The following is a 144,179-nucleotide window of genomic DNA, read 5'->3' as shown; positions in this document are numbered from 1 at the left end:
TCAAAAAATATTCTTAAAAATCCACGCCTCTTTGTTGTGATGGTACCTCAAAAAATATTCTCAAAAATCCACGCCTCTTTGTTGTGATGGTACCTCAAAAAATATTCTCAAAAATCCACGCCTCTTTGTTGTGATGGTACCTCAAAAAATATTCTTAAAAATCCACGCTTCTTTGTTGTGATGGTACCTCAAAAAATATTCTCAAAAATCCACGCCTCTTTGTTGTGATGGTACCTCAAAAAATATTCTTAAAAATCCACGCTTGTTTGTTGTGATGGCACTTAAAAAAATATTCTTAAAAATCCACGCTTCTTTGTTGTGATGGTACCTCAAAAAATATTCTCAAAAATCCACGCTTCTTTGTTGTGATGGTACCTCAAAAAATATTCTTAAAAATCCACGCTTCTTTGTTGTGATGGTACCTCAAAAATATGCTTAAAAATCCAAGCTTCTTTGTTGTGATGGTACCTCAAAAATATTCTTAAAAATCCAAGCTTCTTTGTTGTGATGGTACCTCAAAAATATGCTTAAAAATCCAAGCTTCTTTGTTGTGATGGTACCTCAAAAATATTCTTAAAAATCCACGCTTCTTTGTTGTGATGGTACCTCAAAAAAAATTCTTGAAAATCCACGCTTCTTTGTTGTGATGGTACCTCAAAAAAATATTCTTAAAAATCCAAGCTTCTTTGTTGTGATGGTACCTCAAAAAATATTCTTAAAAATCCACGCTTCTTTGTTGTGATGGTACCTCAAAAAATATTCTTAAAAATCCACGCCTCTTTGTTGTGATGGTACCTCAAAAAATATTCTCAAAAATCCACGCCTCTTTGTTGTGATGGTACCTCAAAAAATATTCTCAAAAATCCACGCCTCTTTGTTGTGATGGTACCTCAAAAATATTCTTAAAAATCCACGCTTCTTTGTTGTGATGGTACCTCAAAAAATATTCTCAAAAATCCACGCCTCTTTGTTGTGATGGTACCTCAAAAAATATTCTTAAAAATCCACGCTTGTTTGTTGTGATGGCACTTAAAAAAATATTCTTAAAAATCCACGCTTCTTTGTTGTGATGGTACCTCAAAAAATATTCTCAAAAATCCACGCTTCTTTGTTGTGATGGTACCTCAAAAAATATTCTTAAAAATCCACGCTTCTTTGTTGTGATGGTACCTCAAAAATATGCTTAAAAATCCAAGCTTCTTTGTTGTGATGGTACCTCAAAAATATTCTTAAAAATCCAAGCTTCTTTGTTGTGATGGTACCTCAAAAAAAATTCTTGAAAATCCACGCTTCTTTGTTGTGATGGTACCTCAAAAAAATATTCTTAAAAATCCAAGCTTCTTTGTTGTGATGGTACCTCAAAAAATATTTTTAAAAATCCACGTTTCTTTGCTGTGATGGTACCTCAAAAAATAATCTTAAAAATCCACGCCTCTTTGTTGTGATGGTACCTCAAAAAATATTCTCAAAAATCCACGCTTCTTTGTTGTGATGGTACCTCAAAAATATTCTTAAAAATCCACGCTTCTTTGTTGTGATGGTACCTCAAAAATATTCTTAAAAATCCACGCTTCTTTGTTGTGATGGTACCTCAAAAAATATTCTCAAATATCCACGCCTCTTTGTTGTGATGGTACCCCAAAAAATATTCTCAAAAATCCACGCTTCTTTGTTGTGATGGTACCTCAAAAATATTCTTAAAAATCCACGCTTCTTTGTTGTGATGGTACCTCAAAAATATTCTTAAAAATCCACGCTTCTTTGTTGTGATGGTACCTCAAAAATATTCTTAAAAATCCACGCTTCTTTGTTGTGATGGTACCTCAAAAAATATTCTCAAAAATCCACGCCTCTTTGTTGTGATGGTACCTCAAAAAATATTCTTAAAAATCCACGCTTCTTTGTTGTGATGGTACCTCAAAAAATATTCTCAAAAATCCACGCTTCTTTGTTGTGATGGTACCTCAAAAATATTCTTAAAAATCCAAGCTTCTTTGTTGTGATGGTACCTCAAAAAATATTCTTAAAAATCCACGCTTGTTTGTTGTGATGGTACCTCAAAAAATATTCTTAAAAATCCACGCTTGTTTGTTGTGATGGTACCTCAAAAAATATTCTTAAAAATCCACGCTTCTTTGTTGTGATGGTACCTCAAAAAATATTCTTAAAAATCCACGCTTCTTTGTTGTGATGGTACCTCAAAAAATATTCTTAAAAATCCACGCTTCTTTGTTGTGATGGTACCTCAAAAAATATTCTCAAAAATCCAAGCTTCTTTGTTGTGATGGTACCTCAAAAATATTCTTAAAAATCCAAGCTTCTTTGTTGTGATGGTACCTCAAAAAATATTCTTAAAAATCCACGCTTCTTTGTTGTGATGGTACCTCAAAAAATATTCTTAAAAATCCACGCTTCTTTGTTGTGATGGTACCTCAAAAATATTCTTAAAAATCCAAGCTTCTTTGTTGTGATGGTGCCTCAAAAATATTCTTAAAAATCCACGCTTCTTTGTTGTGATGGTACCTCAAAAAATATTCTCAAAAATCCAAGCTTCTTTGTTGTGATGGTACCTCAAAAATATTCTTAAAAATCCAAGCTTCTTTGTTGTGATGGTGCCTCAAAAATATTCTTAAAAATCCAAGCTTCTTTGTTGTGATGGTACCTCAAAAATATTCTTAAAAATCCACGCTTCTTTGTTGTGATGGTACCTCAAAAAAAATTCTTGAAAATCCACGCTTCTTTGTTGTGATGGTACCTCAAAAAAATATTCTTAAAAATCCAAGCTTCTTTGTTGTGATGGTACCTCAAAAAATATTCTTAAAAATCCACGTTTCTTTGCTGTGATGGTACCTCAAAAAATAATCTTAAAAATCCACGCTTGTTTGTTGTGATGGTACCTCAAAAAATATTCTTAAAAATCCACGCTTCTTTGTTGTGATGGTACCTCAAAAAAAATTCTTGAAAATCCACGCTTCTTTGTTGTGATGGTACCTCAAAAAAATATTCTTAAAAATCCACGCTTCTTTGTTGTGATGGTACCTCAAAAAAAATTCTTGAAAATCCACGCCTCTTTGTTGTGATGGTACCTCAAAAAATATTCTCAAAAATCCACGCTTCTTTGTTGTGATGGCACCTCAAAAATATTCTTAAAAATCCACGCTTCTTTGTTGTGATGGTACCTCAAAAATATTCTTAAAAATCCACGCTTCTTTGTTGTGATGGTACCTCAAAAAATATTCTCAAATATCCACGCCTCTTTGTTGTGATGGTACCTCAAAAAATATTCTCAAAAATCCACGCTTCTTTGTGGTGATGGTACCTCAAAAATATTCTTAAAAATCCACGCTTCTTTGTTGTGATGGTACCTCAAAAATATTCTTAAAAATCCACGCTTCTTTGTTGTGATGGTACCTCAAAAGTATTCTTAAAAATCCACGCTTCTTTGTTGTGATGGTACCTCAAAAAATATTCTCAAAAATCCACGCCTCTTTGTTGTGATGGTACCTCAAAAAATATTCTCAAAAATCCACGCTTCTTTGTTGTGATGGTACCTCAAAAATATTCTTAAAAATCCACGCTTCTTTGTTGTGATGGTACCTCAAAAATATTCTTAAAAATCCACGCTTCTTTGTTGTGATGGTACCTCAAAAAATATTCTTAAAAATCCACGCTTCTTTGTTGTGATGGTACCTCAAAAAATATTCTTAAAAATCCACGCTTGTTTGTTGTGATGGTACCTCAAAAAATATTCTTAAAAATCCACGCTTGTTTGTTGTGATGGTACCTCAAAAAATATTCTTAAAAATCCACGCTTCTTTGTTGTGATGGTACCTCAAAAAATATTCTTAAAAATCCACGCTTCTTTGTTGTGATGGTACCTCAAAAAATATTCTCAAAAATCCACGCTTCTTTGTTGTGATGGTACCTCAAAAAATATTCTTAAAAATCCACGCTTGTTTGTTGTGATGGTACCTCAAAAAATATTCTTAAAAATCCACGCTTCTTTGTTGTGATGGTACCTCAAAAAATATTCTTAAAAATCCACGCTTCTTTGTTGTGATGGTACCTCAAAAAATATTCTTAAAAATCCACGCTTCTTTGTTGTGATGGTACCTCAAAAAATATTCTCAAAAATCCAAGCTTCTTTGTTGTGATGGTACCTCAAAAATATTCTTAAAAATCCAAGCTTCTTTGTTGTGATGGTACCTCAAAAATATTCTTAAAAATCCAAGCTTCTTTGTTGTGATGGTACCTCAAAAAATATTCTTAAAAATCCACGCTTCTTTGTTGTGATGGTACCTCAAAAAATATTCTTAAAAATCCACGCTTCTTTGTTGCGATGGTACCTCAAAAAATATTCTTAAAAATCCACGCTTCTTTGTTGTGATGGTAGCTCAAAAAATATTCTTAAAAATCCACGCTTCTTTGTTGTGATGGTACCTCAAAAAATATTCTCAAAAATCCACGCTTCTTTGTTGTGATGGTACCTCAAAAAATATTCTTAAAAATCCACGCTTCTTTGTTGTGATGGTACCTCAAAAAATATTCTCAAAAATCCAAGCTTCTTTGTTGTGATGGTACCTCAAAAATATTCTTAAAAATCCAAGCTTCTTTGTTGTGATGGTCCCTAAAAAATATTCTTAAAAATCCAAGCTTCTTTGTTGTGATGGTACCTCAAAAAATATTCTTAAAAATCCACGTTTCTTTGCTGTGATGGTACCTCAAAAAATAATCTTAAAAATCCACGCCTCTTTGTTGTGATGGTACCTCAAAAAATATTCTCAAAAATCCACGCTTCTTTGTTGTGATGGCACCTCAAAAATATTCTTAAAAATCCACGCTTCTTTGTTGTGATGGTACCTCAAAAATATTCTTAAAAATCCACGCTTCTTTGTTGTGATGGTACCTCAAAAAATATTCTCAAATATCCACGCCTCTTTGTTGTGATGGTACCTCAAAAAATATTCTCAAAAATCCACGCTTCTTTGTGGTGATGGTACCTCAAAAATATTCTTAAAAATCCACGCTTCTTTGTTGTGATGGTACCTCAAAAATATTCTTAAAAATCCACGCTTCTTTGTTGTGATGGTACCTCAAAAATATTCTTAAAAATCCACGCTTCTTTGTTGTGATGGTACCTCAAAAATATTCTTAAAAATCCACGCTTCTTTGTTGTGATGGTACCTCAAAAAATATTCTCAAAAATCCACGCCTCTTTGTTGTGATGGTACCTCAAAAAATATTCTCAAAAATCCACGCTTCTTTGTTGTGATGGTACCTCAAAAATATTCTTAAAAATCCACGCTTCTTTGTTGTGATGGTACCTCAAAAATATTCTTAAAAATCCACGCTTCTTTGTTGTGATGGTACCTCAAAAAATATTCTTAAAAATCCACGCTTCTTTGTTGTGATGGTACCTCAAAAAATATTCTTAAAAATCCACGCTTGTTTGTTGTGATGGTACCTCAAAAAATATTCTTAAAAATCCACGCTTGTTTGTTGTGATGGTACCTCAAAAAATATTCTCAAAAATCCACGCTTGTTTGTTGTGATGGTACCTCAAAAAATATTCTTAAAAATCCACGCTTCTTTGTTGTGATGGTACCTCAAAAAATATTCTTAAAAATCCACGCTTCTTTGTTGTGATGGTACCTCAAAAAATATTCTCAAAAATCCACGCTTCTTTGTTGTGATGGTACCTCAAAAAATATTCTTAAAAATCCAAGCTTCTTTGTTGTGATGGTACCTCAAAAAATATTCTTAAAAATCCACGCTTGTTTGTTGTGATGGTACCTCAAAAAATATTCTTAAAAATCCACGCTTGTTTGTTGTGATGGTACCTCAAAAAATATTCTTAAAAATCCACGCTTCTTTGTTGTGATGGTACCTCAAAAAATATTCTTAAAAATCCACGCTTCTTTGTTGTGATGGTACCTCAAAAAATATTCTTAAAAATCCACGCTTCTTTGTTGTGATGGTACCTCAAAAAATATTCTCAAAAATCCAAGCTTCTTTGTTGTGATGGTACCTCAAAAATATTCTTAAAAATCCAAGCTTCTTTGTTGTGATGGTACCTCAAAAATATTCTTAAAAATCCAAGCTTCTTTGTTGTGATGGTACCTCAAAAAATATTCTTAAAAATCCACGCTTCTTTGTTGTGATGGTACCTCAAAAAATATTCTTAAAAATCCACGCTTCTTTGTTGTGATGGTACCTCAAAAAATATTCTTAAAAATCCACGCTTCTTTGTTGTGATGGTAGCTCAAAAAATATTCTTAAAAATCCACGCTTCTTTGTTGTGATGGTACCTCAAAAAATATTCTCAAAAATCCACGCTTCTTTGTTGTGATGGTACCTCAAAAAATATTCTTAAAAATCCACGCTTCTTTGTTGTGATGGTACCTCAAAAAATATTCTTAAAAATCCACGCTTCTTTTTTGTGATGGTACCTCAAAAAATATTCTTAAAAATCCACGCTTCTTTGTTGTGATGGTACCTCAAAAATATTCTTAAAAATCCAAGCTTCTTTGCTGTGATGGTACTTCAAAAATATGCTTAAAAATCCAAGCTTCTTTGTTGTAATGGTACCTCAAAAATATTCTTAAAAATCCACGCTTCTTTGTTGTGATGGTACCTCAAAAAAAATTCTTGAAAATCCACGCTTCTTTGCTCTGATGGTACCTCAAAAAAATATTCTTAAAAATCCAAGCTTCTTTGTTGTGATGGTAACTCAAAAAATATTCTTAAAAATCCACGTTTCTTTGCTGTGATGGTACCTCAAAAAATATTCTTAAAAATCCACGTTTCTTTGCAGTGATGGTACCTCAAAAAATATTCTTAAAAATCCACGCTTCTTTGTTGTGTTGGTACCTCAAAAAATATTCTTAAAAATCCACGCTTCTTTGTTGTGATGGTAGCTCAAAAAATATTCTTAAAAATCCTCGCTTCTTTGTTGTGATGGTAGCTCAAAAAATATTCTTAAAAATCCACGCTTCTTTGTTGTGATGGTAGCTCAAAAAATATTCTTAAAAATCCACGCTTCTTTGTTGTGATGGTAGCTCAAAAAATATTCTTAAAAATCCACGCTTCTTTGTTGTGATGGTAGCTCAAAAAATATTCTTAAAAAACCACGCTTCTTTGTTGTGATGGTAGCTCAAAAAATATTCTTAAAAATCCACGCTTCTTTGTTGTGATGGTAGCTCAAAAAATATTCTTAAAAATCCACGCTTCTTAGTTGTGATGGTAGCTCAAAAAATATTCTTAAAAATCCACGCTTCTTTGTTGTGATGGTAGCTCAAAAAATATTCTTAAAAATCCACGCTTCTTTGTTGTGATGGTAGCTCAAAAAATATTCTTAAAAATCCACGCTTCTTTGTTGTGATGGTAGCTCAAAAAATATTCTAAAAATCCACGCTTCTTTGTTGTGATGGTACCTCAAAAAATATTCTTAAAAATCCACGCTTCTTTGTTGTGATGGTAGCTCAAAAAATATTCTTAAAAATCCACGCTTCTTTGTTGTGATGGTAGCTCAAAAAATATTCTTAAAAATCCACGCTTCTTTGTTGTGATGGTAGCTCAAAAAATATTCTTAAAATCCACGCTTCTTTGTTGTGATGGTAGATCAAAAAATATTCTTAAAAATCCACGCTTCCTTGTTGTGATGGTAGCTCAAAAAATATTCTTAAAAATCCACGCTTCTTTGTTGTGATGGTAGCTCAAAAAATATTCTTAAAAATCTACGCTTCCTTGTTGTGATGGTAGCTCAAAAAATATTCTTAAAAATCCACGCTTGTTTGTTGTGATGGTAGCTCAAAAAATATTCTTAAAAATCCACGCTTGTTTGTTGTGATGGTACCTCAAAAAATATTCTCAAAAATCCACGCTTCTTTGTTGTGATGGTAGCTCAAAAAATATTCTTAAAAATCCACGCTTCTTTGTTGTGATGGTAGCTCAAAAAATATTCTTAAAAATCCACGCTTCTTTGTTGTGATGGTAGCTCAAAAAATATTCTTAAAAATCCACGCTTCTTTGTTGTGATGGTAGCTCAAAAAATATTCTTAAAAATCCACGCTTCTTTGTTGTGATGGTAGCTCAAAAAATATTCTTAAAAATCCACGCTTCTTTGTTGTGATGGTAGCTCAAAAAATATTCTTAAAAATCCACGCTTCTTTGTTGTGATGGTAGCTCAAAAAATATTCTTAAAAATCCACGCTTCTTTGTTGTGATGGTAGCTCAAAAAATATTCTTAAAAATCCACGCTTCTTTGTTGTGATGGTAGCTCAAAAAATATTCTTAAAAATCCACGCTTCTTTGTTGTGATGGTAGCTCAAAAAATATTCTTAAAAATCCACGCTTCTTTGTTGTGATGGTAGCTCAAAAAATATTCTTAAAAATCCACGCTTCTTTGTTGTGATGGTAGCTCAAAAAATATTCTTAAAAATCCACGCTTCTTTGTTGTGATGGTAGCTCAAAAAATATTCTTAAAAATCCACGCTTCTTTGTTGTGATGGTAGCTCAAAAAATATTCTTAAAAATCCACGCTTCTTTGTTGTGATGGTACCTCAAAAAATATTCTTAAAAATCCACGCTTCTTTGTTGTGATGGTACCTCAAAAAATAATCTTAAAAATCCACGCTTCTTTGTTGTGATGGTACCTCAAAAAATATTCTTAAAAATCCACGCCTCTTTGTTGTGATGGTACCTCAAAAAATATTCTTAAAAATCCACGACTCTTTGTTGTGATGGTACCTCAAAAAATATTCTGAAAAATCCACGCCTCTTTGTTGTGATGGTACCTCAAAAAATATTCTCAAAAATCCACGCTTCTTTGTTGTGATGGTACCTCAAAAATATTCTCAAAAATCCACGCTTGTTCGTTGTGATGGTACCTCAAAAAATATTCTGAAAAATCCACGCCTCTTTGTTGTGATGGTACCTCAAAAAATATTCTTAAAAATCCACGCTTCTTTGTTGTGATGGTACCTCAAAAAATATTCTTAAAAATCCACGCTTGTTCGTTGTGATGGCACCTCAAAAAATATTCTTAAAAATCCACGCTTCTTTGTTGTGATGGTACCTCAAAAAATATTCTTAAAAATCCACGCCTCTTTGTTGTGATGGTACCTCAAAAAATATTCTTAAAAATCCACGCTTCTTTGTTGTGATGGTACCTCAAAAAATATTCTTAAAAATCCACGCTTCTTTGTTGTGATGGTACCTCAAAAAATATTCTTAAAAATCCACGCTTGTTCGTTGTGATGGCACCTCAAAAAATATTCTTAAAAATCCACGCTTCTTTGTTGTGATGGTACCTCAAAAAATATTCTTAAAAATCCACGCCTCTTTGTTGTGGTGGTACCTCAAAAAATATTCTTAAAAATCCACGCTTCTTTGTTGTGATGGTACCTCAAAAAATATTCTTAAAAATCCACGCCTCTTTGTTGTGGTGGTACCTCAAAAAATATTCTTAAAAATCCACGCTTCTTTGTTGTGATGGTACCTCAAAAAATATTCTTAAAAATCCACGCTTGTTCGTTGTGATGGCACCTCAAAAAATATTCTTAAAAATCCACGCTTCTTTGTTGTGATGGCACCTCAAAAAATATTCTTAAAAATCCACGCCTCTTTGTTGTGATGGTACCTCAAAAAATATTCTTAAAAATCCACGCTTCTTTGTTGTGATGGTACCTCAAAAAATATTCTTAAAAATCCACGCTTCTTTGTTGTGATGGCACTTAAAAAAATATTCTTAAAATCCACGCTTCTTTGTTGTGATGGTACCTCAAAAAATATTCTTAAAAATCCTCGCCTCTTTGTTGTGATGGTACCTCAAAAAATATTCTTAAAAATCCACGCTTCTTTGTTGTGATGGTACCTCAAAAAATATTCTTAAAAATCCACGCTTGTTTGTTGTGATGGCACTTAAAAAAATATTCTTAAAAATCCACGCTTCTTTGTTGTGATGGTACCTCAAAAAATATTCTCAAAAATCCACGCTTCTTTGTTGTGATGGTACCTCAAAAAATATTCTTAAAAATCCACGCTTCTTTGTTGTGATGGTACCTCAAAAATATGCTTAAAAATCCAAGCTTCTTTGTTGTGATGGTACCTCAAAAATATGCTTAAAAATCCAAGCTTCTTTGTTGTGATGATACCTCAAAAATATTCTTAAAAATCCACGCTTCATTGTTGTGATGGTACCTCAAAAAAAATTCTTGAAAATCCACGCTTCTTTGTTGTGATGGTACCTCAAAAAAATATTCTTAAAAATCCAAGCTTCTTTGTTGTGATGGTACCTCAAAAAATATTCTTAAAAATCCACGCTTCTTTGTTGTGATGGTACCTCAAAAAATATTCTTAAAAATCCACGCTTCTTTGTTGTGATGGTACCTCAAAAAATATTCTTAAAAATCCACGCTTCTTTGTTGTGATGGTACCTCAAAAAATATTCTTAAAAATCCACGCTTCTTTGTTGTGATGGTACCTCAAAAAATATTCTTAAAAAACCACGCTTCTTTGTTGTGATGGTACCTCAAAAAATATTCTTAAAAATCCACGCTTGTTCGTTGTGATGGCACCTCAAAAAATATTCTTAAAAATCCACGCTTCTTTGTTGTGGTGGTACCTCAAAAAATATTCTTAAAAATCCACGCTTCTTTGTTGTGATGGTACCTCAAAAAATATTCTTAAAAATCCACGCTTCTTTGTTGTGATGGTACCTCAAAAAATATTCTTAAAAATCCACGCTTGTTCGTTGTGATGGCACCTCAAAAAATATTCTTAAAAATCCACGCTTCTTTGTTGTGATGGTACCTCAAAAAATATTCTTAAAAATCCACGCTTCTTTGTTGTGATGGTACCTCAAAAAATATTCTTAAAAATCCACGCTTGTTCGTTGTGATGGTACCTCAAAAAATATTCTTAAAAATCCACGCCTCTTTGTTGTGGTGGTACCTCAAAAAATATTCTTAAAAATCCACGCTTCTTTGTTGTGATGGTACCTCAAAAAATATTCTTAAAAATCCACGCTTGTTCGTTGTGATGGCACCTCAAAAAATATTCTTAAAAATCCACGCTTCTTTGTTGTGATGGCACCTCAAAAAATATTCTTAAAAATCCACGCCTCTTTGTTGTGATGGTACCTCAAAAAATATTCTTAAAAATCCACGCTTCTTTGTTGTGATGGTACCTCAAAAAATATTCTTAAAAATCCACGCTTCTTTGTTGTGATGGCACTTAAAAAAATATTCTTAAAATCCACGCTTCTTTGTTGTGATGGTACCTCAAAAAATATTCTTAAAAATCCTCGCCTCTTTGTTGTGATGGTACCTCAAAAAATATTCTTAAAAATCCACGCTTCTTGTTGTGATGGTACCTCAAAAAATATTCTTAAAAATCCACGCTTCTTTGTTGTGATGGTACCTCAAAAAATATTCTCAAAAATCCACGCTTCTTTGTTGTGATGGTACCTCAAAAAATATTCTTAAAAATCCACGCTTCTTTGTTGTGATGGTACCTCAAAAATATGCTTAAAAATCCAAGCTTCTTTGTTGTGATGGTACCTCAAAAATATTCTTAAAAATCCAAGCTTCTTTGTTGTGATGGTACCTCAAAAATATGCTTAAAAATCCAAGCTTCTTTGTTGTGATGGTACCTCAAAAATATTCTTAAAAATCCACGCTTCATTGTTGTGATGGTACCTCAAAAAAAATTCTTGAAAATCCACGCTTCTTTGTTGTGATGGTACCTCAAAAAAATATTCTTAAAAATCCAAGCTTCTTTGTTGTGATGGTACCTCAAAAAATATTCTTAAAAATACACGTTTCTTTGCTGTGATGGTACCTCAAAAAATAATCTTAAAAATCCACGTTTCTTTGCTGTGATGGTACCTCAAAAAATATTCTTAAAAATCCACGATTCTTTGCTGTGATGGTACCTCAAAAAATATTCTTAAAAATCCACGCTTCTTTGTTGTGATGGTACCTCAAAAAATATTCTTAAAAATCCAAGCTTCTTTGTTGTGATGGTACCTCAAAAATATTCTTAAAAATCCACGCCTCTTTGTTGTGATGGTACCTCAAAAAATATTCTCAAAAATCCACGCCTCTTTGTTGTGATGGTACCTCAAAAAATATTCTCAAAAATCCACGCCTCTTTGTTGTGATGGTACCTCAAAAAATATTCTCAAAAATCCACGCTTCTTTGTTGTGATGGTACCTCAAAAATATTCTTAAAAATCCACGCTTCTTTGTTGTGATGGTACCTCAAAAATATTCTTAAAAATCCACGCTTCTTTGTTGTGATGGTACCTCAAAAAATATTCTTAAAAATCCACGCTTCTTTGTTGTGATGGTACCTCAAAAAATATTCTTAAAAATCCACGCTTCTTTGTTGTGATGGAACTTAAAAAAATATTCTTAAAAATCCACGCTTCTTTGTTGTGATGGTACCTCAAAAAATATTCTTAAAAATCCACGCTTGTTTGTTGTGATGGTACCTCAAAAAATATTCTTAAAAATCCACGCTTGTTTGTTGTGATGGTACCTCAAAAAATATTCTTAAAAATCCACGCTTCTTTGTTGTGATGGTACCTCAAAAAATATTCTCAAAAATCCACGCTTCTTTGTTGTGATGGTACCTCAAAAAATATTCTCAAAAATCCACGCTTCTTTGTTGTGATGGTACCTCAAAAATATTCTTAAAAATCCAAGCTTCTTTGTTGTGATGGTACCTCAAAAAATATTCTTAAAAATCCACGCTTGTTTGTTGTGATGGTACCTCAAAAAATATTCTTAAAAATCCACGCTTCTTTGTTGCGATGGTACCTCAAAAAATATTCTTAAAAATCCACGCTTCTTTGTTGTGATGGTACCTCAAAAATATTCTTAAAAATCCAAGCTTCTTTTTTGTGATGGTACCTCAAAAAATATTCTTAAAAATCCACGCTTCTTTGTTGTGATGGTACCTCAAAAATATTCTTAAAAATCCAAGCTTCTTTGTTGTGATGGTACCTCAAAAATATTCTTAAAAATCCACGCTTCTTTGTTGTGATGGTACCTCAAAAAAAATTCTTGAAAATCCACGCTTCTTTGTTGTGATGGTACCACAAAAAAATATTCTTAAAAATCCACGCTTCTTTGTTGTGATGGTACCTCAAAAAAAATTCTTGAAAATCCACGCTTCTTTGTTGTGATGGTACCTCAAAAAAATATTCTTAAAAATCCAAGCTTCTTTGATGTGATGGTACCTCAAAAAATATTCTTAAAAATCCACGCTTCTTTGTTGTGATGGTACCTCAAAAAATATTCTTAAAAATCCACGCTTCTTTGTTGTGATGGTACCTCAAAAAATATTCTTAAAAATCCACGCTTGTTTGTTGTGATGGTACCTCAAAAAATATTCTTAAAAATCCACGCTTCTTTGTTGTGATGGTACCTCAAAAAATATTCTTAAAAATCCACGCTTCTTTGTTGTGATGGTACCTCAAAAAATATTCTTAAAAATCCACGCTTCTTTGTTGTGATGGTACCTCAAAAAATATTCTTAAAAATCCACGCTTCTTTGTTGTGATGGTACCTCAAAAAATATTCTCAAAAATCCACGCTTCTTTGTTGTGATGGTACCTCAAAAAATATTCTTAAAAATCCACGCTTCTTTGTTGTGATGGTACCTCAAAAAATATTCTTAAAAATCGACGCCTCTTTGTTGTGATGGTACCTCAAAAAATATTCTCAAAAATCCACGCCTCTTTGTTGTGATGGTACCTCAAAAAATATTCTCAAAAACCCACGCTTCTTTGTTGTGATGGTACCTCAAAAATATTCTTAAAAATCCACGCTTCTTTGTTGTGATGGTACCTCAAAAAATATTCTCAAAAATCCACGCTTCTTTGTTGTGATGGTACCTCAAAAATATTCTTAAAAATCCACGCTTCTTTGTTGTGATGGTACCTCAAAAAATATTCTTAAAAATCCTCGCTTCTTTGTTGTGATGGTACCTCAAAAAATATTCTTAAAAATCCACGCTTCTTTGTTGTGATGGTACCTCAAAAAATATTCTTAAAAATCCACGCTTGTTTGTTGTGATGGTACCTCAAAAAATATTCTTAAAAATCCACGCTTGTTTGTTGTGATGGCACTTAAAAAAATATTCTTAAAAATTCACGCTTCTTTGTTGTGATGGTACCTCAAAAAATATTCTCAAAAATCCACGCATCTTTGTTGTGATGGTACCTCAAAAATATGCTTAAAAATCCACGCTTCTTTGTTGTGATGGTACCTCAAAAATATTCTTAAAAATCCAAGCTTCTTTGTTGTGATGGTACCTCAAAAATATGCTTAAAAATCCACGCTTCTTTGTTGTGATGGTACCTCAAAAAAAATTCTTGAAAATCCACGCTTCTTTGTTGTGATGGTACCTCAAAAAAATATTCTTAAAAATCCAAGCTTCTTTGTTGTGATGGTACCTCAAAAAATAATCTTAAAAATCCACGTTTCTTTGCTGTGATGGTACCTCAAAAAATAATCTTAAAAATCCACGCCTCTTTGTTGTGATGGTACCTCAAAAAATATTCTCAAAAATCCACGCTTCTTTGTTGTGATGGTACCTCAAAAATATTCTTAAAAATCCACGCTTCTTTGTTGTGATGGTACCTCAAAAATATTCTTAAAAATCCACGCTTCTTTGTTGTGATGGTACCTCAAAAAATATTCTCAAAAATCCACGCCTCTTTGTTGTGATGGTACCTAAAAAAATATTCTTAAAAATCCACGCTTCTTTGTTGTGATGGTACCTCAAAAAATATTCTTAAAAATCCACGCTTCTTTGTTGTGATGGTACCTCAAAAAAATTCTTAAAAATCCACGCTTCTTTGTTGTGATGGTACCTCAAAAGATATTTTTAAAAATCCACGCTTCTTTCTTGTGATGGTACCTCAAAAAATATTTTTAAAAGTCCACGCTTCTTTCTTGTGATGGTACCTCAAAAAATATTCTTAAAAATCCACGCTTCTTTGTTGTGATGGTACCTCAAAAAATATTCTTAAAAATCCACGCTTCTTTGTTGTGATGGTACCTCAAAAAATATTCTTAACCCTTTTGGCCCCGAACTTTTTTCCTCGCATTAGTAGTTATTTAAAAAACATAGAATTAAAGTATAAGTCAAAAATAAGACATAACGTAAATTGGTGGGCGTTACCCCACCTATTTCGGAAGATACAGTACATTTTATCTAAAAATTATTTGCTCATTATTTTGTGCAGTTATGTAAATATAAATGTTATAATCGTGTAGAAGTATACCTCTGACCTTACTTTTAAAGAATCAAAACTAAAGTTTAACATAAAGCTCATACATTTTGATTTAGAAACGATTTAAATAATTTGGACTGTACACATCGATTTTTGACATGCCGTGATTTTCCAGACTTCACATTGAATAATGCATCGTAGTTCTGTTGATCGGGATACAACTGGCACTTTTTTATAATTTTTGCATTCTTAGGACTACAATTAGCCAAAGCAATGTGTTCCTTGAGGAAAAAATTCCGTTAGTTTTAAATAAAACGACGTCAAAATCGAAGTTGCTTATAAGCAACGTTGGGGCCGAAAGGGTTAAAAATCCACGCTTCTCTGTTGTGATGGTACCTCAAAAAATATTGTTGTGATGGTACCTCAAAAAATATTCTTAAAAATCCACGCTTCTTTGCTGTGATGGTACCTCAAAAAATATTCTTAAAAATCCACGCTACTTTGCTGTGATGGTACCTCAAAAAACATTCTTAAAAATCAACGCTTCTTTGTTGTGATGGTAGCTCAAAAAATATTCTTAAAAATCCACGCTTCTTTGTTGTGATGGTAGCTCAAAAAATATTCTTAAAAATCCACGCTTCTTTGTTGTGATGGTAGCTCAAAAAATATTCTTAAACATCCACGCTTCTTTGTTGTGATGGTAGCTCAAAAAATATTCTTAAAATCCACGCCTCTTTGTTGTGATGGTACCTCAAAAAATATTCTTAAAAATCCACGCCTCTTTGTTGTGATGGTACCTCAAAAATATTCTTAAAAATCCACGCTTCTTTGTTGTGGTGGTACCTCAAAAAATATTCTTAAAAATCCACGCTTCTTTGTTGTGATGGTAGCTCAAAAATATTCTTAAAAATCCACGCCTCTTTGTTGTGATGGTACCTCAAAAATATTCTTAAAAATCCACGCTTCTTTGTTGTGGTGGTACCTCAAAAAATATTCTTAAAAATCCACGCTTCTTTGTTGTGATGGTAGCTCAAAAAATATTCTTAAAAATCCACGCTTCTTTGTTGTGATGGTAGCTCAAAAAATATTCTTAAAAATCCACGCTTCTTTGTTGTGATGGTCGCTCAAAAAATATTCTTAAAAATCCACGCTTCCTTGTTGTGATGGTAGCTCAAAAAATATTCTTAAAAATCCACGCTTCTTTGTTGTGATGGTAGCTCAAAAAATATTCTTAAAATCCACGCTTCTTTGATGTGATGGTAGCTCAAAAAATATTCTTAAAAATCCACGCATCTTTGTTGTGATGGAAAAATATTCTTAAAAACCCACACTTCTTTGTTGTGATGGTTCCTCAAAAAATATTCTTAAAAATCCACGCTTCTTTGTTGTGATGGTAGCTCGAAAAATATTCTTAAAAATCCACGCATCTTTGTTGTGATGGTAGCTCAAAAAACATTCTTAAAAATCCACGCATCTTTGTTGTGATGGTAGCTCAAAAAATATTCTTAAAAATCCACGCATCTTTGTTGTGATGATAGCTCAAAAAATATTCTTAAAAATCCACGCATCTTTGTTGTGATGGTAGCTCAAAAAATATTCTTAAAAATCCACGCATCTTTGTTGTGATGGTAGCTCAAAAAATATTCTTAAAAATCCACACTTCTTTGTTGTGATGGTAGCTCAACAAATATTCTTTAAAATCCACGCTTCTTTGTGGTGGTGGTAGCTCAAAAAATATTCTTAAAAATCCACGCTTCTTTGGACTGATGATTTAATTACTTATTTACCTTCATTAGTATGACTGGTTTTGGATATTATTAAACCTTAAGAACATTAAATTATGTTTTTTAATATTTTATATTCCAAGCCATAACAATAAAACATAATTCGTAACCTACGGTCTAGATTAGAGTATAACCTAATAAAATTCTCTAACAAAGTACAAAAAGCATAAATAACTCAGAAACCAAATTCGGACAAAAGCAAACAAAAAATACGACAAAAGGCATTGTAGAATAGGAAATGTGAGCAAACAAAAAAGCAAGCAAATGGACCCCGACTGTTTGTCCCAGTGAACAAATAAGATATAGACTAAGCAAACGTTATTTTAGCATTCTCTTAAGCGACCACAAATGAAGTCGATTTTAAAAATTGGTAGCTAAAATAAAACACACAGTCATTGTCAAATAAAGGGTTATAATGAAGGATATGTGAAATATTCAAAAAATGTATGGGGAAATGTTGGAAAAACTCCTGCATTGTGCAAAAAACTAAAGAACTTAAAATGTATTTTATAGCTCAACAGCTGTTTATCTATCAAACTAGATTACAAATTTGATCAGAAGTGACATTACCTTCATTAAATGAACAAGTTCTTTGGAGAAAGAAATATTTTTACCCCTGTTCTTTAGTTGTTTTTAATAACAATTCATAATAGACATGTTTTAGTTTCCAATAACTACTACCCAACATCAATTTATTTCCGTTTAGATAAAAAACTGTTATTGGTTCTTAAACAAAAAACCCTTTTTTAGCCAACACAATACCCAAACAAAGGAATGTATGTCACTAATACATAAATAAGCCACAGATACTCCCACTTAAAGAAAACAAGTGCACATGTACAGAATGTGCAAACAAAGGTACACAATGTAGGTCACATCGAGGCAAAAAAAGGTTAAAAATCTCTTACAAATCCACCAGAAAAAAGGGGAAACACAACATGATGTGGCAACAAATGGAACACCCATACAACATACGAACGAACACACAATACAAAACAAACAAATACAAACTCAAATACACGCAACACTCGTCTATTTAATTTAAACAAAATAAAAACGAACATCAACTAAATCCCAAATGGGAAATAAACGACAATAAAGCCTCAATAACGATGTTATTATGACATTGTTGAAGGATTTCTTTAAATCTCTCTTTCGTTTCTGCCTTGATTTCCTTACCATTTAAAATTTTTGGGTCTTCCGTTGTCTACCGTTCTTTTTGTTGGGGTCATGTACTTCAAATTTATGTCGAGTGGATAAGCCTTCTAACAATATGCTTTATTAGAAACAAAAGACTTGACATTGTTTTATTGTGAATCCCTTTTTTGACTTTTTTCGAAGTTGAAACACACACATTCCAGAAGGGTTGGTGTGGCAACACATTTGCACATTTTTTGCGGATTTATTTCCAGGTAAACAGAAAATTAAAAAAAAAATGGTATGTCTAAAATATGTGAACATATGCTGGGGGAAAATATTTAAACCAGTTCCATTGGAAAATAGAACAATATTTTGAGGAATTTTATTGATTTGGCTAGGTGTTGTATGTCAGTCTGATTTCTTATGTAACATCGATACGGCTATGACTGCACCAATAGGCTGTTACGATCCCAGCAGACGGTTTACGTTCTCCAACTACAATGACGAGTTGGGTGGACCTTGAGGAAGAAAATCGAAGAGTCATTTTTTAAGATTTATAGCCTTTCCCAATTGCACCTAGTTATATTACGTTCCATGCTACAAAATTGGGCCGTGTATAGAAATCATACCATTATGCAAACGGAGGAATACACTATGTAAAGTGTTTCGAATTCCTTCCATATTGCCAAAGGGTCGGCCCGACAGAAGTTTTTCATGAAATATTTTGAAGTAATATGGAACAAATAAGTTTCTTTCTGTACCGCGGTACCGCTTTTTGGGGGCTATACAGAAATGTTGATACAGCCTGTGTGAAAAAAATAAAGTCGGGTGCAGAAATATAGCGTGAATACAACAGACGGGGAGACTGACATTGCTAGATCAGAATTTTACCCTGATCCAGAATATTTAAACTATATTTCGTCGCAAATGATTATTTCAACAAGTGAAAAAGTATCAGTCGGTTTCGCCGACAGAGATATACCCTCAGTATGTGCGAGTTCAAACCTTTATCTATGGACGATATAGAATCGAATACCGGCTACGCATCCAAAATCCTTTTCGCCAATAATTATGCATTAGGGTGTTTCAGATATGTTGGCCCCTTTTTAGTTTATGAACCAAAGCTCGCAAGTGATGTGGAGGAGGTATCTGACGGAATGGATCGACATACTCCATTTTGGAAAATGGATCTAATTTTAGGAGTCATTTCAGTTGGTCACCGTATAACTTAGAGGTTTTGGACCAGTATGTCAGGAAGCATGGACTTGCCACGAAAAACATAATATCGATGCAAACAGGACCACATGAAGTAGCATCGGTATAATTTTCCAAAGGATTTTGGAACAGATCGTGAACTGCACTTAAATAAAAATGTTGAACTTTTGTGGCGAAGGTACCTTAAAGAGTCCATATTCGAAGTAAACTACAATTGGACAAAATATTACGAAGGTGAAATTTTGGACCGGATCGGCTGAGCCGTTCGAGAATTACCGTGCGATCAAGCCACTACTCATTGCACCATAGAAGAAGAAAGATTATTGCAATGTGCAAAGCACATAATTTTAGCGAAAAGTTTTGAACTTTTTGTGGGGGAGGTACCCGAAGGAGTGGACCGATATGACCCATCTTCGAACTTTAACTAAGTTTGGTCAAATGTTGGACATATTCAGTTGATCCGATCGCAAGTACTGTGCGCTACTTATGCGTAATAGGCGGTTTTAACAACTTCTGGACAATTTTCTTAGGAAGTATGGAGTTGCCCATGAAAAAACTTATACCATCGAAATGGGGGCAGCGAATACAAGTTGTTGCAAAAGGAATCAAAGCGACTCAAGAGCAGGCCTTAAAACGCTTTTTTTCGAAATTTTAGGTGGGAGGAGTGGACTGGTAGTGACCATATTCGAACCTCATCTATGTAGAAGTTTCCCGAAGAGCAAACATGTTCGTTATTCCGAACATGTTCGAACTTTTTTGGGGGATGTACCCGAAGGAGTGGACCGATATGTCTCATTTTCAAATTTAAACTATGTTCGGATTAAATATTAAGAAAGCCGAATTTTGAACCGAATCGGTTGATCCGTTCGAGAGTTATCGTGCGCTCCAGCCAGCCATACAGAGAAACGGACGGACATGGCTTAATCAACTCCAAATTGTCTGAAATGGTGTCTAAAACATTTATTTCTGCGAGACACGAGTTGCCCATATGAAAGTGTATATACATACCCTCGTTAGCATAAATGCTGAGGATATGACTTACAAAAACCCAATTTTAATATACCCTCCACACTGTGGTGGGGAGTATACATACACTTCGTCACGTTCATTGATGTAGTGTTTTTATACCCTCCACCGCAATAATTGAGATAGAATACTAAAATTTTGCATCCGTATGTGTTTTTTCCATAGACATGTCCAGTTCGAAGAGTTCGTAGACGGTCCACGTTTTGGTAAATCCCCCATATAACATTTAAGGTATTTTGGGGATTTTAGCTAAATTTTTTGACCGAACTAGCTGCAATTTGTAAAGATAGGTCCACGTTTTGGTATAACCCCCATATAACGGTATCTCCTGATTTAATGGATTTTGAGGATTTTTGTTACATTTTTCGCCCTAGTTGGTTCCAATTTGCCACTTGGAGAAAATATCAAAAAACTTCTGCAGCAAAATGATGGAGATAGGTCCACGTTTTGGTATAGGCCCCATATAATAGTACCTTCTAAATTAAGGTATTTTGAGGATTTAAGCTAAATTTTTTGGACCGAACAAGCTGTAATTTCGCATTTGAGGTTCTCAGTGGTCCGAAAATTTATCTACCAATAATTGTGAATATTGGTCCATATTTTGGAATAGCCCAAACGGTACCCCCGATTTTCGGTATTTTGAGGATTTAAGCTACAACTTTTGACCAAACTAGCTGAAATTTTATATTTGAAATTCCGAAACTTCTCCACCAAAAAATACCTACATAGGTAAATTTTTTGGTATAGACCCTTTAGAACGGTATCGCACATTTTTCGGTATTTTGAGGATTTTAGCTACAATTTTTAACCGAACTAACTGCAATTTGGTATTTGAAGTTCGCGAAGCTCCTCCACAAAGGTCCATGTTTTGGTATATCCCCCATTTAAGGTAGCAACTATTGAAGAAAATTTTGACCAAATTTAGGCATTTGGGGTATGCGATGTTGAACAATTTTTGCACCTAACAGAAAACTAATTATTCCATTTTAGTTCAGAATATTTTATGGTGGAGGATATAAAAGGTTCCGTCCGGCCGAATTTAACGTTTTTTACTTGTTTGACTTCGAGTGTTCCATAAACCATTTGAGAGTTTCCACAAAAACCCAATTTATTGTTTGTGTCCCGTCTTAATATCCGGAAAGCTATAGAAAATAGAAAAAAAATGTACTACTAACCTATTCCATGTAGGGACATTTGGGCCGATAACAATTCTGCTCTGGATGATCCGGCTATATATGATAGATGAAACTGTTAGGCCACCGATGTGTTACTACATCGACATTGTAAACCAATCTTGACCGCAGATAGGTTATTAATCTTGAAGGTAGGATTTCAAAAGCAATCTGAACTGTCATATTCAAATTTCTTAGAAACCTATTATGGCTTTGAAAAAAAAACCTAACTGCTCTTTCCTTCGTACTAATCTGATCTAGCATTAACTGTAAAGCAACAATACAGCAGTATCCCGGAATTTCTCCTATCATTGTCATGTTCAATCTTCAACAACAAAATAGAGCCTAATACTTCCTACTAGATCAGTTTGGCTATTCCCTTGTCCACTTCTTCGCCAAATCTGCCAGAAAAATCCAAAAATATTTATTATGTACAGTGTAGGGGCTGTTCGAGAATAGGTTTGACAATTTTTTTCCGAAAGTGGCCCAGATGCAGTCATGTAAAATTTTTCGTGGATATGCCCATATAACCTGCATGTTTTGGTCGGCTAGCGTGGTAGCTATATACTATATAGCCTCAATTCTTATCTATTGGCAATAACTAGCCTGAGGAATTCAGAACTCACATACCTAGTTCGGTTGTACCAACGAGTTTTAGAAGGAACGGGCATGCTAAAGCTTTAAATCTTAGTTGCAATTGTGCATAACAGGAACAGAGGAGATGCTCAACCGTTTCTTTCTCTAAGCATGGTTACCAATAGCTCAATGAGGTTTAGCTCCGCAAGTCTTGCCAGGTTGCGTCGATGTTGGCTAATCCGGAAGACTTTAATATTAGACAATTTTCAATATTGTTCCATCAGTGCTCTGCTTATGAAAGATAGTACCTGATATCCTCTTTAGCTAACCCCATTGGTATTGCGACTGACGCTTCTGAAGTATGTTTGAATTGGATCAAGATCACTCGCCGAGATTTTGAAAGGAAAAGCAACCATTGTCTGTACTCTAAGGACTTCTCAATAGCTCAAATAACTTCGATTTATGACTGATTTATGAGCACCATAACTTACCAATTGCGTATCGGATTTGGACGAAACATTGCAAATCGTGACATTTCTTCAAAACGTACATAAAGATCCTAAAGGTCAAGATAGTTAAAATAGTCAATAGTCAAAAGCTTAAAAAATTCGACGGTGACCAACTAGTAATGAATCCGATACTTGCGGAAAATAGTTTAGTTCCGCAGAAAGATTACTCGACAATATATTTGTTTCCTGAATACTTTGGAGATGATGGATATAATTTGATCTGCTGAATCTTCGTTCCTGCGATATGTTCTGCAACGATATGAGCAAAACCGATCAGGGATTGCCAACACAGCAACAACTGAACGAATAAAATCGGTTGGTAGACACGATAACTATCGAAGGGAGTAACTCTCAATCTCGGTATCTTTATGGTCGACTAATTAGCTCAGTTACCTCCACAAAAGTTAAATACTTTGGTTTAAAATTCGCGGCATGAACATTTCTTACTTATCGATTACCAAACCCCTCTACTTTCAACAAAAAGTGTAGACAATCATTTTTCACTTTTTCGGGTACATCCCCCACAAAAATTAAACATTTTTCGCTAAAATTGTATGCACGAAGGTTGTAACCGATTTAGTTCAAACTTTCGATATCGCAATATTTTTCGAAAAAGGGATATTTAAGGTGTCCCCTCACAAAAGTTCAACTTTTCATACCCTCAGCATTTATGTTCGAACTTTCTCGCCTAGGCAACTCGCACTGTCGCCAGGTGTCATTTGACATTTTTTGGAAAGTTTGACAGTTTTTAGCCTAAGCGTACTGAGTTTGATATATGACCATGTGCTAAGTTGTTTACAGTGACTTGAAAAAAATTACTTTGCAAACAAAAAATGGAATTTACTTGTCAGCATTTTCGTCCGATAAATTTTCATAACTTTCGATGTGGATAATCAGGGCAAGAGTGCATCGATCAAACGAAATCTTTGTGTGTCGATAAAGGGCCATCCTATATCACTATGTAAAACAGGTTTAATTAATTCAATTGTGGCCGACACTCGCAAAAAAACGAAGGTCATGCGGGTCGTTATGCATCATGACAATGCGAGCTCTTACACATCGATTCAAACCAACGCCTGTTTGACCAGACAAAATGTGGAATTGATAGATCATACGCCGTACAGCCCTGACTGGTGATCCAATGGCTTCATTTGATTCCAGCACATCAAGAAAAAAGGCGTGGTCAATGTTTTTCTTCGCTGGAATATGCTGTAAAAGAGTTCAAAAACCATGTTTTGGAGGTGTCTCAATCAAGCCACTGTAAACAAACCCAAAACATGGTCGTATGTCAAACTGTCCTGAGTATGCTTAGGCTAAAAACTGTCAAATTTTCCAAAAAAAAATGTCAAATGACACCTGGTGATATTGCGTGTTGCCTAGGCCAGTAGGTTTTCGAGTGACCCTCGTACACACTTTCATACGGGCAAAATGTGCCTCATCGAAATAATGGTCTTAGACCTGGCTGGAGCGCACGATAACTTTCGAACGGATTAACCGATTCTGTCCAAAATTTGGCTTTCACAATATTTTGTCCAAACTTAGTTTAAGTTCGAAGTTGGGTTATATATAGTTTAGAACCTACTCTCGAAAAGAACCTAACCTGCAAAAAATCCCTATGACACCGTCTGTAGATGGAGCTCAAGATAGCTCTCGAATTGGCGCAAAACTCTCGAACAGATCAACCGATTTTGTCCAGACTTAGTTTAAGTTCGAAGATGGGCTATATCGGTCCACTCCTTCCGGTACCTCCCCCACAAAAGCTCGATAACTCGATAACTCTTAAAGGAATAATGCCATGTTCAGACTAGCGGTAATTCGCTCTCTATTCGTTGTTCGACCCCAAATTACGATACAATTACTTTATTTCCCATACAAAATTTTGAGAACGAACAACGATTTTTGTACATTGTTCAATTTAAATTACTCTCAGAACGACGATAAAATATGTCCCATCTCTAACAAATGAGAGAATTTATCGAAATAAATTAATTATGACAGGAAAAATAAAAAATTAAAAATGAATTAAAAATCCAAAATTTTTTAGAAAAACTGCAAAATATGAATGAAAAGTAAACAGTTTAACGACTAGTATACATTTAAAACATAGCAAATTTTGTCTTCTCTTCCATTGCAGTTGCATTTCTTGTCCGTCGTTTCAAATTCGCGTACAAATTTAGAAACAAAAATCAAATGTCTGCCGGAATGTTTGTATACCAAAAAGATATGTTGGCAGGTCTCTCTCTCGTTAATTATTGAAATAGAAAAATTTGAAAATATACTGAAAACACCAAAATTGTGAGAAAAAATGGAAAACATGAATGAAAATAATAGAATTTAATATTAAATAGATATCTGAAAGAAGGATAAATATTTTTTCAGTTCATATAAAATAATTTTACCCGTATTTTGGTTGAAACTTTCTTTAAAATCAGTAAACAAAAACCATGAAAATATGAATCAAGTTGCTATGAATTGTGTACCATGTCGTATGAACGGGTTAATTCGTGTACGTTATTATGAGAACGAACGACGTGATTCAAATGCTGGTATGAACATGACATTAACCGATTTAGTCCATACTTTGCACAGTGTGAAATTTCTATCAGACTTAGATGAGGTTCCAATATGGACTCAATCGGTTCACTCCTTCTTGCATCAACTTGTATTCACTGCCCCCCATTCGACGCTATAAATTTCACCAGGGGCAAGTCCATACTTGCTGAGAAAATAGCCTGAAAGGTACAAAAAAAACCCCTATGTAGTGGTTGGAGCGCAAGATAACTCTCGAACGGATCTGCCGATTCGGTCAAAAATTTGGATTTCGTAATATTTTGTGCAAACTTAGTTTAAGTTCGAAGATAAGCCATATCGGTCCACTCCTTCAGGTACCTCCCCCACAAAAGTTCAAAAATGTTCGGAAAAAATGTGTGCACGATAACTCTTAAAGGGAGTGACCGATTCGGTCCATACTTTATACATACTAATATACATATCTACCAGATATAGATCAGGTTCGAATATGGACTATATTTGTCCACTCCTTCGGGTACTTCCCACACAACATTTTTGGTAAATTTACTTTAAACCCTGCTCTCGAATCACTTTAGTCTTTATTGAAGCAACTTGCATTCGCTGCCTCAATTAAGACAGTAAAAGTTTTTTCAGGGGCAAGTCCATACTTCTTGAGAAAACAGCCCGAAAGTAGTAAAAAACTCCTATGGAACCATATGTAGTGGCTGGAGAGCTCGAACCGAATACTGCGTTCGTCCATACTTTGGATAATATTTCTTCGAATATTAGATGAAATTCGAAAGTGGTTATAGGTCCACTCCTTCCGGTACCTCCCCCACAAAAGTTGGAAAATATTCGCTAAAATGGTACGCGCGATTTCTCATAGACATAGCAACCGATTTGGTCCACACTTTGGATCTCTAAATGTTGTCGAAACTTAGTTTATGTTAAAATTTGGACCTTATCTGTCCAATCCTTGTGGTAACACCCACAGAAATGTTCAACACATTTGTGTGGTTAAGGGTCTGCTCGAGGATCCTTGGGACGTTTTTACCGAATGTTTTGCTAGTGGCCCTGTTTACATCTATCTATCGATTGGGCTTTAGGAAAGGATGGATAGGATCCATACTTTTGTCGGTTCATACCCCGAAAATTTTGAAAACCCCCCTAAATACATACGTTTTTTGTTGGGAAAAAATATTTCAATCAACATAGGCTGGACCATGCCCATGGTCCAAAAGCTCTAAATTATATGTGAAATGACTGGCGGGTGTAATATTTATCGCAAGAAATGACTCCCAAAATGAGATCCACTTTTAAAATAGACAATGCAGTCCATTCGTTCAGGTACCTCTTCCGCAACGCTTTTGAGCTTTAATCGAAAGGCCCACAAAATTCCCCCTAGATACATAAATATTGAGGAAAAGGATTTTGTATTTGTAACCGGTATTCGATTTGTCCATAGATGAAATAGTTAGGAGTTATTTTTGATCTCTTTCTTTATATGTATATTAGACGCAAATTTGCGGCGTGAAAACAACTTCTCCTGGGCTCATAAACATGTCAAAATTTCTATATCCTTCTTAAATTCCCGTCTCTCTCTTAATTGATAAACAAATTTATATTGCAATGAAATCTTTTGGCATTGTTACGGTTAAAACCATTACAAAAAAGTTATTCTAAAATCTAAATTTACCTTATTTTGTCTGAGCATAATAGATATTATTACTTCACAACTCTCTTGCACCTACTAAGGTAGGTAAATAAAACCTTAACTAATTTTATGATCAATAAAATTAATCAAAAGCAAATCCTAATATGCTGTTGTTGTTATAAGATTAAAACAACATCAAAGCCAACATAAAGATAAAAAGAAAAACCTTGCATATTTTTAAGCCCTACAATATCGTTACCCTCCCATTTACATGACTACCATCACCACCATCATCTTCACCAGCACCATAACCTCCATAAAAATCACAAACAACTAAGTACCAGAAAAACAAAGCGGAAACCTCTCATTTGTACATAAAATTTACTTTAAGGTCTGACCTCATTTTCTGATTTAGTATGAGGTTGTTACTTAGCCCCAAAACAGAACAGAGAGGTGGAGGTGACTTGTTTGTTTTCATTTTTCGTTTTTGCATGTCTTTTTGGCTCTCAAATTATTCGAGGAACTGAAGTTAAATTCTTGGTAACGTTAGACTGCGAAAGAAATCAAAGAAAACATGCCATTACCACATATATTTGTCAAGGCCTCAACCAGAGATGGCCGTGCGATAGAACAGTGATGGTGGCGCTTGACTTACACTGTGTAACACGAAAATTATTAACCACATTCTGACACCGCAGCGTGGTAGAAGACCAAAAAAGGGAGGACACGTGTTTCGCCGTTTTTTCTTATCTCATCAACTTTCGCGGTTATAGGCTTCCAAAGGTTTGAGGCTTTGATGTAAAAATGTTCATTTAGTCAGGACTATATCTTCCAAACCGTTTGGAAATTTGAATTTATCTCAGAGGCAAAGTTGTAGCTCTTGTGTTAAAGAACAAAATTTGTGAACACATATAATCCATCAAACTTCATCTGCAAGGTCAAAATCGCCAAAGTCAAATTTGTTTTAAAATTTTGTCTCGTGCTTTGGTCTACAGCTATCAAACCGATCACATTTGAAGCAAACAAGCAACTACAAAACTTCAGATCTCAGTAAACATCTTTCTAGAACATACGAACTATGAACTACGAAAACAGATACTAAACCGTGCAATATTCAAGAAATCAACCAACTACAATAATATAGCAAAGGCATCAATAAACAACTTTCTGGAACATGCAAAATTTCTATGAACGATTCTTAATGGTAAAAATAGCAAAACACTTTTGAAAATATTCAATTTTTACACTTTTTTCTCCGATTCTGGTCCACAGATACCGAACCGCTCAAAATTTAAGGATACCGTCAACCACAAAAATGTACCAAAGATTTCAATAAACAACTTTCTAGAACATATGAAGATTCTAGGAATGATTCTCATTCCCCCTGCTCAGGTTTGGAAAAAACAAACTGTTAAAACTCAAGGAAATTTGAAAGGTTTGTTATTTACGGACCTGAACAGGAAATAATGATCTAAAATAATCACATTTTGAGCTTGAAGAATCGTTCCTCGAATTTCAATAAACAAGTTTCTAGAACATATGAAGGTTCTAGAAACTTGTTTATTGAAATCTAAGGTACATTTTTGTAGTTGACTGGGTATCTTTGGATCAGTGTTGGAGAAAAAAGTATAAAAATTGAATATTTTCAACAGATTTTTGCTAATTTTACCATTAGGAACATTTCGCATGTTCCGGAAAGTTGTTTATTGATGTCTTTGCTACATTATTGTAGTTGGTTGTTTTCTTGAATATTGAACGGTTTAGTGTCTGTGGACCAGAATCAGAGAAAACAGGATACAAATCACATTTGCTTTGCTATTTTGACCTTTAAGAACCGTCCAAAGAGAGTTCGTGTATTCTAGAAAGATGTTTACTGAGATCTGAGGTACATTTTTAAAGTTGGTTGCTTGCTTCAGATTTGATAGGCCTGATAGCTGTAGACCAAATCCCAAGAAAAAATTTAAAAAAAATTGACCTTGAAGATGAAGTTTGATGGATTATATGTGTTCACAATTATTGTTCTTTAAGACAAGAGCTACAACTTTGCCTTTGAAATAAATTCAAATTTCCTAACGGTTTGGAAGATATAGTCCTGTCTAAATTATCCCTTTTTACATCAAAGCCTCAAAAAAATTGGGGGCCTATAACCGCGAAAGTTGATGAGATAGGGAAAAACTTTCAAGTTGTGCGCGCACACCACAGCTATCTGCGACAAACTGAAAAGTAGGAACAAGGTCCTCAAGTGCCTAGCCGGAAGCACTTGCAGTGCAGATAAAGAAACCTTGTTGACCACACATAACGCCAGTTTGGTCCCCGGGATTATATGATACGAATTGGAAAAAGATTCAAACCTGCCAGAATGCCGCCCTAAGAACAGCAACAGGGTGCCTCCTCAAGTCTTCAGTGGACCATCTACATGAGGAGGCCAAGATTCTTCTAGTAAAGCAACACAATGAGATGCTTTCGTTGCAGTACTTGCTTGGGTGTGAGAGCCATCCCAATCGCCATCTGCTGGCTAGGCCCGACACATTCAGGCATATCAGGAAAGATATTCATTCTCTAGAGAGGGAGGTTCAACAATATAGGAGAGAACCCCTAAATCAACAGGCATAAAATTAAATAAAATAGTATTCACACGGATGCAGTCCTCGAAATACATCCCCCATCTATCGCAGCTGAGGAGCGTCAGCTGCCACGACAAACTAGAGTAGCTTTGGCTCAACTACGCTCGGGATATTGCAGTCGCCTAAATTCTTATTGGGCGGAAATCGACCTTGGCGTGCAAGACATCTGCCCAGTATGCGGCATGGGCACGCAAGCACAAAACACCTTTTCAAATGCCTCGCTAAACCTACTCATCTAACGCCAGTGGATCTTTGGTTACATCCCATCGAAGCAGCCACTTTCCTGGAACTGAAGATAGACCCAGAGCCAGATTGAACAGAAGAACGAACATACAAACATAATAATAAACACGCAGTGTCGCCAGGCCTCATTTAAATTTTATTTGGAAAGTTTGACAATTTTTACCCAAAGCATACTCAGTTTGACATACGAACACGTGTTGGGTTGGTTACAGTGGCTTGATTAAGACACCTCCAAACATGGTTTTTGAACGCTTTTACAGCATCTTCTAGCGACAACAATCATTGTACATGTCTTTTTTCTTGATGTGCTGGAATCAAATGAAGCCATTTGATCCCCAGTCAGGACCATACGGCGTATGACCCATCAGTTCCACGTTTTTTACGGTCAAACAAATAATATCGGATCGTCATCCAAAATTGTGGACATCTTCTTCGACCTAAACCCCTTACCTCGTGCAAAATTTCGTGACTATTGAGCTATAATTGCGACCTCTAGTGTGCTTATGATTACACTTCAAGCAAAAAGTGGATATATTAGGCTGTAGCTCTGTTATCTGACCGCGTAAATCAATATAATTGGCATCAATTATTTACGTGGGCGGAATGTGTCTTCCAGGAATAAAGATTTAACTGGTATATACAAAATTTTCACAATTTTCACACAAAATTTATGGTCCATTTAACCCTCTAAACATCATCCGATCACCATCTCAAATTGCAAGCATCTTCTTTGTCATATACTGTTACCTAGTTCAAATTTCGAGGCCATCGGGCTATTATTGCCGCTACAAAATCGGATAAAAATTATGTTTTTGGTCCATTTCACCCGGTAAATATTTCACGATCATCACCAATTAAAATAGCGATATATTCTGATGTGAAACCCACCTCCATACCAAATTTCGTCACGATCGGTCCATAATTGCGGCCTGGAGTTTGATTACAATTTATAATGGACAGACGGACACACGGACGGACAGACGGACACACATCTCAAAATCGCTTTATCTCGCCGAGATATGAAGATTGGTATACCACATTGGGGGGTCTCAGACGAATATTTCACGGTGTTACATGCATTTTTTCCAAAACAAACTTATAATACCCTTTCCACATAGTGGTGTAGGGTATAATTATATCTCTCTAAACAGGACCACAACGAATAGCATCGGTATACATTTCCAAAGGATCTTCGAACAGGCCCTAAACTGCACTTAAACAAACATGTTGAACTTTTGCAGGGGAGGTACCTTAAGGAGAAGACCAATATGGGCCATTTAAAGTGTTTCAAGAAAGCGTTCAAGAAAGTGTTTCGTGCATACCATTTGATTGACATTTTTTAAATTTTGGCGGGAATTACCGGAAGTTGTGGACCGGTATTGCCCATCTTTGAACTGAAACTAAGTTTGGACAAAATATGACGAAGGCCATATTTCGGACCAACTCGGTTGACCAGTTCGAGTGCTACAGTGCGCTCCATCCACTACACATGGTGCCATAGGACCATTTTTATAACTTCCGGTCTATTTTCTCAGGAAGTATTTACTTGCCCCTGAAAATACTTGTACCATCATAAAGGGGGTTAGTGAATGTAAGTTGCTTCAACAAAAATCAAAGTGATTCAAGAGCAGGTCTTAAAGTGAACTTATCCGAAATTTTGTATGGGAGGTACCCGAATTAGTCCGTCGTATTCAAACCTGATCTACAGTTGGTAGATTTATTAGGATGTGTAAAGTATGGACCAAATCGGTAGCTCCCTTCAAAAGTTATGGTGCGCACAATTTTTCCCGAACATTTTTGAACTATTGTGGGGGAGGTACCTCAAGGAGTGGACCAATATGGCTTATCTTCGAACTTAAGCTAGGTTTGAACAAAATATTACGAAGGCCAAATGTTGGACTAAATCGGCAGAGTGATCTTACGCTCCAACAACTACACACGGTGTCATAGGGGTTGTTTGTATCTTTCAGGCTTTTTTTGTCAGTATGGGTTTGCCCCTGATGAAACTTTTACCGTCGTATGGGGGGAAGTGAATACAAGTAGTTGCAACAAAAATCAAAGCGATTGAAAAGCAGGTTCTAAACTGAACTTATTTAAAATTTTGTATGGGAGGTACCCGAAGCAGTGGACGGATTGAGTCCAATATGAACCTCATCTAAGTGTGGAAGATATTTCACGATGTGCAAAGTATGGATCAAATCGGTTGTTCCCTTCATGAGTTATAGTGTGCACAAATCTTGCGAACATTTCCGAAATTTGTGGGGAAGGTACCAGAAGGAGTGGACCGATATAGCCCATCTTCGAAATTAAACTAATTTTGGACAAAATATTACGAAAGCCAAATTTTGGAACGATTCGGTTGATCCGTTGAAGAGTTGTCGTGCGCTCCAGCCAGCCAGACAGACGGACGGACATGGCTAAATCTACTCCAAATTGTCTGAAAAGGATTTCGTCCAAACATACTTGGGGTCTAAAACCATTATTTCGATGAGGCACATTTTGCCCGTATGAAAGTGTAGTCGTTAGCATAAATGCTGAGGGTATAAAACTTTAAAAGTTTTTTTGGTGCGGAAGCTTTTTTATCGAATCATTTTATAATTAAGATTTTATGTAATCTTAAGTGAAACATATCAAAATATCATATAGGGATACGAGGTTGTAAAAATCATAACCGTAGGGTGCATGCTATTACCACTCGGTCACGACGTTCCATATTATTGAGTTAATATGAATCGGGGTGCAATCATTGATATGAACGAAATCGCCATAATAACTTGCGGAAGGTTCATGGGAAATATATGCACTCATGGAGTACAGACGCTTTGTGGATTGTTACTGTTACTGGCAAGAGTGGCCATACCAGAAGTCCTCTGCATCTTGAGGGTTTTTTATTTTTATTTTTCGTTTTATTTATTTCCTTCATAAAATACTCTAGGGATACCTTCATTCAAATGGGCACAAGTGAAAGTGGCTAAATAAAAATTTGAATAAGAGCAAATACAGCAGAAAAAAGTAAAACACACACACACACAATTACATACATAGAAAAAGAAGAGCAAACAAATAAAGTACTTTTGTACAGTTGTGAAAATGTTTTTGTACTACTTTGTTGCTGCTCTTGTTGTTGTTTTGCCGACCAACACTAATCTTTAAAGTCAACACAAATATCTGTTACGGCAGGGCTGCCTTAGTTAGCCATGTCTGTGCTCCTGCTGTTGCCGCTATTGTTGTGTTAACCTGAATTCTTAGTTTGAGTGAAACTAATTTCTTCGTTTACTCTGTACTTTGTTTTAAGTTTTTTTTGTCCTTTTGTTTTGGATTTTCTTTTCCTTTTACATTGTATTAAGCATGTTTGTAACGCTTTAAAACTTGTTTGAACAAGTTTTAGGTGAGGCCTTTTTAGATTTAAGACCTTGTCATAGTTATCCTTTGTATTTCTTGCGATTTGTTGGATTTTTTTGTAATTTCCGCATTTAAATTGGTCAGGTGAGGAAGCAACTACGTAAAGGCTTTTGAAGAAAATCGTCTTTAACAAGCACATTTAAGACAACGACTTAAGACATGTTTTCAATAATTTTGCGAGGAAAAACAGAAAAGAAGCATATTTCTGATAAAAAAAATAGAAAAGAAATTCACTTATTCTAGGGCCACGTTAACACTTAACTCATATCCTTCACTATGAAAGAAGATTATCAGAACTGTAATCATGATTTAAGCAATATTTTACCTTAAATCCTGGACTTTTAAAACCACACGACAAGGGTTTTGCGTTTTCCCGGTTCTTATCATTCCCGGGAAACGGGAATCATAAAATCGCCATTCCCGGGAATCCGGGATTTCCCGGAAAATTTCAAAATACGAGAGTGGATCAATATTACCCTGATTTTTTTATCTTCCCATAGTAACTTATATGAAATACAATATTTTCAGAGAGTTACGGGCTCAAAAATGAATTACACGTTTTCGCTCTATCGATTAAAAACGAAAAAATGTGGAAAAATTCACCATGTTGCCCGGATTTTGCCCACACTGACCATTTCCATTATTCAAAGCTAAGGAAATCGCTCGATGGGAAGTGATTTGGCACAAACAATGAAGTTATTGATCAGAAATTAAAATTTTATGGACCTCGAAAGAAAAGAAGCAAATACATTACTTCTGACGTTTCTTGGGGCTTTTTGAATTATTGAGCCAATTTCTTAGGAAGTATGGATTTGCCCCGAAAAAAATTGTACCGTTTTAACAAACATTTAAAAGAGAGTGTTGGAGATTTCTCCCTTCGACGGTTATCTTACGTACTACCCAACGTAGTTGGTACCGGCAGGCATTTTTGAGATTTTGGGCCTTTACCTCATTCAATTCAAAACTATTCGAGATGAGCTGTTAAACTTCACATTTCCTAAATTTAGTGTTGGAGGTACCCAAACTAATATATGTATAGATGAAATAATATGATTTGCAAAGTTTAGACCAATCAGAAACTTCATGCAGGAGTTATCTTCCAAATTTTCCATTTTGGTTGTTGCAGTCAAGTTTTGGCGGTGCTTTTAAGACATTATCTCAGAAAGTATCGACTTGCTCCCGGCAAAATTTGTACCGTATTAAAGTGGCCGTAATAATAAACTGCTGAAAAAATTCAAATCGATCTGAGAGGAGCTCTTAAACTTCACTTTTGCCGGATTTTGTGTGGAACCCGTTCATGCTTGGAACTAATATTAGCATATGCAAAATTATGACCGATTCGGTTACTCCCTTCCAGAGTTGTCGTGCACACTATTTTAGTGATAATTGTTGAACTTTGTGGGGAAGGTACCGGAGGTGGTGGACCACCGATATGGTCCATCTTCGAACTTAAATCAAGTTTGAAAAGAATCTCGAATGCCAAATTTTTTAATTGATTGGTGGCTTCGTTCAAGATTTATCGTGCGCAACAGCCAGCTAGCCGGACCCTCTTTAGCCCAATGGGACTTTAAAATAGAAAATATTCTTTCGCACTGAAATAGACCAAAATAAAAATCCCTTGTCCATGTTTTTGATGCAGCTCTTATAATTTGTTCCATGAAACACTTTTGCAGATTAAAATTATTTCCAAATCATTTGTAATTTATTGATTCTGTAAAATCTAATCGAATTCTGATTCTATGGTATAAAAGTGACGGGCATAGTTTATTCATTCAATATTGGTTATGATAAATGTAAAAATATATTTTTCCCGATTTCTCGGGAAATATGATTTTGTTTCCAGGGAAAATCCCGTAACCAAAAAACCGAGAATTTTCGGGAATTCCCGGTGCGGGATTTCCCTACCCAAACCCTACACACGACATAATCAAAATGATATAAACTTTGTTTCTCACCAATTTTATCGCCATCTCATTTCATATACATATATAATTTGATATCATATATAACTTTATTCCACATATCAATTAAAAGTGGTTCGTCCGTGAACTTTTTCAATATTAAAATGAAATAAAAGCTATTTAAGTTATTAAAGGTCATACATTCGTGCAACAGGGAATAATTTTTTGATATTTTTTTTCATAGTATTAAAAAAACGTTTTCAAAGCGGTTTGTGCGTGACCTTCTAAGTGGGTTAACTTAGCGCCAAAATGTCTCTATCTTCATCAATTTATAAAATATTTTCCATCGTACGCCCTAAAAAACTGCATATTTACTTTATCCATAATTGTAAAAAAACACCAATTTCCCATACAAATTTACGGTAGTGGATTTTGCCACTGTCCGTTTAAACGGACAGCTAACCTTGCAGTGTAATACAGATTAATTCTTGCTTTCTATTCACAATTTATGTTTTTAGAATAATACTTTCACATCTTTTCTAACTAATCTCTGCGTTGTATAAGTGTAACTTATCTACTTAAGTGTTTTTGCCATTGTAAGAAAATCAAAAAATCACATTACGAAAAGGATTATTTTTGTGACCGAACCGCGAAAAATTGCAGTTGAAAAGGCGCAGCATATCATGTGGACCGGTGCTGCATGCTGGACAGACGTTCTGCGCTGTGCCATCAATCCAGGCCCAGTAAGAATTGGGCCGGCTACACCAAACAGATCTCGCTTGTCTAGACTCCTGTTGTTCTTTCGCTGTCACGGATGGTGGATGATCTCCGAGGACAGTATTTACAGCGTGGGCTGTTATAACCAGAGTGACTGGATCAGTAGGAATATCTCTCAAAACTGTCTGATAAGCTTGTTGATCTATAAGTTCTCTTTTTTTGGATCTCCCTCTTTGGATCATGGAGATCTTTTCTGGCATTGCCTGTGTGGGTGGTACCTATCCATTAGGTGTTGGTTTGGATGGTTTTGCCTATAGCATCCAATATTGCATCGACAACAACCTGTTGTCAAGATCTTAGACTCCTCATGTAAATGGTTCACTGAAGACGTGAAGAGACACCCTGTTTCTGTTCTCAGGGTGCTATTGTGGAAGGTTTGCAACGTTATTCATTGCGTATCACTTACGTTGGCACACCACACTGAAGCCGCATGGATTACCACAGACCGACCGATAGCGTTGTATGCGATCAACAAGGTTTCTTTATCTGCTCCCCAAATGCTGCCGGCTAGCGACTTGAGGACCTTTTTCATGCTTATCATCTTACCGCAGATAACTGTGGCGTGCGCAGACGACTTATACATGCAATCGAATGTGATCTCCAGGACTGTGGGGTAGTTTTTGGACGGAATTATTGTTCCATGGAACTACGCATTCTGTGGGAGCTTCATTTCGGCCGTCCATTTGGTGAACATTGTGGCTGTTGACTTAGTGGCGGATACTTCTATATTCCTCGTGTGCAAGAACTCAACAGGATCAATGAGATAATAGTTTATCCTGACAAAAATAATATCAACTGTGGGACCTTAGGTCATGAGCGCCATTCTGAAAGGTAAAGGTTAAAAAATTCCAGAGATATCATCTCTCTACTGGGTTTGGATTTTTTGTTTCTGATTTCTATGTATGACACACATATAGTTGGTGACCCAACGTTTCAAAGAATGCCGGAGGGTAGTATTCTCGACATCCTCGAACAGCTTAGCATGGTTGACTGTACCAAATCAAAAGCTTTAGGCAGACCCAATGAAATGGGGTGCAGGCTGTTGTGGTAATATGCTGCTTTCGGAACCCGTATTGATGACCCGAAACTGGGTAACAAGCTCTAATACTGGGGAGGAGTAACGCATCAAGTATCTTTGCTACTGGTGACAGAAGCGAGATCGCCCTGTACGATTCATCGTTGCTGGCATCCTTGCAAGGTGTCAGTAAAGGGACCACCTTGTCAATTTTTCAGGCTTCGGGAACTATGAGGGTGGCTAACTAACCACGCTGCTAAATATGACGGACGTCCGATTATACTTTATTCCAGGTTCGATAACGCCTTAACCGTTGTCCACAATTTACTACTACCGGTTCCAATGTTGAAACACATCAGATGCTCTAGCCACTTATTCCGCTTGTGTTCATCGACTAAACTATTGACTTCCACTGTCAAGTCTCTGACTCTGTGGTCGCTAGGGTTCGTACGGCGCCTCTGCAAGGAAATTAGGTCTTATTTCATGTTTTCAACCAGGAGTGACCATGTCTCGGAAATTCCTCTCTATTACCCAAGCATCAGAGGGATTGGACGGTTCTCGGAGGCGTTAGGTGGTGAAATCTCTGAATCCTTGCCAATTTGCTTTCCTATGGTTATGTTAAGTAGGGGGTGCAAAGGTTATGATATGGATATGAAAATGGTTCAATGACAGGTCATATGTCAGGCGAACTATGGCAATCCATTTTAATCCTGGTGGGTGTGCCCTCGTTCAGGGTGCAATATGTGGTGCTATCTTTTTGCTCTGGTCACTCCATAGGGTTAAATGACACAACTCGTGAATCGCCGGTTATCACATTCCATCAGAGGACTGATGTCAGGCGAATAACGCGGGACACAGCTATTAATCGTTGGGATATGCGCATTTAGCTCAAACGAGAGAGGTTGCATGCATCACAACTCCGATGTGTCCTGAATCGACGCGACCATAATACTTCCCCTACTTACAAAATTCACGATCTCTTTGATCATTCCAAGAAGACCATCGCAATTAAACTGCAGGAATGTCCCGTTACGAGGAACTGGAACAGCAATACACGGTGTTAAATATTGAGGCGGGTACTGATGTTGGGGAGATTGCGGCTAAGTTTCATTATCCGATGACGACGACGAAGACACACTAGGGGTTCAAGTTGGCGCAAAACGAAGCAACGTAATCACTACACCCCCTCTGGGAGGTCAGGCCTGAACACTTCCTGAAATATAGCCATTCACGGCACACGTTGCATCTCACCGACACCGACCTATGGTGGATGAAACGGTGAGAAACACGGCAAAAGTATCCGTAGCAGGCATTCTGGGACATACTGCCCTCAGGATTTATTGGTATTTAGTCTTTGTTGGGGGGAGAAAACTTTCAACCAGGAATTTGTCGGTATAGGTCCACGTTTTCATAGAGCCCCAATAGAACGGTGCCTCCGTTTTTCGGTATTTTGAAGGTTTTGGCTTCAATATATCACTGAAATGGCCGGAATTTGGTATTTAGTCTTCGTTGGGGGTATACAAATTTCCACCTGAAATTTGTCAGTATTGGTAGACGTCTTCATATAGTCCCCTAAGGACGGTACCTCCTGATTTTCGTTATTTTGAAGGTTGTGGCCTCCATATCCCCCCGAAATGGCTTGAAGTTGCTATTTAGTATTCGTGGAGGGTAGAAAACTTTCCAACAGAAATTTTCCGAGAGGTGCCTTCCGATTTTCGGTATTTTGAAAGTTGTGGCTTCAATATCCAAACGATAGGGTTGCATTTTGGTACCGAGTCTTCGTTGCGGTATGCAACATTCCGCTAGTACCCATAGAACGGTCCGTCCCGATTTTGGGTATTTTACCTAACCGAAATGGATGAAATTTGGTATTTAGCCTTCGATTATAGAGAGAATTATCACAATAGGTCCACATTTTCACATAGACCCTATAGAAGGGTACCTCCCGATTTTGGGTAACTTTAAGGTTGTGGCTTCAATATCCAACCGAAATGGTGGAATTTTGTTATTTAGCCTTTGTTAATGTATAATGATTGATATTTGTTATTTAGTTTTCATTGTATTGTGTGTGTATTACACTTTCCAGCAGAAATTTGTCGCTGTATGACCATATGACCACCTTCATATATCCGCCATATAACGGTCCCTCCCGATTTTCGATATTTGGAAAGTTGTGAACACAATATCCAACCGAAATGGCTTAAATTTACATTTAGTATATAAACTTTGGGTGACATAGGGGATGAATGATACTAGGGAACGGACTTGACCGGCTTTAACATGGCAAAGCCCAGGACTTATCTTGGTCCTTCTTCCATCTAAAGTGGACACTAACCTCCCCGTGGTGTCACCTGGTGAGCTGCCTTTAACGCCCGTTAAAGGTAGTGAGCTAACATGTGCCGCGCATTCACCCATAACAACGATAAAAACTTTGTTTGGGCGTTGGGCTAGTAACTCACCCCGTCAAAACAGCTTACTATGAAAAAACAAAGATAAAGAAGAAAAACACGCCCCTCTAAAGTTTAAGGCCCCCGCAAACGTATTAGGACCTGGAATATCAGGACCCTCTACGCACTGGCGGATGTACTCAATAAGTACAAATCTGATATTATCGCCTTACAGGAAGAGCGAGGGAATCGGGCAGACGTAAAGATCACAAACAGTTACGCAATGAAACGAAGCCTTAGCTAGGTGTTGGATTTATTGTAAACCGGAGGCTTAAACATCTCGTATCCAGTTTCACTCCGGTAGATGAGAGAATTGCCACAATCCGTATAAAAGCAAAGTTTTTTAATATCAGTCTCATCTGTGCCCTTGCTCCGACCGAAGAGAAAGACGAACAGACCAAGGATATAATCTACGAGAGCCTAGAGAGAGCATATGACCGCTGCATTGTCCATGACATTAAGATTGTTCTAGGAGATTTTAATGCTAAAATTGGGAAGAAAAATATATTTGGTCTTACGGTCAGCAAGTTCAGCCTTCATGAGGTAACATCCGACAACGGAATGGGACTGATTGATTTAGCAGCGACAAAGAACATGATAGTGAGCAGCACCAGGTTCCAACACCTCGACATACACAAGGCTGCGTGGATATCCCCAGATGGGAAAACAAAAATTCAGATTGATCATGTTGTGATAGACGGAAAACATTCGTCCAGTGTGTTAGATGTCCGATCGATTCGAGGTGCGAACATCGATTCGGACCATTTCCTTGTAGCAGCCAAGGTGCGCTCTCGCCTTAATGTTTCGTTAAAAGTGCGATCTAACACAGGACGGAAGCTGGATGTCGAGAAGCTGCAAGCACAACATAAAGCACAAGCCTACTCCGTTCAAGTGACACGCATGCTGGAAAACAGCACTCTTTGTCCCGATAATGTAGAAGCGAAGCGGCAATAAATAGCCCACTCCCTTCAGACTGCCGCAAAATCTATACTTGGGTACCAAAAACCTCCACCTAAAAATTTATGCTACGATCAGGAGTGTCGTAAGGCTACAGAAAAGAAGAACGCGGCATACAGAGCAACACTGCATTCAGTAGCAACACTAAGCGCGAAAGAAACTTATCGGGAGAAGCGTATTTTCAGGGGAAAAAAGAAGGAGCAAGAATAACGTGATAAACTCGAGATGTCAGAATGAAGTCCGAAAACTTTACCAGAGTGTAAAACACCAGACTGAAGGATATGGTGCAGGCACATTCTCCGGCAAAGATGACGAAGGGAATCTGGTAACTGAAACAGATAGCGTACTGAGGATTTGGAAGGATCACTTTATGAAGCTTTTGGTATCGGATATGGGTGGCGATGAAGATACCCCAGAACCAATCGTAAATGCCAACATTGAATGTCTACCACCTAGCCAAAGTGAGGTTATGACAGCTATTAATCGGTTGAAAAACAATAAGGCAGCAGGAGCTGATGGACTTCCCGCCGAACTGTTCAAGACCGATGGCGAAATGCTAATAAGGAGTATGCATCAGCTAATTTGAGGAATTTGGCAGGAAGAAAGCATACCCAACGATTGGGACCTCAGTCTACTATGTCCCGTATACAAGAAAGGAGACAAGACGGTTTGTGCAAATTACAGAGGCATAAGGCCGCGTTCGACAGCCCAATTAGAGAAAGGTGTTTCAAGCCATGTCCGAGTTTGGCATCCCTGCAAAACTTATTCGACTATGCAGGATGACATTGGTTGACACAAGATCAGCAGTTAAAATAGGAAAGAACCTCTACGAGCCTTTCAACAAAAAACGAGGTTTCAGACAAGGTGACAGTCTATTGTGTAACCTATTTAAAATCTTACTGGAAAATGTCATACGAGATGCGAATCTATAAATGGCCAGAGATAAAAACAGCAGAACTTGGTGTGTTTGAGAAAAAAATTCTTCGAAAGATTTATGGACCAATATGCGTTGACGGTGAATACCGGCGTCGTATGAACCACGAGCTATACCAGCCGACTTCGATATAGTAAAACGTATGGAACTACAACGATTGCGTTGGTTTGGCCATGTCAGCAGGATGGATAAAGAAGATATCATAAAACATTGCATCCAAAATTGGAGAAGTAAAGCAAAAGATCGGTGCGTTTGAAAATCTATTCTTAGTTCGACTTATGGAACAAGACGTTCTATGTAGTATAAAAGCCATCTAAGTAAGTAAGAATAAACTTTGCACCTGACATTTTTCGATCTTCAGATAACACCAATAGATCGGTACCACCCGATTTTCGATGTTTTGAGGGTTGTGGATGTCCTCAATATACCACTAAAATTGGTGCATTTGGGAATTTAGTCTTCGATGTGTATATCAAACATTCCAGAAGAGAATTATCAGTTCCACGTTTTTATATAGCCCGCATAGGAGGGTACCTCCCGATTTTCGGTATTTCGAAGGTTATGGCCTCCAACCGAAATGACTGAAATTTGTCATTTAGTCTTAGTTGGGGTACCAAACATTCCCCAGAAATGTTTTGTTGAATAGAGCAACGACTTCTTATTGCCTCTATAGAACAATACCTCACGATTTTCGGTATTTTAGAGGTTGTGTCCTCATTATCCCACCGAAATGGCTAGTTCGGTACCACTGTGTGCCGTCTTCACTTATTTATTCCTATTATCGATTATCGTATTGCTCGGTATATTTTAACTTCAGCCTTGCATTAACAGGGCTGTCAAAGGTAGCCTTTTAGTGCCAAAATTTGCCATACGGTCAAAATTTGGCAAATGGTAGATTTGCCAGGTGTAAAGTCAGATATACATATATGGACAAATTATTTCATTTCAAGGTAACACCTGGAAGTTCAGTAACCACTGGAGATACAAGCGGAACGATGATAAATCCTAAAAATCATTATGTGTTAAAGCTTATCCGTTATTGTAGTCATTGTAGTCAAAAATATGTTCCACTCCCAGAATACTCCTTCTATAGTCTCACAGTTTTTCTGTTTATATTTCTTATAAATTGCTCTATTTACGTAAAATAGTTTCGTGGTCTGGGTAATAACATTTCTTAAGAAAATTGTCTTAAGTTATTTTCCTCATCATCCATTAAGTGCTACCAGATGTTTCGCTGCCATTATTTTTCTCGATTTGTTTTCTCTCGACATTAGTTTACGTCAGTATGTACATATGTATGTTTCTGTGTACAATGCCAGCACGAAAAAGCGTCCTAAATTCTTCTAAGACGTTTTAAAGACACCTTTGTCAAAAGTGGTGACATTCAATTTGTAGGTCCTTGTGAAATGCGATTCAACAATTTTTCCCTTGGCCGTTAAAACGGTGTTTGTCTACCTCTACTCGGTCTGACTGGCAAGCGGATTAAAAAACGAACACTGCTTCTTTCTTGTCTATGACATTTATTACGCAACTATGAGAAAGTAGGTGGAAGACAGAAGAACTTAGAGATTTGTGCCAGTTCCCTGGGACTTGATTAGCTGGCTGCTTTAGTTTACTGGCTTAGCTTGCACTGTCTTGATTTGGATATTTTGTTGGTCTCAAACTGATTGTTGGTGGTGAGTAATGTATTTTTGTGTGTGTGTGTTCGGGCACTTTGAATGTTATTTTGAAAAACGCTGAGCCTGTCATCATCCTCCATTTGTTTTCGCAAAATCTTATCGCCTCTGTTTTGTTATTCGCAATGACTTTGATGTTACCTCCGACAATGCTGCGTTTCCGTTGTTGTTGCCGTTTTTGTCTCTCTGTCTTTTTTAATGTTTTTTTCTGTGCAGTGTTTTTTAAGATGATTAGCTGTGAATTCGCTGACAGCCTTATTTTCCGCCTTAAAGGCTTTTCATTGTTTTCATTTCACATTTTGTAACTAACTTCTGCAGGGCAGACAGCATTTCAATGCTTTGGGGTTCAGCGGCAATTCTCTGTTTGTGGGGACATTGGTTTGGTTATTTTTCTCGTTTAATTTTGATTTCTCGTCTTTTTTGTTTTTATTTCGTTGTCGTTTTTACATAAAACTATTAAGAAAGGAAAAAACAAAAGCGGAGATGAGAGAAGAATGAAAAAACAAAAGGAAAATATCTGATATTTACTGCTGTGGTGTTAACGTTGTTTACACAGTGGGTGTGCGTTGATTATTTATCATTTATTATGGCTTTAACAGATTGTTCAAACTATCAATAGCCTTTAATGAGTCTCGATCTTTTTAGCTACCTCAAGAGACACATAGATTCAAGATCCGAAGAGCCAATATAAAGACTGAAGACTCCACGGTACAACTTTGGGACAAGTGACATATTTATAAATACACTTATAGAATCATGGTGGTGAAGAAAGGAAGGTCAAAGCCCTTTTAAGGGTCTTCTGAACAAGAAGCCCATCTCAAGAGGAACTCTATCGTTAGAAGCCCCTTTCAAATGGTTTTCTATAAAGAGAACTCCCTTTCAAACGTTTTCTATAGAGGTCCTTTATGGATGGAAGCCTTTTTCAAGTGGTTTTTTATAGAAAAAAGTCCATTTAAAAAGTTTTCTATAGAAATAAGTCCTTCTCAAGAGGTCCTCTATGGATAGAAGCAATTTTCAGGAGTCTTCTATAGAAGGAAGCGCATTTCAAGGGGTTTTCTTTAGAAAGAAGACCTTTCAAGAGGTCATGTCCTTCATGTCCACCATAATATGGAATGCAGAATTATATTATTTGAAAATAGGGTATATCGGTCGAGGTTTTGATACAGCCCAAATAGAACGTTACCTCCATATTTCCTGTATTTTGAAGGTTTTAGTCTCATTATCACACCGAAATGGCTGAAAGAAGCCCCTCTCAAGAGGTTATCTATAGATAGAAGCCACTTTCAAGGGATCTTGGATAGAAAGAAGCCCTTTTCACGGCGTCTTCTATAAAAAGAAGACCATCTCAAGAGGTCCTCTATGTATAGAAGTCTTCTATAAAAAGAAGGTCTCTCAAGAGGTCCTCTATAGATAGAATAAAATGTCAGGGGTCTTCAATAGAAAGAAGCCCCTCTCAAGAGTACCTCCATGTATGGATAGAAGCCACTTTCAAGGTGTCTTTTATAGAAAGAAACTTTTTTCAAGGGGTCTTCTATACAAAGAAGCCCCTCTCAATAAGTCCTATATAGATAGAAGTCACTTTCAAGAAGTCTTCTTTAGAAAGAAGCCCTTTTTCAAAGAGTTTTCTATAGCAAAAACAACCCTTCTCAAGAGGTCCTCTATGGATAGAAGCAACATTCAGGGGTTCTTCGATAGAATGAAGCCCTTTTCAAGGGGTATTTTCAAGGAGTCTTTTGTAGGAAGAAAGTCTGTCAAGGGGTACTCTATGGATATAAGCCACTTTCAAGGGTATTCTATAGAAAGAAACTATTTTCAGAGAAGCCCCTCTTAAGAAGTCCTCTATCGATATAAGCGCAGATAGAGCGGTACCCTCATATTTTCGGTACTTTGAAGGTTTAAGGCTCATTATCACACCGAAATGGCTGAAAGAAGCTCTTTGAAGAGGTTTTATATGGATAGAAGCCAAAGGGTTTATTCGATATAAAGAAGGCCTTTTCGCGGGGTCTTCTATAGAAAGAAGCACTTCTCAAGAGGTCCTCAATGTATGGAAGTCACTTTCAAGGAGTCTTCTATAGAAAGAAAGGGTCTCAAGAGGATCTCTATGGATATACTTTCAAGGGATCTTCTATAGAAAGAAACTCTTTGTCAGAGAAGCCCCTCTTAAGAGGTCCTTCTCTAGATAAAAGCCACTTTCAAGGATCTTCTATAGAAAGAAACTTGTTTCCAGGTGTCTTCTATTCAAATAAGACCCTCTCAATAAGTCCTTCATAGAAGGAAGTCACTTGAAGGTCTTCTATAGAAATATGTCCTTTTCAGGGGTTCTTCTATAGAAAGAATCCCTCCCAAGAGGTAACCTATGTTCCAATGAGTCTTCTATAGAAGGAAGTCGTCTTTCAAAGAGTTTTTTATAGAAAAAATAACTCTTCTCAAGAGATCCTCAATGGATAGCAACCTTCATGGGATTTTCGATAGAAAGAAGCCCTTTTCAAGGGGTCTTCTATAGAAAGAAGTCCTCTCAAAAGGTCCTCTATGGATATAATCCACTTTCATGGAATCTTCTGCACAAAGAAACTCTTTTCAGAGAAGCCCCCCTCAAGAAGTTCTCTATCGATATAGGCCAATTTCAAGGGGTGTTCTAGAGATGTGCCTTTCACAATGAAAATTCGCTTCATGTCCACCATAATATGGAGTGTAAAATATTATTATAAGAAAATGGGGTATATCGGACCGCGTTTTTATATATCGCTCATAGAACGTTTCCTCCCGATTTTCGATATTTTAGGGGTTTTAGCTCACACAGAAATGGCTGACATTTAGCATTTAGTCTTCGTTAGGGGTATACAACTTTGCAACTGAAATTTGTCGATATAGTTCCACGTCTTCATACTGTCCCCATAGAACCTTACCTTGTACTTTCCGATCTTTGGTGTTTTGAAGGTTTCAACATCAATATCAATGGGGGTAAAAATTTTTCAGAAGAGAATTATGAGTATATTTCCCCGTCTTTATGCAGCCCCCATAGAACGTTACCTCCCGATTTACGGTATTTTGAGGGTTTTAGCCTCATTTTCACAACGACATGGCTGAAGTTTGGTATTTAGTATTCGTGAGGGCTTTACATCTTTTCACATGAAATTTGTCGGTGTAAGCCCGCGTCTTCAAATAGCCCCAATTGAACGGTACCTCCCGAAGAACGTTACCTCCCGATTTTCGGTATTTTGAGGGTTTTAGCCTCATTTTCACAACGACATGGCTGAAATTTGGTATTTAGCCTTGGTTGGGGGTTTACATCTTTCCACTTAAAATTTGTCGGTGTAAGCCCACGTCTTCAAATAGCCCCAATTGAACGGTACTTCCCGATTTTCGATATTTTGAAAATTGTGGCCTCACTATCCCACCAAATTAGCTGAAATTTTGGTATTTTACCACGAGAAATTTGTTAAAATAGGTCTACGTTTTTATATGTAGCCCCCATTGAACGGTACCTCCCATTTTTTTACCAAAATTCATGAAATTTTAGAATGTTGTGTAGCGTTACGTAAAGCTACTTTATGGTGTAGTTAGTTGATTTTGTATACATTTTTGACAAAAATATATAAATTCAATAAATGAAATGAAAATGGATGAATAGTACCAAATGAAAATGATCCATATCCCCACACAAAAAGTTCGGCCCTGTTTTCGGTATTTTGAAATTTTTAACCATGTGTGTTCTCAGTCTGATTCATATATCCCAACACGTTTTAACCAAATTCGGTCTAATTCCCACAGATAATTGTCATTGTTTTCGCTGTCGCAAGATTTGGAGTATTTCTTAGTCTATTTTTTTAAGAACATCGACTACAATATAGTTTTTGGGATTCTTTCGGTTTGCAGAATCTCAATGTAATCCCTTTATAACTCCATTCTCGAATATGTCACAAAGGGGTTCAATGTGTTGGAGATTATAAAGGTTCGGTTCTTTATTATCATCTTATAAACCGTTTAATGCTATACAGTAATCTAACATGGTATTTAATTACTAAACAACTTTTATAATAAGAGAGCTGCATAATAACTATCTGGTCTAACAATAAAAACACGAATATTTATCATCCAAAATAGTTTTATTGTTTTTTTGGTTTTTGAACGCTTATACATCAACTTCTGGCTACGACAATCGTTGACCTACGCCTTTTTATCTTGATATGCTGGAATCAAATGAAATCATTGGATCCCAAGTCAGGGCCGTATGGCGGAGGACCCATCAATTCGACGTTTGTTCCGGTGAAACAGGCGCTTGTTTGAATCGATGTGTGAGAGCTCGCATTGTCATTGTGCAGAATGATTCGTCTTCTCTTGTTCGTTTTTCGAATTTCTCAGGAGACTTCAGGCAAACAAATTGACGTGTAGCACCGTCCTGCATTTCTCAAGCCGTATAGTCGCCACACGGTCAGTTTTGCCGAAGAAACAGGCGACTACTTGCTTCGAAGTACTTCTTACATAAACAACTTTCGTTGGATTTGGCTCTCTTTCGAAGATCTAAACATAGATTCAAGATTCGTGGTCTGTGGTCTGTGGCCATCTTATAAACGTCGTTTGAAGCACCGCGATCGTTTTTATTCACAACTTCTTTGCATCAATCCACAAGAACGATTTTTTGAGCGATCATCAAATTTTGCTGGATCTAACGAGAAAAATCAATTTTTGCGAACAGGTCTTCATGCAATATCAAATGTTAGTTGGTGGAAGAAATGCCCAAGGATGTCTCTATCACACGGTATATAACAGACTTAATATTTTTCTGGCACAACTGCCGATTTTGTGCGATCCTCACGTACTTCGGTTTTGGCCAGTGTCGCCCACGATTGAACTCCCCGCAAAATAATCGGTCAAAAATGTTCACAAGTAAATTCCATTTATTTGCAAAGTGAATTTTACAAGTCACTATAAACAACACAACACATAGTCGTATGACAGACTATCCTGAGTACGTTTGGGCTAAACACTCTCAAACTTTCCAAAAAAATTCAAATGGCGCCTGGAAACACGCGGCCAGAAAGTTTTCGTGCATCCCACGTATTCATTTGAATAAAATCTGCATGGTTTCGTTAATTCCTGAGTGCAACCTAAACGGCTTCTTTGAATTAGATACCTCCAAAAGGATAGATAATTCAAATTAAGAAAATAGGAATGCGCCTATGCACGGAGTAAGGAGATATGACTCATAGACTCCGAATCCTACTCGCAGTACTATTTGAGACTACGAAACTCATGTTTGGTCGAAAACGTATCTCAGAAGACAATATCAGAAACCGACTTTCAGAAACTTTTCGCTAAGTGCTGACAAAATACTATAACAAGTCAAAAACACTCCATGATTTCTGTTCAGGAACTACTTTTGGTATAATGTTACGGAAGAAGGGTTCATTATTTCTTAATTGTACGAGTTGTTGGACTCGGTGACGAATACCGGCCACATAACCAAAATATTTTTCCTAAAAATTGTGCATATAACGAGTTTTCAGATTTTTGTGAACTTCTTTGGACATACGAACTTGCAAACAAAAATATTGAAACCTTAGGTTGGATTTTTGCGCAGAAGTTCCCTGAAGGAAGAGTTCAAAATAACTGCAGTTTAAGGGCTTTTCGAAGATCCTTTGGGCATTTTGAAGTTACTCCTTGTAGTCTTTTTTACGGCGATATTCCATTTTTCATAGCCAAGACCATGCTTCCTGACAAAATGTCAAAAACCACACGGTGACCAACTAAATGGGTGGAAGGCGTTTTAACTATCGAAAGAAAATGCTCTAAAAACAAGATCCGCTTCTAAAATGGATATAGAATATCGCCGTAAACAATACCACAAGGAGTACCTTCAAAATGCCCAAAGATCCTCGAACAGCCCTTAAACTGCAGTTATGGTGAACTCTTGTGAGGAAGGAATGAGCCGATATAATCTAAATTCGAAACTTAATTTTGAAGTAGAAGGTGTGAACCGCCTTAAACTAAGGTTGGACAAATATTACAAAATCCAAAATTTGGACCAAGTCGATTGTACCATGTTTTGGCATAGCCCCATACAATGGTACCTTCCGATTTTCGGAATTTTCAGGAGGTTCCCTGTAGTCACGAAGCTTCTTCAACATAGGTCCATCTTTCGCCATAGCCGACAGCTCCTGATATTCGGTATTTTGAGAATTTTATCTACATTTTTACCGAAATAGTAGTAATTTGATATTTGATGTTGGCAGTGGTCCCAAAACGTATACCCCTAAAATTGTCAACCTGGGTCCATGTTTTGGTATAGGCCCCATATAACGGTACCTCCCAATTTTCGGAATGTTTAGGGCACTAGCTATATTTTTGTGCTGAACTGCATACCCGTAATTTGATATTTGAAGTTCTCTGCAGTCGCTAAACATCTCCACCAAAAATTTTCAACATAGGCCAATGTTTTGGTACAGCACTCATATAACGGTAGTGGTCACAAAACTTTTCCATGATAAATTGTCAGCATGGGTCCATGGTTTGGTATAGCCGGCACTTAACGATAGCCGGCATATAACGATTAGGAGTGTTGGACAATATAGGTGCATTTGTCGGTAATTTGGCATTTGAGATTTCCAAAATTGTCCACATAGGTCCACACTTTGATGTAGCTCCCATGTAAAAATACCGCCCTATTGAATACATTTTTTGATACATTTCCTTACCTAAATAAGGAATTTGGGGAATCCGTGTTCGAAAAATTTCTCAGCATAAAATTACTGGAAGGAAGAAAAACGAATTATTCCATTTTCGATCAGAATATTTTATGGTGGAGGGTAACAAATGCTTGGCCCGACCGAACTTAACTTTTTTACTTATTTATTTGTGGGAAAACCTTCCTTTCTTCCAAGTTAACCTCTTTCACGGGACTCTTCTGTGCATGAAATCATTCTACAAATAGCATCCCTTTTCATGGGTCTTCCATTGATAGTTGTTCCTGTTAGATCAAAAGAGTTTTTCGTTTTTGTGAAGAAATTACCCGAAAAAAAATGAGCCGATATATTTCATTTTGGGACTTGATCTGAGTTTGGGAGTCATCTCCTTGTGTATTTACCATGTTCACTAGTTATTTTACTTTGTCACCATCGGATTTTTGGAGTTTACGAAAAAACTAAATTATATCTTTGTAATCAGGACCACCAGGAATGCATTCGGTAAAAAATTTGGAATGATCATCGAACAATTCTTAAATAGCTTTTAAGCGAACACTTTGAACCTTTGTTGGGGAAGTTAAATGGCGGAGTTGTCCGATATAGTTCACAAGTGTGTTAAACTAACTGGTCCCTGGGAAGGCCCTCTCGATGCTAGAGCACGGATCAGAGACTCTTATTCAGCACACTTGTATGCGCAAGCCATCATATATTTACCTCCAAAGAACAACTTGTGGAGAAGAATACATTAAAAAAGTCTAACGAACCCGAAAATGTAACTCCTCGAAAGTCGTTTAAAAATTAATTTCCGATTTGCTTTTGGAACTTTCCCCAAATGTGTTTACAACTTCATCACTGTGTGTCCTTAGACAAAAACCAAACAAAAAAGAATAATATGGAACTCTTGCAGAAGAAATTGTTAACATGGCCAATAGTGGTTGGGAGATGATGAGATGATGGTTGTTCGCTTGAATAAGGATAATGCCTTTTGTTGCTCCTACGTTCACTATTAAAGCCATTGTTTAGCTCAAAGGCACACTTTTACTATTAACATAAAATGATTTGCATAAATGTTTTATGCCAGCAACAAAAACCAGTGATGAGAATAACAACCCTAGCTAGATAAGATGCTAAAGGGGCAAGGGACACATTTTTTCCCAATATTCCTCTTTCTTTTCCCAAGTTTCCAGCTATTTTCCATAAAAAAAACAACAAAAAAACGAAATATAGAAAATTACTAATAAGTTTGATACATTGGATACTTGAGAAGGATTACCACTTTTTTATTCCAAGCCCCTTCAAGTATTCTGCAATTAATAAGCATAAAGAGAGTTTACTGGTATTATACTGGTCAAAGGATAATTATTCTTTGGTATTTTTTCTTGCTAAACAAGTGTTATCATTTCTTTTTTGTGCTATACCTTGAAGCAAAATAGCTTTCTTTTGTTATGCTTTCCTTTTTGGGATTTTTTCTTATTTCTTCAAAGAATATTTTTGAACTTTTAAGAGGGTCATTGGAAAATGAAATGAAAATGTGGCAGAGTATTCATAATTTGTAAATTAACTGCCGAGAAGAGAGTTAAGTTGATTTGGGGTTTGAAAGAAGTTGTGTAATCAACATTTTGTTGATTATGGTATAGTTAAAAAATGTTAAATAAGGATTAAAAAGTTCATGCACAACAGAGAAGACATGGAACTTCATTAGGAATTTAATTTATTCTTAAGCAAATACGAGGTAGACCATTCCATTCGTCCTTGACGTTTCTAAATTAAAATTTGGATTTTGTTCAGCTATAAGAACGATGAAAAGTTGAATTGGATGTCAGGTTACTAACCCACCCCTATAAAAACACTCTAATATGACAAGTAAGAACGGCATCAAGATCGGTCGGGCCGAACTGTTTATACCCACCATATGGAATAATAAATTATCACAATTTTAGCTAATTCTGTCAGCTAAAAATGGACTGTACGGTTATATGGGGGCTATACCACAAGGTGGGCCAATGCCCATAATTTTAATAGAGAATTTTTTTAACCACTGGGAATGATAAATGCCAACGGACGACATCCAATCTTGCCCGTACATGTATATAAAAACCAAAAAAAAAACTAAAATCGGTGCTACAATTTTACGGGCCATACCAAAACATTGACTTATGCATGCTGACAATTTTTGGTGGACAAGTTTTGTGACCACTGGGAACCTCAAGTGTCAAATTACGGACCATTCGGTCACTAAATGTAGCTAAATTGCTTTATACTCCTACGATCCTGAGTTGACAATTTATCGTGGAATAGTTTTGTGAACACTACCGTATCATGAACACTACGTGGCACAATCTACACCAATAGCCACATGTTACTTGCTTATGCTGATGATATAGACATCATAGGCCGATCAGTAAAAGAAGTAACTGATACCTTTATGAAGGTCGAAGGAGAATCTGCTAAAGCGGGTCTGGCGGTAAACGGTGAGAAGACCAAGTTGATGGTGTCGACGCGCAATGCGTCCATTGAGCTCGGACCGACTGTGGAAGTTGGTTCCTATAATATTGAGGTAGTAAAAGACTTCGTCTACCTCGGCAACTCCGTAAACACAACAAACGACATCAGTTGTGAAATAAAAAGAAGAATTGTATTGGCCAACAGATGCCACTTTGGTTTAAGTGTATACACAATTTCAGATTAATCGGTTGACAGGAAGAGGGTGAAATTTGAATTATTAAATTTGACCCAAGAATAAATAATAAAACAAACGGGGTGAGCTAAATAAAACCATTTAAAAATATTTTTATTTTTCAATATAATCTCCTGAAACTTCAATACACTTAGTCCAACGCTTTTCTAGCAATTCTATCCCTCGATTAAAATAGTTTTCCTCAAGGTTTTCAAAATAGTGGTTTACAACTGTAATTGCATCTTCATTTGAGGTAAAACGCTTGCCAGCAAGCAATTTTTTTAGATTTGGGAACAAGTAAAAGTCACTGGGCCCCGTGTGGGGTTTGCTAGATCCTCCATCGGGACCCTCCCATTGGCGAATTGGGGAACGTTCATCATAGATATCTATGGCGGACATCGGGGAAATAAAATACCCGAGGGTGACCAAAACCTAGCCTAAGGGACGGCAGCTGGTCCCTTAGTACAAATGGCAAGCAGAGGCTTAGAAAGCTGGTATGGTTGCGTTTGAAAAACAGTTGGCGTTGTGGGATCCACATCTACGGCTTCTGTACAGCGGAAAGCGGATGCCAGCTTGGATCAAACGATTCGCTATACAAATGTGTACACTAGAACAGGTGGGACGGCACCTGCAAGTTGGCAGCCCCAACACCGTCATAGGGTACAGAGGGCCAATCACTCTCTTACTCGAAACTCAATCGATTACTGAAACTTCAAATAATACAGAAAACAACACCAAAATAACGATGACGACCTTAAGCACACGGACACGGATAAGAATCGCTCAATGGAATGTAAGGACGCTCCGGGAACCGTCAAGGCTAGCACAATTAGAAGCTCAAATTGCTAAGTTCAAACTGGATATCACAGATATCAATGAAATGCGATGGAACGGAAGTAACGAACTAATAACTGAAGAAGGGAACCTGGTCATATACTGCGGTAAGGAGACTAGAGGCGAAAGCGGGGTCGGTTTATTAATCTCAAAACAAAATCGAACATCTCTCATTTCCTGGCTTGCCATATCGGATCGCATAATCACTGCAAGATTCCGAAGCAACGTCAAAAAATGTGTCTCCATTGTACAATGCTACGCTCCGACAGAGGATGCCGACTCCTTAATAAAAGACGAGTTTTACAACCAACTGAACGCAACGCTACGAAACATCCCTAATCGCGACATAATTGTGCTCATTGGAGACTTTAATGCTAAAATCGGAACCGAAAATAAGGGTATTACGCACGTAATGGGAAAACATAGCATAGGCATAAAGAACAACAACGGTGATCGTCTTATAGAACTCTGCCAAACATTCGACCTCATAATTTGTGGGTCCATATTCCCTCACAAAGACATACACAAATACACTTGGACATCCCCAAATAGTCAAACCCATAACCAAATTGATCATCTTTGCATCAGTCGCAAATGGAGAGGTTCCTTACAGGACGTGCGCACAAAACGAGGAGCAGATATGGACACTGACCACGAACTTTTAATTGGTACGATTAAAATAAAGCTCCGTCACAACTATAAACGTAAATCGAAGAAGATAGGTAGGCAACTCGATGTGAAGATACTTAATAACAATAATCAGAAGAGAGAGACGGTCAGTGAACTTCTAGAAACATGTATACCCACTAACAACAAACCATGGGAGGAAACAGTGAACGCGTTGAAAACAATCGCGGAAAAGGAAATAGGATACAGGAAGAAAGAAGCAAGAAAAATCTGGATATCTGACAACACCTGGAAATTAATACAGGAAAGGAATACCCTAAAGGAAAGACTACTCGGAAACTTCAATACCAACCAGCAATACAAAATAATAGCAAAAGCAGTAAAAAAAGCAGCCAGAACCGATAAAAGAAAATATATCGAAAACATAGCCATCGAAGCTGAGGCTGCAGCTGGAGCGAACGATGCCAGGAAAGTCCACCAGTTAATAGGCCGATTATGCAACAACAGTGTACGAGCTAATCGAGGGCTAAAAGATTCCAACGGACAGATAGTCACTAATCCCGAGGATCAAATCCATCTATGGAAACAACACTTCGAACGTATAAGTAATATTGATCATGACAACAATCAAAATTTCCATATTCATCTGAATGTAAATACCCCCATTAACGTTTCGATAGATGTACATACGCCCACCGTAGAAGAGATAAGAGACGCCATATTAAAACTAAAGCGCAATAAATCACCAGGAGAAGACGGCATACCCCCCGAACTACTCCAAACAAATCCCACAGCATCAGCAAACATTTTAGAACCTTATGTAAAAGACATCTGGGCAAATGAGCAATTTCCAGCTACATGTTCGAAAGGAGCCATCATAAAACTGCCAAAGAAAAATGATTTAACTGTCTGCGATAACTGGAGAGGCATAACCATATTAAACACAGTTTACAAATTAATGTCCATCCTTCTAAATGATAGATTGCAGAGCATAGAGAAGTCTCTGCGTGACGAACAAGCAGGGTTTCGACCAAACCGTAGCTGCTTAGATCAAATTAATACACTGCGCATAATAATAGAGCAATCCATAGAATGGAAAACTCCACTGTATCTCATATTTGTAGATTTCAAAAAAGCTTTCGACTCTATAAACCGCGATGCTATATGGGCAACACTAACAGCAAAAGGGGTGCCGCAGAAAATAATAAATATTATCAAATCAATGTACGAGAATACCACACTCCACGTTCGTCATAGCGGCCTCACAAGCGAATCCTTCCATACGAACGCGGGAGTTAAACAAGGTTGCCCCCTCTCCCCCCTTTTATTTGCAGCAGTTTTGGATGAGATTATGTTATATTTATGTTCCAAAAAAAGAGGTATTAATTGGACCTTTGACAGGCAGTTGGAGGATCTTGATTATGCCGATGACATATGCTTATTGTCACACAATTTTAATCAAATGCAAAGCAAATTAGACGACCTCATTAAAATTGCAAAGACTGTCGGCCTAGAAATAAACATTGAAAAAACATATGCGATGCGAATAAATAATATTAGCGCAAACAGCTTTATGATTGACAATAATCCCATAAAATATGTCAAAACCTTCTGCTACCTCGGTAGCATCATGTCAGCAGATGGTGGAGTAAGCGAGGATGTTAGCAGTCGGATAAACAAAGCCAGATCAGCATTCGGTCGCTTGAGAAGAACGTGGAAATCAGTCCACATCTCAAAAAATACGAAACTTCGACTTTTTAACAGCTGTGTCAAATCAACATTGCTGTATGGAAGCGAGACTTGGCTAATGACAAACAGTTTGGCGCACAAATTGCAAACATTTGTAAACAAATGTCTCCGTATTATACTGAAAGTGTTTTGGCCAAACACTATATCAAACGACGAACTGTTAAGACAGACAAATGAAGATCCAATACTTCAACAAATTACCAGACGAAAATGGAAATGGATTGGCCATACACTGCGCAAATCGTCTAACAGTGTCACCAGAATAGCCCTGGAATGGAAAACACAGGGTAGCCGTCGACCCGGACGTCCAAAAAATACTTGGAGGAGAACCATTAATAATGATCTAAAAAAAATAAATAAATCTTTCGATGGAATAAAATTAATATGTCAAGATAGATTAACATGGAAATGTATTATAGAAGCCCTATGTTCCCAAGTGGAATAATAAAAGGAAAAAAAAGTCACTGGGAGCTAAATCAGGAGAATAAGGTGGGTGGTCAAGCAACTCGTACTTTAATTCGTTGATTTCAGCCATTGTTAAAACACTCTTGTGCGCTGGTGCGTTGTCTTGATGAAAAATTATTTTTTTGTGTTGTAAGACAGGACGTTTTTCTCGAATTTGTACATTTAATTGATCCAAAAGGTTGCAATAGTACTCTGAATTTATTGTTTGACTCTTTTGCAGATAGTCGATCAATAAAATACCTTTGAAGTTCCAAAAACCCGTTGCCATAACCTTACCAGCCAATTGAATTGTTTTTGCCTTCTTTGGGGCACTTCCTCCAGCTTCAGTCCATTGTTTGGATTGTTCTTATGTCTCTGGAGTATAGTGGTGGATCCATGTATAACACTGGTCAACACGACTTTTGTTTCAAACGAAGTTGCGGTTGTTTCTAGATGAAATCGGCGAGTTATTTTCAAATCCGGTCCCGGTTTTTCTCCATCAGCTCTTGTTTTTGAGATATAGCGTAAAATCGGTTTTTACGAGTTTAACCCAGACCTTCGTTATTTTCGGATACAAAAAAAAAATTTTGTGGGTTTTTCGACTTTAATATATTAAGGAGATGTTGTACGCTCGATACAAATCGGTTTTGAAATAATTATGGTGAGTATATATCAAAAAATCTAGAAAATATACGACGTACCTTGTAAAAATTGCATATTTTGAGTACTTTAAGCTGTAATTACGTCATCGGGGGAAGTCATAGGATCTTCATATGGCAATGCGGATATGCTTAGGGTGTCTACTATATAGTCCAGTATTCAAATATATAATATATATAAAAGAGCTTAGTGATGACTGAGTGAGTGAGTGAGTGACTGACTGACTGACTGGCATATCATCGCCCAGACGAAACCGCTGAAGCTAGAAAGCTGAAATTTTGACTGTGCGTTGCTGTTGGTGTGTGGGCGTGAGATAAGGCTGGGTTTTTGGAAATTCGACCTAGAAGGGTACGAAAAGTACTAAAAGGTACTAAATATGGTACCCTTTGTATTAGGCAAACGAGAAGAGCTAGAATTCTGAAATTTGGAATGAGGGTAACTGATGGAGAGTTAAAAAGATGTACCAAAGGGTTTTTGGAAATTCGACCTCTAAGTTTACTAAAAGTTACAAAATTTAGTACCAGTTGCATGTTTTGAACGGATTTAGGCAGAAACTTGGAATTTGGTATGTAAATGAAGGCTGGGAAGTTGGATTTATAAAAGGAAATGGTTCAGGAAATTCGTACTCATGTGTACGAAAAGTACTAAATGGTACTAAATTTAGTACAATTTGGATTTGGGTGAAAGGATAGAGCTGGAATCCTGAAATTTGGAACTAAGATTACTGACGGAGTATAGAATTGAGATATGAGGGTAGTTTTGGAAATTCGTACTTATGTGTACGCGAAGTACTAAATGGTACTGAATTTAGTACAACTTGGATTTGGGTGCTTATGTGTACGAAAAGTTCTAAATGGTACTAAATTTGGTACAATAGGGATTTGGGTGAACGAACAGAGCTGGAATCCTGAAATTTGGAATTGAGAATACTCTTGGAGTGTAGGATTGGGGTAGTTTTGGAAATTCGTACTTATGTATGTGTATGAAAGTACTAAATGGTACTAAATTTTACACAATGGGGATTTGGGTGAACGGATAGAGCTGGAATCTCGAAATTTGGAATTGAGATTACTGGTGGCGTTTAGGATTGTGGATGTTTTGGAAATTCGTAATTATGGGTATGAAAAGTACTAAATAGTACTAAATTTAGTACAGTTTGGATTTGGGTGAACGAATAGAGTTTCATTCCTCAAATTTGGAATGAGGGTCACTGATGAAGACTAAGAAAGATGTACCAAAGGGATTTTTGGATACTATGAGTGTACGAAAAGTACAAAATTTAGTACAATTTGGATTTGGGTGAACGGATAGAGCTGGAATCCTGTAATTTGGGATTGATATTACTGTTGGAGTGTAGGACTAAGGTAGTTTTGTAAATTCGTATTTATGGATATGAAAAGTACCAAGTGGTACTAAATGGGGTACAAAATTGGGATTTGGGTGACGGATGGCGCTTGAGTCCTGAAGTTTGAAATTAGGATTACTGTTGGAGTGTAGGACTGAGGTAGTTTTGGAAATTCGTAGCTATGGGTACGAAAAGTACTAAGTGGTACTATCTTTTGTACAATTTGGATTTGGGGGAACGGATAAAGGTGGAATCCTGGAATTTGATCAGACTACTGTTGGAGTGTAGGATTGAGATGGAGGTAGTTTTTGAAATTCGTACTTATGGGATTTGAGTGCGCGGATAGCGCTGGAATCCTGTTATTTGGAATTACGGTTACTGTAGAAGTGAAGGATTGAGGTAGTTTTGGAAAATCGTACTTATGGGTACGAACTGTACTTATTGGTACTAAGTTTGGTAAAATTTGTTATTAGACGAACGGATAGAGGTGGAATCCTAAAAATTTGAAATTAATATTACTGTTATTCAGTAGGGTTGATGTATGTGGTTGTCGAAATACGTACCATATGTATACGAAAATTACGAAATGACACTCAATTTGTTTTTGGAGTCAGGGTTAGTGTTGGTGTGTAGCGTTGGTATATGGATGTGGTTTAAAAAATACGTGCATACCATAAATATACGAAAAGTACTAAATCCTTTTAAATGTGGTATCGGGTGTAGAGCTGAAATTCTACCATTTGTTCCTGGGAAGTGGAGTTGAAATAAGGAAATGGTTTTGGAAGTTCTTATTTATGATTTGGGTGAACGGATAGAGCTGGAATCCTGAAGTTTTGAATTAAGATTACTGTAGCAGTGTAGGATTGAGTTAGTTTTGGAGATTCGTACTTATGGGCCCGAAAAGTACTATCTGGTAAAAAAATTAGTACCAGGTACAATTTGGATTTAGGTGAACGGATAGAGCTGGAATCCTGAAGTTTGAAATTAAGATTACTACTGGTGCTGGATTCTTGTTCTAAGAAAATTTGAAATGAAAAATATTTCCTTTATAATTTTTTTCATTTCACAGTTTTTTCCTTTATAAAAGATTGCATTTCACTTTTTCATAGAAACAGAATTGAGCCCCTGGACTGTAGAATTGAGGTAGTTTTGGAAATTCGTACTTATGGGTACGGAAAGCACTAAATTTTTTACAATTTGGATTTTAGTAAACGGATAGAGGTGGAATTAGGAATTAAAATTATTGTTGAATTGTAGGATTGAGGAAATTTTGAAAAGTCGTACGTATGGGTACGAGAAGTACTAAATGCTTCTAAATATGGTACAATATGGATTTGGGTGAACGGATAGAGCTGGAATCCTGAAATTTGGAATTAATATTACTGTATAAGTGTTGGATTCAGGTAGTTTCGGAAAGTCGTATTTATGAGTACGAAAAGTACTAAATGCTACTAAATTTGGTACAATTTTGATTTGGGTGAATTAATAGCGCTGGAATCCTGAAATGGAATTACGATTACAGTCGAAGAGTAGGATTCAGGTAGTTTTAAAAAAAGTACGAAATGTACTAAATAGTACTAAATTTAGTACAATTTGGATTGTTCTAAATTTGGTACAATTTGGATTTGGTTTAACGGGTAGAGCTGGAATCCTGAAATTTGGAATTAAGATTTAACAGTAATTGAGGATTGAGGTAGTTTAGGAAAATCTTACTTATGGGTACGAACAGCACGAAATGATACTAAGTTTGGTACAATTTGGAATTGGACGAACAGATACATCTGGAATCTTGAGATTTGGAATTAGGATTACTGTAATTATTTTGTATTAATGTCAGTGTATGGTTGAGATATGTCGTCGAAATACGTACCATAAGTATACGAAAAGTACTTAATAGTACTCACATTGTTTTTGGGTGTAGGGACAGTGCTGGAATCTGTATTTTTTTGGAGTTAGGCTGAGTATTGCTGTGCAACGTTGATTTCGCTGTTAATGTGTTAGAGTGAGATACGGCTGATCTTTTTGAAAAAAAAAATAAATATTGATTAAAATTGGTATTAGTGCAACAAAATTTTCAGTATTTGCCATTTCCATATTATATATTGTTTATTTGTTTTTTATATCCTTTCCGCATACGAAGTTGCGGGCATTTTGCTAGTCATTGGTAAATGATTTCCCTTTAGCAGTATTCATGCCGATTTTTAGGTTATGGCCGAATCATGGGCGCTATGAACTTTATATTATACTAGCAAAATGCCCGCAACTTCGTATGCGGAAAGGATATAAAAAACAAATAAACAATATATAATATGGAAATGGCAAATACTGAAAATTTTGTTGCACTAATACCAATTTTAATCAATATTTATTTTTTTTTTCAAAAAGATCAGCCGTATCTCACTCTAACACATTAACAGCGAAATCAACGTTGCACAGCAATACTCAGCCTAACTCCAAAAAAATACAGATTCCAGCACTGTCCCTACACCCAAAAACAATGTGAGTACTATTAAGTACTTTTCGTATACTTATGGTACGTATTTCGACGACATATCTCAACCATACACTGACATTAATACAAAATAATTACAGTAATCCTAATTCCAAATCTCAAGATTCCAGATGTATCTGTTCGTCCAATTCCAAATTGTACCAAACTTAGTATCATTTCGTGCTGTTCGTACCCATAAGTAAGATTTTCCTAAACTACCTCAATCCTCAATTACTGTTAAATCTTAATTCCAAATTTCAGGATTCCAGCTCTACCCGTTAAACCAAATCCAAATTGTACCAAATTTAGAACAATCCAAATTGTACTAAATTTAGTACTATTTAGTACATTTCGTACTTTTTTTAAAACTACCTGAATCCTACTCTTCGACTGTAATCGTAATTCCATTTCAGGATTCCAGCGCTATTAATTCACCCAAATCAAAATTGTACCAAATTTAGTAGCATTTAGTACTTTTCGTACTCATAAATACGACTTTCCGAAACTACCTGAATCCAACACTTATACAGTAATATTAATTCCAAATTTCAGGATTCCAGCTCTATCCGTTCACCCAAATCCATATTGTACCATATTTAGAAGCATTTAGTACTTCTCGTACCCATACGTACGACTTTTCAAAATTTCCTCAATCCTACAATTCAACAATAATTTTAATTCCTAATTCCACCTCTATCCGTTTACTAAAATCCAAATTGTAAAAAATTTAGTGCTTTCCGTACCCATAAGTACGAATTTCCAAAACTACCTCAATTCTACAGTCCAGGGGCTCAATTCTGTTTCTATGAAAAAGTGAAATGCAATCTTTTATAAAGGAAAAAACTGTGAAATGAAAAAAATTATAAAGGAAATATTTTTCATTTCAAATTTTCTTAGAACAAGAATCCAGCACCAGTAGTAATCTTAATTTCAAACTTCAGGATTCCAGCTCTATCCGTTCACCTAAATCCAAATTGTACCTGGTACTAATTTTTTTACCAGATAGTACTTTTCGGGCCCATAAGTACGAATCTCCAAAACTAACTCAATCCTACACTCCTACAGTAATCTTAATTCAAAACTTCAGGATTCCAGCTCTATCCGTTCACCCAAATCATAAATATGAACTTCCAAAACCATTTCCATATTTCAACTCCACTTCCCAGGAACAAATGGTAGAATTTCAGCTCTACACCCGATACCACATTTAAAAGGATTTAGTACTTTTCGTATATTTATGGTATGCACGTATTTTTTAAACCACATCCATATACCAACGCTACACACCAACACTAACCCTGACTCCAAAAACAAATTGAGTGTCATTTCGTAATTTTCGTATACATATGGTACGTATTTCGACAACCACATACATCAACCCTACTGAATAACAGTAATATTAATTTCAAATTTTTAGGATTCCACCTCTATCCGTTCGTCTAATAACAAATTTTACCAAACTTAGTACCAATAAGTACAGTTCGTACCCATAAGTACGATTTTCCAAAACTACCTCAATCCTTCACTTCTACAGTAACCGTAATTCCAAATAACAGGATTCCAGCGCTATCCGCGCACTCAAATCCCATAAGTACGAATTTCAAAAACTACCTCCATCTCAATCCTACACTCCAACAGTAGTCTGATCAAATTCCAGGATTCCACCTTTATCCGTTCCCCCAAATCCAAATTGTACAAAAGATAGTACCACTTAGTACTTTTCGTACCCATAGCTACGAATTTCCAAAACTACCTCAGTCCTACACTCCAACAGTAATCCTAATTTCAAACTTCAGGACTCAAGCGCCATCCGTCACCCAAATCCCAATTTTGTATCCCATTTAGTACCACTTGGTACTTTTCATATCCATAAATACGAATTTACAAAACTACCTTAGTCCTACACTCCAACAGTAATATCAATCCCAAATTACAGGATTCCAGCTCTATCCGTTCACCCAAATCCAAATTGTACTAAATTTTGTACTTTTCGTACACTCATAGTATCCAAAAATCCCTTTGGTACATCTTTCTTAGTCTTCATCAGTGACCCTCATTCCAAATTTGAGGAATGAAACTCTATTCGTTCACCCAAATCCAAACTGTACTAAATTTAGTACTATTTAGTACTTTTCATACCCATAATTACGAATTTCCAAAACATCCACAATCCTAAACGCCACCAGTAATCTCAATTCCAAATTTCGAGATTCCAGCTCTATCCGTTCACCCAAATCCCCATTGTGTAAAATTTAGTACCATTTAGTACTTTCATACACATACATAAGTACGAATTTCCAAAACTACCCCAATCCTACACTCCAAGAGTAATCTCAATTCCAAATTTCAGGATTCCAGCTCTGTTCGTTCACCCAAATCCCTATTGTACCAAATTTAGTACCATTTAGAACTTTTCGTACACATAAGCACCCAAATCCAAGTTGTACTAAATTCAGTACCATTTAGTACTTCGCGTACACATAAGTACGAATTTCCAAAACTACCCTCATATCTCAATTCTATACTCCGTCAGTAATCTTAGTTCCAAATTTCAGGATTCCAGCTCTATCCTTTCACCCAAATCCAAATTGTACTAAATTTAGTACCATTTAGTACTTTTCGTACACATGAGTACGAATTTCCTGAACCATTTCCTTTTATAAATCCAACTTCCCAGCCTTCATTTACATACCAAATTCCAAGTTTCTGCCTAAATCCGTTCAAAACATGCAACTGGTACTAAATTTTGTAACTTTTAGTAAACTTAGAGGTCGAATTTCCAAAAACCCTTTGGTACATCTTTTTAACTCTCCATCAGTTACCCTCATTCCAAATTTCAGAATTCTAGCTCTTCTCGTTTGCCTAATACAAAGGGTACCATATTTAGTACCTTTTAGTACTTTTCGTACCCTTCTAGGTCGAATTTCCAAAAACCCAGCCTTATCTCACGCCCACACACCAACAGCAACGCACAGTCAAAATTTCAGCTTTCTAGCTTCAGCGGTTTCGTCTGGGCGATGATATGCCATTCAGTCAGTCACTCACTCACTCACTCACTCACTCAGTCATCACTAAGCTCTTTTATATATATAGATATCATTACCACATAAGCCATTTACTTCTCAATGGCATTCTTCATGATGGTTTTTAGGTTATGGCGGAATCATGGGCGCTATGAACTTTATATTATACATTTGAATACTGGATTATATAGTTAACACCCTAAGCATATTCGGAGTACCATATGAAGATCCTATGACTTCCCCTGATGACGTAATTTCAGCTTAAAGTACTCAAAATATGCAATTTTTACAAGGTCCGTCGTATATTTTCTATATTTTATACCCTCCACCATAGGATGGGGGTATATTAAGTTTGTCACTACGTTTGTAACTACTCGAAATAATCATTGTAGACCCCACAAAGTATATATATTCTTGATCAGCGTGCAATTCTACATCGATATAGCCATGTCCGTCCGTCTGTCCGTCTGTCCGTCTGTCCGTCTGTGGAAATCACTCTAGCGTCCGAACGGATTGACGTAGGTTGATGAAATTTTGGGAAAATATGTTATATTTACGTAGGACTTTTGGTATTGAAAGCGGGCTATGTAGGTCCACGCTTTCGTATAGCCCCCATACAAAATGACGCGTGACGCGTCGTCGTTTTAAGGAATTTTTAAGATATTTGGCCCATTTTACCACCGAATTGGTTGTAATTTGGTACTTTGTGTCTACAGAGGCCAAAAAATATTCCTACCAAAGTTGGGTTATATAGGTCCACGTTTTGGTATAGCCCCCATATAAGGCCCCATATAAAGTACGCGTCATTTTTATATATTTTGAATGTATTAGACCCATTTGACCACAGAATTGGTTGTAATTTGGTATTTTGTGTCTTCAGAGGCCAGAAAACATTCCTACCAAAGTTGGGTTATATAGGTCCACGTTTTGGTATAGGCCCCACATAAGGTCCCTTATAAAGTACGCGTCATTTTAATATATTTTGAATGTATTAGACCCATTTGACCAAAGAATCGGTTGTAACTTTGTATTTTGTGTTTCCAGAGGCTAAGAAACATTTCTATCATAAAATGTTTATATAGGTCTACGTGTTGATATAGCCCCCATAATACAATATCTCCCGATTTTCGATATTTTGAACGTTTTAGCCTCATTATCACACCGAGATGGCTGAAATTTGGTATTTAGTCTTCTTCAGGCGTATAAAACTTTCCACCAGAAATTTGTAGGTATAGGTCCACGCCATCATATAGCCCCCATAGAAGGGAACCTTCCGAGTTTTGGTATTTTGAAGGTTGTGGCCACATTAATCCACCGAAATGGCTGAAATTTGTGGTGGAGGGTATTAAAAGTTCGGCCCGACCGAACTTAACGCTTTTCTTACTTGTTTGATATATACTCACCATAATTATTTCAAAAACGAATTGTATCGAGCGTACAACATCTCCTTAATATATATACATATGTCGAAAAACCCACAAAAAAACATTTGTTTGTATCCGAAAATAACGAAAGTCTGGGTAAAACTCGTAAAAACCGATTTTGAGCTATATCTCAAAAACAAGAGCTGATGGAGAAAACCTGGGACCGGATTTGAAAATAACTCGCCGATTTCATCTAGAAACAACTGCAACTTCGTCTGAAACATTCAACTTTTTCAATTTTGTTGAGCAGTGTAATCAACAGTTATGAAACGCCGCTTAAAATCCATTTTATTTCGCTTAAAACGATCCAAACAAGCTTGAGAAATGTTCATTCTTATGCGTTTTTGATCGACTGTTAACAAATGGGGCACCCATCTTGCAGAAAGCTTTTTCATCTGTAGTTCTTCATGCAAAATTAAATGTACTCGATAATTTGAGATGCCCATGTTATTAGCAATTTCACGCACTTTTATTCGTCGATCATTTAATACCATATCATGCACTTTGGCTACAATTTCTGTTGTTTTTGTTTTTGGACATTTATTTAACATGTGTTCATAACAGAGATGGAAGTTTCCAAAACACTTAACGTTTTCTGTTTATACCGCGCTTTTTGTGCTAGGCTAAGAAGTTTCCGAACTGCCCTCGTATATGATGAAAAGTCAACAAAAAATAACATTGCTGATGCCAAGGTTTGTACTGTTATAATTCGCAAAATATTGCAGTGTACCACAAAATATGACCATAGTTGAATTAAACGAAGTGTTTTTAATCAAAGTATTTACAATATGCTTTTGACTGTGCTGGGACCCCAAGATATTTTAGTTTTTTGACTGTCCGGATCATATAAATCATAGATCGTGAAAATCCATCCACTAGAATGGCGAAAACAGCAACTGCAATAACCTAAAAATGTGCGTAAAATGTTTTAGAAAATATCGCGGATTAAATCGCGTGTTCCGTGGATCGTTTCCTTTTCAATGAAGAAACTAACACATCACTCGCGTTTTTGCGAAAACAGCGTTTTAAAAGATTTAGTGGCATGGAAACTTTATCCGATTTATCCCAAAACTAGTGTGTGATGCTACATCCACGGTTCCTGATGGATTTTATCGAAATAGGTTTAGATCGATGTATTTTTTCATGGATGATAGTGAAATCGGATGCGCATAAAAAGTGTATGCACTTTGTGCAAATTATAAGCGTTACACAGTTTGTTGCACCATAAACTGCAGACGATCCTGGCAAATGTTTACAAATTAAAAGAGAAGAATTCGCTGTATTTGTAAAGCGCATGCGCATCAAGTTATTTTGAGAATTTCGCGATTTACACGCATTTCAAAATGGACATTACCCGATACAGTTTTATTTTAAGAGTATACCCCATTTAAAGTCGATCTACCATTACAAATTTACTAGCACTAACTTCAAATGTTAATGAGGGCTTTCGAAATTGTTGTCAAACGGACTGTATTTACACTGATTTCAGCAAGGCTTTTGACAAAGTAAATCATGAACTATTATTACTCAAACTAAACGCTATTGGCTTCTCGTCTTCATTACTTACATGGATAAAATAATATCTCAGCGATAGAGAGCAAACGGTTAAATTTGGCACTGCTATATCCAATAAAATATATGTTACATCTGGTGTTCCGCAGGGGAGCCATCTTGGACCTGTATTATTTACACTATTTATTAATGATCTGCCAAATGTTTTACAAAACTGCAATATTCTCATGTTTGCCGATGATGTCAAAATATTCCAATCATTCATCAATCAGTAAAAAAAAATTATAATATCCCTTAATGAATAGTTTTTGTTTTTCTCTATTTTTACTTTTTGTAAATTTGATATTTTGTATATATGCATGTACTTAGTATGTATTATAGTCTGTAAGGATTGTATTAATCTATAGACTTAAGAAAATAAAAAAAGGAGCCCAACATTTATTTGAACGATACCCATATCTTCCGCTAGATGTTAACGTGTATTCGAGAAGTGATTAGTACAACAAATTTGATATTTTGTGTGAAATTTAACTAAAATAGAAGGAGTTATTCTTCTATTTTTCCTAAATTTTTTCCAACTAACTCACAAAATAAATTTTAATAAATATTTTCTCTTACAAAAATGTTATAAATCATGAAATCATGATATTGGTAGCGATCAGAAAAATTTTGTAATAGAGGCTAATAAATGAAGTTGAGCCAATGGGGGAATACTCCACTCAAGCAATCAAATTTCCTCAACAATTTTTTTGTTTTTGCTATAATATGCAAACCACTAAACGAATTTTAGTTTTGGTTTCATTTGAATCATCGCGATGTTTAGATTACGTACATATTTTTTATATGTTTCTCAGATGCATAAACAGGTTGAATTTTATTAAAACATGTTGCAAACTACCAATTTTTTTGAATTCTTCCCTAATTTCCGCCAAAATGTACAACCTTACCGCTAAAGTTATGGGACCTCAGTAAACATATAGTATGCAGGAAGCCATAAATGAACAATGTTTCTCGATATAATGAGTAGCGTTTTTATAAGATTTTTTCTAATAATTAGAATTGAAACCGCCATAACTTTTGCGCGCAATATCCAAAATTAGTATCTTGAACAGATTTGAGAATGGGAATTTTTTCTCAATTCACGTACCAAAAATCGTTCATGTAGCGTCAAAATAAAATTTTAATTTTTTTCAAATGGAATATTAAAAAATTCTGACTTTTCCTCATATACCATTTCTAATGGAGAAGTTTTACGACCACTGGAAATTTCCAATGTCAATTTATCGCTATTTCGCTAAAAAATATAGCTAAATTTTCAAAATACCGAAAATCAGAACTATGGGGACTATACCAAAACATAGACATATGTTGACAAGTTTTGGTGGGAAACTCAACTGTCAAATTACGGGTAGTTAAGTCAAACATATAGCTAAAACTTTCAAAATACCAAAAAGTCGGGAGATACAGTTATATGGGGGCTATACCGAAACATGGTCCTATGTTGAAAATTTTTGGTAGAGAAGTTTCTCAAAATACCGACAATCGGGAAGTTCCGTTAAATGGGGGCTATACCATAACGATAGACATATATAGAGCCCTTCTTCGATGTTGACCTTCCAATGTATAAAATATACCCGGGTGCAAAAATATACTGTTTAGCTAATTTTTTGGCGCTAGAGTGGTTATGACTGTCGCACATGGCCAGATCGTCTCAGAATGTTGTCCTGATCAAGAATATACAGTATAATCTCGTTAATTCGGACTACATGTGGTTTGCCGATTGACGAGTAGTAACAAAAACACACATTTTAATATTTAAATCCTCTCATAAGAACCTTTTTTATTGATGAAAACATATTATATGATATAATGGAATTAATTGTTAATTAATATAAATGTATAATTTATCTTAAATTTTACTTTAAACATAAAAATTTACTACTTTCGCTTATATAAATGTGATATAGGGATTTCTGAGTGAAATCGGACACTTTTTCAAAAAGTTGTTTCTGATTTCCTTTATTTCTTGCTGTGGTGATACAAAAATTTCAGTATATGTTCAGATTTTTTTGACTAACGGTTCCAGAGATATCACGCCTTGAAAAAGTGGAATTCTGTAAAACCTATGTGCAAAGAAATACTCATAACTTCTTTAATATTGGTCCAACTAGAAAAAAAAAACTTCAAGAAGAGTGTTTTTCACCGGGCTGATTCGGTCAGAGTTGTTAATAAAATAAAACTAATTTATTTCATGTTTTAACTCAACGTTTCGTTGGTCTGTTTCCAACTTCTTCAGGAGTTCTTTATTATGAAAATCCTGTATTTTTTATCAGCTATCTAATTAGAAATAGAAAAAAATTGCACAGTGGGATGCAATTTTTGCAATATAATATTTAATATAATTCTTAAGATTGGAAACGCCACACGAGCTGCAAAGAACGCTCAACTTAACAAACAATGTGAAGAAATCAAAAGGCTACACCGACTACACTACGATTTCAACCTACATAAGAAATTAAAAGAAACATCCGGAATATACCGCATAACTCATCCGGCTCTACTTGTCGACGAAAACAGTAAAGCTGACTTCGAGACCAAAGAAAGAAAAAGTGTTTGGCACAAATATATCAAAAAAACATTCACTGATGATGAAAAATGTTCGAAAATCTTGTGCAATAACTCTGGAAGAGAGTATCCGAATTGGTCTATACTTTGAACATCGTACTATTTCTACGAGACATAGATCAGGTTCGAATACTACTACATACATATGTCAACTGCTTCGGGTACCTCCCACACAAAATTTCGAAAAATGCAGTTCAAGGTCTCTCGAATCTTTTTGATCTTTGTTGTAATAACTTCCATTCGCTGACGCCATTACGACGGTACAATTTTTTTGGGACGCAAATCCATACTTCCTGAGAAAATAGCCCCAGAGCTATAAAACCCCTATGGAACCATGTAAAGTGGCTGAATGACGCGCACGATAACTCTGGAGCGGATCAGCCGATTCGGTCCAAAATTCGTATTTCTTAATATTTTTTACCGTTTTTAATTTCATACTATTTTTTCAAAAAAATAAATAAAGTGGTTTGTGCGGACTTTTTTATAAAATGAAATGAATGAATGTTATTTTAGGCATTAATAGGCAAAAATAAATTATTTCTCACTACAGGAAATTATTTTTGAAAAAAAAAAAAATGTCAAAAAGTCATAAACCTAGTGAACACACCGTATCCAGTACCTTTAACGGATGTGTAAATTTACATTAAATGTGTAAATTTTCTCAGTTGGAAAAACTGCACTAGTTAAATCATTTGGTGAATTTTCAAAATCGTTCAAAAAAGAAATATTATTTTCTATATGGGCAAAACTGCCAATTATTTCATATTCCATTTCCAAAAAATTGAATTTTTTCTTTTCGCGCTACATCAACGATTTTTGGTACATAGGTTAAGAAAAAATTCCCCAGTACAAATCCGCTCGCGAGCAAATTTTTGGTTGTTGCGGACAAAAGTTATCGCGGTTTTACTTCTGCTTTAAAGAAAAAAATATTATAAAAACGCTAATTATTTTATTGAGCACAATTGTCACTAAAAAGTTATCACGAAGTGACGTCATTAAGTAAATTGCATAATATTTGTAAAATGTTTCTCAGCATTCGCGGAATTTACAAAAAATTTACAAAATTTTAAATGTAATCCGAATTTTTTGAAAAAATAGGTCCAAAATTACAAAAAAAGTAACAGTTTCAAATAAAGACTTCACGGGGAATCAGATGAGGCCAAACTTATAATCATCGGGATAGTAGTTAGGATATTATAGCCAAAACAATCACATATTTGTGTTACAAAAAACTAATTTTGGTTTGGAATAATAGTTTTCACAAGCATTCTAGAGTAGAAAATATTGGAAAAATTCTATAGGAGTACTTCTTTTATATTTCTTGAAACTCCCAAGAAAATGTGCGGATTTTGCTTTATCTACATTCACATAGAAGGTTTCCCATTGAGGAAAGTTATCGGGTTGTTGAAATAAATCATTAAACTTCTTTAAAGGAAACAGAGTTCAAATAAACCGCTTTAACTTATATGCATTATTAAAATATGTTTAAATCGCGTAATTATTAAAATCGTTTTGTCCGCATGTGATTTTCATGTACAGCAAGACCATATCTTTTAATTTATATATGTTTTTCGAAATATAATTTGGACGCTAAGGTGTAGCATCGGCTGCATCTTAGCATTAAAAAACCTATAAAACATCGCTAATTTGCGCAAAGTTCATACAATTTCGTTCCGCATCCGGTTTTAGTGTCAACATGAAAATCTGCATCGATATATGCCTATTTCAAGGCAATCAGTCAAGAACCGTGGATGTAGCATCACACACTATTTTTGGGATAAAATGAATGCAGTTCCCTTATCAGTAAAGTTTTTAAATCTCTGTTTCCGCAAAAAGGAAGATGCTGCACTAGTTTTTTCATAGCAGTGCAAGCGGCCGACAGAATACGCGATAAAATGCGCGATATTTTCAAAAACAATATTAGGTGATTTTCCTACCTTGGAATTTCTCGTATCTCGCGTTTTAGTAGATGGAATTTCACGAGTATAGATTTATTAGATCCGCAACGTAAAAATCCAAAATTTGCAATCATGCACGGGTAAATTGAATGCCAATTGTACAAATTAGACCCGAAATATATGATTTTTAGAAATTTGTTCGCACAAAATTTTCGTATTTGGATACAGATTTATCTGAAACTGTGTAGGCTACATTCACGACACATATATCAAATAAATCAGAATCGTGAGTTATTCATTCCTACATATGATTTTTTGAAAAACCTGTTTGCGGAACGAAATTATAAGAAAATTTCAAAAAACACTTAAAATCTGGCTTCAAAATGTCAGCATCATTTAATGGTAGACGCAGATCAAATTTTGAGAAGTTATACACTAGTGAGATGATCCTTATTTAGTTGCCTTCTACTTTTACTTTAACGGGAAAATCGTGAAAAGTGTGGTTTAATCACAAATCGAGAGAAAACAAAACAAGACACGTTGGCTTCAACCCATTTTTACCCATTTTTTAACATAAATATAGCCACAGCTTCCACGCAAATCAACTTTGAAGGCCAATATTTTTTGCCAAATCTAAAAACATTTCATTTTATCCAAAAGCATGTAAATTGTACAATATACAACCACTATTCGCGAGTTATAAACGGGTAAACCTTGGCTTCAACGATGTTAAATTTTCAATAATATTGCCCATATATAGATATTGCAACACACACCAACTCTACCAACAACAAAAAAACTCTGTAAAATATAAGTAGTTTTCAATTTAAATCCCCTGGAAAATCTCTACCATCATGTTATTAAATCAATTTGTTTTCCTCCGATTTTATTTACATTAAAATGTGTAAATTTTATTGTATTCTGATTTCGGTTATTGTCCTTTGGACTTTGTTTTTGGGGCTTTTATTTTACTATTCTGTGTGTTTTCCAATTGTTGTTGCCGTCTTTCATTGCCAGCGAACATTGCCGTTTCGTTTTTATTTTCGTTAGTGTCCTGTCATGGAAGTAGTCCAGTTATAAATGCAATTTGTAAACGTTGTTGTTGCTTTTCCTTTTTTGATACGGATGGTCAAAATAGCATTACATTGAATTGCAGAAGGCAGAAGAAGAGGAAAATGAAATAAAATACAAATCATTGAATTATTGGCACTGTTTTTGAACCAGAAACACAGATAAAGTTTTGCGGTATTGTTGTGTTTCCCCCTTCATTCGTTCATTTATTCATTCATTCATTTGAATAAGTCATTTGGAAAAATATTGTTTTTTAAAAGAGCGAAAGTATGGACATTACTTGCAATAAATTTGTAAAGAACTTATTGTAATTTCTTTGGAAAACAAAATTGTTGAATGATATTACAATATTTAATAAGTTTGAATGTGAATGAAAAATGTTGCATGAAAATTGTGTACAATCATGTTAGAAAATTAAAAATTAATCTGACGTCAGAACTTAAGATTTTTCACTACATAAAATCAATCAATGAAATTTGTTCCCTCTTCTTGAACAAAATGGTCAAATTGTTTCAGTTACTATTTATACAAATCACTCTCTAATCTTATTTATTAAATTTTACTTTTAAAAACTATAATTCGAGAGGTGTATGAAGAAGTTTCCCTATTATTCAGACATTTCAGGGTTTATAACTCGGGAAGGATTGTCTTCCCCAAAAATTCAAGTCAAAATCACAACGACTAAAATTCCAAAACCTTATAGAAGAGAAAGTCGCACAAAATTAGAGGGGCTACATTTTGCATCATTTATCATTGACGGAAGAAGGGATGGTGATCCGATGTAAAATATGCTAAGAGGACCTGTTCCATTGGAAAGGACTTGTTAGCGCCGTACAAATCTACAAGCAATTACTTCCTAGACAAGAATCATTGGAGGAGGAAATTTGTAAGAGAGATTCATCTATCAAAAAGACGGATGATTTTCTGATTCCTCTGACCTTAAAAATATCAAAGCTGAAGAAGCAATGATCAAAATCGTACAGAAGGGTAGTTACATACTGCAGTCGGTTTGTCAATAAAGATGCCAAAACCATCAGTTAAAGAGGAAAGAAGTTCGAAAAGAACTACCATCATATAGTGAAGAAGAGACTTCATATCAGTAAAATATCCACTTAAAATTTGGTATTGTAAAATCTGCAACCTTTTACGGCTGAGGAGGTGTCAAGGCCGTCGACTATCCCATACACCTCAAAAGTTGAATCCTAAGGTGACAACTCAGTTTCAAGCGGTCATGATTGAGAAGGTGCTGAGACCTTTTTTATATGTATAGTCCCATATAGACCTTTGGATGAAATTTTCAAAGGTGCACAGTTTAGGCCACATCGGATACTTAAATCGCATATTATCGTGTTAATCAGAAATTTAGTTTAAGCCAACTGAGGATTTTTGGAACTTTTGGGGCATTTCTCAGGAGGGAATATAAGCCGCCAGGAAGGTTTTCCTGGAAATTTCAAAGAGATTTCATAACAATCAGAGACACTTTTCGGAACTTTTTAAATTTTGTTTAGAAGACATCTGATGGATTGGATTGTTATAGTCCATATTCGAACCTGATACAAGTTTAGACCAAACATAACGAGTGAATGATACCAAGGAACGGTCTTGACCGGCTTTAACAAGGCAAAGCCCAGAACTTATCCTTTCCAAGCCTTTCAACACAAAGCTAGTTTTCAGACAAGGTGACAGTCTATCGTGTGACCTATTTAACATCTTACTGGAAAAGGTCATACGAGATGGGAATCTATATACGGCCAGAGATAAAAACAGCACCATATACAATAAAGATGTAATGTTGTTTGCATACGCAGATGACGTAGACATAAGCTTTGTTCCAGAACTAAAAAGTTTTTACAACTTTTACGACTTTTACACATTTTACCCGAAAAACCGTTCCAGTACACAAAGAAGTTGTAAAATTATCACTTCTCTTTAAACAAAAATAGCGCTGAATGGCGCTCTCTTTAAAAACTTTTTACTTCACAAATTTGAGCGTGTAAAAAATAGTAACATGGTTGTCGGCGTCTGATTGGCTGATATACCGACTTTGACATTTGTTCCAGTTTTTTTTTTTTGACGTATTTTCCATTTTTCCTTCCCGAACTTTTTGAAAAATCTTTTGTGTGACAACAATGTTTCTTTCTTCCTCTCTTTTACGAGTTTTACTATTAAAAAGTACGGGAACAAAGCTATAATAGGTAGATCAAAATTTAAAAAAGAGTCTGCCAAAGTGGGTCTGGTAGTCAACGGCAATAAGACGAAGTTAATGTTATCAACACGAAAGTTGTTCGGTAGACTCGGACCTACTGTGGATGTTGATAATTACAAATTTGAGGTAGTAAATGACTTTATTTACCTCGGCACAGCCATAAATAAAACTAACAACATAAGTTTTGAAATAGAGAGAAGAATTATATTGGCCAACAGATGCTACTTTGGTCTAAGAAAACAGTTTAAAAGCAAAACCACCTCTCGTCAAAGAAAATTTGCACTCTACCAGACACTGATACTACCCGTACTTATGTATGTGTACTTGCGAAAGCAGATGAGGCAGAACTTAATGAGTTTGAGAGAAATGTTTTCCGAAAGATTTATGGACCAATATGCGTTGACGGTGAATCCCGACGTCGTATGAACCACGAGTTATACCAGCCGACTGACGTCGATATAGTAAAACGTATCGAATTACAACGATTGCGTTGGCTTGGCCATGTAAGCAGGATGGATAAATATGACCCCCTCAGAAAGGCATTTGAATACGAGCCACTCGACGGTATGCGCCCCAAGGGAAGGCCAGAGTGAATGATATCTCCGGAACTGTTTAAACTGTGTTAGATTCTACATACTCCGTCTTATCTACATATTAAAGAACAATGCCATGCATGAGTCAGAGTGCCTCCTCGTGGCGCAGGTGAATCCTTATGTGAAAGATATGACCAATGTGCTTAGAAATCTATTAGTTTTGAAGCATTATAGTCACCAAAACTTGTAAGTTAGAATTTATCAGAATTTTAGAATTTATTGTGTCCCTTACCCCCATCACATTCGTAATTATTGAAGATTTCTGTTAACATTAAGAAAGATAAACATTTCATATTCAATTTATTTCGTGCATGAATACAAAACAATCAATATTCGTTATGGTCCTCTTACATCCTACCCCTACCCATGTTTCAAACTAAAGTATTACAAATACTACACAGTATGTTGAACCCTTTTTTATATACGAATGACGTTTTTACGATTTCTATAAAATCAAAATATAGGTCAGTGTTATAAACATTAAAACAGTGCTCAAATTAACAGAACCGTGTAAAATGTTATCTCAATGAAGGGGAAAACAGATAAATGTTAACATTTCGAAAACAAATTTTATTCGAAGGAGAAATAATGTAACAAATTCGAACAGCAGTTGGGGCATCTAACGAGTTAGATTTACATTTTAGATACATTATCTAAGGTTGTGGCATGTTAATCTCCGCTCCCATGCAACATGTTCCCAATGTATTTCGTAGTAAGTGTAACAGATGCAATGTAACATTTGTTCGTTTGAAAGTATGTAAAATCTCTGCCTAATATTCGTTAAAAGAATATCAATTGTTAATAACCACAGCACATGGGAAAACTCCCGACAAGAGCCGACACAGAAAGCAATTTAATAAAATCATGACAAGTCCATAACTAATAGTGGCGACCAGGGCTTCGAAGTCGCCCACTTTTGGTCAGACTCCAACTACAATCCAATTGTGAAAACTTCGAGATACGTTATGTCGGGAGGTATACAAAAACATGGACCCATATTGTTCGCGTAGGTTTTCGATCCGTTGCGAATGCGGCTCAAAAGACTTGAGGCCTTGGTGTCAAAAGGAATCATGTTGTCGAAACCGTTGAGAGGCAAATTTTAACCTCTTCATATTCAAGGTCAAAACCGCCGAGGTCAAATTCCTTTAAAAAAAAATTCTGGGGTTTTGGTCTGTAGAAACGGTTCATAAAGCTCAAAATAGCAGAATAACATCAAACTATTACTATATTTATCTTGTTTCTCGGTTTCTGATCCATCCATAGATAATGAGCCTTCCAAATTTCAAGAAAACAATCAACTACAAAAATGTGCCTAATATCTCAGTAAGTACTTTCTAGAATATCTAACCTTTCTGGGAACGGCTCTTAAGATCTTACAACTTTGAGCCGTTCAACAATTTAAAAAAAAAATTCAGATTACATGCCTTCTTTTTTGGTCTTATATAATGCTTCTGTGTCAGAATATGGTTATTTTTTCGTGTTGAACAGGGTAATGTGACAAAAAAAAAAAAAAAAAAAAAAAAAAAACTTCGAAAAACATAAAATCGGGCCGTACCGTTATATTCTGTTATATTAAATCGTAAACCTATACCGACAATTATTTGCAGGAATGTTTTAAACAAATGTAAGGCTTTTCGGTTTGATAATGTGGTAATATCCTTCAAAATACCGAAAATAAGTCGGTAAAGTTCTATTGGATTACACTGCGACACAAAATGGAATTCAAAGTCTTGGAGGTGGAAAACTTCTTTTGGAGATGAAAGCCCTTGATGAGTATACTAAGAAGCCAAAAGGAAATTCTCGCCATAGGTCAAGTTTCTGAGATATGAAATTTTTGATTTTTCCCTATAATACTTGGGAAAATAGCTCCATAACTCTGTTTGGCGTTGTTGTAGCTTCGTTTTGAGGTGACATGTCTTCAGTGAAATCGATTAGCGAATCTTTTCGTATAACATTTCATTCTTCTAACTCAAATCTTTTTGTCCTTTATTTCTTTAACCGTAGTGAAAGAACCACATGATGAGATTTTTCAGCATCCAAATATTCTATATTTAGATGTTGTTGTGACGTTTTTCCCAATCCATCGTATTTCCTGTATGGCAGGTATATCGGCCTTGTACTTTTCAAGTACATCTGCCAGCGCGTAAAATGCACTTTCTTTATAAAGAGTGTGAATATTCCAGGTGGTCCTTAAAACTTTTGCGGGGCTCGTCAACTTTAGAGGGGTTTGTTTTTCTTTTCTTTCGTTTTTTTCATAGTAGACTGTTTTTTAGGGGATGGTTACTAACCCGATACCCAAACCCAAGTTTTTAATGTTGTTGTGGGTGAACGCGCGGCACATGTTTGCTCACTACATTAAACGGGTGTTATAGGCAGCTCCCCAGGTGACACCACGGAGAGGTCAGTGTCCTCTTGAGATGAGAAAGGGACCAAGATAAATCCTGGGCTTGGCTATGTTAAAGCCGGTCAGACCGTTCCTTGGTATCTTTCATCCCCTACGTCACCCATGTTTAGGTATACCCTCATATAACGGTACCTAACGATTTTCGGTATTTCAAAGTTTTAGCTACATGTTGGCAACGTAAGTTGACATGTAGAATTCCCTGCAATCAAGAAACTTCGTCATAATGTTTTAGTGTAGCCTCCATATAGCGGTACCTCCCGATTTTCGGTATTTTGAGGCTTTTAGCTACATTTGTTACTGAACTACCGGTAATTTTACATTTGAGGTTCCCTGCAGCCACGAAATTTCTCCACCACAATTGTGAACATAGGTTCATGTTTAGGTGTAGCCCCCATACTACCTCCCAATTTTCGGTATTTTAAGGATTTTAGCTGCAATTTTTAAACGAACTAGCTGAAATTTGCAATTTGAAATTCTAAATTGTCACAAAACTTCCACACCAAAAATTGTCTGCATAGCTCAATGTTTTGGTATTAATTGTTGCACAAACATCCCATACGGGACAAGGGAGACTTCTCTCATATCAATGAGTGTACCCCGGTTCATATTCGGTCAATTGTATGGAACCCACAGCTTATCTCCGAGTCCGAGCGGCGTGTCTTAAGATACCAGTTGCAGAGAAGTTTTACACGGCTGAAATACTCAGGAAATGTCGCCAACATTACTGAGGGGCATTTTGTCACCGTTGAAATTGTTGATGTTGCCAGGCTGTGTGCATACCATTGCACCACGGTGGCGCCCATGTTTGGGTATAGCCCCCATAAAATGTTATTTCTCGGTTTTCAGCTCTTTGAGGAATGAACTACCTATTATTTCGCATTTCGGGGACTCAGAGTGGTCGCTAAAACCCCCATATAACGTTAGCAACTTTCGATATTCTCAGGATTTTAGATTCATTCTTGACCGAACTACCTGTAATTTGATACTTGTGGTTGCCACAAAACTATACTTTAATATAGCCACTGTATAAAAAACCGCCCAATTGAAGGCATTTTTAGATAAATTTTCTCACCTAACTTATCCATTTATGTTATTTGTTGTCATGAAATATTATGTACCTGTTGATATATTTTAGGCGGCAAAACTGTCTGATACATTTTGTATATGTATTTAAAGGACGGATGTACGCTGAAACAAGTAAAATAGTTTCAGTCGGCTTTACCGACAGAGATATACCCTCAGCCAATGTGAATTGAAATTTTCATATACGGACAGATCAAATATATTTAGGGTCTTTTCAGAATTTTGTGGCCCTTTTAGGGCATCTGAACTTGTCGACAAAAATGTGGATTAGGATTAAAGTTCAAAAGTGTTGCGGAGGATGCATTTGGAGGAATGGACGGACATAGCCCATTATGAAAGTGTATTTTATTTTGGAAATCATATACTTTCTATAGATATCGCGCCCACTAGTCATTTCAGTGTGTCTTCGTATAACTTTTGGACCAGTATGCCACGAAGCATGGTCTTGTCCACGGAAAACATAATATCGCTGTAAACAGGAACACAACGAACATACATTTCCAAAGGATCTTCGGACTGACCCTTAACTGCACTTACTAGGCGTTTACACACGGACAGTATTGGCAAGACAATAGCAACGTTACAAACCATTTTCACCTATACATTCACACTTTTCTCCACACGTATTTAAAAATTTGTAAATGTATTTGTGAAAAATGTTTGTATTTTTGCTATTGTCTTGCCAATACTGGCATTTGTAAACGCAGGGTTAGACACAAATGTTGAACTTTTGTGCGGGAAGTACCCTAAGGGAGGACCGATATAGGCCGTTGTAGAAGTTAAACTAAATTTGTCCAAATATTATATCCAAAGTTTAGACCAAATTGGTTGCCCGTTAAGGAGATATCGTGCATACAATTTTAGTGAAATTTTTTTAAATATTGGGGGGAAGTACCGGAATTTGTGGTCCGGTATTGCCCATATTCGAACTGAAACTAAGTTTAGACAAAGTAAGACGAAGGCCAAATTTTGGACCGAAAAGGTCAAACAGTTCGAGAGTTATTGTGCTCTCAGTGACTACATATGGTACCGTAGGGGTTTTTTACAGCTTTCGGGCTGTTTCCTCAAGAAGTATGTACTTACCCAAAAAAAAACGTTTACTGTCGTAATGGAGGTACCTAATGCAAGTTTCTTCAACAAAAATCAAAGTGATTCGGGGCAGGTCTTAAAGTGAAATTGTGCGAAATTTTGTGTGGGAGGTACCCGAAGGAGTGGACCGATTGAGCCCATTTTGAAACATCATCTAAGTCTGGTAGAAATTCAGTGATGTGCAAAGTATGGACCAAATCGGTTTCTTCCTTCAAGAGTTACATATCTTGCACACAAATTTTCCGAACATTTTCGAACTTCTGTGAGGGAGGTACTTGAAGGAATGGACCGATATAGCCCATCTTCGAACTTGAACTAAGTATGGGCAAAATATTACGAAAGCCAAATTCTGGACCGAATTGGTTGATACATTCGAGAGTTATCGTGCGCTCCAACCAGCCAGACAGACAGATAGACAGACAGACGGATGGACGGACGGACATTGCTAAATCAAATCCACATTGTCTGAAACGGATTTCGTCCAAACATACATGGCACAGTGGATCCACCCATTGGCCAAAAATAAAAAAAATTATGTCAAAATGTTGGTACAACATCTGGCAACGCTGACAGCTATGACATGGACCTTTTTAAAAATATATTAATTTTTGTTTCATTCGAACGCGATCTTCTTAAGAATAGCTTCAAAAGTCGGAACATTTGACTATTACTTTTTGTTGTGAGTACAACCTATATTTTAAGTGCAAAAAAATACATTCAAAATATCGCGAAACTAATACGTATAGCAAAATATTATAGTGGATTTTCAAGGAGGAAGTAATAGCTTAATTTTCATTACAAAATAGCGTTTTAGCGTGTTGTAGAATTCTAGTTTGCTGCATATTTTCTTAGTGTATTTTGTAATGCCATTTAGATCATATACTTAAATTTGACTTAAGGCTTTAGTCATGATGCCCACCAGTGCCCACCTCGGGAATAATTTTCCAAAGTAGGTCGTGGGTTTAAGATTATTCAGTATTAAAATTAGCTGCCATCTAGTGCCAGACTATACACGGTGGGTCGCTGACTAAAGCTGCCCTAGAATAGGGTTCTTTTGGATATATTAACGTATAACTCTGTTATCTGACCACGTACATTAACATAATTGGTATCAGTGACAAGATGAAGAAATCTTCTTCCAAATTTGTCTTACGTTGGTGGTAAATACCTTCCAGGAAGAACGCTATAAGATCTATATTAAACATTTTACAAATTTTCAGACAAAAATATTGATTTTATTAATCCGCTAAATTGGCTGGATTTTATGTTGTTTTGGAGATTGTTATGTTTCCCCAAGCCTATTTTTGCATCATAAGATAATTGGGACCTTTGTTTATGTCATTTTGTATTAACATCATAAAACAATTCTTACCGTATACCCCCTCCAGAGGGGAAAGGGGAGAGAATGTTACGTTAATGGTTTCTTAAAACACTCTTCGCAGCAGCACAAAGCTGTAACAGGCGCATTGGCTTGATTTTTACACTCTAAATATTTTTGGCCACTTTCTCCATACAAGTGGATCCACTGTGCATGGGGTCTAAAACCATTAGGCACATTTTGCCCGTATGAAAGTGTATATGGTAAATAACAAAAATGTTTTGCAATCGATGAATCCGAGTTTCACCCTATCAGAATTCGCGAACTGTTAACATATTCTATAAAGTATGACTACAATTCTTTAAAATGAAGTGTTTTAGGAGGGATCCCATAATGTCGACCATTAAAATTAATTTTCGTGGAAGCTGTGTTGGCATCAATGTAGAAAAATAGGAAAAAATGGGTTGAAGCCAACAAGTTTTTTTATGTTCCCATACGATTTCTGGCTTAACCTTACATTTTAGACCTATCCCCAAAGAAAGAATCACAGAATACTCCATGGGCAACAAGATTGTAGTGTATGATTTTTCGATGCAGTGGATACATCCACCTACAATTGATGCTGACATTTTGAAGCCGGAATTTCGGGGGTTTTTGAATTTTTTTCATAATGCGGACGCGCAAGAAGATAATATTCCAAACTCTTAACACGATTATAGAACTCGTGATTTTATTTATTTTATTTAATTGGAGTCGAAAGGCCAAAATTTGATGCGTGAATTTTCTTACAAAACCTATTTTTTGCGTGTAAAATTTACAACTATCATTCCATTTCCTTTGAAACCCGCGTGAATTTAGTTTTTTTTACGCGATGGTTCTAGTGAAGCCTTCCGCGATCGAATCCATCTACTAAAACCGCGGATATAGATACCTTGAAAATCGGAAAATCAGCAAAAATATATTTTGACAAATCCGCGTACTAAACCGCGATTTTCTTTAAAATTTTTTACAAAAATGGAATCCTTTACTGGCGATTATAATATTTGCGAAAACGCGTGTCATAAAAGAAAAGAGATACGCGAGTAATATGGGTCTTTCACAAAAAATTGAATGTGGAGGCACATCCGCGGTTCTTGAAGAATCTAATTAAAATTAATATATTTTGACGTATTTTTGATAGGCGCTGATGAAACCGGATGCGCATCAAAATCGTATGCACATTGCGCGACTTTTACCAACTTTAAGGTTTTTTGCAGTGTATGATGCAACTAGTGGCACACAATGGCCCCTGAGTGAATCATCGAAATATGCATAAATTTTGAAAGAGATTGATTCGCTGTATCCAAATACGGATGCGCATCAACCGACTTTAACTAATTCGCGAATAACGGGCTTTTTAATTTTAATATTAATTGAATGATTGTAATTTCAATATTACTCTTAATTTTCTACCCTTATAAGTTATCACAGTAATCAGTTAAACTCTCGCGATGGTAAACCATATTTTTTGATGAAGTTTTAACAGTATACATTCATTATTCTATGGGATTTTAGCAAAATAGTTGGAGAACTCCCAAATATTTTTTTTTCTAATTTTTAGAATCAAAGCAAAAAAATATTTGCAACAATATTTTCCAACAATAAGTTTTTCTCTTTTGTTGTTGCTATAATATGCAATTTATGTACCCAATCTCTATAAATTTGGTATCATATTTTTCTATGCATTGTCTAGATTCCGAATATATTCTATAATTTATTTTTTGAGGGTTTGTAAGTATTCTGGGAAAGGATAATTTGGATTTACTTCGAATTTTTTTTAATATTTATTGATTTTCCGCGAGAATAATAATAAATTTAATAACTATTTAAACATCTACGAATAGATATGGAATGCTGTTAACGATTTATGCATACATTTTCTCATAACAACAAAAAAGATATTTTTAAATATTTTTTCTTTATATGAGAATAAAAACCGCTATAACTTTTGCGCGCATTGGCCAATTTCGTGAACGCGAGCAGATTTGAAACCGGATTTTTTTCCTTTACCTCTATACCAAAAATCGTAGATGTGGTCGCAAAAATTTTTTTTAATTTTTTTCAAATGGAATTGTAAAGGAATTTTGTTATTCGCCATATACCCTCGTTAGCATAAATGCTGAGGATATAAAAACACAAAATTCATCTCTCTTGGATCGATGGAATGGGTTCAAATGCTGATGAAAAGATCGGATCTTTCACGACTTCCTTTGAATGGGTTCAAATGCTGATGAAAAGATCGGATTTTTCACGACTTCCTTTGAATGGGTTCACATGCTGATGAAAAGATCGGATCTTTCACGACTTCATTTGAAAAAATGCAAAAGATCCAGTGAAATTAGTGCATCTCATAGAACCACTTCTATAAAATTTTGCTAGGATAGGTCTTTGTTTTGGTGTAGCCCGCATATAACGTTACCTATGTACATTTTTTCACGAAATAGATGCAATTTGATATTTGAGGTTCCCAGTGCTCACAAAACTTCTCCACCAAAGCAATGGTCCACACTTTGATATAGGCCCCACAAGAAGGTACGACCCGATTGAAGACATTTTAAATACCGTGGTCATGAATGATCTTCACCTAATCAGGAAAGAAAACTATTCCATTAAATTTTGGAATTTTTTATGTTGTAGGGTGTAAAAAGTTTACTTGTTTCTTAAAGAAATACGAATTTTCGCTAAAAATTCTTTAAATTGTATCCCTCCCCTTTATCACTCTGAAAATGTATCAAAAGTAAAATCACATAACCGTTTCAAAAATAAATGATGCACTCAACTCATCAATAGCGGAAAAATATAACAAACGATTGGAAGAAACAATAAACGAAATCACTTCCCCTTAACACTTCTTTCATATGTAAATTTGACACAAAAAATATTTGACACCATTACTTTGTCTTTTGAATGGATGGATGGAAGGAAGTGTGTCGTCTCATTCGAGTGTGCCATGGTGATGTGTGTTGTTGTTGTGTCTTTTATGAGTTTTCATCAAAGTGATTATTATAAAAAAAATAAGTAAATATGACAAAAATAACTTTTGCACACACACTCATAGAAATACATATATATGTATGAATGCTTAAATATTTGAAAGAGTAATATACGCATTCATGGCAGCTACTAACACTTATCCATAGCAACAATATTGAAAGTATAAATTTATATGTAATCAATATAGACAAAATTCAAAACTGTAACAAATGCCAAACATATTCAAGTAATAATTTACATACGATTTTGATTACGAAAATTGTTTATGTTTATGAAATTCTATATACGTACATATGTTGCTGTAAGGTGTTTGTGGGTGTATGTATGTATGTGTGGTTTGGTAATAATAATAACAACAGCAAACACAGGTAACCAAATATAAACAAGTATAAATATTTATCTCTTAGGAATAAGGGGTTGTGGCAAATGGGAATAAGAGGAAATGTGGTACTAGTTACGATAGACTGACAAGCTTAGAAAGTAATTTGGATTATATGAGGCATTTTCAAAGAAAAGTAGCAAGGACTTCATTTCAAAAAAATACTAAGGACTTTTTAAGCCTTAAAGAGAATTAAAATATTATTATTAGCCCTTTGGAAAATTCAATTTATTGAAGCTGCTTTTTTCAATACCCTTGATATTATTTATTGTTTTTTCCTAAAATCCTTTACAATCTACGTTATTATCAAATCCTTTAAGCCTATGAAAATGTATAAAAAATCGTAGCTTCCTTCAATTTCTGGAATTTCTGCAATTTTTAAAAAAATATTTTCATTTGAGTTACGAAATACGGCTAGAGAGATTGTTAACTTCATAGCTGGCAAATTGTTGCCTTTCTTTGTTTGTATATTCCATTATCCTTCAAACAATTTACACCTTTCGCCATCGACGACGCATCCTTAGTCAAATACGTGAGTGTAATCAAACAATAAACCTTTAAAGCTGAAAAACAAATAAAAAATAGAACCAACAACAACTTGCCACATAACAAAAAGATGAAAACGCAGATCTACTACGTAAATATTTTCACGTTCACATACAAGGGGGGAGTATCGGCATACAGAATGATGTCACCTGAAGAATTTCACGGCAACTTGTGAAGTTTAACGAAGCTAACAAATAAAAATCAAAGAAAAAAAAGAGTAGTTCATTTCCACCAACAAAAAAGTTGGGCGCGATATTGAATGTGTTGCGGTAGCGACGAGGGTTTGCAAGAATTTGACTGTAGTGATTTTATATGCAAACACTGATGACATATGTCGTTGTAGTAACAAGTAGTAAAAAAGTTCTAAGTCAAATGATGACAATGCCGGAAAACACAATGAAATGGAAAGGATGAACGGAAGTCAATATAACAAAGGACCTCCCCCCAGAGACAAAACGAAACACTTAACACGCTCGACGTGTACAAAAAAAAAATATTCAAAATGTGACGCATTTCATCATAGCAATTTTTGCGATAACAATGTTAAGGTGCAATCATAAAAGAAACAATTGAAATTGTAAAACAAAGATTGCAACCAACCCCCTCAATCACTTTAAATCTAAAGAAATCAGCATTTCTTTTTCAAGGACATCAGTGATTTCTTTATGAATTACAAAAGTGGATTTGTACAAAATATTTTTCAACTAACTCGAAAAAGAAATTTTTAAAGAAAATATTTTCGATTTTTAAATATTTTTCGAACGTGAATTTTTAAAGTAAATATTTTCGATTTTTAAATATTTTTAGAATGTAAATTTTTAAAGAAAATTTGTTTCGATTTAAAAAAGTTTCAAACGTGGATATTTAAAGAAAACATTTTCAAACGTGGATTTTTAAAGAAAACATTTTCAAACGTGGATTTTTAAAGAAAAAAAATCAAACGTGGATTTTTAAAGAAAAAAATTTCAAACGTGGATTTTTAAAGAAAATATTTTCAAACGTGGATTTTTAAAGAAAATATTTTCAAACGTGGATTTTTAAAGAAAATATTTTCAAACGTGGATTTTTAAAGAAAATATTTTCAAACGTGGATTTTTAAAGAAAATATTTTCAAACGTGGATTTTTAAAGAAAATATTTTCAAACGTGGATTTTTAAAGAAAATATTTTCAAACGTGGATTTTTAAAGAAAATATTTTCAAACGTGGATTTTTAAAGAAAATATTTTCAAACGTGGATTTTTAAAGAAAATATTTTCAAACGTGGATTTTTAAAGAAAATATTTTCAAACGTGGATTATTAAAGAAAATATTTTCAAACGTGGATTTTTAAAGAAAATATTTTCAAGCGTGGATTTTTAAAGAAAATATTTTCAAACGTGGATTTTTAAAGAAAATATTTTCAAACGTGGATTTTTAAAGAAAATATTTTCAAACGTGGATTTTTAAAGAAAATATTTTCAAACGTGGATTTTTAAAGAAAATATTTTCAAACGTGGATTTTTAAAGAAAATATTTTCAAACATGGATTTTTAAAGAAAATATTTTCAAACGTGGATTTTTAAAGAAAATATTTTCAAACGTGGATTTTTAAAGAAAATATTTTCAAACGTGGATTTTTAAAGAAAATATTTTCAAACGTGGATTTTTAAAGAAAATATTTTCAAACGTGGATTTTTAAAGAAAATATTTTCAAACGTGGATTTTTAAAGAAAATATTTTCAAACGTGGATTATTAAAGAAAACATTTTCAAACGTGGATTATAAAAGAAAACATTTTCAAACGTGGATTTTTAAAGAAAACCTTTTCAAACGTGGATTTTTAAAGAAAAAAAATCAAACGTGGATTTTTAAAGAAAAAAAATCAAACGTGGATTTTTAAAGAAAAAAATTTAAAGAAAATATTTTCAAACGTGGATTTTTAAAGAAAATATTTTCAAACGTGGATTTTTAAAGAAAATATTTTCAAACGTGGATTTTTAAAGAAAATATTTTCAAACGTGGATTTTTAAAGAAAATATTTTCAAACGTGGATTTTTAAAGAAAATATTTTCAAACGTGGATTTTTAAAGAAAATATTTTCAAACGTGGATTTTTAAAGAAAATATTTTCAAACGTGGATTTTTAAAGAAAATATTTTCAAACGTGGATTTTTAAAGAAAATATTTTCAAACGTGGATTTTTAAAGAAAATATTTTCAAACGTGGATTTTTAAAGAAAATATTTTCAAACGTGGATTTTTAAAGAAAATATTTTCAAACGTGGATTTTTAAAGAAAATATTTTCAAACGTGGATTTTTAAAGAAAATATTTTCAAACGTGGATTTTTAAAGAAAATATTTTCAAACGTGGATTTTTAAAGAAAATATTTTCAAACGTGGATTTTTAAAGAAAATATTTTCAAACGTGGATTTTTAAAGAAAATATTTTCAAACGTGGATTTTTAAAGAAAATATTTTCAAACGTGGATTTTTAAAGAAAATATTTTCAAACGTGGATTTTTAAAGAAAATATTTTCAAACGTGGATTTTTAAAGAAAATATTTTCAAACGTGGATTTTTAAAGAAAATATTTTCAAACGTGGATTTTTAAAGAAAATATTTTCAAACGTGGATTTTTAAAGAAAATATTTTCAAACGTGGATTTTTAAAGAAAATATTTTCAAACGTGGATTTTTAAAGAAAATATTTTCAAACGTGGATTTTTAAAGAAAATATTTTCAAACGTGGATTTTTAAAGAAAATATTTTCAAACGTGGATTTTTAAAGAAAATATTTTCAAACGTGGATTTTTAAAGAAAATATTTTCAAACGTGGATTTTTAAAGAAAATATTTTCAAACGTGGATTTTTAAAGAAAATATTTTCAAACGTGGATTTTTAAAGAAAATATTTTCAAACGTGGATTTTTAAAGAAAATATTTTCAAACGTGGATTTTTAAAGAAAATATTTTCAAACGTGGATTTTTAAAGAAAATATTTTCAAACGTGGATTTTTAAAGAAAATATTTTCAAACGTGGATTTTTAAAGAAAATATTTTCAAACGTGGATTTTTAAAGAAAATATTTTCAAACGTGGATTTTTAAAGAAAATATTTTCAAACGTGGATTTTTAAAGAAAATATTTTCAAACGTGGATTTTTAAAGAAAATATTTTCAAACGTGGATTTTTAAAGAAAATATTTTCAAACGTGGATTTTTAAAGAAAATATTTTCAAACGTGGATTTTTAAAGAAAATATTTTCAAACGTGGATTTTTAAAGAAAATATTTTCAAACGTGGATTTTTAAAGAAAATATTTTCAAACGTGGATTTTTAAAGAAAATATTTTCAAACGTGGATTTTTAAAGAAAATATTTTCAAACGTGGATTTTTAAAGAAAATATTTTCAAACGTGGATTTTTAAAGAAAATATTTTCAAACGTGGATTTTTAAAGAAAATATTTTCAAACGTGGATTTTTAAAGAAAATATTTTCAAACGTGGATTTTTAAAGAAAATATTTTCAAACGTGGATTTTTAAAGAAAATATTTTCAAACGTGGATTTTTAAAGAAAATATTTTCAAACGTGGATTTTTAAAGAAAATATTTTCAAACGTGGATTTTTAAAGAAAATATTTTCAAACGTGGATTTTTAAAGAAAATATTTTCAAACGTGGATTTTTAAAGAAAATATTTTCAAACGTGGATTTTTAAAGAAAATATTTTCAAACGTGGATTTTTAAAGAAAATATTTTCAAACGTGGATTTTTAAAGAAAATATTTTCAAACGTGGATTTTTAAAGAAAATATTTTCAAACGTGGATTTTTAAAGAAAATATTTTCAAACGTGGATTTTTAAAGAAAATATTTTCAAACGTGGATTTTTAAAGAAAATATTTTCAAACGTGGATTTTTAAAGAAAATATTTTCAAACGTGGATTTTTAAAGAAAATATTTTCAAACGTGGATTTTTAAAGAAAATATTTTCAAACGTGGATTTTTAAAGAAAATATTTTCAAACGTGGATTTTTAAAGAAAATATTTTCAAACGTGGATTTTTAAAGAAAATATTTTCAAACGTGGATTTTTAAAGAAAATATTTTCAAACGTGGATTTTTAAAGAAAATATTTTCAAACGTGGATTTTTAAAGAAAATATTTTCAAACGTGGATTTTTAAAGAAAATATTTTCAAACGTGGATTTTTAAAGAAAATATTTTCAAACGTGGATTTTTAAAGAAAATATTTTCAAACGTGGATTTTTAAATTTCTTTGAAAATATTTTCAAACGTGGATTTTTAAAGAAAATATTTTCAAACGTGGATTTTTAAAGAAAATATTTTCAAACGTGGATTTTTAAATTTCTTTGAAAATATTTTCAATCGTGGATTTTTAAAGAAAATATTTTCAAACGTGGATTTTTAAAGAAAATATTTTCAAACGTGGATTTTTAAAGAAAATATTTTCAAACGTGGATTTTTAAATTTCTTTGAAAATATTTTCAAACGTGGATTTTTAAAGAAAATATTTTTAAACGTGGATTTTTAAAGAAAATATTTTCAAACGTGGATTTTTAAATTTCTTTGAAAATATTTTCAATCGTGGATTTTTAAAGAAAATATTTTCAAACGTGGATTTTTAAAGAAAATATTTTCAAACGTGGATTTTTAAAGAAAATATTTTCAAACGTGGATTTTTAAAGAAAATATTTTCAAACGTGGATTTTTAAAGAAAATATTTTCAAACGTGGATTTTTAAAGAAAATATTTTCAAACGTGGATTTTTAAAGAAAATATTTTCAAACGTGGATTTTTAAAGAAAATATTTTCAAACGTGGATTTTTAAAGAAAATATTTTCAAACGTGGATTTTTAAAGAAAATATTTTTAAACGTGGATTTTTAAAGAAAATATTTTCAAACGTGGATTTTTAAAGAAAATATTTTCAAACGTGGATTTTTAAAGAAAATATTTTCAAACGTGGATTTTTAAAGAAAATATTTTCAAACGTGGATTTTTAAAGAAAATATTTTCAAACGTGGATTTTTAAAGAAAATATTTTCAAACGTGGATTTTTAAATTTCTTTGAAAATATTTTCAAACGTGGATTTTTAAAGAAAATATTTTCAAACGTGGATTTTTAAAGAAAATATTTTCAAACGTGGATTTTTAAAGAAAATATTTTCAAACGTGGATTTTTAAAGAAAATATTTTCAAACGTGGATTTTTAAAGAAAATATTTTCAAACGTGGATTTTTAAAGAAAAAATTTTCAAACGTGGATTTTTAAAGAAAATATTTTCAAACGTGGATTTTTAAATTTCTTTGAAAATATTTTCAAACGTGGATTTTTAAAGAAAATATTTTCAAACGTGGATTTTTAAAGAAAATATTTTCAAACGTGGATTTTTAAAGAAAATATTTTCAAACGTGGATTTTTAAAGAAAATATTTTCAAAAGTGGATTTTTAAATTTCTTTGAAAATATTTTCAAACGTGGATTTTTAAAGAAAATATTTTCAAACGTGGATTTTTAAAGAAAATATTTTCAAACGTGGATTTTTAAAGAAAATATTTTCAAACGTGTATTTTTAAAGAAAATATTTTCAAACGTGTATTTTTAAAGAAAATATTTTCAAACGTGGATTTTTAAAGAAAATATTTTCAAACGTGGATTTTTAAAGAAAATATTTTCAAACGTGGATTTTTAAAGAAAATATTTTCAAACGTGGATTTTTAAAGAAAATATTTTCAAACGTGGATTTTTAAAGAAAATATTTTCAAACGTGGATTTTTAAAGAAAATATTTTCAAACGTGGATTTTTAAAGAAAATATTTTCAAACGTGGATTTTTAAAGAAAATATTTTCAAACGTGGATTTTTAAAGAAACATTTTTCACACGTGGATTTTTAAAGAAACATTTTTCAAACGTGGATTTTTAAAGAAAAAAATTCAAACGTGGATTATTAAAGAAAAAAATTCAAACGTGGATTATTAAAGAAAAAAATTTCAAACTTGGATTTTTAACGAAAAAAATTTCAAACTTGGATTTTTAAAGAAAAAAATTTCAAACTTGGATTTTTAAAGAAAAAAATTTCAAACGTGGATTTTTAAAGAAAATATTTTCAAACGTGGATTTTTAAAGAAAATATTTTCAAGCGTGGATTTTTAAAGAAAATATTTTCAAACGTGGATTTTTAAAGAAAATATTTTCAAACGTGGATTTTTAAAGAAAATATTTTCAAACGTGGATTTTTAAAGAAAATATTTTCAAACGTGGATTTTTAAAGAACAATTTTTCAAACGTGGATTTTTAAAGCAAAAAATTTTCAAATGTGGATTTTTAAAGAAAAAATTTCAAACGTGGATTTTTAAAGAAACAATTTTCAAACGTGGATTTTAAAGAAAAAAAATTTCAAACGTGGATTTTTAAAGAAAAAGCTTCAAACGTGGATTTTTAAAGAAAAAAATTTCAAACGTGGATTTTTAAAGAAAAAACTTCAAACGTGGATTTTTAAAGAAACAATTTTCAAACGTGGATTTTTAAAGAAACAATTTTCAAACGTGGATTTTTAAAGAAACAATTTTCAAACGTGGATTTTTAAAGAAACATTTTTCAAACGTGGATTTTTAAAGAAACATTTTTCACACGTGGATTTTTAAAGAAAATATTTTCAAACGTGGATTTTTAAAGAAACATTTTTCACACGTGGATTTTTAAAGAAAATATTTTCAAACGTGGATTTTTAAAGAAAAAAAATTCAAACGTGGATTATTAAAGAAAAAATTTTCAAACTTGGATTGTTAAAGAAAAAATTTTCAAACGTGGATTTTTAAAGAAACATTTTTCAAACGTGGATTTTTAAAGAAACATTTTTCACACGTGGATTTTTAAAGAAATATTTTTCAAACGTGGATATTTTAAAAAAAAAATCAAACGTGGATTTTTAAAGAAAAAATTTTCAAACTTGGATTGTTAAAGAAAAAATTTTCAAACGTGGATTTTCAAAGAAAAAATTTTCAAACGTGGATTTTTAAAGAAAACAAATTTCAAACGTGGATTTTTAAAGAAAAAATTTTCAAACTTGGATTTTTAAAGAAAAAATTTTCAAACTTGGATTTTCAAAGAAAAAAATTTCAAACGTGTATTTTTAAAGAAAACATTTTCAAACGTGGATTTTTAAAGAAAACATTTTCAAACGTGGATTTTTAAAGAAAAAATTTTCAAACGTGGATTTTTAAAGAAAAAATTTTCAAACGTGGATTTTTAAAGAAAACATTTTCAAACGTGGATTTTTAAAGAAAACATTTTCAAACGTGGATTTTAAAGAAAAAATTTTCAAACGTGGATTTTAAAGAAAAAAAATTTCAAACGTGGATTTTTAAAGAAAAATATTTCAAACTTGGATTTTTAAAGAAAAAATTTTCAAACGTGGATTTTTAAAGAAAAAAATTTCAAACTTGGATTTTTAACGAAAAAAATTTCAAACGTGGATTTTTAAAGAAAAAAATTTCAAACTTGGATTTTTAAAGAAAAAAATTTCAAACTTGGATTTTTAAAGAAAAAATTTTCAAACGTGGATTTTTAAAGAAAATATTTTCAAACGTGGATTTTTAAAGAAAATATTTTCAAACGTGGATTTTTAAAGAAAATATTTTCAAACGTGGATTTTTAAAGAAAATATTTTCAAACGTGGATTTTTAAAGAAAATATTTTCAAACGTGGATTTTTAAAGAAAAAAATTTCAAACGTGGATTTTTAAAGAAAACAATTTTCAAACGTGGATTTTTAAAGAAACAATTTTCAAACGTGGATTTTTAAAGAAACATTTTTCAAACGTGGATTTTTAAAGAAACATTTTTCACACGTGGATTTTTAAAGAAAATATTTTCAAACGTGGATTTTTAAAGAAAAAAAATTCAAACGTGGATTATTAAAGAAAAAATTTTCAAACTTGGATTGTTAAAGAAAAAATTTTCAAACGTGGATTTTTAAAGAAACATTTTTCAAACGTGGATTTTTAAAGAAAAAAAATTCAAACGTGGATTATTAAAGAAAAAATTTTCAAACTTGGATTGTTAAAGAAAAAATTTTCAAACGTGGATTTTTAAAGAAACATTTTTCAAACGTGGATTTTTAAAGAAACATTTTTCACACGTGGATTTTTAAAGAAATATTTTTCAAACGTGGATATTTTAAAAAAAAATCAAACGTGGATTTTTAAAGAAAAAATTTTCAAACTTGGATTGTTAAAGAAAAAATTTTCAAACGTGGATTTTCAAAGAAAAAATTTTCAAACGTGGATTTTTAAAGAAAACAAATTTCAAACGTGGATTTTTAAAGAAAAAATTTTCAAACTTGGATTTTTAAAGAAAAAATTTTCAAACTTGGATTTTCAAAGAAAAAAATTTCAAACGTGTATTTTTAAAGAAAACATTTTCAAACGTGGATTTTTAAAGAAAACATTTTCAAACGTGGATTTTTAAAGAAAAAATTTTCAAACGTGGATTTTTAAAGAAAAAATTTTCAAACGTGGATTTTTAAAGAAAACATTTTCAAACGTGGATTTTTAAAGAAAACATTTTCAAACGTGGATTTTAAAGAAAAAATTTTCAAACGTGGATTTTAAAGAAAAAAAATTTCAAACGTGGATTTTTAAAGAAAAATATTTCAAACTTGGATTTTTAAAGAAAAAATTTTCAAACGTGGATTTTTAAAGAAAAAAATTTCAAACTTGGATTTTTAACGAAAAAAATTTCAAACGTGGATTTTTAAAGAAAAAAATTTTAAACTTGGATTTTTAAAGAAAAAAATTTCAAACTTGGATTTTTAAAGAAAAAATTTTCAAACGTGGATTTTTAAAGAAAATATTTTCAAACGTGGATTTTTAAAGAAAATATTTTCAAACGTGGATTTTTAAAGAAAATATTTTCAAACGTGGATTTTTAAAGAAAATATTTTCAAACGTGGATTTTTAAAGAAAATATTTTCAAACGTGGATTTTTAAAGAAAATATTTTCAAACGTGGATTTTTAAAGAAAAAAATTTCAAACGTGGATTTTTAAAGAAAACATTTCCAAACGTGGATTTTTAAAGAACAAATTTTCAAACGTGGATTTTTAAAGAAAACATTTTCAAACGTGGATTTTTAAAGAAAACATTTTCAAACGTGGATTTTTAAAGAACAATTTTTCAAACGTGGATTTTTAAAGCAAAAAATTTTCAAACGTGGATTTTTAAAGAAAACATTTTCAAACGTGGATTTTTAAAGAACAATTTTTCAAACGTGGATTTTTAAAGCAAAAAATTTTCAAACGTGGATTTTTAAAGAAAAAATTTCAAACGTGGATTTTTAAAGAAACAATTTTCAAACGTGGATTTTTAAAGAAAAAAAATTTCAAACGTGGATTTTTAAAGAATAAACTTCAAACGTGGATTTTTAAAGAAAAAAATTTCAAACGTGGATTTTTAAAGAAACAATTTTCAAACGTGGATTTTTAAAGAAAAAAAATTTCAAACGTGGATTTTTAAAGAAAAAACTTCAAACGTGGATTTTTAAAGAAAAAAATTTCAAACGTGGATTTTTAAAGAAAAAAATTTCAAACGTGGATTTTTAAAGAAACATTTTTCAAACGTGGATTTTTAAAGAAACATTTTTCACACGTGGATTTTTAAAGAAACATTTTTCAAACGTGGATTTTTAAAGAAAAAAATTCAAACGTGGATTATTAAAGAAAAAAATTCAAACGTGGATTTTTAAAGAAAAAAATGTCAAACGTGGATTTTTAAAGAAAACCTTTCCAAACGTGGATTTTTAAAGAAAAAATTTTCAAACGTGGATTTTAAAGAAAAAATTTTCAAACGTGGATTTTTAAAGAAAAAATTTTCAAACGTGGATTTTTAAAGAAAAAATTTTCAAACGTGGATTTTTAAAGAAAACATTTTCAAACGTGGATTTTTAAAGAAAACATTTTCAAACGTGGATTTTAAAGAAAAAATTTTCAAACGTGGATTTTAAAGAAAAAAAAATTCAAACGTGGATTTTAAAGAAAATATTTTCAAACTTGGATTTTTAAAGAAAATATTTTCAAACGTGGATTTTTAAAGAAAATATTTTCAAACGTGGATTTTTAAAGAAAACATTTCCAAACGTGGATTTTTAAAGAAAACATTTCCAAACGTGGATTTTTAAAGAACAAATTTTCAAACGTGGATTTTTAAAGAAAACATTTTCAAACGTGGATTTTTAAAGAAAACATTTTCAAACGTGGATTTTTAAAGAACAATTTTTCAAACGTGGATTTTTAAAGAAAACATTTTCAAACGTGGATTTTTAAAGAAAACATTTTCAAACGTGGATTTTTAAAGAACAATTTTTCAAACGTGGATTTTTAAAGAAAACATTTTCAAACGTGGATTTTTAAAGAACAATTTTTCAAACGTGGATTTTTAAAGCAAAAAATTTTCACACGTGGATTTTTAAAGAAAAAATTTCAAACGTGGATTGTTAAAGAAACAATTTTCAAACGTGGATTTTTAAAGAAAAAAAATTTCAAACGTGGGTTTTTAAAGAAAAAACTTCAAACGTGGATTTTTAAAGAAAAAAATTTCAAACGTGGATTTTTAAAGAAAAAAATTTCAAACGTGGATTTTTAAAGAAACATTTTTCAAACGTGGATTTTTAAAGAAACATTTTTCACACGTGGATTTTTAAAGAAACATTTTTCAAACGTGGATTTTTAAAGAAAAAAATTCAAACGTGGATTATTAAAGAAAAAAATTCAAACGTGGATTTTTAAAGAAAAAAAATTCAAACGTGGATTTTTAAAGAAAACATTTCCAAACGTGGATTTTTAAAGAAAACATTTTCAAACGTGGATTTTTAAGGAAAACATTTTCAAACGTGGATTTTTAAAGAAAACATTTTCAAACGTGGATTTTTAAAGCAAAAAATTTTCAAACGTGGATTTTTAAAGAAAAAATTTCAAAAAGAAAAAAAATTTCAAACGTGGATTTTTAAAGAAAAAATTTCAAACGTGGATTTTTAAAGAAAAAACTTCAAACGTGGATTTTTAAAGAAAAAAATTTCAAACGTGGATTTTTAAAGAAAAAACTTCAAACGTGGATTTTTAAAGAAACAATTTTCAAACGTGGATTTTTAAAGAAACAGTTTTCAAACGTGGATTTTTAAAGAAACAATTTTCAAACGTGGATTTTTAAAGAAACATTTTTCAAACGTGGATTTTTAAAGAAAAATTTTTCACACGTGGATTTTTAAAGAAACATTTTTCAAACGTGGATTTTTAAAGAAAAAAAATTCAAACGTGGATTATTAAAGAAAAAATTTTCAAACTTGGATTGTTAAAGAAAAAATTTTCAAACGTGGATTTTTAAAGAAACATTTTTCAAACGTGGATTTTTAAAGAAACATTTTTCAAACGTGTATTTTTAAAGAAAAAAAATTCAAACGTGGATTTTTAAAGAAAAAATTTTCAAACTTGGATTGTTAAAGAAAAAATTTTCAAACGTGGATTTTCAAAGAAAAAATTTTCAAACGTTGATTTTCAAAGAAAAAATTTTCAAACGTGGATTTTTAAAGAAAACAAATTTCAAACGTGGATTTTTAAAGAAAAAATTTTCAAACTTGGATTTTTAAAGAAAAAATTTTCAAACGTGGATTTTCAAAGAAAAAAATTTCAAACGTGGATTTTTAAAGAAAACATTTTCAAACGTGGATTTTTAAAGAAAAAATTTTCAAACGTGGATTTTTAAAGAAAACATTTTCAAACGTGGATTTTTAAAGAAAAAATTTTCAAACGTGGATTTTTAAAGAAAAAATTTTCAAACCTGGATTCTTAAAGAAAAAATTTTCAAACGTGGATTTTTAAAGAAAAAATTTCAAACGTGGATTTTTAAAGAAAATATTTTCAAACCTGGATTCTTAAAGAAAAAATTTTCAAACGTGGATTTTTAAAGAAAAAATTTTCAAACCTGGATTTTTAAAGAAAAAATTTTCAAACCTGGATTCTTAAAGAAAAAATTTTCAAACGTGGATTTTTAAAGAAAAAATTTTCAAACCTGGATTCTTAAAGAAAAAATTTTCAAACGTGGATTTTTAAAGAAAAAATTTCAAACGTGGATTTTTAAAGAAAAAATTTTCAAACGTGGAGTTTTAAGGAAAAAAATTTCAAAAATTTAAACGTAGATTTTTAAAGAAAAATATTTTAAACGTTGATTTTTAAATAAACATTTTTTTAAACGTTGATTTTTAAATAAACATTTTTCAATCGTGGATTTTTAAATAAACATTTTTCAATCGTGGATTGTTAAAGAACAATTTTTCAAACATAGATTTTAAAAAAACATTTTTCAAACGCGACGAGCTAAGTCGATCTGGCTATGTGTGTCCGTCCGTCATTCCGTCCGTCCGTCCGTCTGTCCGTCTGTCCATCTAAACCTTGTAATCACGCTACAGGTCGCAATTTTGATCGCATCGTCACGAAATTTTGCATGTTGATGGGGGTCTCGGAGGGGAAGAAGCCTATTGATTTTGGCGATGGTCGGATAATATTTAGGTGTCGGAAAGGGCAAAAAACTTAGGTGGATAAAAAGACAACGTTTTTTTCCAAAGCGAATATCTCAGCTTCTATATGGGGTATATAGCAAAAGCAAAACCTGACAATAAAAGTAAAAAATATCACCTTTCTAATTATGTAAAGTAGGTTCTCGTAGGTGATCAAACAACGAATATATCGCAATAGTCGCAAATAAAACCCAAATTTTAATTTTTGCGATTTTAATTATAATGACGAATATCACAGCTTTGGTTGGGGACTTTCCAAAAGCAAAGTCTGGTTATGAAAGTAGAAGATCCTATCTTTACAATGATGTAAACTAGGTCGGCGTAGGTGACCAAATAACGGAGATATCACAATAGTCGGTAATACATCCCATTTTTCCACTTTTTTGGAAATCACGCTACAGGTCGCAATCTTGATCGGATCGTCACGAAATTTTGAGTGTTAATGGGGGCCACACAGATGAAGAAGCCTATTGATTTTGGTGATCGTCGGATAATATTTAGGGGTTGTAATGGGCAAAAAACTTATTTGGAGAAAAAGACAACGTTTTTTTTCCAAAGCGAATATCTCAGCTTCAATATAGGGTATACCAAAAGCAAAACCTGGCTATGAAAGTAGGAAATATCGCCTTTCTAATCATGTAAAGTAGGTTCTCATAGGTGATCAAACAACTAATATATCGCAATAGCCGCTAATAGAACCCAACTTTTTATTTTTGCGATTTTAATAATAATGACGAATATCACAGCTTCGGTTGGGGATCTTCCAAAAACAAAGTCTGACTATGAAAGTAGAAAATCCCATCTTTACAGTGATGCAAAGTAGGTTGCTGTAGGTGGCCACATAACGGAGATATCACAATAGTCCGCAATACATCCCATTTTTTCATTTTCTCTAATCACGCTACAGGTCGCAATTTTGATCGGAACGTCACGAAATTTTGATCTAAAGCAGGTTGGCGTAGGTATCCAAGTAACGGAGATATCGCAATAGTCGGTAATACATCCCATTTTTCCACTTTTTTGGAAATCGCGGGTCGCAATTTTAATTGTTATTGGGATTCCCACAGAGGAAAAAACCTTTTGATTTTTGATAATGGTCGGATATTATTCAGGGGTCGGAATGTGCAATAGTCGGTAATGCATCCCTTTTTCCATTTTTGTGCAATCACACTACGAAATTTTGATCGGATCCTCACGAAATGTTGGGGGTTGATGGGGGTCTAACAGAGAAAGAAGCCTATTCATGGTTGGCATACATCCCACTTTTCCATTTTTTATTTGGGTTGTACTGTCGATGCACTTAAATGCGTTTGTTATGAAGACATTCAGAGCAAAGGCGCTAAGCTATCCCAATTTTAATATTTTGAATTTAATTAGTCAAAAGCTTATGAACAGGGGTATTGGTGTAGGGTGTCACATAGTCGGCGCCGACCCGACTATAGCCTTGGCTCACTTGTTTCAAATATGGATTTTTAAACGTGGTTTTTTTCCTCCAAAACAACAACACACATTTCACAATTTTAAAATTTGAAAACCGACAGCTCCTAGTATGTATTTCATCTAAATCTACACTTTTTGGAATTATCAGGCCTTTATCTCAGAAACGAATAGGAATTTGGCCTTGCTGTCTTTAGCAATATTGTAGCCCTAAACTAGTAGAACTTATCTTTTGGAAAAACCACATCAGAAAAACTCCATCTAGGGCATCAAAATCTATAAAATATAGAAAATTTTTACACAATTGCTGAAATTCTGGTCAGTATCAGCTGAACTACTGGGCGTTGAACCAAGTAACCTTTTGCAAAAATCTTCCAAATAAAGTCCTCAACAATTTTTTAGGAGATTCTGAAACTCTAAAATGCTTGTTTCAGCGGTATTTTACATCATATCTTTTATAATTACATGTTCTGAAGAGTTATGTATTACATTCCAGAGAATATTTTTCCAACAGAAAATATTCAGAAAAAATTAACGGTTTGGGAGATACGGTGTGAAATGTATACAAATTGTAGAATTTTTGCATATATTTTGAAATTTGATGCAATAAGTGTAGTTTTTCGATTTCATTATTTCTCCAAATATTTTACTCTTGTCCTTATCTACAAATTCAGAGGTCAAAGGAAGATTCACATTGGTTTCTGAAATATAGCACCGAATTTCTTTAAAAACTCAATATTTAACCATGTTTAGATGTGGCCATAAAATCCGAGCTGGATCTGACACAACAAAACCCAACTAGGGTTTCTTGTCATTTTGGGTCTGTACTTACAAAAACTCCTCAGTTCGAATTGTTTGCACAAGATCACCTTAAAAATGTTGCACAGTATTATAAGGTGTATATCGGCGTATGATAAATATTTTCACACAATATCGTCCATACGCTCCATGCCTTACGCATATTGACAGTGCCAGCGAACACTTTCAGTTTTAATATTTTAAATAAATACAAAAACAACAATTGAAATTTTCCTTGTCAACATTGTAACTATGGAGGAGGAAAATCATTTGAGTTGTTCAATCACTTGCCAACATTTCCGCTTTCCTTTAGGCACTGCAAACCCCACGCGCTAACGCAACGCACACACAGACAGTCATTTGCATTGTTAATGAATAAAAAAATCCCCCTACCGATGGGGAAGTAAAAAATCTACTCTGCTCGATGAAAGTGAATTTGAGACTCCTAGGACGTTGGGTGATTGGTTGTCGGTTGTCTTAGCGACTTTTGAAGTGGGCAATGTGGAAATGTTGTCAATGTATTGACAACCACTCAAAAGTGTGACATTCAAAAAGAAAACAAATAATAAATAAAACAACAAAATGAAAACAAATATGTAAATACAAGCAAGCTGTAGTGTGTCGACGTGGTATGTGTGGCAGGCAGGAGAGGCTGCATTACTTTATGGTTTGCGGCAGATAAAGAAATATTGATAAACAACTAAAAAGGAAAGGAAAACAATTTTTGTTGTTATTATTTTCACAAACAACAACTTCGACAAAGAACAAGTAAATAAAAAGACATTGAGAAAATTGAGTGTGTACAGAAGAGGTTTGCTGGCTGGCTGGTTGGTTGGTAGCAACTATATGGTGTGAATCCATAAAGAAATTGTATACTTTTTTCTCCCTTGTTTCTTTATTCTTGTTATTTACATATTGAATTTCGATAAATTTGCCGTCTTTTGAGGTTATCAACTCAAAGGAACCGAACTCAACTGTAAATACAATTGACGATTTTGGTCCACATTTTTTGTTTGCTGTGAGTAAGTATTGTTGGAAAATTACAAGTGTTTATATTATTAAAATTTGCAACACTTTGTTGTTGGTTTTCGCATCATTTGTATAAGATTTTAAAGTTACGTAAAAGGGCAATAATGGAATTTGTTCATGAAACATAAGGTGTATAATAGGCCGGGGCGATTTGTATGCAAGGAAAAATACCTTATTGGGTCCTTCGCATTTCTGATTCCTGGGATTGTACGGATCAAAAAAGTTCACTAGACCATGTGTATACGGTGAAAATGGAGCCTCCCGATTTTGACTACAATTTTTTTATCCACAAGGCAAAAACTGCTTGAAGGAGTGTTCCAATCTTTTTGTGATGCACTAGAGAATTCTCAACTAAAGTCTGTTGTTGTCTTAGTGCTGGATCGAAAATTTCAAGGGTTTGGCTGTTATATGCCAACATATCCAAAACAAAGTGGATAAAAGACTTCAGAATCGGGAGGCTCGGTTTTCACCGTAGACATATAGTCTAGTGACATTTTTTGCCCAGTACAATCCCAGAAATCAAAAATTCGAAGGGCCCAATAAAGTGTTCAAATCACCCCACCCTAGTGTACAACAATACACACTAAGTTTTATTTTCTGAAAGCCAATGAAATGTTGGTTAATGATGTATAGGAATTTGGAATAAACCTGACAATATCCTGTGTATGACTGTACATATGCATGTTAATGACCCCTTGCCATCTCAGGGTACGCATGTTTGTATTTGCATGAGTTTTCTGTGTCGATAGCAGCAAATTCCGGAATGTCTGCTCCAAATTTTTTTGGTCCGTGCCGGGAGGGAGGAAAACCAGGACCAATATGGATGTGCTCGGTTTGTCACATACAAATTTACCATACTCAGACTTCAGCGAGAATCAATAGATACTGGGAATAGGTGCCTCTCAGGGGTTGTTCTTATTGAGTTGAATAATTTTATTGAAGTGAAAATACAAAGTACAATGAAGTTTCTATGTAGAATAAAAGACAAAAAGCAAAGGTTACTTATACAATGTAAAATATTAATTGATTAAACACAGTACTTCAACACTTCCCCTTGTTTAAATGATTAATATTTAAAATTTTTACGAAGTGCAGCAATCGAAGTTTTGGTAACGGTTTGGTCATCATGTCTGCAATTTGATTTTCAGTTGAGATTTGAGACACCATAATATCGCCTTCAATTACCTTTTCACGAATGAAGAAGTGCTTTAAATAAATGTGCTTCGTTCGCTTGTGAAACTCTGGATTTTGAGACAGTCTGATAGCAGCAGTATTATCGATGTGTATTACCGGTACTTCATTATAATTAATTAAGTCATTGTAGAGGCTTTTCAACCACATCAATTCCTTAGCGGCCTCACTCGCTGCTATGATTTCAGCTTCGGTTGTTGAGGTAGATACGGTTGGCTGTATTTGACTTATCCATGATATAGGACTGCCTGCATAACATGCTACTACTCCAGTTGTTGATCGTCCTGTGCTCATACAGCCTCCATAATCTGCATCACTATAGCATTCCAATTTCTTTAAACCGTTCGTTTTGTAAATTATTCCATAGTCAAGTGTGCCAGCAATGTAACGAAGAACCCGCTTAAGTCTTTGTACATCTTCACTTGTAGGGGATTCCAGAGATCTTGACAGAACACCGACACTAAATGCCAAATCTGGCCTAGTTCCCAACATTAAATACATTATTGCTCCAACTGCTTTACGATATGGAAAATCATTTGTTGATTTTTGAACTTCTGCAACGGTTGTTGTACTTTCCATCGGAGTTGATACTGCTCTACATTCAGAAAAGTTAAATTTTTCCAAAATTTTCTTAGCATATGACTTCTGACTTATCTTTACAGAATCATCCGACTTTTCAATTTCTAGACCAAGAAAGTAATTTGCATCTTTGTGTGTAATTTTAAATTCAGCTTTAAGTTCATCTAGAAAGATCTTCAAGTCGTTTACATCAGACGCAGCAACTAAACCATCGTCTACATACAGAGCAAGAATGATTTTCTTCCCCTGTTTTTCTCTGGTGTATAGACAACTGTCAGCCGAGCTTGTTTTAAATCCCAATTTGGTTAAAAATTTTCGCATTCTAGTATTCCAGCACCGTGGTGCTTGTTTAAGACCATACAGACTTCTTTTTAGAGAACAAACTCTATTTGTTCCGTCATCAAATCCTTTTGGCTGTTTCATAAAAATTATTTCGTCCAACTCTCCATAAAGGAAGGCAGTCGAAACATCGAACTGTGCTAAGTACATCTTCTCTGTGACTGCAACACTTAACAGAGACCGAATTGTGGACATCCTTGCTACCGGACTAAAAGTTTGGTCATAATCAAGTCCTTTTGTTTGATTATATCCTTTAATGACTAGTCTCGCCTTGAAGGTATCCACACTGCCATCCGCATTGGTTTTTACTTTGTAAACCCATTTTGATGGGAGAGCTTTAGCACCCTTCGGAAGTTCGGTAAGTACCCATGTTTTGTTTTCTATTAACGAATTCATTTCCTTTTCCATGGCTGCTACCCACTCTGATCTTTGGTCGCCTTTAGTAGCTTCAGAATATGAATTTGGAGTTTCTATGCTATTAACAAACTCCTGGGAAACCATAGCCAACTCGCCATGAGTTGTTTTTGGAATTATTACCTTTCTATTTCTTAATTTCCTGTAATTGCAATTCTCTTCTTCAGATTCTTGTCCATCCTTGCTTCCTGATATAGCATCTTCAAACTCACTGTCAGATGTTGCATTTCTCTCTAAATTATCTTCAGGGTTGCTGCTCGAAGGTTTATCATTTTGTTCTTCTAAATTTGGTGAATCTTTGGCTAATTGATCATCTTGTGGTTCTATGTTTGGATCCAACTCTTCATTCAGTCCACTCTGAATTTCATCATCTTGAATTAAATCATTGAAACGTCTAATCTTTGACAAATCAATACGTTGTGTATCAGGATTTACGTTGGATTTTATTATGGTTTTTTCTTCTAAGCGATTATTATTTGTTTTCTCTACAAATTTAACATCTCTCGAAACATGAACTTCTCTCTTTTCTGGTATATAAATACGATATCGCTCGTCCCCATCATATCCTACCAGGTATCCCTTTTCAGCCTTTTTGTCCATTTTCTTTCGCTTTTGACTTGGAATGTGCATATAACATGTCGACGCAATGATTCGCAAATGTCGGATTCTAGGTTTCTTACCATACCATTTTTCGAATGGGCTAATATCAGCTTCGGATGACTTTCCTGTTCTGTTTAAAATATATATTGCTGATTTCACAAATTCACACCATAGTGATTCTGGAAATTCAATTTCCTTATTTGCGTACTTGAAAGTCCTTGCCATTTCTACGATCGTTCTATTCTCTCTTTCAGCACACCCATTTTGCTGCGGGGTATATGGAGCAGTCAACTCATGAGTAACTCCATGCTGAGCAAGAATTTTTCTGACGTCATCGTTGTCAAATTCGCCACCGTTGTCGCTAATTAACGTTTTTACAGTGTGACCTTGACATTTTGCGTGAATCAACATCTCTTTAATCGAATCTTTCACTTCTGATTTTTGTTTTAAGAAAAACCCATATCGATATTTCGTATAATGATCTTTAAATACTACAAGGTACCTGTATCTTCTGAATGAAGGTGGAAAAGGGCCACATACATCTGTTGATACTATTTCTCCTGGTTGACTAGCAGCGTCACGTCTTCCAAAAGGTTTCCTAGAAGACTTTCCAAAAATGCATGGTTCACAATTTTCACTTGTATTCTTCACTGAAATTCCCATTTCCTTTTTAAGCTTCATTTTAACATGACGATAGTCCTGATGTCCCCAGCGTTCGTGGTATAACTGTAACACCGACTTTTCTTCAAGTAGGGATATATTCTGTGTGTGTGAATTTGGACGGACATTAAGCTTATATAGTGTGCCATTGATTTCTCGTTGACCATGTACCACAAGTTCTTCATCGACGTACATTTTGCATTCATTTGTGGTAGATGTAAATTTGCTATTTGGGTTTCTATCGTGTGCAGCTAAAATCGAAAAAAGGTTTCGAGATATAGTTGGAACATACCATACGTCGTTTAGAGTTACAATTCTTTCCTTATTGTTGACTTTCGATAACAGCTCTATTTTTCCCTTCCCAATGGCTTTTAAACACTCTTTTCCTGCAGACTGTATTGAATTGGGTTGTTCAAATTCTTCGTATTTCACAAAATACTTATCTGAATTGGTAACATGTTTTGTTGCACCGTTGTCGAACCACCATTCCAAACTTGAATCTGCGATATTTACTTCGTTTGACATCGCATGTAGTGCCACATGTGTATGATTCTTAACTGGTTGTGACTTGGAAGGCTTGCCATCTGCAATCCACTTGCGACATTCTTTTATCCAATGGCCTTTCTTCTTACAGTAATGGCAAATACTGTCCTTTTTAGTACTTACATTCTTGCTTTTGGAATACTTCTCTTTTATGACTAAAGCTTCTTGACCTTCAACGTTCTCAGGTTTCTTGAAATTGCGTTCATATAGGCAAAGCTGCATAATAAGTTCGTCTAAGGACTTATCCTCATCCCGAGTTATCATCATCCAACTCGATTTGAACATTTCGAACGATGATGGTAGCACGTGCAGAATCTTGCAAATAAGAAGCAGTTCTGGAAGTTTTTGATTACCTTTTAATTCCAAACCAGCGTTAATTTCTGTCCACAAACTTTTAAGTTTTGAAATGTGCGTTGAAACATCCAAATTTTCAACCCACTCAAACGAGAAAAGTGCTGTGCACATCTTGAACAATTGGTCCTTGGATGTTGCTTCGAATTGTTGGTGTAATGCTTCCCAAACATCAGCTGCCGATTCTTTGTCCATTACCTTCATATATATCTCATCAGATATGGTACTAGCAATAAGGGTTTTGGCGAGACCGTTCGTTTTCCTGTAAAACGCAGACCGAGTATTGTAATCTTTCTCCACAGCTTCAGTTGCTCCCTCTTTTAAAGGTTCTGGCTTTGTAATTTTTCTTGAAACCACATCCAGAGCTCCTTCATAAAAATCTAGGAGATCTTTGACTTTTCTCTTCCAAATTGCCCAATCGCATTCTCCTGTTAATGGCTTGATGGTCTTGCAAAACTCCATGATTCTAACGTTCAAATTCTATTCACAAATTGAAAAAAAAAATTTTTCACAATTCTTGAATTTAATTTTTTTTCTTTTTCAAATGTCATGGAGAGCCCATAACCTATTGAGTTGAATAATTTTATTGAAGTGAAAATACAAAGTACAATGAAGTTTCTATGTAGAATAAAAGACAAAAAGCAAAGGTTACTTATACAATGTAAAATATTAATTGATTAAACACAGTACTTCAACAGTTCTGGTCTCGCACATGTGAGGGAATATGTTGGTTAATGCTGCTTCAACACTGCCCCCAATACACAGTGGTGGCACTTACAAGTGAAGGTATGACAAAAATACTTCTAGATAATATATCGATCTGAAATGTTTATCAATGAAAAAACTTACTTACTTAGCTAGCCCATTACAGAACATTTGTTCCATAGACCGAACTAAGAAAAGATCTCCAAGTCTCTCTGGAATACCGCGCCTTTTCATCTCTTCATCCACTTGTTTGCGCCATTTATTCCTTGGTCTCTCAATTTTGCGTGCACCGCCATGTGACCCGAATTTATACGCCTTTTTAGCGGGTTCATCATCGCTTATTCTTATTATATGACCTAGCCAACGCAATCGCTGCATCTCGATACGTTTAACTATATTGATGTCGTTGTATAGCAGATACAGCTCGTGGTTCATATTCACCGTCAACGCAGATTGGCCCGTAGATCTTTCGAAGAATTTTTCTCTCAAACACGCCAAGCATTGCCTTATCTGCTTGCGCAAGTACCCAGGCTTCGAAGCCATACATCAGCACGGGTAGTATCAGTGTTTTGTAGAGTGTTATTTTTGTTTGACGAGATGTGGATTTGTTGTTAAACTGCTTACTTAAACAAATGTCGCATCTGTTACAATACAATTCTTCTTTTTATTTCACAACTGATGCCGTTTGTTGTGTTTACGGAGGTGCCGAGGTAGACGAAGTCTTTTACTACCTCAAAATTGAAGGAACCCACTTCAACAGTTGGTCCGATCTCAATGGACGCATTGCGCATCGACACCATCAACTTGGTCTTCTCGCCGTTTACCACCAGACGCACTTTAGCAGATTCTCCTTAGACCTTCATAAAGCTATCGGTTACTTCCATAACTGATCGTCCCATGATGTCTATATCATCAGCATAAGCAAGTAACATGTGGCTATTTGTAGATTGTGCCACTTCTTTTGACGTTTGCCTCTCGTATAACCATTTATAGCAGGATGTTGAAAAGATCACACGAAAGGCTGTCTCATTGCCTGAAACCTCTTCTGGTACCTCGGAGAGGTTCTTTCCTGTTTTAACTGAAGATTTTGTGTCAGTTAGAGTCATTTTACAAAGACATGGGATGGAATACCTTTGATCGGAGGGGACTGTCGAATGCTGCTTTATAATCGACAAAAAGGTGGTAGGTGTCGATCTGCATCTATTGGGTCTTCTCCAAGATTTGCCGCAGGGTAAATATCTGGTCAATGGTGACCTTGCCAGGGCTAAAGCCGCATTGGTATGGTCCAATTATTTCGTTGACCATTGGCTTTAGTCGTTAGCACAATATCCCTGACAAGATCTTGTAGGCAATAGGGAGTAGACTTATGCCCCTATAGTTGGAGCATAAAGACTTACCTCCTTCCTTATGGACCGAACACAGGATGCTCAGGTTCCAATCGTCCACCCTGTCAGATGGAGCTAACTAGCTGATGCGTACACCTTATCAGCGTGTCGCCTCCGTTTTTAAAGAGCTCGGCTGGTAGGCCGTCAGCTCCTGCTGCCTTAGTATTCTTCAGCCGGTTTATTGCTGTCTTTACCTCATCTTGGCTGGGCGGTATACATTCAATACCATCTGCTGGGATTGGGACTGTGGTATCTTCGTCGTCTCCGCTGCTCTTGGATACCAACAGTTTTGACAAATGTTCTTTCCATATCCTGAGCACACTACCTGCATCAGTTACCAAATTATCTTGATGGTCTCTACAGGAGGATGTGCCTGTACCAAAGCCATCAGTTTAATGCTTGACTCTTTGGTAGAATTTTCGGACTTCATTCTGGTTCATGTACATCTCGATTTTTTCACACTCCCACTTTTCCATCTCTCTCTTTTTCCTGCGAAAAAGACGTTTCTCCTCTCTCCTTTTCTCCCGATATCTCTCTCGTGCACTACGCGTTGCTACGGATTCTAAAGTAGCCATATATGTCGCATTTTTCTCTTCGGTAGCAGCACGACACTCCTGATCATACCATGGATTCCTTGGTGGAGGTCTCTGGTATCCAAGTATGGATTTTGCGTTTGCGGCTGTTTGCATGGAGTGGGCAATGCTTTGCCATTGCGCTGATATGTTATCGGGATGAGGAGTGCTTTGATATAGCAATTGGGCTTGTTGAGTGGAATATGCTGTGGCTATCTGTTGTGATTACAGATTACCGATGTTTAACTTTCGCGTTGTGTTTGTTCGTACTTTGTTTGGTACGTTTAACCGGGTGCGTACCTTCGCTGCAACAAGGTAGTTGTCCGAGTCTATATTTGCTTCTCAGAACGAACGCACATCCAACACGCTCGATGAATGTCTTCCATCTAACACAACGTGGTCAATTTGATTTCTTGTTTTCTGATCTGGAGACAGCCAGGTATCCTTATGGATGTCGAGATGTTGAAATCTGGTACTGCTAACTACCATGTATTTTGCCGCTGCGAAGTCTATCAGCCACAAACCACTGTCAGAAGTTTTATACCCCTAACCATATCTAAATACTAAATTTCATCCATTTCGGTGGGATATTGAGGCCACAATCATCAAAATACCGATACTCGGGTGGTACCGTTCTATAGGGCTATATCAAAACATGGACCGATATAGCCAATTCGCGATAAAAAAAACATCCTAGGGGTAATAGAAACTTCCATACCAAATTACACAGCTATATCTTAAAAATTGCGAGCTGTATCTTGATTTTGTTTTGTTTTGTTTTTTTGTTTTTAACAACAAAAGTAAAGCTATCGCTAAGTCCTACCGACAGCAACAGCGTTGTCAACTATTATTATAATATCAGCATTTATGCTAACGAGGGTATATACACTTTCATACGGCCAAAATGTACCTCATCGAAATAATGGTTTTAGACCCCAAGTATGTTTGGACGAAAAGTGTTTCAGACAATTTGGAGTTGATTTAGCCATGTCCGTCCGTCCGTCCGTCTGTCTGTCTGTCCGTCTGTCTGGCTGGTGCGCACGATAACTCTCGAACGGAGCAACCGATTCGGTTCAAAATTTCGTAATATTTTGCTTAAACTTAGTTTAAGTTCGAAGATGGGTTATATCGATCCACTCCTTCCGGTACCTCCCCCACAAAAGTTCGAAAATGTTCGGAAAATTTGTGCTCACGATAACTCTTGAAGGGAGTAACCGATCTGGCCCACACTTTGTACATCGTGAAAGTTATACCGGACTTAGATGAAGTTTAAATATGAACTCAATCGGTCCACTCCTTCGGGTACCTCCCACAAAAAATTTCGGAAAAGTTCAGTTTAGGACCTGCTTTCGGATCGCCTTGATTTTTGTTGCAACAACTTGAATTCACTTCCCCCCATACGCCGGTACAAGTTTCATCAGGGGCAAGTCCATACTTCCTGAGAAAATGGGCGGAAAGTTGCAAAACGCCCCTATGACACCGTGCGTAGTGGTTGGAGCGCATGATAAATCTCGAACGGATCTGCCAATTCGGTCCAAAATTTGGCCTTCGTAAGATTTTGTCCAAACATAGTTTAAGTTCGAAGATAAAACATGTCGGTCCACACCTTCAGGTACCTCCCTCACAAAAATTCAAAAATCTTGGGAAAAAATATGGCTACGATAACTCTTGAAGGGAGTGACTGATGTAATCCACACTCTGCACATCCTAATATATCTACCAGATATAAATCAGTTTCGAATATGGACTATATTTGTGCACTCCTTTGGGTACCTCCCACACAAAATTTCGGATAAGTTCACTTTAAGACCTGCTCTCGAATCACTTTGATTTTTGTTGAAGCGATTTGCATTCGCTACCTCCATTACGATATTTCTTGGGAAAACATCCCGAAAGGTGTAAAAAGCCCTATGTCACCATATGTGGCTCTCGAACTGTTCTACCGATTTGGTGCAACATTTGGTCTTCGTCATATTTTATCCGAACTTAGTTTCATGGGGCAATACCGGTCCCCAACATCCGGTACTTCTCCGCAATATTTAAAAAATGTCACTAAAATGTTAGGACGATATCACTTGAATGGTGCAACCAATTTGGTCCAAACTTTGGATCTCCTAATATTTTGTCAAAATTTAGTATAACTTCTAAAATGGCACATATCGGTCACTAAGGGTACCTCCTCCACAAAAGTTCAACTTCCTAAGAAAATAGCCTGAAAGGTACAAAAAACCCTTGTGACACCATGAGTAGTGGTTGGAGCGCAAGATAACTCTCGAACGGATCTGCCGATTCGGTCCAAAATGTGGCCATCGTAATATTTTGTGCAAACTTAATTTAAGTTCGAAGATAAGCCATATCGTGCCCCTCCTTCAGGTACCTCCCCCAGAAAAGCTCAAAAATGTTCGGTAAATTGTACGATAACTATTGATGGAAGTGACCGATTTGGTCCATACTTTACACATCCTAATATATCTACCAGACATAGATCAGGTTCGAATATGGACAATATTTGTCCACTCCTTCGGGTACCTCCCACACAAAATTTTGGATAAATTCACTTTAAGACCTGCTCTCGAATCACTTTGATTTTTGTTGAAGCAACTTGTATTCGCTGCCTCATTTACGACAGTTAACGTTTTTTTAGGGGCAAGTCCATACTTCTTGAGAAAACAGCCCGAAGTTGTTAAAACCCCCTATGGCACCATATGTAGTGGCTGGAGGGCTGGAACCGAATACTGCGTTCGTCCAAACTTTGGATATTATAATATTTCTTCGAATATTAGATGAAACTTAGTTTATGTTCAAATTTGGCCCCATCTGTCCAATCCTTGTGGTACCACCCACTCAAATGTTCAAAATTTTTGTATGTTTAAGGGTCTGTTCGAGTATCCTTTAGACATTTTTACCGAAGGTTTTCCTAGTGGCCTGTTTACAGCGATATTATGTTTTTCGTAAGCTAGTGTGATAAAACAGCCCTACCTATCGTTTTTCCCGCAAATTTTTGAGCTTTAATCCTATCTATACCTTTTTCGGTTCATTCGCCCAAAATTTTAAAAACCCCCCGAAATACATAAGTTTTTTTTTTTTTTTTGGGAAAAAAGTATTTCGATCCGCACAGCTGAGGGTATATCTCTGTCGGCAAAGCAGACTGATACTTTTTTACTTGTTATACCCTCCACCATATGGAGGGTATAATTAAATTTGTCATTCCGTTTGTAACACACCGAAATATTCGTCGGAGACCCTATAAAGTATATACATATATTATTGATCAGCATAAAATTCTATGTCGATTTTACCATGTCCGTCCGTCCGTCTGTCTGTCTGTTGAAATCAAGATACAGCTCGCAATTTTAAAGATAGAGAGTCAATATTTGGTACAGAAGTTTTTATTACTTGCAGGATGGTTGTAAATAGAACGGTACCTCCCGATTTTCGGTATTTTTAAGGTTTTAGCTTCATTATCCTACCAAAATGGCTGAAATTTGGTACGTAGTCTTCTTTAGGGGTATAAAACTTTCCCCCAGAATTTTGTCGGTATCGGTCCACACCTTCATATAGCCACCATAGAACGGTACCTCCCAATTTTCGGTATTTTTAGGGTTTTAGCTTCATTATCCTACCCAAATGGCTGAAATTTGGTACGTAGTCTTCTTTAGGGGTATAAAACTTTCCCCCAGAATTTTGTCGGCATGGGTCCACACCTTCATATAGCCCCCATAGAACGGTACCTCCCGATTTTCTGTATTTTTAAGGTTTTAGCTTCATTATCCTACCAAAATGGCTCAAATTTGGTACGTAGTCTTCTTTAGGGGTATAAAACTTTCCCCCAGAATTATGTCGATATCGGTCCACACCTTCATATAGCCCCCATAGAACGGTACCTCCCGATTTTCGGTATTTTGAAGGTTTTAGCTTCATTATCCTACTAAAATGGCTGACATTTGGTACGTAGTCTTCTTTAGGAGTATAAAACTTTCCCCCAGAATTTTGTCGGTATCGGTCCACACTTTCATATAGCCCCCATAGAGCGGTACCTCCCGATTTTCGGTATTTTGAAGGTTTTAGATTCTTTATGACACCGAAATGGCTGAAATTTGGTACTTAGTCTACGTTGGTGGTATAAAACTTTCCCCCAAAACTTTGTCGGTATCGGTCCACACCTTCATATAGCCCCCATAGAACGGTACCTCCCGATTTTCGGTATTTTGAACGTTGTGGCCTCAATATTCCACCGAAATAGCTGAAATTTGGTATTTAGACTTCGTTGGGGATACTCAAACTTCCCCTTTAAATTTGTCGGTATAGGTCCACGCCTTCATATAGCCCCCATGGAAAGTTACCTTCCGATTTTTCGTATTTTGAAGGTTGTGTCTTCAATATTTCACCAAAATGGCTGAATTTGGTATTTAGTCTTCAATGCGATATAAAACTGTTCGCCAGAAATATGTGTGTACAGGTCCACGCTTTCATCCAAGTTTTGATATAGCCCCATAGAACGGTACCTCCCGATTGTGACGTCAATATCCAACCGAAATGGCTAAAATTCGTTATTTCATCTTCCAAGAGTTAAAAAATATTCCAGAAGAGTATTATCAGTATAGGTCCACGTCTTCTATGGACCCCCATAGAAGCGTACTTCTTGACTTTCGGTATTTTATAAGTTTTAGCCACATTATCTTACCGAAATATAGGAAATTTGCTATTTAGTCTTCTTTGAGTCTAAAAACTTTCCGTCAGAAATTTGTCGGTATAGATCGACGTTTTGAAATAGCCCCCTTAGAATGGTGCCTCACATTGTTTTACCGAAATTGCTGAAATTTAGTATTAAGTCTTCTTCATACACGAAAGTAAACTATTATTCCATTTTACTTCAATACAACTTGTGGTGGAGGGTATAAGAAGTTCGGCCCGGCCGAACTTAACGCCGTTCTTACTTGTTGATACTTGTAATTCATAATTTTGCGTTTTAATTTTACCAATTTTTGTCGGTAACCAGAAAATGAGTTAGAGAATCCCACTACTGATCAAGAATATATATACTTTATAGGGTTTCCGATGAATATTTCCACGTGGTTCAAAAACGAAATGACAAATTTAATTATACCCTCCATATTATGGTGGGGTTTGGACCCACATCCTTGACGTTCAGAGCCAAACTCATAACTTTCGATGGCTGCGCTAAAAAGCGTTTGTCGTGGAAAGTCATACAGGTTGAATGAGAAAAAAGCTCGTCACTGTGAAAAACAACTTGCATTTGAGAAATGAAAGTTCGATGACAGAAAAGCCATTCCACAGCCGGTATGTCTGATCAGCTGCTACCGACAGCGAAACATGTCACATAGTGATGGTTGTGTGGGTTTGAATCTTCGGCTTTCCTCTTTCGCTTGCAAAAGTCATTGGTCATTAAGCTCGAGACTAACGAGAAATTAATTAAAAAAAAAAAAAAACATTTTGCTTTTCGAATTTCCTGGAACAATAATCCATCCTCAACCACAATCTTTAGCATCCATTTAAAGAACTTATATTCCGCTGATCAAAACAAACAAAGAATGTCAATAAAATATAGCATTTGATATCAATTCTTAAGTAGAATTGCACATTAACTGCAGCATCATCATCGAGTTAAACCAACAAAAAAAGTGAATATCGAAAACCACATGACTACCAATATTAGTACACCATGACATGTTGAAATGCGTCTGATGCACTTTCTTTCACTTGCCAACATGCTGTGCAAAAAAAAAACACACACACACCCTAAAAAGCAAAAAACTTCTTGAAATTTCAATAGTTTTTGATGAAAGCCAAAAAATGAATAAATTCCAATGAAATCAAATTTGACAAATTCATTTGGAATAACCACGACACATGAAAAGTTTTCATCGCCAACCAAGCTCCCCAGTCACAAATTACACAAACACGCACACACACACCCTTACACATTAGACTATTTTTAGTCAACTGTCAGTGAGTGGGTGAATTGAATAGTTTTTGAATAGTAGTTGACTCCATGGCAGCATAGCTTGTTGAAATCATCTAAAACATGTAAACTCAAAATTCACATTCAGTCACACACTCACTCGCTCGCTCTCGCCCACTCAGCTCAATGAATGAAATCCTTTGAAAATGTGTGACATTTGAAGAATAAAACTTAATTATAAATCAATTGCAGTTCATGAATTAAACTAAAGGTTGGGAATGTGTGAAAGAGTGAGTGAGTGAATAAGTGTCTGTGTATGTGTGCGAAAACTATGTGCAATTGCGGCAATGTGTCAATGGCGCACCAAGAGGTGTTAAAAACGTAATTGTACCATCAGAGAGAGTGAATGAGTAGTAAGTGAACGAGGATCAAGGACATAACAAATTAAATTTAACTTGAATAGTCAGTAAGTCAGATTTCATGAGACGATTCACACGTACTTGCACACATGTACGTTCCATTTACTTGCATTTGAAGTAGTCAACTTTACAATGTTTTCTCTTTCTTCTTGTTGTTGTTGTTTTTATAATTTAATCAATTGATTGTTATAAATGTTTGTCCATGTTAAACAATGGCAATCATTGCAAATGTATTTGCACAATTCTTCCATTCAAACATGTCCCCCAGAAGCAGTAGCTGTAGTGTGTAGTAGCATGTAGCAGTGTGCAGTAGCAGTGATTCACATTGCGTGACAACAATTATCCTTCTGTATCCCAATGCCAGAGCTTCCTTGCAATATTATGATAATTGCTTTCCACTCTATCAAGCATAGAGTGATTGCAATTCAATTACATCGTTACATACATACAAATGTATATAAAACATATTTGCAAATATACATAAAATTATATAGACAAACATGCATGCAGATGTATGTATGTGTATCGTTTGTTGGCACATCTATGTTTTGTTTGAACAAATATATGTATGTATGTGAACAGAGATTTACTCAATAACATTGAAAACATGCGTACGTTTTTTGCATTAAAATTAGTTGAATTCAATAAAAATAAGTAAAAAGAGCTTTGAAGGTTCGGCCGAAAAATTTTGAAAAGGGTCTTAAGAAGCACCCTTTAATTTGAAAAGGGTCTTAAGAAGCACCCTTTAATTTGGAAAGGGTCTTAAGAAGCACCCTTTAATTTGAAAAGGGTCTTAAGAAGCATCCTTTAATTTGGAAAGGGTCTTAAAAAGCACCCTTTAATTTGGAAAGGGTCTTAAAAAGCACCCTTTTGATTTGGAAAGGGTCTTAAGAAGCACCCTTTTGATTTGGAAATGGCCTTAAGAAGCACCCTTTAATTTGGAAATGGCCTTAAGAAGCACCCTTTAATTTGGAAAGGGTCTTAAGAAGCACCCTATAATTTGAAAAGGATCTTAAGAAGCACCTTTTAATTTGGAAAGGGTTGTAAGATACACCCTTTAATTTGGAAGGTGTTTTAAGAAGCAGCCTTTAATTTGGAAAGGAACTTAAGAACCACCCTTTAATTTGGAAAGGAACTTAAGAAGCACTCTTTAATTTGGAAAGGGTCTTAAGAACCACCTTTTAGTTTTAATATGGAAAGGGTCTTAAGAACCACCTTTTAGTTTTAATATGGAAAGGGTATAAAGAAGCACCCTTTAATTTGGAAAGGGTATAAAGAAGCACCCTTTAATTTGGAAAGGTTGTTAAGAAGCACCCTTTAATTTGGAAAGGGTATAAAGAAGCACCCTTTAATTTGGAAAGGTTGTTAAGAAGCACCCTTTAATTTGGAAAGTGTGTTAAGAAGCACCCTTTAATTTGCAGAGGGTTTTAACAAGCACCTTTTAATTTGCAGAGGGTTTTAACAAGCACCTTTTAATTTGGAAAGGGATTTAAAAAGCGCCCTTTAATTTGGAAAGGGATTTAAAAAGCGCCCTTTAATTTGGAAAGGGTCTTAAGAAGCACCCTTTAATTTGGAAAGGGTCTTAAGAAGCACCTTTTAATTTGGAAAGGGTTTAAAGAAGCACCCTTTAATTTGGAAAGGGTCTTAAGAAGCACCCTTTAATTTGGAAAGGGTCTTAAGAAGCACCCTTTAATTTGGAAAGGGTCTTAAGAAGCACCCTTTAATTTGGAAAGGTCTTAAGAAGCACCCTTTAATTTAGAAAGGGTCTTAAGAAGCACCCTTTAATTTGCAAAGGGTCTTAAGAAGCACCCTTTAATTTGCAAAGGGTCTTAAGAAGCACCCTTTAATTTGCAAAGGGTCTTAAGAAGCACCCTTTTATTTGAAAAGGGTCTTAAGAAGCACCCTTTAATTTGCAAAGGGTCTTAAGAAGCACCCTTTAATTTGCAAAGGGTCTTAAGAAGCACCCTTTAATTTGCAAAGGGTCTTAAGAAGCACCCTTTAATTTGGAAAGGGTCTTAAGAAGCACCCTTTAATTTGGAAAGGGTCTTAAGAAGCACCCTTTAATTTGGAAAGGGTCTTAAGAAGCACCCTTTAATTTGGAAAGGGTCTTAAGAAGCACCCTTTAATTTGGAAAGGCTATTAAGAAGCACCTTTTAATTTGGAAAGGGTCTTAAGAAGCACCTTTTAATTTGGAAAGGGTCTTAAGAAGCACCCTTTAATTTGGAAAGGGTCTTCAGAAGCACCTTTTAATTTGGAAAGGGTTTTAAGAAGCACCCTTTAATTTGGAAAGGCTATTAAGAAGCACCCTTTAATTTGGAAAGGGTCTTAAGAAGCACACTTTAAATTGAAAAGGCTTTAATTTGGAAAGGGTCTTAAGAAGCACCCTTTAATTTTGAAAGGCTATTAAGAAGCACCCTTTAATTTGGAAAGGGTCTTAAGAAGCACACTTTAAATTGAAAAGGCTTTAATTTGGAAAGGGTCTTAAGAAGCACCCTTTAATTTGGAAAGGGTATTAAGAAGCACCCTTTAATTTGGAAAGGGTCTTAAGAAGCACCCTTTAATTTGGAAAGGGTATTAAGAAGCACCCTTTAATTTGGAAAGGGTCTTAAGAAGCACCCTTTAATTTGGAAAGGGTCTTAAGAAGCACCCTTTAATTTGGAAAGGGTCTTAAGAAGCACCCTTTAATTTGGAAAGGGTCTTAAGAAGCACCCTTTAATTTGGAAAGGGTCTTAAGAAGCACCCTTTAATTTGAAAAGGGTCTTAAGAAGCACCCTTTAATTTGGAAAGGGTCTTAAGAAGCACCCTTTAATTTGGAAAGGGTCTTAAGAAGCACCCTTTAATTTGGAAAGGGTCTTAAGAAGCACCCTTTAATTTGGAAAGGGTCTTAAGAAGCACCCTTTAATTTGGAAAGGGTCTTAAGAAGCACCCTTTAATTTGGAAAGGGTCTTAAGACGCACACTTAATTTGGAAAGGGTCTTAAGAAGCACCCTTTAATTTGGAAAGGGTCTTAAGAAGCACACTTAATTTGGAAAGGGTCTTAAGAAGCACCCTTTAATTTGGAAAGGGTCTTAAGAAGCACACTTAATTTGGAAAGGGTCTTAAGAAGCACCCTCTAATTTGGAAAGGGTCTTAAGAAGCACCCTTTAATTTGGAAAGGGTCTTAAGAAGCACCCTTTAATTTGGAAAGGGTCTTAAGAAGCAACCTTTAATTTGGAAAGGGTCTTAAGAAGCACCCTTTAATTTGGAAAGGGTCTTAAGAAGCACCCTTTAATTTGGAAAGGGTCTTAAGAAGCACCCTTTAATTTGGAAAGGGTCTTAAGAAGCACCCTTTAATTTGGAAAGGGTCTTAAGAAGCACCCTTTAATTTGGAAAGGGTCTTAAGAAGCACCCTTTAATTTGGAAAGGGTCTTAAGAAGCACCCTTTAATTTGGAAAGGGTCTTAAGAAGCACCCTTTAATTTGGAAAGGGTCTTAAGAAGCACCCTTTAATTTGGAAAGGGTCTTAAGAAGCACACTTAATTTGGAAAGGGTCTTAAGAAGCACCCTTTAATTTGGAAAGGGTCTTAAGAAGCACACTTAATTTGGAAAGGGTCTTAAGAAGCACCCTTTAATTTGGAAAGGGTCTTAAGAAGCACACTTAATTTGGAAAGGGTCTTAAGAAGCACCCTTTAATTTGGAAAGGGTCTTAAGAAGCACCCTTTAATTTGGAAAGGGTCTTAAGAAGCACCCTTTAATTTGGAAAGGGTCTTAAGAAGCACCCTTTAATTTGGAAAGGGTCTTAAGAAGCAACCTTTAATTTGGAAAGGGTCTTAAGAAGCACCCTTTAATTTGGAAAGGGTCTTAAGAAGCACCCTTTAATTTGGAAAGGGTCTTAAGAAGCACCCTTTAATTTGGAAAGGGTCTTAAGAAGCACCCTTTAATTTGGAAAGGGTCTTAAGAAGCACCCTTTAATTTGGAAAGGGTCTTAAGAAGCACCCTTTAATTTGGAAAGGGTCTTAAGAAGCACCCTTTAATTTGGAAAGGGTCTTAAGAAGCACTCTTTAATTTGGAAAGGGTCTTAAGAAGTACACTTAATTTGGAAAGGGTCTTAAGAAGCACCCTTTAATTTGGAAAGGGTCTTAAGAAGCACACTTAATTTGAAAAGGGTCTTAAGAAGCACCCTTTAATTTGGAAAGGGTCTTAAGAAGCACACTTAATTTGGAAAGGGTCTTAAGAAGCACCCTTTAATTTGGAAAGGGTCTTAAGAAGCACCCTTTAATTTGGAAAGGGTCTTAAGAAGCACCCTTTAATTTGGAAAGGGTCTTAAGAAGCAACCTTTAATTTGGAAAGGGTCTTAAGAAGCACCCTTTAATTTGGAAAGGGTCTTAAGAAACACCCTTTAATTTGGAAAGGGTCTTAAGAAGCACCCTTTAATTTGGAAATGGTCTTAAGAAGCACCCTTTAATTTGGAAAGGGTCTTAAGAAGCACCCTTTAATTTGGAAGGGGTCTTAAGAAGCACCCTTTAATTTGGAAAGGGTCTTAAGAAGCACCCTTTAATTTGGAAAGGGTCTTAAGAAGCACCTTTTAATTTGGAAAGGGTCTTAAGAACCACCTTTTAGTTTTAATTTGGAAAGGGTCTTAAGAAGCACCCTTTAATTTGGAAAGGGTCTTCAGAAGCACCCTTTAATTTGGAAAGGGTCTTAAGAACCACCTTTTAGTTTTAATTTGGAAAGGGTCTTAAGAAGCACCCTTTAATTTGGAAAGGGTCTTAAGAAGCACCCTTTAATTTGGAAAGGGTCTTAAGAAGCACCCTTTAATTTGGAAAGGGTCTTAAGAAGCACCCTTTAATTTGGAAAGGGTCTTAAGAACCACCTTTTAGTTTTAATTTGGAAAGGGTCTTAAGAAGCACCCTTTAATTTGGAAAGGGTCTTCAGAAGCACCCTTTAATTTGGAAAGGGTCTTAAGAAGCACCTTTTAATTTGGAAAGGGTCTTAAGAACCACCTTTTAATTTGGAAAGGGTCTTAAGAAGCACCTTTTAATTTGGAAAGGGTCTTAAGAAGCACCCTTTAATTTGGAAAGGGCCTTAAGAAGCACCCTTTAATTTGGAAGGGGCCTTAAGAAGCACCCTTTAATTTGGAAAGGGTCTTAAGAAGCACCCTTTAATTTGGAAAGGGTCTTAAGAAGCACCCTTTAATTTGGAAAGGGTCTTAAGAACCACCTTTTAGTTTTAATTTGGAAAGGGTCTTGAGAAGCACCCTTTAATTTGGAAAGGGTCTTCAGAAGCACCCTTTAATTTGGAAAGGGTCTTAAGAAGCACCTTTTAATTTGGAAAGGGTCTTAAGAACCACCTTTTAATTTGGAAAGGGTCTTAAGAAGCACCCTTTAATTTGGAAAGGGCCTTAAGAAGCACCCTTTAATTTGGAAGGGGTCTTAAGAAGCACCCTTTAATTTGGAAAGGGTCTTAAGAAGCACCCTTTAATTTGGAAAGGGCCTTAAGAAGCACCCTTTAATTTGGAAGGGGTCTTAAGAAGCACCTTTTAATTTGGAAAGGGTCTTAAGAAGCACCCTTTAATTTGGAAAGGGCCTTAAGAAGCACCCTTTAATTTGGAAAGGGTCTTAAGAAGCACCCTTTAATTTGGAAAGGGTCTTAAGAAGCACCCTTTAATTTGGAAAGGGTCTTAAGAAGCACCCTTTAATTTGGAAAGGGTCTTAAGAAGCACCCTTTAATTTGGAAAGGGTCTTAAGAAGCACCCTTTAATTTGGAAAGGGTCTTAAGAAGCACCCTTTAATTTGGAAAGGGTCTTAAGAAGCCCCCTTTAATTTGGAAAGGGTCTTAAGAAGCCCCCTTTAATTTGGAAAGGGTCTTAAGAAGCACCCTTTAATTTGGAAAGGGTCTTAAGAAGCACCCTTTAATTTGGAAAGGGTCTTAAGAAGCACCCTTTAATTTGGAAAGGGTCTTAAGAAGCACCCTTTAATTTGGAAAGGGTCTTAAGAAGCACCCTTTAATTTGGAAAGGGTCTTAAGAAGCACCCTTTAATTTGGAAAGGGTCTTAAGAAGCCCCCTTTAATTTGGAAAGGGTCTTAAGAAGCACCCTTTAATTTGGAAAGGGTCTTAAGAAGCACCCTTTAATTTGGAAAGGGTCTTAAGAAGCACCCTTTAATTTGGAAAGGGTCTTAAGAAGCACCCTTTAATTTGGAAAGGGTCTTAAGAAGCACCCTTTAATTTGGAAAGGGTCTTAAGAAGCACCCTTTAATTTGGAAAGGGTCTTAAGAAGCACCCTTTAATTTGGAAAGGGTCTTAAGAAGCTCCCTTTAATTTGGAAAGGGTCTTAAGAAGCTCCCTTTAATTTGGAAAGGGTCTTAAGAAGCACCTTTTAATTTGAAAAGGGTCTTAAGAAGCACCTTTTAATTTGGAAAGGGTCTTAAGAAGCACCCTTTAATTTGGAAAGGGTCTTAAGAAGCACCCTTTAATTTGGAAAGGGTCTTAAGAAGCACCCTTTAATTTGGAAAGGGTCTTAAGAAGCACCCTTTAATTTGGAAAGGGTCTTTAGAAGCACCCTTTAATTTGGAAAGGGTCTTTAGAAGCACCCTTTAATTTGGAAAGGGTCTTAAGAAGCACCCTTTAATTTGGAAAAGGTCTTAAGAAGCACCCTTTAATTTGGAAAGGGTCTTAAGAAGCACCCTTTAATTTGGAAATGGTCCTAAGAAGCACCCTTTAATTTGGAAAGGGTCTTAAGAAGCACCCTTTAATTTGGAAAGGGTCTTTAGAAGCACCCTTTAATTTGGAAAGGGTCTTTAGAAGCACCCTTTAATTTGGAAATGGTCCTAAGAAGCACCCTTTAATTTGGAAAGGGTCTTAAGAACTACACTTTAGTATGGAAAGTGTCTTAAGAAGCACCCTTTAATTTGGAAAGGGTCCTAAGAAGCGCCCTTTAATTTGGAAAGGGTCTTAAGAAGCACCCTTTAATTTTGAAAGTGTTTTAAGAAGCACCCTTTAATTTGGAAAGGGTCTTAAAAAGCACCCTTTAATTTGGAAAGGGTCTTAGCAAGCACCTTTTTTTGATTTGGAAAGGGTCTTAAAAAGCACCCTTTTAATTTGGAAAGGGTCTGCTACCATCGACCATGGCATTAAACTCAGTGCTCACTACTCCGTCTATGTGGTGAACTGAGTGTTCGAAGACATAGTGGCTTACATAATTTAATTTACCTCGCGTGGAAAATGTGGTAAGATCAGTAAAATAAGTCATCAGCCTTTCACAAATGAAATCAGGGGACGCCAAAATAATACAATCATCCGCATACGTTACGTTGTGATCTCAACGCCGTTTGGTGGTGGTGGAATACAGGAGGGCAAGAGGATTAAAAGTCCCAGAGATATGGCGCCACCCTGTTTCACTTTACGGGCCTTGTACTTCTTGTTCTTGAATTCCACGTACAACTGGAGTCCACACATACAATTGGTTTTCCAAGGTTTCCAACTCGGACGAAGGATGTTCTGCTCAATTTCTTCAACAGCATGGAGGGACTGAAACTCTTTAAAGGCTGTTGATAAGTCGAACGCAATTATCGCTGTTATGTCAAACGGCTTGCTCCCGTTGCGACCTCGACTAATATGTGTGAAGATGGCAGCGCAGTTGTCGTGCTTTGCTCATTACGTAACCCATGCTGATGATCTGCAACTGGATAGTTAATCTGATGCTTGGCAGGATTAAAGCCTCAAGTGTCTTTGCTACGGATGACAAAAGCAAAATATGTGTACAAGATTCACCTTTGCGGACATCCTTGCCTTACTTCAGTAGCGCAACCACCCTGCCCATTTTCCAGACTACGGGAACGACAGTTTGAGAACATTAGTGAGTTACTCGACTTCTGGCTCATCCAGCTATTTCAGCATTAGCATGTAGATTCCATCAGGAAGATATTTACTTCGACGTAATACTTTTTTCTTCGCCCTGTCACTCCTGGGGTGCTCGATAAACTGTATATTAAAACATCTTGCGCCACTCCTTGGATTATGACTTATTTCCAGGATTCGAGAATGACTTAATCATTGCCCAAAATTCACTTATTCCGGCTCCAATGTTGCAACTACTCAGATGATATATCCGATGATTTAACCACTTGTTCCGCTGTTGCTCCCCGACCAACCTGTGAATTTCCAATGTCAGCTCCCTGAATTTGGGGTCAATGGGATAGGCACGGCAAAGCTCATCACGTTCATTTGCTTGTCCCGTCGCCTCTGTTGGAAAATTTGGTCTCACATCGGGTATTTGATCAGCAGGTACTGCTACAGCAATGATGATGTCTCTGAACTTCCTTTCTGTTATACGAACATCTGGTGGGCTGAGCAGATCTCCGAAGCGGTGATTACTGAACTTTCTGAAACTGGACCAATTAGCTCTCCCATGAGTGATGAAACTGCGGCATTTAGAGGTGATGAAATAGATAAGTCTGCTGATGAAGACAATTATGGGGATATGGGTTCCCGCAGAGAAGCGATATTGTAGGAGCAATCATATTTTAAGAACAAAATAGTGTATTTTAAGAAACTTAAAATGTATATTGTTGGAACAACAATATATATTTTTAGATTTTTAAAATTCACTATTTTGTTCTTAGAATATGACTGCTCCTACAGTATCTCTTCTCTGGTTGTTGAGAAAAAAACGGACTGATAGATGACGTCATTCGACAAATCAGGTGATACGATGGTTATGTCTGACGAACAGTGACACTCTCCGCTAATTCTAGTAAGGGCGTCCTCATTGACAGTGCAACATGTGAATCTATAAATCGGCTCTGTCAGCACTATGCCCCTCTTGTCATTGCCCAGGATCGAATGCCAAAACTCATGATGAGCATTAAAGTCCCCCAAGACCAGATTGTTATGACCTTCCAAAAAGGGGCTACCTTGGCAGGTCCACACCTGATTGCTACCCCGTACATTCTATGTACGGGTCATTTGTGCCAGGGTTAAGCGAACGGGCTGTTGCAATAGGAAAGCTAATCCCTTCTTCTGCTGCGATACTCCATCAGTACGTTGAAACCATTACAACGCTGTTAGCTGCATTTGTTGTTGAGCTTAGTTTCCTGCACCGCCACAACCATGATATTCTTCCGACTCATGAAATCCACTATTTCCTCGATCATACCTTGAGTCTATTGCAATTCAGTGGATGCATGTTTAGGGATTCTAGGAACATCGACTGTTGCTATGTGCTGAGTGTGCGGCTGATCTTGGGTGGTCTGCGGGGGAGTCGCGAATTCTGATTACGAAGACGACTCACTGGAGGCTGCATTCATGCAGCATGCAACAACACAATCCCTGTCGTATTCCCTCGCATGGACGTGTCCAGAACAACCCCTGAGATGCACCCTCCTTATATTGCATCCCACCGAAGTTTGGTTGTGGTAAATGCGGATGTGACAAACTGAATATAAATAAATTGGACATGGGTTTTCCTCCGTCCCGACATGGACAAAAAAAGTCTGGAGCAGGCATTCCGGAAAATTCTGGTCCCAACACAGAAAAACGATATAAATACAAACATGTCTACCCTGAGGTGGCAGCCGCTGTCCGGGTTCATGACCTGAAAACATAAATTTATTTAAAATCCGAAGATTAAATCAAATTTAATCTATATTGCAAATATATCATCAATATCATATGAATGTGAACGCATCCATTTCATCCGGAAAAAAGAAATCACAAAGTACAGACACACATAATTCAATAAATACACACACACATTATAAATATATACACGTTATGATGATGCTGATAATAATCACAAATGCAAATTAATTTTATAAGTGTACGTACGAAACAAAAATGCTTAAAATAATTATTGAATTTTTTCCCTACTTGATGTTCATGTAATGCCTGGTGTTTTTGCATTATACAATATTGGTATCTGTTGTTGTTTTTCTATAATTTGTTGGTGTTGTTGTTGTACACAATGAACCACAAAATCAATATATTTACAAAATTTCAATAGAACGATGCAAATCATGCATTAACAAACAAAAACAAAAAAAGAATAAAAACTATATTGAAATTATGTAAAACATCAAAACAACAAATTGATCTAATTTGTTTACACACACACACATACATACAGCCGCCACACATATACTCTGACAACAACAATGCAACACAGCACACTGTGTTGTAATGAACCCACATAATGGCATAAGTAAATAAACTGCATAATATTTTGACAAAATAAAATTATAAACAATTTGGAATGATTAGATTAGATTTGTCGTGTTAAATTAAATTGATAAAATGTGATGTAAAACGAATTATAGTTGGGAATAAAAATTACTATGGATTATGATGAAAAAATATTTAAAATATTAATGGTGCCGTGACATAATAGTCCGGTCAAAATAGACATTGAAATAGCAAAAATTCCCACAGAGCTGAATCTTGGTGGAGAGCTAGGGTTTGCCATTAGAAGCAACGTCCTAAAAGTCCCCATCTATCCCATGTGTGCAAAAAAAATTATTCGGGGTCAAAAGTCAAAATTTAAGGGTTTTTAGGTTTTCGGATTTATTTTTTGAAAACGGTTGATCTAATCAAAATGCGACTGAAGTAAATATTGTAGACAGAAAAATTATCTACAAGTTTGACCCTTATAATTTTTTTTCTTAGAAGGAATGATTCTTGAGATATAGCTGTTCTAAAAAACACATGATTTTTATGAACTTATAAGGGAAATATGCACATATTCAGACGAACCGGCTAAAATAAGCGAAGTAATCGGGTCTGTCCCCCAAAAAATATATATTTTCTTGAAGAGCGAAATTATAGCTATCTTTTAAAAAAAATCCAACAAAATCGGAGTGTGTTTAGTAGAGTTGTTCAATGTTAGAGTCATTTTATGCAAAAATAGCCCATTTAACCCACATGCATAATCGAAAGCCCAACGGGAACGACCCCAACGAAAACTCTCCGATCCAGTTTTGTCCGAAGATAGGGTTTGTTGCGCTGATTACGGAAATGTATAATTTTCAACGGTTGCGGATCCAGTTCGCCGGTTATTAGGCCCGAAAGGCCAAATTAAAAAACCGGGTTAGACCCGGTTCTACTGAACCGATTACTGCAAAGTGGATATCGTTTGAAAGCTTACGAAAGTATCTAACACATAGTGTCGTTACTTTAACCGGTTCGCCTCATAATGTACTTACGCGGCTAATTTTGTATTTGACCTTTAGATCGAGATATCTCGAAAATGGTAAGTCTTTTTTAAGAATCATAAAGACCAATCTTGTAGACAATTATTGAATCTACAACTTTTACTTTAGCGGGTTTTTGCTAAGTATTACCGTTTTTGAGAAAAATTAAAAAAACTGAATAATGCCTCCAAAATTGACCTTTGACCCCGAATAACTTCTTTTGCACACATGGGATCGATGGGGACATTTAGGACGTTCCTTCTAATGGCTAACCCTAGCTCTCCACCAAAATTCAGCTTTGTGGGAATTTTTGCTATTTCCCCCTTATACGCATGTCTATTTTGACTGGACTATAACTCAAAATTCAATTTTTATGCAGCAGTGACGAACAAATAGGCTGCAGGCCTTCGGCAGCGTTTATGGTATATCTCTGTCGCCAAAGCCGTCTGATACTTTTTTACTTGTTTGCCTTAAAATATCATTCAAAATTAAAATATCGTGTAGACAGAGGCATTGGTCCGAGCCATCGTGAATCTGAATTCTACATTACCAGTAGTCTGAAAAATAATGACTTATTTCTTTTAATTTTTACAAGACAATGCAAAAATTTGATTCTTACCAAAAATCAAATATGTTCCTTCCTTTCAGTTATCTGATTCCTCTGTGTATAGATTCTGCAACTTGGTCTGGCTGCGCTCATAAAGAATCGGGATATAGTGGGTTTTGCACGGCAGTTTAAAATATGCAGCGCATCATGTGGTCCCAGTCCACATGCCACAGCGGTCGCTGTCATTGGCCAAAATTAAAAAAATGAAAGTCTAATTTTTGGTACCAAATGTGTTCATATCTACTACATGTTAAATTTCTCTAAAATAAATTTGTTATGGGTTATTGCTTACTGTGTTCTTTGAGAATAGCATCAAAAAAGAGAAAATTTAAAAAGTTGGATTTCGAGGTAAATTCAGTGCAAAAGTTAGGTGAAAGTAAAATATTTATATCAAGCTAAATGAACTCTATATTCACCAAAGTTAATTCGAATATTGAAAAACAATGTATTAAATAAATTTGTATGCAGTTTTGTGTTTCTTAATTTTTTTGGAATCATTATTGAATACGTGTGTTGACTAAAGCACCTTTGTAATGTATTTTTCAGTATAATTCAATTTCATGTAAAGTTGTAGTTATGTTCCCCCTCTTTCAACCTAACGAACATTTGTTTAAAAGATCAGTAAAAATTTTATTTCCAAAATATCTGCTGCATCTTTCCGCATCTTTGGAACTTATTCCCAAAATACTAAGGATGACTTTCAGGGTGTTTGTCATTTTTTCAAATGTGCAGGTGATGCATTTCAGCTTTTTAAATATGTAGAGCGGTTCAGTTATATGAAGGTTACGTCAAAATGTGGTTCTCAATGTAAATTTTCGAAAATGCATCCATTTTAATTGATTATTACGGCTAGAACCCTAAAACACCGAATATTGGGCGGTACCGATATATGGGGACAACATCAAAGGGTTGACCTACATTAATAGAAAATTTTCTGGATTTAGCCTACCTCCACGAAAGATTAAGTGGCCATTTCGAATTAATAATTTTTAGAAAACCTTCAAACTTCCGAAAATTGGGCGGTACTATTATATGGGGAACCTATCAAAATGTGGAACCAATTCAAAAAATTTTTGCAAGTAGGTTTTCAAACACTAGGGGGTACCGATAACCAAATTTTAGCCAATTTGATTGAAAAATGTGGTCAAGACCCCCAAAATTCCAGAAATCAGGGGGTACCGTTCAATGGGGTCTATACCTAAAGTTGGACCTATGTTGAATTTTTTGTTGCTTTTTTATTTGTGTTGCTAAACCAACCTCTACTGAAAATTTCGTATTGATATCTGCACAGGAAGTATTTTTGGCCGATTTTCCCATACAATTTCGACCACAGTGCATGCATGGCATATGTTGGGTATCGTGCTCTCAATTCAGGCCCAATAAAAATTGGGGCGACACTGTCCGGATCCTAATTGTACTAAAACCACTCTCGTTTGCCTTGGTATCTGTCGTGCTACTGCGGCGAAGGATTGGGATGTTCTGCGAGTGAGCTATTAACACTTTATCCTTGTTCTACCTAATCAATTGCCTGATAGGTTCCTTAAACTAGAGGGGACTTCCTCCCCTCTGGATTTGGTACATCTCTCCTGAAGTGCCTGTGTTGAGAATGTCTGTCAACAAGCTTGTGAAGGTATTTTCGCTTTCTTATAATGGAGCCACCGTGTTGAGACCTCTGGTCTCAAATTTGAATATTCTTCCGCTGAGCAGCGATGATATTTGCATTTCACACAGGTGCCCCAAAGCTTACTACAGATAGCACTATTTCTTAATAAGAAGACAATAAGGTTTATATGTCCCAAGAGTTATCTAATATCATTGTAATTGGTAGCACATCGCGCGGACGACTTAAACTTGTTATCGGAACCACGACACTATTGACCAATATGTTCAAGGGAAGCCCAATTTCAGTACTCCAAGTGGTGAACAATGTAACACAAGAGTTGACGTATGCTTTCCTATTCCTCAAACGCTAGAACTGCACTACGTCAGCTAGGTAGGCATTTAAGGTTTTAAAAATGTTATCGCCGACAGGAGCCGCAAGAATATAACACGTGGCGGAAATATCACACCGACTTGTGGAACTCTTCGATTCACTCTTTGATTTCTATGTCCACAAATTCAAAATACGGTTAGAGGGAATTCTTCGCTGTGCTACTTTTCGGTCCTTCGCCTGTTTTGGTTCAGTTCTGGTTATCCCCTCTACCCTAATATGGAGGGTATAATTAAATTTGTCATTCCGTTTGTAACAAATCTAAATAAACATCGGAGATCCTATAAAGTATATGTATTCTTGATCAGGGTAAAATTCAAAGTCGATATAACCATGTGGGTCTGTCTGTCCGTCCGTCTGTTGAAATCAAGATACAGCTTGCAATTTTTAAGATAGATCTTTGCAAGTTGGTATAGAGGTTTCTATTACTTTTTTTCTATTACTCCTAGGATGTTTGGTATTGCAAATGAGCTATATCGGTCCACGTTTTGATATAGTCCCCATAGAAGGGTACCATCCGATTTTCTGTATTTTAAAGTTTTTACCTTCAGTATCACACCGAAATGCCAGAAATTTGGTACTTAGTCTTCATTGGGGGTATAAAATGTCCCCCAAGAATTTTGTTGGTATGGGTCCACGCCTTCATATAGCCCCCAAAGAACAGTACCTCCCGATTTTCGGTATTTTGAAGGTTATGGCCCCAATAATCAATTAAAATGGCAGAACTTTGGTATTTAGTGTTCGTTGGGGGTATAAAAAGCCCCCCAGAATTTTGTTGGTATGGGTCCACGCCTTCATATAGCCCCCAGAGAACGATACCTCCAGATTTCCGGTATTTTGGACGTTGTGGCCTCCATATCTATCCGAAGTGGCTGAAGTTTGCTGTTTAGTCTTCGTTGGGGGTATAAAGCTTTCCCCCAGAAATTTGTTGGTAAGGTCTTAATACAGCCCCCATAGAACGGTACCATCTGATTTTCGGTATTTCGAAGGTTTTAGCTTCATTATCTCACCGAAATGGCTGAAATTTGGTACTTAGCCTTCGTTGGGGGTATAAAATGTCCCCCCAGTATTCTGTTGGTATGGGTCCTTGCCGATTTCCGGAATTTTGGAGGTTGTAGCCTCAATATTCCTCTGAAATTTGGTATTTAGTCCTCATTTCAGGTATACAACTTTCCATATGAAATCTGTCAGTATATGTAGGTCCACGCCTTCATACAGCCCCCAAAGTACGGAACCTCCAGATTTTTGCTGAGATTTGGTATTTAGTCTACGTTAGAAGTAAAACCCTTTCCGACTGTATTTCGTCGTATAGGTACACGTTTTGATATAGCCCCCGTAGAACGGTACCTCCCGATTCCCCTAATTGTGAAAGATGTGACGTCAATATTCCACCGAAAAGACTGAAATTTGTTGTTTATCAGTATAGGTCCACGTCATCCTATATCCCCCATAGAAGCATACCTCTTGATTTACGGTATTATTTAGGTTTTAACCGCATTATACAACTGAAATATCGGAAATTTGGTATTTAGTCTTCTTTGAGCCTAAAATTTTTACGCCAAAAATTTGTCGGTACAGATCGACGTTTTGATATAGCCCCCATAAAACAGTACCTCTCCAGTTTCGGTATTTTGAATTTCATTGCTTTACCGAAATTGCTGAAATTTGATATTAAGTCTTCTTCATAAATGAAAGAAACTATTGTTCCATTTTACTTAAATACCACCACCACTTTTTGAGTATTAACATTGATATTTCGTCTGGGCCCAACGCTTTGGAAGATTTCGGGTATCGGATGACATCAACAACATCACCCATTTTAAATTGTGGTATCTCCTTCACGCAGCGAGCTACTAGCACACTCCTCTTCGCCTTGTCACTCTCGGCATGCTCTATAAACTACCGGTTAAAAATGACAAGCGAGCTTCTTCACTGTCATACCCTTAAAAGTATCAGTTGTTCTATGTTCCTTCATTCCCGGAAAATGTTATCTGATCCAATATTGCATTGTTTCAAGTTGTCTAGCCACTTATCCTGCCTGTGCTTGTCTACAAGCCGGTTGACTTTAAAATAATGTTCCCTAACATCTGGGTCTTCAGCGTTCATATGACGCTAGTCCCACCGGCACTGTTGGGGAACTTGGTTCAATAACGGATACTCGACCAGCTGTTATGATGTCCGGGAAAATTTTCTCAGATACCCGATGAACTGAGCAATTAAGCAGCACTCTGAAGCGGTGATTGCTAGATTCTCTGAAAGCTTTCCTATGGTTCGGTCTGTTAACGGAGACGATGATAAAGAAAGGCATTCACCGACAAGCGAAGTGACGGGTTGTCAACACACGTCATGTCTAACATGATAAGCCAGAAAGGGGCTAAATATTGGAATATTTCAAGGCCCATATCTCAAAAAGTGTAATGTTTTGGTAAAAGTTCACCGCGATCCCCGAAATGGCCCAGTGAAGATATATTTTACGAGCGCTTAGAAGAAATATATGACCATTGACTTTTATCGGGCGTTTTGGATGTACGATCATTCCGAGAAGCAAACATGGACTCGATCCACCGTCTTGTTGCATCAAAGGTACGTACCCGATTAAACGTAGCAAATAAAGTACGAACAGATACAACACGGAATATGGACATCGGTAATCTGCAATCACAAAAGATAGCCACAGCATATTCCGCCCATGCTTCCGATCCATTCATATTACATCATGTAGGCTGAAATTATCAACCGTGGGATCAAAGATGTTTTCCCTACCAATTTTAGCATTAAAATCTCCTAGAACAATCTTAATGTCATGGCCAGGACATCGGTCATATGCCCTCTCTAGGCGCTTGTGGACTATATCCTAGGTCTGTTCATCTTTCTCTTCGGTCGGGGCGTCGGCGCAGATGAGAATGATGTTAAAAAACTTTGCTTTTGCACGGATTATGACAATTCTCTCATCAACCGGAGTAAAACTGGATACAAGATTTTTAAGCCTCCGGTTTACCATAAATCCAACACCTAGCGCATTTTTCGTTTCATGGCATCTATAATACAGTGCGTAACCGTTTGTGATTTTTACGTCTGCCCGGTTCCATCGCACTTCCTGGAATAATATCTGCTTTGTCCTGACATTCCAGGTGCAGATTCGCAGAACATGGTCCTTAAAACGTTTGCGGGGCCCGTCAACTTTAGATCGGTTTGTTTTTCTTTGTTTTTCATAGTGTGTTTTGACGGGGTGAGTTCCTCGCCCAACCCAAGTTTTTAACGTTCTTATGGGTGAACGCGCGGCACATGTTATCTCACTACCATTAACGTATGTTAAAGGCAGCTCCCTTGGTAACACCACGGGGAGGTCAGTGTCTACTTGAGATGAAAAAGGGACCAAGATAAATCCTAGGCTTTGCCATGTTAAAGCCGGTCAAGACCGTTGCTTGTATCGATCATCCCCTACGTCACCCGTTAAATTACAGCTAGCTCTGTTAAAAGTTTTAGCTAATATCCTCAAACTACCGAAAATCGCGAGGTTATATTAAAGAGTGGAACAATCTTGACAATTTTTGGTGGAAAAGTCTTATAACTGCAAGGAACCTCAAACCCTCAAAATACCAAAAATCGGGAGGTAACGTTATATGGCGACTATACCAAACCATGGACCTATGTTGACAATTTTTTGTGGAGAAGTGTTGTGAACACTAAGAACCTCAAATGTCAAATAAAAGTTAGTTCGGTTAAAAAGTTTATCTAAAATCCTCAAAATACCGAAAATCGGGAGGTACCGTTCTATGGGGACTATATCAAAACGTGGCCCTATATTGACAATTTTTGGCGGATAAGTTTCGTGACCACAGAGAACCTCAAATATCAAATTACAGCTAGTTTGGTGAGAAATTATAGCTACATCACTCAAAAGTCCGAATATCGGCAGGTACTGTCATATGGGGTCTATACCAAAATATGGACCTAAGTTGAAAATTTTTGTTGGACAAGTGTTGTGACCACTAAGAACCCTAAATGCCAAATTACAGCTAAAAATTACAGTTACGGTTAAAAATTGTAGTTAAAACTCTCAAAATACCGCAAATCGGGAGGTACCTTTATACGTGGGTCGATATAGCCCATCCTCGAACTTGACCTGTCTAAGACAAAAAAACACGCTGTTGCAAAATTATAGCGTTCTAGATCAATTATTATTTATGATAGCTAAAATCCGATAAGGAAGAAGAAGAAGTTAGGGTCGCAAGTTATTACTTCAATGTTTTACAAACGAAAAAACAAACTTAATATACCCTCCAAACTATGTATGTGTGTAGGGTATAAAAACTCCATAGGTACTTGCGCCAACAGATAAGGAAGTGCTTGGTGAGTTTTGAGAGAAACAATTTTGAAAAGATCTACCGGATAATATGCGTTGACGGTGAATATCGACGTCGTATGAACCACGAGCTGTATCTGATATACAACGACATCAGTAAAGTTAAACGTATCGATATACAACGATTGCGTTGGTTGGGCTATGGCATAGGAATGAACCCGCTAAAAAGGCGTATAAATACGGGCCGCATGGCGCTACAAGCAAAATTGGAAGACCAAGGCTTCGATGGAGTAAACAAGTGGAAGACGAGATGAAAAAGCGCGGTATTTCAAATTGGATAAATAAAGACCCAAATAGAGAGGAATGAAAATCTTTTCTTTGTTCGGCCTATAGGACAAATGTCCTGGAGATAGCCCATTATGTAAGAAAGTACATTTTTGATATTATCAATGGCCAAGGGTATAGAAAATTGGAGATGTTCAAGTACCAAAACAATTCACCCATGATTATAACACCCTTTTCTTGCATTAACTTTACTTGTTTTTTCAATTGGTTTTTTGTATGTATTTTGAAATGTTATCATAAAATCACTAACACATAGTTAACCACACTACGGTAGACAATGTCTGCCCGGCTCATATGTTGCTATCAGCCCTACCCCTCTTAACTGCTGACATAATTTAATTTGTCAGTTTTTAAATTAATTGTCTGTAAATATTTTTGGGATTAACAACAAAAGCAACATGTTTCCGTTGATAGATATTTGAGGATTGTTGTGGTAAGCAAAATGCCAAACAAAAAAAATACCCACAGAACTGAAAAAATAACTCTAATATAATGTGGATTTAAAAACAAATTAATTATTTGATAAACACGAGATTAATATTGTGGTTGCTGTTGTGTTTTTTTTTGTCCTTTTTTCATAACAAGTTCGCTGAACTAACTATTTTTTCATAACGTTTTTTTTGCTATTTGCTTTTTGTTGTTGCTATTTAGTAAACACAATTTATGGTTTATGGCGGCCAGATATGAATGGCCTTAACAAAAACATGGCTGCAAATCAGCACTAAGCTTTGTATTTAAAAATAAATGTTTTACAATTAGCACAACGTTTTATAAACGTTTTTTTAATCAATATAAAGGCTGTGTTATTAAAATATAATACAACAACAAGAAAGAAGAGAAAAAAACAGCAACAACAATGACAGGCAACGGCAACAACAACGTTTAATTTATTAAACAGGAAACGAACCACAGCTGAGCTGCTGCTGCCAGTCATGAAATGAGGATTAATGTTAAATACATGTCGCAAATGTGGAACAAGAACAAATTGGATATTTGTGACTCATGAATAGCACACACACACAAACATTCACACTTATATTGCGATTACACAAGTATGCAGAGAATTATTAGCATCATTTATTTGTGATTATAGGCTTGCTGCGGAGAAAAGAGGTATTAGAGTAGAATAAGGTTGTATATTTTCTTATTAGTTAAGTAGTTTTGCCTTGCTTATGAATTTGAAACTGCTATTAACTGGTGGATATTATAGCCGAAGAGAGTATCATTAGTTTATTCTTTTTTAATTTTTTTCCATTTTTGAAATTCTATGCATTAGCGTAAGTTTAAATTTTTTTAAGATAAAATTTGTAAACTTGTGTGTATACACCAATATTTTAAATAATAAAAAGTATTAAAATTATATAATACTAGCCAAATGCCCGCTACTTCGTAAGCGGATAAGGAATAATATACAAATAAACAATATTTAATATGGAGAAAACAGAAAATTTTGATTGCTAATACCTATTTGAATTGATATTTAATTTCTTTCAAGTACTGCTCGTATCCGTTTTATTCGAATTTAAAAAAGACCTCTACACTTCAACAGCGGGCTACATTTTAAATTCCAGTCCATGTTTTATTAGAACGGTATGGGTATTTTGAAAATTTTATCCACATTTTGCAACGTTTAGAATAGACAACAAAGATAAAAACAATTTTGTTGAAAAGGTACGTTTGATTTTTTTTTTGATGTCAGTACATTTTTTAGAAACCGAATTCGTGTTAACCTAGAATCAATAGTACATTATTCAGTACAACTTTTAAAATTCGGGATCATAGCTCAAATGTTACAGCCTCAGCTCTACTTGATCACCCAATGTGATTTGCGGATTTAAATAAACATTCTGATCCAATCTCAACAGTCATCCTCATAACAAATTTCATTATTGATTCACCCAATACCAGTGCTTCAATATTTAGTATTAAATAATACTTCTAGTACACTTATTGTACGACCACCTCTAACAATGAACCTGACAAATCAATAATATATCAGAATTTCATTTCTATTCCTTAGCCAAATACCAAATTTATTGCAATTTTGTACTTCTCACGCTCTAATGATATAATGCCATCTTCACTGCTACACCCAACGTCAAATTTAATAGCTTTTAGTACATTTCGTATTTCTCAATAAATCATCCAGCCCTCAGCCTAATTTTAGAATTTGTATGTATTTCAAAAAATCCGTATCTAAACACCAACACAATCCCTCATACAACAATTCGAAATTCCACCTATATCCCATCATGCAACACCAAACTGGTACCAAATTTACAGGCATGTCATAGATTCGATCGGAATGGTTTCAATTCCGTAATTTCATTTCGATCGTTTTTGTTTTAGCCTCTTCAGATTCCGATCGATTTTGTAAAATCGGAACACTTCATTATTTAGTTTAAATATGAAATTAAATCTAAATTTGTTAACAAAACACCATTTTTATTATTTCTATGTGTTTTTAGAGTGTTTTAAAGTGGCAAATTTAAAAAAAAAATAAAAATACAATTCCGTTTGCGAAATCAAAAGTGGTTTCATTCCGAAAAATTCTTCGTTTTTCATTTTCTGAAGAAGCGGAATTAATTCCACTTTCGATCGGAATTCGTTTCTGTGACATGCCTGTTAGTACTTATAGTATATATAAGTTTCAAAAATTACTTCCTTTTATCCAAAACTATATCTTAACCGCGATTTAGTATTTTTCGTATACATTAGTACGAATTTCCAAAACTTCCTCTCCATCTCCACTCTAAACGTCAACTGCTATACTAATACCGAATTTCACAATTTCAGCTCTACCCCTTTACACAATAACAATTTGGACCAAATTCTGTGCCATTTAGTAATTTTCGTACACTTATTGTACGTATATCCACAACCACATCCATATCTCAACCCTACACACCAACAGCGGCTATAATACACAATTTCCGAATTCCACCTCTATTCATAATACCATTAATACTTTTCGTATGAAAGTACGAATTTCAATAACTATCTCCAACAGTAATTGCGAATTTCAGGATTCCACCTCTATCCGTCCACCCAAATTTAAATTGTACCACATTTAGTACCATTTATTACTTTTCGTACCCATAAGCACGAATTTCCAAAACTTCCTCAATCCCACACTCCAACAGTAACCTAAACTCGAAATTACAGGATTCCAGATCTATTCGTTCACCAAAATAGAAATTGTACCAAATTTAGTACCATTTAATACTTTCCGTACCCACAAGTACGAATTTCCAAGACGAAGTCAATCCTACAGTCCAACAGTAATCTTAATTCCAAATTTCAGGATTCCACCTCTATCCGTTCCCCAAAATCCAAATTTTACTAAATTTAGTACTTATCGTACCCATAAGTACGAATTTCCAAAACATCCTCAATCCTACACTCCAACAGTAACCTTAACTCGAAATTTCAGGATTCCAGCTGTATCCGTTCACCGAAATATAAATTGTACCATTTAGTACTTTCGGTACCCATAAGTACGAATTTCCAAAACTACCTCAATCATACACTCATTAAGTAATCTTAATTATAAATTTCAATATTCCAGCTCTATCTGTTCACCCAAATCCAGAATGTACCAAACTTAGTACCATTTAGTACTTTCGGTACTCATAAGTACGAATTTCCAAAACTACCTCAATCATACACTCATTAAGTAATCTTAATTATAAATTTCAGGATTCCAGCTCTATCTGTTCACCCAATTCCAAAATGTACCAAACTTAGTACCATTTAGTACTTTCTGTACCCATAAGTACGAATTTCCGAAACTACCTCAATCCTACACTCCATAAGTAATCTTAATTCCGAATTTCAGGATCCCAGATCTATTCGTTCCCCAAAATCCAAATTGTACTAAATTTAGTACCTTTCGTACCCATAATTACGAATTTCCAAAACTTCCTCAATCCTACACTCCTACAGTAACCATATTTGGAAATTTCAGGATTCCAACTCTATTCGTTCACCCAAATATAAATTGTACCAAATTTAGTACATTTGCTACTTTCCGTACTCATAAGTATGAATTTCCAAAACTACCTCAATCCTACACTCCATCAGTAATCTTAATTCCAAATTACAGGATTCCAACTCTATCCGTTCACCCAAATATAAATTGTACCAAATTTAGTACATTAAGTATGTATTTCCAAAACTACCTCAATCCTGCACTCCATCAGTAACCTTAATTCGAAATTTCAGGATTCCAACTCTATCCGTTCAACTAAATTTAAATTGTACCAAATTTAGTACAATTTATTACTTTCCGTACCCATAAGTACGAATTTCCAAGACTAACTCAATCCTACACTCCAAAAGTAATTAAATTCGAAATTTCAGAATTCAGAATTTAGTACCGTTTACTACTTTTCGTACCCATAAGTAAGAATTTCCAAAACTACCTCAATCAGTCACTCCATCAGTAATCTTAATTTCAAATTTCAGGTTTCCATGTCTATCTAAATCCAAATTGTACCAAATTTGGTACCATTTAGTACTTTTCGTACACATAAGTATGAATTTCCAAAACTACCCCCATATCTCAATCGTACACTTCAACGATAATCTAAATTCCAAATTTCAGGTTTTCAGCTCTATCCGTTCACCCAAATCCAAATGGTGCCAAATTTAGTACCATTTAGTATTACTCGTACACATAAGTACGAACTTCCAAAATCATTTCCTTATATCAACACCACTTCTCAACCTTGATTCCCATACCAAATATGAAGATTGTAGCTGCATCCGCTCAAAATATACAATTGGTACCAAATTTAGTAACTTTTCGTACACTTATAGGTCGAATTTCCAAAAACCCTTTGGTACATCTTTCTAACTCTCCATCAGTTACCTTCATTCCAAATTTCAGCATTCTAGCTCTTCCCGTTTGCCTAATACAAAGGGTACCATATTTAGTACCTTTTAGTACTTTTCGTACCCTTCTAGGTCGAATTTCCAAAAACCCAGCCTTATCTCACCCCTACACATCGACAGCAATCCACAGTCAAAATTTCAGCTTTCTAGCTTCAGCCGTTTCGTCTGGGCGATGATATGTCAGTCACTCACTCAGTCACTCACTAAGCTCTTTTATATATATAGATTTAAAAAATATAGAACTATTTAATTCTGATTTAAACGTTGTGAGTCAGCTTACAGAAATAATTTTAATGGAGAAACAATAACGCAGATTCTGGGTGAGGTCAGTGTTATACGAAAAAAACAAAGACAATATGTATCTGTGCAATCCCATGTTTAGGCTAATGAGGTTCGCGGTTTGGCATCAACTATCCCTTACGCCAGGGAAAATACCACATTATCCTGACTCCGAACAAAAATTAGAATTGTATTTGACAATTGTCATACAAAAACTTTGAAAATATCTATAAAAAGATTCAGTCTTCGCGATGGAATATTTACACACTAATAAACCACATTTTCAGAAAACCTAATGAAGAAGCTACATTAGTTTAAAGAATTGTAAATAAACTAAAGAAGGCACTAGTAAATCCATCAAAGAAAATTGTCCGCTTGAAATAGAAAATCTGGCTACGAGAAAACTTGTATGGATGAGCATTTCGTTATAAGAGAATTCATGATAAGAGAAAAGAGGTCCGAAGGATTTTCAATAGAGCTCAACTTAAAACAAAACTAGCAGTTTTCTGAGACAACTAATACACCTTACTCAAAATAATATATTGAATTAAGTAGAACTGCCGAGCACGATTCCTCGAATCTTTTTTGTGAACTCATCATTGCACATCAGGATGTTCGTTGAAGACCCTATACAATATATGAGTAAAAGACAACAAGTAAAAAGGCGTTAAGTTCAGCCGGGCCGAAATTTGTATACCCTCCACCATGAAAAATTCTGAACTTATATGCTATAATTGTTTTCATTATGTTAGGAAAATACTAATGCTCATAATGCCCATGCCCACTGGAAACCTCACACACCTAATTTTAACTGATTCGGCAATCTAAAAACTTGAAAATACCTGAAATGGGGGTACCGTTTTATGGAAGCTATAGAACTGTGACACCAGGAACCCAAAAAGGCAAATTATACCAAATTCGATTACACTGTGCAACACGAAAATTATTAACCATATTCTGACAAAGCAGCGTGATAGAAGACCTAAAAATAGAAGACACGTATCTCGCCGTTTTTCCCTATCTCATCAACTTTCGCGGTTATAGGCCTCCAAAGGTTTGAGGCTTTAATGTAAAAAGTGGTCATTTTTCAAGACTATATCTTCCAAACTATTAGGAATTTTGAATTTATCTCAGAGACAAAGTTGTAGATCTTGTCTTAAGGAAGAAAAATTGTGAAGACATATAATCCATCAAACTTCATCTGCAAGGTCAAAATCGCCAAGGTAAAATTTCTTTTGAAAATTTTCTCGGGTTTGGTCTGCAGCTATCAAACCGATCAAATTTGAAGCAAACAGCCAACTACAAAAATGTACCTCAGATCCCAATAGACATCTTTCTAGAACACATGAACTCTGTATAGACGGTTTAAAAATTTGTTATTTGGACCTTTAAGAACCGTCTATACAGAGTTTATATGTTCTAGAAATTTTACCTTGGCGATTTTAACCTTGCAGATGAAGTTTGATGGATTATATGTCATTACAGTTTTTGTTCCTTAAGACAAGATCTACAAATTTGTCTCTGAGATAAATTCAAAATTCCTAACAGTTTGGAACATATAGTCTTGAAAAATGTCCCTTTTTTACATCAAAGCCTCAAACCTTTGGAGGCCTATAACCGCGAAAGTTGATGATATAGGGAAAAACGGCGAAATACGTGTCCTCTATTTTTTGGTGTGTGTCTTCTATTTTGTGTAGTCAGAATATGGTTAATAAAACATGACTCCAAAAATTACACACAGTGTTAGGCAATGTAGATAAAAAATCATATTACCTAATATGTGGCGGTACCGCTGTAGGAGTGCTGGACCTTTAACCGCAAGTTGTGGTATATAAGTTTTGTGACTACCAGGGACTATAGGTCTAAAATTTAAATAAAAAATATGGGGGATATTTTAAAACGTAGACCTATATCCACAATATTTGGTGAAGAAGTTTATTGACTACTAGGAATCCTAAGAGTTAATGTACAGCCAATTTAGTCAGAAAATGTAGGCAACAGCTTCAAAATACCTGAAATGTGCCGTTATATGGCGGCTATACCAAAACGTGGATCTATATCTAGGAACCCTAAATATCAAATAAGACGTAGTATAAAAATGTTAAATACCTAAACTCGGGCGGTACGGTTGTATGGGCCTATACCATAACCTAGACCTATGTCCAAAATTTGTGTTGGAGACGTTTCTTGACCACTGGGAACGCTACTTGCTAACATACAGCCAATTTAAAAAAAAAATAAAAGTAGATAAAATGTAGAAAAAGAAAAAGTAGATAAAAACTTCAAGGTACCTGAAATCAGGAGGTACTTTTAAAGTGGGCTATACCAAAACGTGGACCTATGCCCAAAATTTTTGGTGGAGCAGTTATTTGGGCTTCAAGATACCTGGAATCAGGCGGTGGCTTTATATGTGGGCTATACCAAAACGTGGACCTATGTAAATATTTTTTGTTGGAGAAGTTGTTTTGACAACTGGAAACCCTATTTGCCAACAGCCAATTTAATCAGAAAAAGTAGGTAAAAACTTCAATGTACCTAAAGTCGGGCGGTACCTACATATATGAGGGCTCTACCAAAACATGGACTTATATTAATAATTGTTGTTGAAGAAGTTTTTCGAACTCTTTAAACTCACAATGCCAAATTGGATCTATTTTTATACCATACACCACTATGTGGAAAGGGTATTAAAAATTTGTTTTGGGAAAAATTCATGTAACACCGCGAAATATTCATCGGAGATCCCCAATGTGGTATACCAATCTTCATATCTCGACGAGATAAAGCGATTTTGAGATGTGTGTCCGTCCGTCCATTATAAATTCTAATCAACCTCCTCCAGGCCGCAATTACGGACCGATCTTCACGAAATTTTGCATGGAGGTTGGGTTCAGACCAGAATAGATCCCTATTTTTATTGGTGATGATCGTGAAATATTTAGCGGGTGAAATGGACGAAAAACATATTATTTATCCAATTTTGTAGCGGCTCTGTAGGTCGCAATAATAGTCCGATCAACGCGAAATCTTAAATAAGGTAAGAGTATATGACAAAGAAGAAGCTTGCAATTTGAGATGGCGATCAGATAATATTTAGATGGTTAAATCGACCACAACTTTTGTGTGTAAATTGTGAAAATTTTTAATATACAGCACACTCGTATATCTTTGTTCTTGAAAGACACATTCTTCCCTCGTGAGTTATATTTGGAAGATGATCTCTTGACCTTTCCATTGATGTCAATTATGTTGATGTACGTGATCAGATAACAGAGTTACAGACTTAAATATCCAGTTTTTTGATGGTAGTGTAATCATAATTACGCTAGAGGGCGCAATTATAGCTCAATAGTCACGAAATTTCGCACGAGGTAAGAGTTTAGGTTGAAGAAAATGCCTATAGTTTTGCATGATGATCTGATATTATTTAGCGGGTGACATAGACCATTACTTTTGTATGAAATATATATACAAATTTTATTTTTGGTCCATATTTTAATTCCTGGAGGGCATATACCGGCAAAGTAGCCTATATATGGAATAATAACTACAGACCTTTCCCCTGATGCAAATTGCAATAATGTGTCTGCTAGATAACGGGCCTACTGCCTAATATGTAATGGATTTTGTGTAGAGAACCACAATTTCCTCCCATGCTACAAATTGTCTATATCATGACAGAGAAATTTTCAGTTAAGTTGTCCAATTGGATGCTTTGTACAAATATTGCAACATGGGGTCGCCTCGCCACTTATTTTATACCTCAGGATTTACAGTAAAGAGGATACATACAAAATACGACCAAAGATGTGACTCATCGAAATAATGATTTTAGACCCCATGTATGTTTGGACGAAATTCGTTGGAGTCGATTTAGCCCTGTCCGTTCATCTGTCTCTCTTACTGTCTAGCTGGTTGGTGCGCACGAACGGATCTACCGATTCGAACCAAATTTTATATTTCGCAATATTTTGCCAACTTAGTTTAAGTTCGAATACAGGATATATGGGTCCACACAAAATTCGGTACGTCCAACACAAAATTCGGAAAAGTGAAATTTCAAGAGTCCCCTCGAATCTTTTTGATTTTTTTCAGCAGGTTGTCCTTGCTGTCCCCTTTAAAATGGTACAATAGCAGGTCCATACTTCCTGAGATTATGCCCGAAAAGCTCCAAGAAACTCTGAAAAACAAACAAGAAACCTAAATAAAATGGCAAAACCGCAAGATAATTTTCAAGGGGATTTTCTGATTAGTCCAAACTTTGCACACCTTACTATTTCATTCAGTCATGTATCTGGTTGGAATATGAACTATATCGGTCCCGTCTTTCTAGTACCTCCCACACAAGATTTGGGAAAAGGGCAGTTTGAGGACTCGTATCTGATCTACTTGATTTTTTTTTTTTTTTTGAAGAAGGTTCTTTTCACGGTCCCTTTTGTAACGGTACAATTTTAAGTCCATACTTCCTGATACAAAACTTGTGATAAAAAATCAACATATTTTTATACGGCATAATTATTGTGTTTGTTTCTTTTTTTGGTCAGAGGCTAAGGGTATATCACCGTTAGCGCAGCTGACTTAATATGTTATTGAATATGAATAATTTTGAGATTTACAAATTATTTGAATTTATATTCGTTATTAGTTATATCTACCGGTATAAAATATATTTTTCATATCACAATATTTGGACGATAGATCTTCAATAAACTCACAATTTTTCCAAATATCAAATATCAGAGATATAACAAATTGCATTGTATGTATATTTATTTATTTTAGATGTATTCCGAAAAGGAACCTGATATTCAAAGACAATTTGAAGATGTAGCAGGAGGGGCTAATCAACGTGAATTTTCCAATGTTCAAATATTTTTTAGAAATGTAAAATTTATATAATTGTTCCACAAACATTCCATCTTATACCAATGGATTCATATTAAGTTATTGATAGATGACCTCGTTTTTATCGCCAAGTCCGAACGGCGTGTTTTATGTTGCCACTAGTAGAGACGTTTTTCACGGCTGAAATACTAAGGAAATGCCGCCAACATTACTAAGGGGTATTTTTCCACCGTTGAAAATTTGATGTGGTCAGGCCTGGGAATCGAACCCGGACATTCAGCGTGCAAGGCGGTTGCACATAGTTAATTCCTAGAGGTTGTGGTGTAGGGTATCACATGATCGGCCCCGTCCGACTATAGCCTTTGCTTACTTGTTGGGTCTTAAATCGGGATGTACCGTTATATTAGGGCTATACTAAAACGTGGACCTATCTTGACAATTTTTATTGGAGAAGTTTCGCGGCCATAAGGAACCTCAAATGTCAAATTCCAGCTAGTTCAGTCAAAAATGTGGCTAAAATCATTAAAATACCTTAAATCGGGAGGTACAGTTATATGGGGCCTATACGAAAACGTGGACCTATCTTGACAATTTTTAGTGGAGAAGTTTCGTTGTCATTGGGAACCCTAAATGTCAACTTTCAGCTTGTTCGGTCAAAGATTTAGCTAAAATCCTTAAAATACCTTAAATTAGGAGCTGCCGTTATATGCGAGCTATAGTAGAGCTATCTTGACAATTTTTCGTGGCCATTGGCAACATCAAATATCACATTTCAGCTAGTTCGGTCAAAAATGTGACTAATAATTTTTGGGACCCATCGTGACAGTATAGCATAATTTTCGTCTCATAAGAACATATAACGTCATCCCAATACACCAGAGAACGTGAAATGTTCTCTGTAGAAAATCTGAACCGCTTCTCTATATTTTGCTGGGAGAGCAGTGGCTTTTTCCTAGCCACTCATGATGAATACTTTCTGTCCTGTAGCACTTTTTTGGCTTTTTCTAGTGGCACACTTAATCCAGAATCGTTTTCAGTTAGAAAATCCAATTTTCTGAAACTGTTTTGGATATATATATATATATATATATTCGTTATTCTTCTTTCAATTCGTGGGGTCACCACTTTTGGTCTGCCAGGTGACGCCTTCCTTGTCATTCGGCGCAGTATGTAATGTTGTATTCCGTTCTTAACTTAAGAGAGGTGACTTCAGCGATTCTCGGACGGATTTACCATTTTTATACCCTCAGCCTTTAGGCTATGACCAAAAATGTGCGTCATCGAAATAACGGTTTAAGACCCCAAGTATATTTGGACGAAATTCGTTTCAGACAATTTGGCTGGCTGGTGCGCACGATAACTCTCGAACGGATCAACTGATTCGATCCAATTTTAGGTATCGTAACATTTTATCCAAACTTAGTTTAAATTCGAAGATGGGCCATATCGGTCCACTCCTTCGGGTATCTCCCCCACAAAAGTTAAACAATTTTCTTTAAAATTGTGTGAACTATCACTCTCGAAGAGAGCAATCAACCTGGTCCAAACTTTACGCATCGTATTACTTCTTTCAGATATAGATCGGGTTCGAATATGGACTATATCGGTTCAACCCTTCGGGTACCTCCCACAGAAAATTCGGATAAAGTGAAGTTTAAGCATTAATTAAGTTGACTAACTGTATTTGTGAATGATTTGCTGTAATAAAAAATATTTATGGCAA

The 144,179-nt window shown here is 35.2% G+C and overlaps 1 protein-coding gene across 1 annotated transcript; it reads right to left on the bottom strand.

The window, feature by feature from the left end:
- Positions 1-43,077: 43,077 nt before the first annotated feature.
- LOC141392539 (uncharacterized) lies at positions 43,078-105,485 on the bottom strand. The gene is made up of 4 exons (XM_073965474.1): positions 104,010-105,485; positions 103,082-103,268; positions 101,532-102,331; positions 43,078-43,170 (listed from the first exon to the last, which is right to left on the bottom strand). Exons 1-4 carry the CDS (start codon positions 105,483-105,485, stop codon positions 43,078-43,080), a joined length of 2,556 nt encoding a protein of 851 aa, XP_073821575.1.
- Positions 105,486-144,179: the final 38,694 nt, after the last annotated feature.

The sequence above is a fragment of the Musca autumnalis genome, unplaced genomic scaffold (assembly GCF_047663935.1).
Source record: "Musca autumnalis isolate F117 unplaced genomic scaffold, ASM4766393v1 scaffold_2, whole genome shotgun sequence".
Taxonomy (NCBI): Eukaryota; Metazoa; Arthropoda; class Insecta; order Diptera; family Muscidae; genus Musca; species Musca autumnalis.
Note: the sequence above shows the minus strand (reverse complement) of the source record. Positions and strands in the feature narration are given on the sequence as shown.

Excerpts from the sequence above, each read along its gene's own strand:
- LOC141392539 (XM_073965474.1), bottom strand. The coding sequence starts at position 105,485 with ATGGAGTTTTGCAAGACCATCAAGCCATTAACAGGAGAATGCGATTGG. Across the intron at positions 102,332-103,081 it reads GAGAAATGCAACATCTGACA|ACGATGGTTTAGTTGCTGCG; the intron begins GTGAGTTTGAAG and ends CTCTGTATGTAG. Across the intron at positions 43,171-101,531 it reads ACTTCTTCATTCGTGAAAAG|AGAATTGCCGCTGAACCCCA; the intron begins GTAATTGAAGGC and ends CCCCACAAACAG.